The 144,179-nt window shown below is 36.3% G+C and overlaps 2 protein-coding genes and 2 non-coding genes across 4 annotated transcripts; 3 read left to right on the forward strand and 1 right to left on the reverse strand.

Annotated features, from left to right (window-relative positions):
• The first annotated feature begins 51,810 nt into the window (after window positions 1-51,810).
• On the forward strand, window positions 51,811-104,557 carry ADAMTS5 (ADAM metallopeptidase with thrombospondin type 1 motif 5). The gene is made up of 8 exons (XM_070943574.1): window positions 51,811-52,884; window positions 67,271-67,403; window positions 92,452-92,619; window positions 99,849-100,132; window positions 100,799-100,982; window positions 101,999-102,174; window positions 102,493-102,668; window positions 103,987-104,557. Exons 1-8 carry the CDS (start codon window positions 51,811-51,813, stop codon window positions 104,555-104,557), a joined length of 2,766 nt encoding a protein of 921 aa, XP_070799675.1.
• Window positions 104,558-111,149: 6,592 nt separating this feature from the next.
• LOC139317291 (U5 spliceosomal RNA) lies at window positions 111,150-111,260 on the reverse strand. The gene has a single exon (XR_011600429.1). It is a non-coding gene; the product is annotated as a U5 spliceosomal RNA (small nuclear RNA).
• Window positions 111,261-124,376: 13,116 nt separating this feature from the next.
• Window positions 124,377-124,481, forward strand: LOC139317294 (U6 spliceosomal RNA). Its single transcript, XR_011600432.1, has one exon. It is a non-coding gene; the product is annotated as a U6 spliceosomal RNA (small nuclear RNA).
• Window positions 124,482-128,672: 4,191 nt separating this feature from the next.
• On the forward strand, window positions 128,673-141,486 carry ADAMTS1 (ADAM metallopeptidase with thrombospondin type 1 motif 1). Its single transcript, XM_070942637.1, has 9 exons — window positions 128,673-129,542; window positions 132,344-132,690; window positions 133,318-133,450; window positions 135,107-135,274; window positions 137,307-137,593; window positions 138,236-138,419; window positions 138,503-138,675; window positions 140,322-140,497; window positions 140,748-141,486. Exons 1-9 carry the CDS (start codon window positions 128,933-128,935, stop codon window positions 141,484-141,486), a joined length of 2,817 nt encoding a protein of 938 aa, XP_070798738.1. The 5' UTR covers window positions 128,673-128,932.
• The last annotated feature ends 2,693 nt before the right edge of the window (window positions 141,487-144,179 follow it).

The following is a 144,179-nucleotide window of genomic DNA, read 5'->3' on the forward strand; positions in this document are numbered from 1 at the left end:
ATGCTTAGTTCTGAATCTTTTCATTTTATAAATGATTAAATAGTTTTTACTGAGAGGACAAAATTATTTTTCCTTCTTGTTTAATAAATTATTAGATTATATTTTTTAAAACATTTCCCCCTTTTAGGGTAAGTAGATCTTTGAAAAGGATATATTATATGGTATCTATATTTTTAGCATCCAGGTTTTTATTCTTCTTATCCCACTCAAATTCTGAATCAAAGTTCAAAATCCTGCATATATACTTGCAGAATAAGTGGTTCTTCAGCATTTTAGCGCATAACATTTCCAGAAATAGTTCTACCCTAAAATTAGTGGGTTACTTACTGGGCATTCCTCCTGCAAGAATGTTATGCCAGTTACACTTGGCTGAAAACACAAGCTTTTGACTAACTCAGTGGGGGGGGAAAACCCAGTGGATGAATGGGGAAGATCATATTTCACAAATGATGCCTCCATTGTGTTTAATCAGAAAAAAAATAAATATAGGAAATGTTAAATTATTTAATAATAACTGATTAAGACAACTGATTACGTATGTAACAATGTAAGGAATATTAAATGTCCATATAAAACTTTTACATCTTTTCATTAAATATTATGAATCTACTAAATGGAAAGGCATGTGCTAGCATCTTTGTGTTGAACAAAGTTTTCGTTCTCCTAAATCATAGCAAAAGTTTTTATATGCTCTTAAAATATACTGTATATTTGGTTCAGAAATAATGAAAAAAGTTAAGACTCAGATATAATTTTTCAAAATGAAAGCAATGAACACACATTTACCATCAATTCAAAAAGAAAGTACTTTATCTTTTTTTCCATCTTCACTTGATTTTTCCAGAATTCTATGGGAATTTTATTGCTCAAAGGAAAAAAAAAATATACATAGTTGCCATGAAAATTTACATCTTCCCATTGGTATTTTCTTTTGTAATTTCCTTGATGACATAAAGTTCATAAGATTCTAGGAAAATAACATAGTTCTAAAATCACAGGTAGCAGCAGTAAACACTAAAACTAACAAAGAAAGAAAAAAAACCACATATAACTTTTATATTATTTTCATACATGTAATTGTATCAGATGACATTGTTTGAACCCTAGTCAAAGTTCTCCCTACACCACCTTTGTCTTAAGCAATATGGGTTGATCACACTATATGCATCATGATATCATCACAGAAATGACACAATTTACAGTATATACTTGTCTCAAAAGTCATGACACAATTTATATGATGATGTTGTGACACATTTGCTGCTATTATCCTGTCTTGTTATATCAAGGACATTATAGTCAGAATCTTACCTCAAGAAATAAAAGCAATCATATATTTGCAATAATTGCACTAGTCTTCTCTACACAATCAAACCACATCAAATTACATTCAAACCACATCAAATTACACCAATAAAGGCTACCAACTAAGACTGAATTCTGAATTTCAGTTCAGAAATCTCATAATTTTGGCGCTCTCAAGTGCCATCAGTCACAATAGAATCCTGAGATCATCCTGAATTATTACCTTTCCCTAACTTTCCTGTATGCCTTAAATTAAGTTGTATATCCATATCAGGTGACATCAAAATAACTCACACAACGGATGATACTGAAGACCATTTGACCAGGTATCTATTATTGCAGACATCTATTTGTCTTCTCCTTATAATCACCTTTTAATCATTTGTTTTTTGTATTCCCACAAATAATGAAATATGTTACTTTATGTACACAATGTATATGTCTATGCTCTAAAATAAACTCTAGATTCAACAAGAACTCTAGATTCTATGGAAATGAATACTGTGCTGTATAACATAGATTTAGCTACAATTATTAAGAAAATACTCTCAGAGACTAAAATATAGTTTATTAAAAGTGGATGATGATGTTGTTTGAGAAGCCAATCTGAAAACATTTTAGAATGTCTAGAATTGGTAGATCACAAAACAAATGGGATACTGCAATGGACAAGGGAAATGTTCTGGTTACAAGTGTTGAACATTTTTGCACGAATAGTATTGTGTGATACATGAGGCATCAAAGTGCAAAAATTTGATTTTAGCAATAGAGTCACCATCAAGACCTGAATTGCTACAACAATTTACACTGTGGTGGCCTATTATCCAAAAGTGTTACTAGAACTTTAGTCACAACAGTATAGTTCTATCAGAAAATGTATGTTTGACTGCTTTAAAGATATGAATACCACAAATTACTCTAGAAAGTACATTATTTATAAATCTAAAAATATTACACATTACTCTTGAAAAATATCTCTGAATTTTTTTCTTTGCAACAATTTTATATCCAAATTTTCTCATAATCATAAAAAGAAAGAAAAGGATAATTTTTCTGCCTGATCCTATGACTGAATGGAGCATCATATTTTACTTTATATGATCTTAATATGATGTTATTACCTATAAGATACTTTAGGAAAAAAATAGGAATAAGCTTAGTGTTAATAATATTTTACTTTGCAAGTGAATTCATATTGAATAACTCTGGAATTTAAATCCAGAGTTGGCTTTATATTCATGTTAGACTAAACAACTATGTACCACTGGAAGTTTCACATACATTTCTTATTCCCCCCTCCTCCCCTTGTTTGTGGTTTAGAGTAATCAGTGCATTTGATTTGTGTGATTTGCAAAGTCACACTTTCGTGGAAATCACACTGCCAAAAAAGCCAATAAAGTTCTAGGCTGCTTTAACAGAGGGATAAAATCAAGATCATGTGAAGTGTTGATACTTTATAATGCCTTGGGTGCATCCAGTTTTGGTTGCTATGATGTAAAAAAGACTCTAGACTTTAGACTTTAGTTTAGACTCTAGAAATAATGCAGAGAAGAGCAACAAAGATGATTAGGGGACTGGAGGCTAAGACATATAAAGAATGGTTGGTGGAATTGGGTATGTCTATTTTAATGAAAAGAATTAGGGATGACATGAAGCAGTGTTCCAATATCTCAGGAGTTGCCACAAAGAAGAGGAAGTCAAGTTATTCTCCACAGTACTTGAAGGCAGGACAAGAAACAATGGATGGTAATAATCAAGGAGAAAAGCAACCTAGAACTAAGGAGAAATTTCCTGACAGAACAATTGATCAGTGATACAACTTGCCTCTAGAAGTTGTGAATGTTCCAACACTGGAATTTTTGAGACGAGATTGGACAACCATTTGTCTGAAATGGAATAGGATTTCCTGTCTGAGCAAGGGGTTGGACTAGAAGACCTCCAAAGTCCCTTTCAACTCTGTTATTCTATTATTCTGCAAAGGTTTCAATTCAGCTCTTTATTATAGTGTCATTTTAAATTGGAAGATTAAAAAATTGATCCTTGTATTTCATAATGTTTCTTGAAAGTCCACCTGACCTTAATTTGAGCAAATAAATAATGTTGTACCTTCTGTCTTTCCTGTCTCCGAACAGCATCTATGTCATGGAAGCATGTATACACCATTCACACTTGACCAAAAAATCTGTGCTTTGGAATAGAAGGAAGGCGTATTTTTATAAATAGATATTTGCTTAGGTTTTTTTTAGTCAAAACAAAGTTGCAAATAATGTTTGGAATGCAGTTGACCATTTTCAGCAAGCACATGCAGTCCTGAGTAAAGAAAAAAACAAAAACATAAAACTAGCAAGTGCAAAAGCTTCAGCAATAAACTGGGAGCATTTATTTAAAAATTGCTATATTATGATATTTAAAATCTGCTGTTCCTCTTCTTTTTTTCTAGAAATGCCAACCTCTTCTTTTCTGATGAATATAAAGCTGTCATCAGAATCAGAAATGCCACCTGAACAAAATTGAGTTCCTTAGCATTCTATATCAGAGAATAGCACTGGTAAAGTGAGATACTAATCTGGCCTTGAAGAGAATGAAGTGACCTTGAAAAAGGAAAATGAAAGTAAGTGCAGAAGGTGATAATTAAGAACTAGACTTTGGATATAGGAGAGGCTTCTGAGAGAGAAGCTCAGGTCACTAGTCAGTAGAATCATCAAACAACCCTCTATACACACTAGATACTATGCATCCTTGAATAAAATTCCATTCATCATCACACCCACCACAATCATTTCTTTTTAAATGGTCACAGGATTGCATCTCCTTCTCTTTCTTGATCTATTTCTACATAACCATGCTGCCTTGTTTTTTTTTTTTTTTAATTTGCAAATGTAGCTTTAGTGGAAGAAATTTTAGTAACTATGATGTCATCCTTTGTGGCCCTCTTCATGGCTTAACACAGAATCACTGACAAAAAGTATTATTGTCATTGGGGGGGGGGATAACCAGCAAATAAAATTATAGCCATCGAAAAAGGGATAGTATTTTTCTAACTTTATCTGAACCATTGGATAATATGTGAATATAAACCATCTCATAATATGTTAGAGCAAAAGTGTTAATTACATATGCAAAATAGTTAGAGTTCATTAAAACGTCTGTTAGTGTCTGTTAGAACAGACAAAATCTCAATTAAAGACCTCTTGTACTGGACAACTGACAAATTATATTGAGAACTGTGGTCTCCCTGTTTCTTGCACAACTGGAGAACAACTTAAAAAGATTGCTGCACAAAGAATCTTGGATATAAAAGCACAGGAAAATATAGTCATCATCAGTAAGGTTGGCACATTGAAGTGGATGAGCCATTATAAATGTACTTTTCAAATATCTAAGCACAAAAATGCCTAAACTTCTTACAGCAGTATTTACTCAAGCAAGATTCAAGCATCTGGACACAAGATCTAAATAATACCTTATAATGAACTTATTTGTATTTGTGGAACTCCAGAAATAGAAGACATAACATATATTAATTGAATGTCAATTATATATTAAAGAGTATTTTGGACCTCACATTAGACAACCTATTGGGACCCTTATTTTCAAATAACATATTTCATGTGTGGTCAGAATTCAAAATCCATACACAATATAACACAACCCTTTAGTTGAATAAAACAGTTCAGTTGAGATCTGCAGATGTGAGTCTGACTGGGGAAATTGTAGGGATATGAAGTTCATTTTTTACTTATTCATTATATTTAATCTTTCTTTTACTTTCTTTTTATATTCATGTTAAGTATTTTATATTCTGTATTTTGATATGGCTAATCAACAATAAAGTTATTGGACCATCAAATTGAGAAGATTTTGGAAAATGAGTGGATTCAGATCTTATAGGAAGATTGAACATTCAAACAGACAAATACCTTGTTCATAATATGCATGGTATAACAATTATTGAAAAGAAGAAAGTCTGGATCATTGATATTGCTGGGTGATGCTAGAACTGAGAAATGGAAAACATTAATAAATACCAGGACTTATATATTGAAGTTGAAAGTTTATGGGAAAAATAAATCCTCCATTATACTAATTGTGACTGAAGTTCATGGGAGCAATATCTAAAAAACTCCAGCAATATCTGAAAAAATTGAATTTATTGAATATGAATAGTCTAACTTTATACATTAAAAAACCCCACCTTGCTCACTTGGAACTGCCTACATTTTAGACACTATGTTTATAATAGTTCCTTGGATAGGATTTGAATTATTAAATTTTCATTAGTTTTAGATTGTGAATCTAACTGCAGATTACTGATCATCATTATCATCATTTTCATCATCATCATCTAAATAGCAGGCAAATGTACTTATAATAAAATATAAATAGGCGGGCAATAACAAGAACATTCATTGCAGATAGAACTAAGGGATCATTCAGCGACAATTTTTCAGAATTAGTCAATATTCTAATGTTGTATTTTAAATTATTCATACTCCCTAATCTCCAGTTATTTTCTGATTAGGACAATTGTTTGTATGACCATTTTTTATTCCATGGGTTTTAAAAAAAAACAAGGTCACAATTTATCAAATTGAGTAGCAGTATCAAAATTGCTTATAAGGTAATACACAAATTTTGTATTCTATTACAGTATAATAGAAAAAGCAATTAAGTGTAATATAATCAAGCCATTTCTAACACATGCAAATCAATCTTCACCCCATATTTTAATTTTTGCAACAACTCCATTATTTTACTCTACTGCTTTACATTACATTTTATTAGATGTGTCACTTCTTTTGTTTGTTACCACTGTGAAAAAGACCTCTGTAATTCAAACATAGGTCTTGAATCATCATCACTTCCACCACCATCATTACTACTACCATCATTATCACTAGCACTAAAGTGTGGTAAATTACATATTTCAGTGGCAAGCTCAGATATCTCTAATTAGCCCTAGAAACCAATTTACATGTGGAGAAACCTAATAGTATAGCATTTATTGTCATTGTACATCATATATTCAATGAAATTGGTTATGTTAATGTTTTCAAAGATACAAGAGTCATATTCTGGTACTGGCATTATATCATCAAGTTATTGTCAATTCTTAGTGACCAATAAACTGATTTTCTACATGATGATATGTCCCTAACCTGGCCCTTCAGCTCTTCCAATGGTGTTTTGATAATAAATTGCAATATTTTCACCATGTTTGCTTTCAAGAGACATTTCTACATAGTGTATGTCTGAACCTATTTCCACATGAAGCCAGAATCAATTCAAATGTTTTCATAACTTTGATCACTATCTTTTTTTTTCCTATGGAAAGAGAAAACAATCAGGCTATTAGAGCATTCCAAAAAAAGAAACTGTCCTTAAATAACAGAGATAGGATGGAAGAATGTTGTGTGGATCAGGGGTGGGTTCTACTTACCTTTACTATCGGTTTGCAATGGGAGTGCGCATGCGCACTTGCTTTGCTTGCTTGAGTGCGTTTCTGTGCATGTGCAGATTGTCAATTATGATATTGTGGGTGGAGCTTCCCAACATTTTTACTACCTGTTCTAAAGAACTGGACAGAACCAGGAGCAACCCACCATTGGTGTGGATCTTCTACAATATTAGCTTTTACTAGAAAAAGAGAACAATCCAATATGATACACCCTGAACTGCTAACAATCATTTTGTACCTCATAACTTATGCTGCAATACTTTTAAGAAATATGTATGTTCCAAACTGTGAAATGAATGAAATTATTTTAAGACATAAAGCTAAGGTGACCAGGTTTTAACATTGGTAAAGAGGGACACCATTGTGGGCATGGCTTATTTTGTGGGCGTGTCTTGGAGGTCATGTGACTGGGTGGGCGTGGCTAGCTGGTCATGTGACCAGGTGGCCATGGCTATGTGTATAGGGACTACTCAGAGGGCTGAAAAAAGTCATTTCTGACAGGTCCTCGCACTTTTGACTGGTCCTCACACTTATGACCATCCTCACATTTATGCCCATGCAGCATTCTTAACAACCATGTCACTCATTTCACAACTGCTTCTCTTCACCATGATGACAAGATAGGGCAAAAATGTAAAATGTGAGGACAGTCGTAAATTCGACGAGTGGTCAAAAGTGTGAGGACCAGTCAAAAATAACTTTTTCAGCCCTCTGAGTAGTCCATATGCATAAAAGAATACAGCAATAGAGAGGGATGAAGGAAGGGAAGGGAAATTAAAGTAGGAGGGAGGGTAAGAGAGGGAGGAAGAGACGAGGAGAAAGAGAAAGGAAGAGGAAGTAGGGAGGAGAAGAAGAGGGTGGGGGGAAGAGAAAGTAAAAAGGAAAGAAAAGAGAGAGGTGGTAGGTTTGAGGAGAAAGATTGCTGTACAATAAGAAAGATGAAAGGGAAGAAAGCCAACCCCAAACAAATATAAAGATATTAAGATAAAGAATGAATTGTTAAACTTTAAAGAATAAAAGAGAACAAATATGAATAAATAGCAATAATTAGAAACACACATACAAACATACAATGTATTTTCTTTGAACAGAGTATTTGGCCGGTTCACAAATTTAACCACTGTTTAGTCATTTCAATTAAATTTACAATTTCTATATTTCCTTTTTGCCATATTTATTCCTCATCTATTTTTTTAAAAAAAAAACAATATTACCCTTCATCCTCATCTCTAATCTTAATCAAATTTAATTTTTCCCTTCTATTCTATATTATACCCCTTTCCATTGTCATCTATTTTTATATCCATCCTCACATTGGTTAATTATGTAATATTACAGTTGTTTAATACAAATTCAACATTTTAATATAAATCTATTAGTTATATAACTATCTTTTTTGTATATTAATCAATATGAACATGAATATTCCAATTATTTCCATGCAATCCAATTTCTTACAAATCAATTAATTATATTTACCAATAATAATAAACCAAATAATTTCCCCCATATATTCCTCCAAATCACAACTTCACCATTTCTGCTTTCAACACAATATACAATTAATAGTATCTCAATTATTACAATTACCTAGTTAAATAGAGCTTTTTTTCTTTTGTGTTTTAAAATCTTGAACTCTCCTCTTTTGCCCTAAATTTCCCATTGTTTGCACCTACCTTTTTTGGTGAGGAAAAAGAAAAGAAATCTGCCTCTGCCTCATTTTGTCACGTTGCAGCAAAGACCCTGCTTTCGCTTTTGCTTTTTCAGCATAGCTAGGGGGGAAAAAATCTGCTCCAGGAACTCTTTGCAGCTAGCAACAGAACAGAGCCCTGCGCAAAACAGCTGAGAGCAAATCAGCTGAGAGTCGGGAAGCCGAGCTAATCAACTTGTGCTAATTAACCTATGCGGAAGCTGTAAGGGGCTGTTTTTTCTATTTTTGCAGGTATCGGTCTACTCATTTGTTTTCTTTTAACACTGATCAACTGTAGGGCGGCCCTTTGAAGCCCCGCGGCAAGAGTTTAAACAGTTTTTTTCCCTCTAGCCATCAGCTGGGACTCAGGAGGCAGAATGAAAAATCGGGATTTTTTTAAAACGCCGCGGGACGCGGGACAAATTGCTAAAAATCGGGACTGTCCCGCCAAAAGCGGGACGTCTGGTCACCTTACATAAATCTATATTTTGCACCAGACAAATTAAAGTCAACAACAGCTATCATAAAAATGAGAAAATGTCAAAATATACCAATTGCATTTGTCATATCCTAATTGCGTTATTGCCTTAAAATGAGAAATCTATTTCCCTTCTGAGAACATTTTCAAAGCACTCCATTGAGCAATTTTTCTGGGGTATGAATAATCGGTTCTTTAAGTTTGCCTCCAGTGTGAGGTCAAAGTTGTTTTTATGCACTCTGAACAGTTGCATTTCTCTCTGCTTATGTAATTCAGATGTCAGCCTGCCCAAAATAATCTGTACACTATTTTGACTGCAGAAGAAAAGGCAAATGCTTGTAGCAACATGGACAAGCAATACTGTCAAATAAGCCTGCAAAAAATCATTTTTAAAACAGATTCATATATGTTGGTTAGGAACATATGGAATAGATTAACGTTAAGAATAAAAGATAGAGAGGAATCGGTGTATTTCAAGACATGGGGAAGATTTTATGAATGGCTAGAAAAGAAATATGAATAAAAATGATAGATAAATGATGGCGATAATAGAAAGGTAAATGATGGAGAGAACAAAAAAGAAATAGAAACCCAGAGGACATCAGAGTAAATGGAAAAGGGGGAGGGGGGAAAGAAAGAAGAGTATAAGTATAAATGTACAATTACAATGATAAATGTGACAGACTGGGTAAAAATGAAAAGAAATTGAAAAGAAAGTATATATTATTAGAATATTGGAGTTACTCGGATACCAAAGAGGGAATATATTCCACAACAAAGAAGAATGAAAGGAGAGAGGACTAGAGGGTTTGAAGAGGAGAAGGAGAGAGAGGAATGGAAGGAAGGGGAAAGGAGGGAAAGAAAGGACAGGGGAGAGGAGTAGGAGAGAAGGAGAGAAAGGGGGAAAAGAGGAGAGGAGTGGGAGAAAGGAAGGGGAAGTAGGAAAGAGGACGGAGAGGAGGAGGGAGAAAGTAGGAGAGGAGAAGAGGGAGGTAAGGGAAAGGAAGAAGAAGGAGAAGAAGGTTTGTTGTGAAATGAGAGAAAAGAAAGGACAGAAGAGCAACCCCGAATGCAATTAAAATGTCTTATTTGCATGCTCTCTTTAAGAAAATATGTATATGTATGATTAATTATGTATAAGAGAATGTAGATTTACATTATTTGTATAAGAAATAAGAAAAAAAATTAAAAAAATTTAAAAAGGAAATTTACATCGCTACCATTTTTAGAGTACACTAAACTGCCTATAACTTTCCTTCTTTAGAAAGAAGGTGAAATTACTGTTTAAAATGTTTTTCATGTCAAACACAAGATTTCGAAGTTATAGAGGTTCTTATTCTGTTGTTTGGTTTAATTATCATTATTTATTTACTGTGGATCAATGCTATTGTTGGATTTAGCACTTTCCTTTTTATATTCTAATAAAAATATCTATGAGGAGCATAATTTGTTAATGTTAAAGATGTCACAAAAATATGAGTCCACTATACAAAAAAGCTGCTTCATTTATATCAGGTATATCATTAAAAAGGCAAAACGTTTTGTATCAAAGGATTGTTGACACTTAAGTACAATAGATTTCATGGGATATGGACACTGAAAGAAAATCATCATATTAAACAATGAGTAGTAATAGTAGAAGAATAGTAGAAGAAGATTTTGCTCATGCTACAGGTTTAATGACTGTACAAAGGAATTCATAGTCAACTTATATGAGCAATGAATAATATGTGTATACTTGAAAAATTCCCAAACTGGATCTTTATTGGAGCTTTGCCAAATGATCATACCACTCCATATGTTCTGCTTTATTTGTATATATGTTGATATGTATAAAAAGTATTTTGCCTGGCAAAACTGATTTTGATTCCTACAAACAATTTATCATATAATAATATCAAACCTACATATAGATATCAATTATTTCAATTATTTCCATTTTCTGTAGCAATTCCTTCCTGCTCAAATCAACACATGCATACAAAGAATATATAACAGTTAACCAAGTTCTTAAAGTACAGTTTACCCAAACTCTAAGAAGTTTTTCTTATTTGCATATGCATACCGTATTTTCTGACATATAAGATGACTGGGCGTATAAAACGACCCCCAAATTTTCCTGTTAAAATATAGGGTTTGAGCTATACTCGCCATATAAGACTACCCCTCTTCCAACGCACACCAAATAAAAATTAAAAAACATCAACTGGCTCATCCACAATGTAAAAGCAGCTGTGCTAGACCCAAAATGGCCCCTGCAACAAGCAGGAACCTCACACAGCCACAGAAAGCCCAAAAAACAACTTTCACACTTTACACATACACAACACAACACAACTGGCTCACCCACAATGTAAAAGCAGCTGTGCTAGATCCAAAATGGCCCCTGCAACAAGCAGGAACCTCACACAGCCACAAAAAGCCCAAAAACCCAACTTTCACACTTTACACACACAAAATTCCACATACAGCTTTGTGAGATTTTGTGTGTTTGTGTAGTTAGAGTGAAACACTACAAAAACACACTAAATCTCAGAAAGCTGCACAAATATTATTTTATTTTATTTTATTTTTATATGAAAGCTAAATTTAAAACTTCCTAAACTTTAAATGGCTAGGTCTAAAAAAGAACAACTAAAAAAAACCCCAATTAACTATTTTTTTTAAATCTCCCAAAGGGGAAAAAAACTTACCCAATAGAACAGGGGTCTCCAACCTTGGCAACTTTAAGACTTGTAGACTTTAACTCCCAGAATTCCTCAGCCAGCAAAACAAAGCTGGCTGAGGAATTCTGGGAGTTGAAGTCCACAACTCCCTGCCTGCTTGATTGCAGGCAGGGAGTTGCTTGCTGATGGAATGGATTCAGGCAAGCGAAGCAAGGCAAGCGTTGCAACTAGCAGCTAAGGTAAGCAAGCTGGAGGGGGAAAACGTTTTTCCTTCTCCATGGCTCTGGCGATCCCAGCTGAGTTGCCTGATTAGCAGATTGTCAGAGCTTGGATCGTCAGAGCCATGTGAAAGGAGAAAAGTTTTTTTCTTCTCCATGGCTCTGGCGATCCCAGCTGAGTTGTCTGATTAGCAGATCGTCAGAGCTTGGATCGCCAGAGCCATTTAAGGCTCGTCAGAGTCTTTCGGGCTGGTCTGCCTGGTTACAGGAGAACGACATCCAGTGTATAAGACGACCCCCGAGTTTTGAGAAGATTTTCATGTGTTAAAAAGTCATCTTATATGCCGGAAAATACGGTACTTAACAACAAAACAACAAAGTTTTTCCTTTGTGAGGTAATTGATGGCTGATGAACATCCAGTACAGTACTATTTTTTGAATATATTGAGTTTAGATGACAATAGCTATGTTTGTGTTCAGATTGTGGCAGAGAACTGTTAGGGTGTGTGTAAAAAGTATTTGTTGCTTGTGCAACGAGCAGAGCAGAAACACACAGGGAAGGAGATAAACGTGCAGCTCGTGTGAGAAAAATACTTTATATACAAGATAATAAGCAGTCTCGGTGTAGGTAAAACAGTCCAAGGTCATAAACAGTAATATCAGTCCAGTAATTATCTTCCCTTACCAAAGCAAACAGACTTTAGTAACTCTCGGTATACAGTACCATATAACAATCCAGTCTAACACCAATCAGCAGAAAGATGCAGGAAGCAACAGGAACAATAACAATCAGGAACAATCAGGAAACAAAGAACGCTTCTCTGCGCTGCTTATGTATGCACTGTAGCCTAATTACAGGGTTCAGCAAACCCTGATTATGTGGCTCAGTTGTTTCTTAAAGAAACAGATATATTGCCTGACCAACAAGTTAGGAGTAAGCTACAAGCTGAACCTAACAAGAACTATTAAAATCCTCCAATGCCAGATCATATTATCACTGCAAGCTAAACCATAATTCTAGCATGTGGCTGTGTCTATCCATCAAGCCAGAAATGACTTGACATAAACCCCGGATCATCATGGAGACCTTAAACTGCTAAGTTCTACTTTAGCTCACATCAAAGGCATGGAACAATAAAAGCCTAGGTGACTCTCATATCACTCACCATAAGGTCTCATAATAAATCCCTGTTCCCATTTTAAGAGCAACTTCAGTAACATTTGGAAACAAGGTGGGCAGATCTTAGACAGCTCTATATCATAACCTTCATTCACTATGATGCAGGCTATATTGCCAACTGTGAAGATAATAGATATAGTCTAATTGTGAATGATCATGGCATTAAATAACAACAGCTGGAGGCAAGGACCGGATGTGGGAACTGCAGGGCCCCTTCTCTTATAATGATCAGCACAATGCATTCAATCATGCATTCTATTTCTGTGCAAATATGCTGTGCAAATATGCCCTTCATAAATGTATATAGCCTCCTAAGGTTCCATATTCCCAGTACTACAAAGTTCTGAATTATGGGTCTTACCATACTCATCAGTCAACCAAAGGAAAGCAACAGTCTGGAATTCTATTTCTGATCACTAACAACTAACATATCAACTTACGAACTTCATATCCCAATAACCCTAAACATATCCCATCTTTCAGAAATACAGCTGTTTTAATGAGGCCTGTGCCCATTCCTTTTGAGTCTATTAATAGAGAGATCAGCTACAATCATGTGACACTGGTTTTATGAGCATTGCTTTGGTTATGAAACTTGTATGCAGAATTGAGAATTGTTGAATTGAAACTTGTATGTAGAATTAAGAATAATTAGAATTGTTACTTTTTACTTATAAAGCCCTACATGGGTGGCATCCACATTTTTCTATTCCTTCAAGTGGAATCTTTTCTCTGTGTGTTTAATCAACAAAGCAGGAGTGAGAAGTGACTAAAAATCCAAAGATAGCCTTTCTAAATATTGCTCCAACTCGAAGTAACAGTAACAGAGTTGGAAGGCACCTTGGAGGTCATCTAGTCCAACCCCTGCCCACGCAGGAGACCTATACTAGGGATTCGAACCGCCAACCTTTCTGATCGACAAGTTCAGCGTCTTAGCCACTGAGCCACCTAGGGAGCCGCCAACTCCTGGAATAGTCTCCTCAAATTTCTTAGCATTTAGAAAAACTGTAAAAATAGTTCTGTTCTGTACAGCCTTTGGGGTCCATTATTAAGGGGGTCTAGTTGGTTACTACTGTTTTTTTTCCTATTTGGTTTTGATAATTTTATTGATCACATGTCATGATTTTATTGTTTTTTGGTTATTTACATATTAACTACCAAAAAAAATTGGAGCATGACAGTATAGAAAATTTGTAATAAATGAATAATAGCCAGAAAACCTGTATGAGATAGAATAAGATAGGGTAGGGTAGGGTAGGGTAGGGTAGGGTAGGGTAGGGTAGGGTAGGGTAGGGTAGGGTAGGACAGGACAAGACAGGACAGGACAGGATAGGATAGGATGAAAATTGATGGCTTAGTTTCCTCAAAAAGTAGACAGAAACAACAATTGCAAGAATCATACATGGTTCATAGAGCATGATAGTACATGATTCTAATATGGTTCTCAGGAGCATGATAGCACCAACGCCCATTTGTGCAAATTTCTAACCAGCTACAACAAGTCAATTTTTAATCCTTTCTTGTCCTGAAAAGAGCTTTGCCAGTGCTTAAGAATCCTGCAGGGAATTTTTCTAAAAATTCTGAGAATGAATCAAATTTTCTCTTTTGGTTGCCAAACCAGCTGCATCGATCGTCTTAATAAACAAGTGCTGTTTTTTTTTTCATAGACTCACACTGTTCCTCCAAACTCACAGGAAGAGAGTCAGACTTTTTTTTTCCTTTTTGAAGTTCATGAAGATTGCATCATGTTTTCACCATTTTTCCAAAGAAACTTCCTTTTTAGAATTGTGGCAAGGGAAGGAAATCTTTTCTGCTATTTCTCAGAATCAGCAATATGCATATTACCTGGGAAATAGTTTGGAAGGCTTTTCCCTAGACCACAGTGGAAATTACATGGTTTCAACAAGGCCACCCAGTTGGTTTTTCGCAACATCAATAAGCACCTGTTTGCTGAGGGTGGATATTACCCAGATACACTCAGAATCACGGTACATGCTTATTACTTCAAAAAGCATAAGATAAATCTAACCAAATTCTTCTGCTGTACAATTTCTGGATGATTATTCCAAACAGATGCCATACCAAAGCTATAGATCCACGTCACAGATTATAATTTCAAAACATCATCACAAAAGATATGTATGATTTGAAGCCCAGTTGAAAGTTAAGAGCATTGTCATCAAATTGTCATCAAAGGGTTATATTATTTTGCACTTGGATGATGAGTTTACAAATAGGACTGCAAGGACTTGACTATGCTTGAAGGCGTCACAACAGTAATTTACCATAGAAGGCAATCTGATTACATAGTTTAGGGAAAGTGTTCTCCATTGGCACAGAAGCAGAAGCATTTTTTTAGACTACTCCAAACTTCCCCTTAACCTCAACTCTTGGAAATAACCTAAAACCCCAGAATCTTTCATTACCCCATATTTTTAAAAAATGGCTCAGGGTGTTCTTTTTCAAGGAAATGTGATAGGAAGCTTAAACTAAGAAATTAGGAAGTAAATCCTCATGCTTCTAGTCTTGTAATCAGATCGCTGATTGGAGAGGTGGAGATCTTATCATAAAAGAAAGCTTTTTTTAATTTTTTAAATTATATCTAGTATTGTACCTGACCATCCAATGATTATACTAGAACAAGATTTTAACAATTTAAAATCACTTTGTCCAGCTCTAGTAAATGGCATGTTATAGTGACATGTTCTTTCAACCAGGCTTCTTTAATTGAGATCTGTTTAAACCTCTCACTGTCTTTACCATGTATGGTGTTGGTAAGAGAGACAATTGATAGTTTTGATTTTGATTGATTTCATTTATTATTATTATTTTGCCATCATTAAATCAGTGACCAGATAAATAGATCTTGATTATCTGTAGCTAAAGCTTTTTTATAAGCTTAGTGGGTTGGAAAAGATGCAAAAGTTTTGATTTTAAGACTGTAGGACTAGCCAGAAGGGAAAATAGCGCAAAAGCTATTTTGCTCATTTCCGCTCATCTGATGCATTGAAAAGGATGAGGGGAAATGTTAACAATGCACTGTACCCTGGCTTCACCCTAACTCTCTCCGCCAACATACGTGCACATTTATACTGAAACAGACTTGGTGGCCTGGCAACTTCCTCAGTATAATTTATCCCACAGAGCTGAGGATATAAATCAGGTATATTTAATATACTGAAAAAGTTCTCATGGTCTTAGCATGTGCTAGATTCAAATTTGGTTTATATATATATATAAATACATAAAAATATATATTTAATATAAAAATTGTTCTGACCTCTGCCTTCTTGGTGCTAAAAAAAAAAAGAGAGAACATAGTCTATTAGTGCTACATTTGTTTTTATTTTCTTCTGATATCTATGAAGTAAAATCATCCACAGCCTGGAATATAACTTTCAATGCATAAGGCAAATCCATCCAGCAATATTTTTTACTGACTTACTGGCTTTCTGTAATATTTTTTATTATGGTTGTGTTTTTATTTGTAAAGAAAGTTAAAAAGCTTTTATAAAACTAATCCGCTTTCATTACTTATAATAAATATCATTGGCAGGCCCTGTGATTGCTGCTTTTTTCCTTCAGGATATGAGAAATTGCAATATTTGAATGCCTACTGTTTGACATTACCTAATGGAAGGTCATCAGTTCATACTGATGTAATCTAACTAAAAGGAAACAAAACCATCAAACTGAGATAGAAATCACAGTGGCAAAAAAAAAAAAAAGAATGATTCATCACATATTTTTTCAGCCTGTTTTGGGTTAGAAGTTTATGATAGTGCTTTGGCACTAGTCTAGATCTATCTTTTCTTATGCTAAAATAGTTATTTTCAGATTAAAATGGTGAACACAAATTCTTTGTTGCATTAATTTCAAAAATTATTTCAAAAAGTTTATTTCAAGCATGATTTCTTTCTCACAGCTATCAGTTTCATCTCCGTAGAATTTCAGTAGTATTTTCATACCGCTTCTGCAGGTTTTCTCTCCACTACTACCTTGCAATGCTCAATACTTCCCTTCAGCTGTCAGCACCCTCTCCAGCTGATCAGTGGGAAACACACACACACACACACACACACACACACACACACACACAAATCAGTGCTCAGTGCTATTCAAATGTCCTTGTACTTATTCTTCAAATGAGGATAGAAAAGCAAACTTCCTTTCATTTTAAGATAACCGAAGCAATGGCATTTGGAGATTGTGTAGAATCAATCAGATAAATGTGTGACAAAAAAGGGCTTTAGACCATTACATAACTACTCTAAACTATTAAAAGCAATCACTTTCAGACATAGGCCCAGAAATGGATAATGTAGCCTGGATTATTAAACTGCATACTTTGGGGATGGAAAATTAATACTAATGTTCAATGTTGATCATTCATTCAGTTAGTTCTGATTAATTCTTCATTAACTGATAGATTTCAGTTCACCAGGATTGCTTGTTAGTTAACTTCTTTGAATTCTTACAAGTTCATGCTTAACTGTGATAGGATCCATCCACCTTGCCATTTATCTGCCTTTTAGAATTGGATTTGATTTTTTCCAAATATATAGGTCAGTGCTTCACAAACTTTTTCATTCATTATCCAAAACCACTTAGCAGAAAGTCCTTTTACTCAAATTTAGGTAAAACACTTTAAGTCAATTTAAATATCCCTCTTATGATTCGGTAAAGGGCTTGTGATTCATTACCCATAGAAAAAAACCCACTTTTAACATATTGGTAATTAATTCAAGTTTTGGAACCTTTTTTTTTTTTAAAAAAGTAGGAGACTTCTCTTCAGTTCATAGCTATAGTCATCATCCCTGTGAATTTTTGAGCCTAGAAAGATAAAGCCTGCTACTGCTATAACTTCTGTCTCATCTGCATTGGCTTGGCATTAACTATTGGCAGAAAAGCAGAAGGCAATGTGAGCGACTAAGCCACTTAGATGGCTAATTTTGCTTTTCTGTTTCTGGATTTTTTTGTTTCTTTGATTTTTACTTTTTTTTTTTAATTTGATTTATATGCCGCCCTTCTCCGGAGACTCAGGGTGGCTTACAATGCGTTAAGCAATAGCCTTCATACTTTTGTATATTTATACAAAGTCAGCTTATTGCCCCCACAAACTGGGTCCTCATTTAACCTACCTTAGAAAGGATGGAAGGCTGAGTCAACCTTGAGCCTGGTAAGATTCGAACCTGCAGTAATTGCAGGCAGCTGTGTTAATAACAGGGTGCTTTAAACCACTGTACTACCAAGGCTCCTTATATCACAATATATTGATATACTTATATCACAAATTTCAGTCTGGAATTCTTCTATAAATCTAATCCACTAAATCTGTTCTTTACCATCAACACATAATCATATGGATGTTGTGGTCCGCCAGCAGCCTGCGGAGCTGGCAGCAGAGTTGGACAGTTAAGAGGCTGGGGAAAGCTTGGATGAGGGCTCTGCATCGTAGACAGAGATTGGGCCAGGGCCATCTGGGAGATATGTGCAGACTGCGGAGCCTCCAGAGTTGGACATCAGAGAGGCAGAGGAACAGGGGGAACCTGTTCCTAGTCCACGCATGCACAGAGCTGCTAGAGGGCAAGAACAATTAAAACAAAAGGGACGACTCAGGAGCAAGGCTAGGAGATGATTGGCCCGTCCCATAAGACATAAATGAAGAGCAAAGGCACATGGGCCTTTGCAGGAAGGAATGTTGTGGATGATGTCAGTGTTGTGGCCCGACAGCAGCCTGTGCAGTTAGTAGCTGATTCTGACAGCGAGGAGGCTGGTGTGGTGCTGCGCCAGCAGCCTGTGCAGTTGACACTTGAGTCAGACAATGAGGAGGCTGGAGAAGAAGTGGTGCCAGAGGCAGAGATTCAGCCACGGCCTTCAGAACCTCCAGAAGCTCCCATAAGTGAATAGGAAGAAGAGGAGGAGCCTCTTCTCGATGCACGAGCGCACAGAGCTGCGAAAAGACAGGAGTGGCTCCACAAGAGGAGGTCTCCTTGAGAGTAAGGCTTGGGGCTAATTGGCCACTCCCCTAGCCTATTTAAGGAAGGATGACAATTGATGCAATTTGCAGGAAACGACTTCTTTCACATTCCTTCGCACCTTGATTCCAGAAAAACGTTTGATTCGGCTCTTGTTTCTCTCTTATCAGTTTTCCTGCAAATTGCTTCTGGGCATTCTGCCAACCACAGTAAGATTACAGTTATCTGAAACATTGTGCCTCAGAATTGAGTTATTATTCTTTGGATTTTTTTTTTTTTATTGAAAAAGTTTTACAATTACATTTTCTCCCCAATTTCCCCCCCCAACCCTCCCTAACCCTCCCTAACCCCCCCAGCCCACCCCTCCCCCCCGGACTTCCACAAAATATAATCCAAATCAAAATCCCCTTTTTATAAAACTTGAACCCCTCCACCCCCTGTATATTTTTCACATCTTCACAAAATTCAAATATTCTATCTTTATATAATACTTTCAGTTAAAAGCTATCTGATATTTCCTAGTTTGATATTTATTCTGCACATAATCTATCCACTTTTTCCACTCCCATTCATAAGTCTTTTGTGAGCGATCTTTTAAATATGCTGAAATCTTCGCCATCTCTGCAAAGCTGGCCATCTTCAAAGTCCATTCCTCAATAGTAGGCATAGCTTCATTTTTCCAATATTGACCTATCAGTAATCTCGCTGCTGTTATCATATACAATATCAACTTTGTTTCACCCAATGTAAAACCCTTAACTATACCCAATAAAAACAATTGTGGAGAAAACTGATTTTTTTTCTTCAAAACATTCTGCATAACCCACCAAATTTTTATCCAAAAAGCCTTCACTTTCTTACAAGTCCACCACACATGATAATATGTGGCATCTAGGCAATCACATCTCCAGCATTTTGGTTGAACATTAGGGTACATGCACGACAATTTCTTAGGATCTAAATGCCATCTATAAAACATTTTATAAAAGTTTTCCCTCAAATTCTGCGACTGTGTAAATTTAACATTCTGAACCCATATTTTTTCCCATGTTTCCAACATCACTGGTTCTGCAAAATTTTGTGCCCACTTAATCATGCAATCTTTAACCAATTCAGTTTCTGAATCCCTTCTAACAGAACATTATAAAGCCTTTTAATATGCATTGGACCTTTCTCTTTTATATGTCTAACCAATTCTTCCTCATGCATCATTATACCAATTTTTTGGTCCTCTTTCCATCTCAATTGAAGTTGATTATACTGTAACCAAGTTAAATTAATCCCTTCTTCCAACAGCGTTTCTAAAGTCTTCAGTTGCCATCTGCCCGCATCTGCAAAAAGAACTTCTTTATATAAACCGCCCCCCCCCCCGAGTGACATTATATTTGTATTCCACATGATATGACCAAGATCCAGCCATAGCGGTATTTTGTAATCCCATTTGAGTCGGTGCTTCTTCCAAACTCTCATCAAAGAGTCTCTAAGTATGTGGCTTTTAAATACTTTATCCACTTTGTTCTCATAAAATAAGTAAGCATGCCAACCAAATTCAAGATCAAAACTTTCTGTATTCAATATTCCAGTCTTTTTCCTTCCAAACCAATCACTTGCTTGGGTTAAAGCTGCTGCTTCATAATATAATTGTAGGTTTGGAAGTTTAAGACCTCCCCTTTCTGGAACATCTTGCATAATTTTCAGTTTCACTCTCGGTTTTTTCTCGTTCCAGACAAACTTATTCAGTCCACTTTGCCATTCTTTCAATTGTTTATCACTTTTAAGCACCGGAATCATTTGAAACAAAAAAAGAAATCTTGGCAAAATGTTCATCTTAATTTCTTTGGATTCTTGTCGGCTGTTAATGAAGTTAAATTAACAGCCTTTGTTCAGAAAAGATTGATTTAAATTAACAAACTAAGGTTTGTACGGACTTTGTGGGTGCTGCATTCTTTGGGGTCCGTGGCTGGGGCAGAACAGTCGGTTTGTACTTTGAAGCATTGTTTTTGACTCTGTGTTTCCATGTGGCCTTGCCAAGATAATTGCCAGTTAGGTCTTTGGCAGCGTGTCAAAGAAGATAAAGGTGGGTGTTTACCAGCCTTATCCAAAGGACTGTGGCAGACTTCTGTTAGACTATTTATAAACCCTTGGTGATTCAACACGTGCTGTGAATGAAAGGAATTTAAGCAGTTAAAATAAAAAAAAGGGGTTTGGGGACTAATATATCAGGAAGCCTAGGTCAGAACAATGGAGGTCAAATCTTGATCTTATTTTTTGTTATTGTTGTTTAGAGTTTAAGTGATAATTTTACAAGGAATGTATGAATTGAGTCTGTATTAGCACTAAGCTTTACTACTGATGACTGAATAGAGCTCATTCAACTTTATTTGCAGAGCACATACTGAATTTGATTTGATATTGTCTCCCACAGCCTTTTGGATCATTGTAAGATTTTTTTTATTACTGGTATCTGTATCCTGCTTTGTTTAATCATTGACACCATTTTTTATTCCACGTGCCATTGTTAATCTAATTTTAGAATTTCAGTCTCAAGTATTATAATTAGTAAAATGCCTTTGCCGGGGGAGGGGTAATTAGTAAGATGTATTGTAATTAGTAAAATATCTTTATGGGATTATATTGCAAATAGTCACATTCTGCTATTCCTCTGTACTGAGAATAAATGTTTATCAATAAAGGAAGCACAAATGTTCATTTCTAAGCACTACTTATTTTGCCTTGGATCCTGCTATTTCATCATTTTGGAGACTGTACCTGATCATTATACATTTTGATACCTTTTAAAAATAATTATAACTATTCTTTGTCTTCTCTGATTTTCTTGTCCATGATCATATCCTCCTACTCTTCTGATATAATTGACTTTTTCCAGTCTATTTCAGCTTGCCAATTCCCAGAGTCTCAATATTCAGCCCTCATATTTCTGCTCTGACAATATCAAGTTTTCCTTGCTTTATAGTTACTTTACTCCATGTGGAAATAGTACACAAATCTTTGTGTACTATTTTGCAGCATCACATTTAATTTTTGTTCCGGGCATGTCAGCAGTTGGTCATTCTTGTGGCTTTATTCCACCCACATAAGCACCAGTGCTATTCATACCTTCCAATTTGGAGGGTTCATGTTCTAGTACTTGTTGACACTGAATATGGATGTCAGTCTGATTTTCTTGGCAGAAGATTTGAGCGAGTTCGCATTTCTTTCTCCAGTGGTTGCACTGAGTGTGATCCCTCATCTGTTATCTGCTCATCTGGTTGTCATTGAGAATATAATCTTTTAAAAGTTATAGCATTACCAAGATGTAAAAGGTTCCATCACTACAAGGTTCATGAAAAAAAGTTATATGAAATTAAGAATCATCTTAAATAAGAATTATCATATCTTGAAAATTTATAATAGAAAATTTATATAGAAATGTATGGCTTGTTAAATATGTCACTCATTACTCTTGTTTCAGTCTAGCAGAAGTTCCTACAATATTCTTTAATGATACATTACGTCATGTGCCAATAAAATAATTTGAATGCTATTAACATCAATAATATTAAAAAGCTGCATTAAACCAAGTCGCTAGTAATTTTAAATAGGATCATGTCTGACTGGTATTATAGCTTTCTGGGTTTTTGGAAGGTATTCCTCACCATAATCTACAGATTAAACCGAACAAATTGATCAGGGCAGTAGAGCCACAAGCTATTATTAAGGGGTCTTTGGTGCTCTCTGAGCTTGATTGTTTTCTTGTAGACATTTCATTACTCATCATCAGTGCTAGAGCTAGCATTAATTATGTTACCTAACTTGGGTAATGAAACATTTTCCAGAAAACAACCATGCTCAGAGAGCACCCCTCATTTCAACCCCAATATACATATATTCCCTTTTATTGGTGCCAAAGTATGATTATTATCAAATTATTATTAAGAAGACAACATCCCTCTCAATGAAAATTATTATCAACTACAGTCTTAAATTCTGTGGTTGCTATGCAACATCATCAACTCAAGCAATGAAGAAACAGTTCTTTGAAACCTAAAAGCATTAGTTATAACTTAGAAACTTTTATCTATGTATTTTGAAAATACTTATATACAGATGGTGAAAGGTTGTTTTACAGATTTCTGAAAGAAATTAAGTCACCAGCAAGAAAAGGAAAACAACCAAGACCACCTAGTATTAATGACAGGTCAGGCACCCACGTTTAATTGAGTAGTTTCAGAAAACAATAAATCTACAGTCTAATTCTTAATGGGTTTTGACATTCCTTAACATAAGTTGTGAGAATGGCTGTGGGGACAATTTGCTGAAAATAACAAGGATGTTTTGTTCAACAACAGTGCTGAAACATGGTGTACAAACTGAAATAAAGAAGAAAAAGATGAATATAGTAGAGAATTTTCTGAGAACCTGATCTTAAAAGTCAGTTCTTTATTTTAAACAAAAGACCCATCAAGGAAAAAAATGTTTTCTTTTGATCAGTACAACTTTAAATTCAAATTGTATACATTAATACTATGAGCCAATACCAGATAGGGTTAGAGTGTAGGCATAACTTTATATTATATAGTGATATACTGTATGGGCTGAAACTTCATTATTAAGTCAATTTATGTGGCAACCAGAGTGCTAACATGCAAACTATAATTCTCATATCATATTCCATTATACTGATTGCTAAAGACTTTGGGTTCAATTTATTGAATTGTTATTACATTAAGATGTTAAATAGTTTAGGGACTTGCTATTATAAAACTGCCCAGACATTAAGATATGCAGGAGTGAGGATACTTCAGAACTATTTGTATTCACAGAGACCTACAAATAGAGCACACAAGTTTATTCTCCTGAATTTAGTCACTGACATATTTTTAAAGCTACTAGAATTAGAATTATTTATTATGTTTTGGAAATGAACTGATATATTTCCTTGAATTCAGCCTTTTAAAACAGAAAGCAACTATTTTTACAGGCTTATTTCCCCATGATTTTAGTTTTTATTTTTCTTGCTCTTCTCTTTTTTAGCATTTTATTGTAAAATGTCTTGGTAGCAAAGGCAATGTGTCACAAATGAATTCAAGCATACATATCCCCTTTGCTTTTTTCTTGAAAAGCATCTTTTAAAAATAATTTTGAGAATTTGACGAACACATTTTCTGTCCTTTTATCTTTTTCAAAACTCCCATTTTGCTAAGTATCTCCCCACACTTTTCTATTACTAGAGTCAAGAGTCAAGTAGATTATATTTGGCTTTAGGGGGAAAGCAAGCTAATTGGTTGATGTTTAGCAGATCAGATCATGTTGCTCCATTCTATTGTGTTAATGGAAATGAGTGGAACAGACAGATGTATCAGTCTCTTTTGAAGCATTCAACTAAAAGAAGGAAGAACATTTAATTAAAGTTTGACAGTTGATTTGGAAATTGTTTTTGGTTCAGTTTTCAATATCGACAGACTCTCTTTTTTTCTGAGTTTAATAGGTTAGAGAAGGTAATGTTTGAAATTTGCAAAGGGTTTTCCTCAAATTAATATTTTCTTTTTACCTAATGCAAAAAAAAAAAAAAAAAAAAAAGCCAGATTTGTGCTCTTTCTTTTTCTTTCTTTTCCTCTTTTTTTTCTGGCTATACATTTTCTTCTAATTTCCCCATTTTCCTTGTACTGGTCAGCAGAATGAAGTTTGACTGAGCGGTATAAATCTGACAACCCCATCTTACATCATCAGATATCTTATTCAAGCTATTATGTATGTAATTTGTATTACATACATAATAGTATTTTATGTATGTATTTTATTTGAGTTTTTAAAATTGGTTTATATTTAAAACATGCTTTCTGCTAATTATATTTTTGTTCAATTTGTCACTACATTGGTAAAGAAAGCAATAGCAATAGCACTTAGACTTATATACTGCTTCACAGTGCTTTACAGCCCACTCTAAGCAGTTTACCTCAGCATATTGCCCCCAACAATCTAAGTCTTCATTTTACCAACCTCAGAAGAATGGAAGGCTGTTTCAATCTTGAGCTGGTGAGAATTGAACTGCCGAACTGGTGGCAGCCGGCAGTCAGCAGAAGTAGCCTGCAGTACTTGGTATCTAATCAAGAATGGAAATAGGTCTTTCTTCATATTACTGTAGTACAAAATCAATATTTATATCAGGGTTCTGTTGACATTTACTCAAATTGTTAAACATATTGCCCTGTTTTCCCCAAAATAAGACATCCCCTGATAATAAGCCCAATCGGGCTTTTGAGTGCATGGCAATAAGGCCAAGCGCTTATTTCAGGGTTCAAAAAATATAAGAGTCTTATTTTCGGGGAAACACAGTAGGAATATAATAACATCTTTTGAAGTACCTTAAAATATTTTGTTTTTTAACAGATGAAAGGAATGGATTTATAGATTTATTTATTTATTTTTATCCAATTTTTATGGCTATTCTGGAGGGAGGATGTTCCATCAGATGGGTGCTATGGCAGAACAGGAATGGCTTCTGGATAGCTCCAACCAGTATTCTTTTGCTGACAGGATCCAAATCCCATCATCATGCATCAATCTATAGATATAAACCTAATGCTTGTAGCCATTAACCATATTTGCTTACTAAGACTATTATTAGAATGTACATATAGCATTGACACTACAAAGCTTTAAAAATTAAACCTTTTTTTAAAATTGTCAAATGGAAAGTGGGAAGTGACCTAAATTGTATGAGATATTCACAATCTAAATGATACCCGTGAAAACCTACATCCTACCTACAGTACATCCTAGTTTCTATTCATATTGTGTAAACTTTTTGTAAGGACCCATATTAAAAAAAAGTTTTGTCTCAACTATATTTTCAAACAAAATTAAGGAAAGATATAACTGTTACTCTATTTAAACAACACATAGATTATAAAATCAAAAGCTATCATTAAAGAAAATCTGTATTATCCTAGTGATAGGACTCTTTTTCTCCAGGGCCACTGCATTTAACTTGAATATTTGCACAGATGGGGCCTTCTGTCTGTGTTATATTGACTAAGACTATCATTATTTTTTATTTAGTATTTTTGGTCCCTGTCTGTTTTGCCATTCAGATCTTGTGGTAACTGTTTCCTTTTTATCTGCAAAATAAAACCTCTCTCTTTTCAAAGATCAAGTTACCATCCAGTGACACTCCTTTGTTAGCACCATCTGTCTCACAAAGGGAAAGATTCTGGTAGCCAGGGTAAACCTATAAACCCTGAGATCTCCTAGACCCTCTGACTAGCCCTTTATAATTTGCATTATGCTGAGAAGCCTTTAAATCACTCAGGGTTGCAAAGGCTAATTTTGCCTTTCCTTTTTCCCATCTAAAAGGCATGAAGCTAGACAACAATCAAAGTACAAGTTTCCAAACTTTAAAATATTCTAATTGAACATTTTACTAACAATGAAAAACTGCTAATAGATTAATGAAAAACATGTGAAGATATTTAGCTGAAGAGAATGAATAATACATTCCTGTATGTATTTACTCAAATGTAACTTCCAGGTAAATAGGAAAAGGAAAAGGGTTATAGCTTAAAAGTGTCATTAAATGTGTGAGGCTTTTGCATTATTAATTAATTATTAAGTACTTTTCTCCATAATAATCTTTCCCCCTAGGCAACACAGAAAGTATGGACTTTATATAGTGTCATTGTATGCTCCATTAAACTAGTGCCAGGCAAGAATACAGCCATTGGATACTGAATGAAATGATGTTTTCAAATGCTTTTCAAAAGAATGGACTAAAAGGCTGACCAGGGCCAAATCTAGTTTTTAAAAATGGGCACAGTTCCTACATCAACAAAAATCCATGCTTACTCATTCCTGACCTTGAATATCAAATTGGAAAAGTGATGTTCCAAGAAGACCGGCACTGTCCATTTGAATATTATAGTTTACAATATTGAAATCTGATAAGTTTGTGAATAGTTCAGTTTGACTTCTGGCCCACTGAATCCAATGTGTCAGCATTATAAAATAATCAGGCATATTACTTCTTGAGCAAAGATTTTTCTAGGCACACACAGAGATTTCTGGCAAAACTGGAAACTGTACAATATTGTATCTTCACGCTTTCAGTAAATTATAGGCAACAGACACAGACCTGGCTTAGGAACATACTATAAAATAGATTCTCTGTACTGAAGTGTTTAAAAACATTTTTTTTTCTTTAAAAAGACAGAAGTATAGAACATAATAACGACCAGATAGAGATTGCCAGAGAATTCTTCAACAATGCACCCATTTCTTCAGAATTACATATTATATGTAATCATCTACTTGACTGTGGATTATAATGGCTTCAGGCCCAGAGGTTATGGATGTTTAATTTCCCATGCTGAGAGAGCCTTTGTGAGAGTGATAAATCTTGGATAAAATAGGCCTACATACCTTTATGTAGTTAGCAAGTATAATCAGAACAATGGTTATTTCCCATTAGGTACAGAAGACTGTAGAAACTTTAAATTCTCCCCTTGTCCAGCAGATCAGATGACAGTAGTGGATTATAGAAAGATACTTTGCTTGGAAATAAGAAAAGGGTCAGTATAACATTTCAAGCGATGCAATCGAGAAGGAATTGTGAGAAATTAAAACAATACAGATAACTTATGTTAGAATTGTAAAATTAATAGGCAGTCACAAGTTTAAAAAAAAGATAATATTGTATTTTAAGCATGAAATACACCACAATCCTTGAATTGATTTTTTATAGTTTGAATAAGAAAAGCTTAATTGTCAGAAATCTGTAGTTTTCTACCATGAACATTACCAAAAGTTCATATAGCTAATTAATACAATTGATTAAATAAAATTTAAAATTTATCCACTGTATCATGAAATATAGTAAATGTAGGCAGAAACACCTCAGCTGTAGCAATATCTATCACTCTTGCTTTAGTTCAAGAACTAAGCAGATTTGACTTAGTCAGTACTTGATAGAATATCACTAGAGAATATTAAGAGTCTTGGAACTCATACAGAAGTCAGAAGTAAAACAAAATCATAGATGACAGGAATGGCAAAGCACTTCCATATTCTTGCCCAGAAAGCTACAGAATTCAGCAACTTGGAAGGATATATCTGACCAATGGTCAGACAGGAGAATAAACAAAAATCAAGCTCTCTGCCAGTGAATTTCTTCTAGATAACATAGATAAAATTGATCTAGCATACCCCATTGAGAGAAAATTAAATAACTTATGACTCAAGGTCCTTACTGAGCCATCCTTACAAGGATATGTATACAGACATACAAGTTTGTATGTGTGTATAAGTTAAAGATTTTTAAAATGAAGTTAAATACTAATACAAACTAATATAAAGTAAGACAAAAAATAAAAATTGTTTTTATACTTATAGCATAATGTAAAATTTCAGTCTTTTAACCACATGTTTCCCATTGTTCCATCTGTGTATTGTAACAATTCTAGATTGGTAATAATTTTTCAAGAATTTATTCATGATGATCAATGTGGATTTTTACCTAAAAGACAGCTAAAAGATAATGTTAGGAATGTGTTGGATATTTTGGAATATTTGGAGCACCGTAATGAAAAATAAGCTTCACTGATTTTCTTAGATGCAGAGCAGGCCTTTGACAATTTGAACTTGGCTTTTTTGTTCAAAGATTTAGAAGATAGAAAATTTCTTGCAATCTTTATAAAATGGGTAAGATTTACACTTCACAGCAAGCACAAATAATTGTTAAAGGGAATCTTACAAAATGTAAGAGTGCCTTTGTAATGGCCCATCAAGGTAGCATCCAGCCTGGCCAAAGTGAGCACTTTGCAAAATTTCAAGACATCAATCAATGACATGTAAAATGATGGAGAGAAGAGTTTGCTTGTTTCTATGGCAAATCGTATGTACTTTCTCTTCTTTCTTTGTGGAGCAAAAGATGGTAGTAAGTAAAATGTCCTTGACATTGCTTGGTTACCATCACAAACTTTCCAATGTACAATATTTGAAATATAAATGGTTGCCTTACATCCAAATTAAATCAAATTTATACCAAAGTTACCAATTTTCAACCTGAACTCAAGGGGTATATATAATATACAGTATATAGTAAGGTTTCATTATGCATCTTGCTTTTATTCAATCTATGATTGAATATACCATAACAAAGATACTAAAGTTGAATTGTACAATAAACAATAAACAAACAGAGATTGAGCTGAATGAGTTGTATTGAGATTACAAATTCATTTTGTGTGAATTATGAACCAATATAGACAAGGTAGATTTTTGATGTGGGATAAATCAGTTTGTTCCATTCCAAAACTGGTACACAGAGCCAGAGTAGAATTTGGAAGAATTTTAAAACTTAATTATGAGGCATGATTCTAATTATGGAGTAGGGAAGTTGCATAATTTCCATCACCTTCACTTCAAAGTGAGAATACACAGTGGCTTTCAAAATGGAATCTTACACTTGGAAATACAAATGCAAAGTGATACAGATACTGTATGTAAAAGGATTAACAGATGTGTTAAACAGGCTATTTCAAATGCAGACATCACAGATCACTATATTACTGTCTCTTTTTAGGAATAGATTTCAAGCATCTGAAAGTATAGGCTTTGCTTCTCTGGAAAGAAAATCATTCCTTTGACACGGTATCAAATGTCTTATGTTTCTAGCAGTGATTATTAAGAAGAGCAGGTGAAAACAAAGCAGATTTTTCTGTTCTGCCAGAACACTTCATCCAAAGCATAGTTGAAAAGTTGTTAAAAGTTCAAAATTACACAAAAGCTATCCAGCTAACTAACAAGCATGAGTTACAGACAAAAATACACACATGTTGATACTGTAACTTATTGCTATTTACTTAGTCTCTGCAGCAAATAACATTTATGACAGTGAGGAACATGATCTCCAAAGCATATTGGCAAAGGAAAATAATCAGGTACTGATTTTTTTTTAAAGGAACTTGAAAAATAGATATTCACTGAGATCCAATCAACTCAAGAATTTAGCAGTCCAATACATCTTGTATATTGCTCTTCGTGTGTGCATGATATACCTGTCCTGTGGGAAAATACCAAGGAAATTAATAACTAAAATCTTCTTGTCTGACTTCTACAAATTTGTCAAAACAATTTACTACTAAAAGAGTGGTCAGGCATCCCTAAAAAAAGTAAACATTTTTAAAGAAAATACTATTTTATTATTGATTTCATAGGAAAAAATACTTATTTATTGCATACCCATGCACATTATCCTGTAGCCAAATACTAAAATTGGATTTTGAACGTTTGTAATTCATAATATTGATTTATTTTCTCCATGTCATTTTTTGTGTACATTTCAACACTGAAATAAATGTCTGGTAGTTAAATTGCGAAAGAATGATACATTTCCTGCATCCCACTTCCAGTTTATGCAGTAGTTAAAAGCTCCACCCCATCCCTCAAAAAATAATTTGCACCACTTGAAAAATTTCTGAAATCATTCAAAACTCCTTTGAACAGGATTTGAAAACACATGGTACAGATCCCTGCCATTTTGAGTCAGCAATATCCCAAGAGTAATTATTGAGTAAATTCCATAGTTGATATTTTTAAAACTTTTTAAAAGAAATAAATACTCAAACACCTTATTCAAGACAAGGAGAAAATGGCAATTCCAGCCCTGTCCATAGGTATGATAACTTGGTATGTTTCTTCATACACAACCGATCCCATTGCCCTTTCATTTCCAAAAATGTTGAGGATATCCCCAACTATGAAATAGTTGAATGTCTATAGAGATTCTCAATTATCCAGGTCATGGTTGTCCCAAAGATGCTTTTCAAAAGGCAACTGGATCTTCTTGTTTTGTTTTCTTGAAGACATTTCTCTTCTCATCTAAGAAGCTTCTTCAGTCCTGTCTGAATGGTGGGGAATAGAAGGATTTATATTCCTTAAGCACTCATCTGGTTGTTAGCACCCGTTTGGTCCTTAGCTCTCTGAGAGTCGTTCAGCATACTTTTTCTGTTTATCTGTTCCTGCATGATCACCTGAATCAGAATGCAAATGAGTGTGGAACCTTGCTGGGACTGATGAATAGACTATGTTGTAGGCAGGGGATAGTTGGTGTCATATCCCTCCTCCTCTGTTAAGAGAGGGCTGTTCAATTTTAATATAGATTACTTCTTTCACCCCACTTTCAAACCAGTAGTTCTCTCTGTCCAGAATGTGGACTTTGCTGTCTTCAAAAGAATGACCTTTGTCTTTCTCATGCAGATGGACTGTTGAATCTTCTCCTGGTGTGTTTGTTTTCCTGTGTTGTGCCATGTGTTTGTGAAGCAGTTGTTTTGTTTCACCAATGTACAGATCTGCACGTCTCACTACATTGCACAGCTATACCACATTGTTCAGTTTGTGTCTGGGAGTTTTGTCATTAGGGTGGACAAGCTTCTGCCTTAATGTATTGTTCAGTTTAAAGTGTGCATGTAAATTGTGTTGGTTGAAAATTCTCCTGAGCTTTTCAAATATTCCTGCAATGTATGGAATCACAACATTGCTTTGTTTGTTGTTTTCTTCTTTGTCTATTATGGAGGAGCTCCTGTTGGATCTTTTCCTGGATCTGATGAGTCCCAGTTGGGAGAGTCACCAGTTCTGAGGCCTTCCTTGATATGTTTTAATTCTCTTTCTTTTCCCTCTTTGCTGGTAGGAAAATCTTCAGCCCAATGATGGAGGATTCTGATCACTCCCATTTTGTGCTCCAGTGGATGATGAGAATCAAAATATAAACATTGATCTGTGTGTGAGAGAGGGTTTTTTTTTCCTTAACATCTTCCCATGTGAACATAATGTACCTGTCCATAGTGTTGATGTGTTTGGTGAAGGCTTCCACTTCCTGTGTTTTAATCTTGACCCAAGTATCATCCACGTACATCAGTGAGTGGGTGGAATTCCTGTGAAGGGGTTTAGGATTTTGGTTTATATTTCTTCCATACAGGGACTGAAAACTTTTCAGAAGACTAGGAGTTAGGTCTGCTAGGTTTCAGGAGAAAGGTATTGGAATTGGAAGAGGCTGCTGGAAGAAATGTATTGCTGATATATTTGAACACGTCTCTGGAATAAGTCCTAGTGGGTAGAATGGGACTAATTTGGGGGCAACCACAAAATTAAAATTGTGCTAATAATTTTTTTTCTAGTAGTAATGTGCTATTTAATATTTATGCCAACCATCCTAGTTTCTGGCAACTTTCTAGAGAAGCCCTACAGTTTTCTTGGCAAGGTTTTTCAAAAGTGGTTTTCAATTGCCTCCTTTCTAAGACTAAGAGAGTGTGACTGGTCCAAAGTCACCCAGCTGGCTTCATATCCAAGACAGGAACAGAACTAGCAGTTTCTAGCTTAATGCCTTAACCACTACTCTGAGGTGGCTTTCAAATTTGGTGTGGAAGACCCAATTATTCAAATTCATATTTTTCATTACATTTTTACATCACTGGTTATTTAGACCAACAAAAGACTGAGAAAAGACCAAACAGCTGCTTATCTTGTATGTTAAAAATTGGCCAAATTCTTTGAAGCATTCTGATAACTTATCATAGGCTTATATTATTTTATTGTGTTTTTGATCCCATCCAACCCCAAGGCTGAGAGCAGATCATATTATACAATTGTATAATAAGATATGTCTTCCATTACACAATTTTCTCCATGTGATTGCTTTCCCGAAAAAGGCTTTTCTTCTGGCTACCCTATATTTATGTTCTGCAGTGGTGCAATTCTACCAAAACTGTACCACTCTACATTTCTCAGAATGTATTCGTTGGTCTCAAGCCAAGTATATATCTAGTAAATCTTTGCCATCTGCAGATGTATACATTTAGCAACCATGAAACAGACAAATAGCTTCATTTGCTCTGCTACTGGGCAGGAATGTATGGATGAGAGTGACAAAGAGGTAGATGCAAAACCAACTTGCTTCTGTCGTCTTTGAAATATGAAGCTGCACATATTGAAATGGCCTGTTTAGTTCTGAGCATATGGAAAAGCTAATGAAGAGAAGCTGACACAACCTTTCAGCTATTACTCTGAAGCTCATTTCTTTGGGGAAATATTATTCAAAAGAATTTGAGGGGAGCTCTTTGGTTTTGGCAGGGCCAAGTCCTCTCATACTGATACCCAAGCGGAAAAACAGAAGTACCAATCACACTTCAGTTTTCATCTCTAATTATCTTACAATACTAATTGTGAAAACAGAACATATTTTCAGGCAAAGCAAAAAATTGTATTAGTGTGTGGGTGTCTCTCTCTCTGTGTGTGTGTGTGTGTGTGTGTGAGTGAGTATGTGTGTGCATGCCTATGCATGTGATGTTTTCTCTAAGGGCTTTTTGTGTGAAACATGACAGTGGCCCTTGAACTAGGTCCAATGATTGAACTTGGGTGATTTCTAAAAAAAAGATTAGTGTTTTAGAACTTTACAAAAAAGATTTGTGACCTTATAAAAAATAAAACCTTTTATAAAGCAAATACATCTGGACTTGCTTTTCCAATTTGTCCTTTTTATATAAAAAGGTATGATTGGTTTGTAATATTTCTACCACATTTGAAAACATTAGTGCAGTTAGAACAGAACACGAGATAGGAGGACCTAGTTTAGAAGCATAAATGGTCATTTTTAACACATCAAGCCAGTCCTGGTAGAATCTGAGCAAAAATTTGAACCACTTCTCTCCAGGCTATGTAAATATGGGAGCAAGAGATAACTAACAATTTTCCGCCTCTCCATAATACTCTCAAATCTGGCAACTTTATTTGATTTATTGTATTCCAGAGCTAGCAATGTTGTTCATTTTGGTGGTTTATTTCATTTAACCACGTCCTTCTTCCAATTAGATTTTAGTGTAGAATTTTTTATATAAAATATAAACCTCCTGGTGAGCAAAAGCCATCTGTGAACTTCATTTCTACCAGTTATCTGAATTGGTTATTTTTTGCATTGAACTTACATTCTGCACAGACATATAGTCACAAGTAAGTTTCAGAGAATTCAGTAAGGCTTACAGTGATTAAAATATCTGATTATTGTATCAGCAATGAGGGCTGTAATTCTATACCACTTAGCTTGATGTACCAGTGCACCACAGAACTAAGCTGGACTTACATCTGAGAAGGTATGTATTCTCTCTTTCCCCGCTGCCTGAAAAAAAAGCACATACTTGGCATCTCTACAGTTCTTGGATTTGCCAGACATTTGATGTCTCTTTCTCTCTTTCTTTCTCTCTTTCTTTCTTTCTTTCTTTCTTTCTTTCTTTCTTCTTTCTTTCTTTCTTCCTTCCTTCCTTCCTTCCTTCCTTCCTTCCTTCCTTCCTTCCTCCCTTCTTCTTTCTCCCTCCCTCTCACCTTCCTTTCTCCCTCCCTCCCTTCCTCTTTCCTTCCTTCCTTGTTTTCTTTCTTTTTTCTTTCTTTCTCTCTCCTTCCCTCCCTCCCTCCTTCCTTTTTTTTCTTTTCTTTTCTTTCTTTCTTTCTTTCTTTCTTTCTTTCTTTCTTTCTTTCTTTCTTTCTTTCTTTCTTTCTTTCTTTCTTTCTTTCTTTCTTTCTTTTTCTTTCTTTTCCACCATTACACTTAACAGGTATTGTTAACTTCTACAGCCCTATTGAATAGATCAGACATGTAATATTATATGAGCAAAATCTTCCACTCTAACTTATGTTTCTTGAATCACAAAAGAGGCAGTCTTCATGGATGTAACAGGACTGTCTGTAGCAAACATATCAATAAAGGCTTCCACATAACCTGGAATTTAGATTACCTACCCTGATTCTCTCCTTTTAAGGTTAGATGTTAAAAGCTGACTGAGCTATGTTGGTATTTTTTTTTTCAACTGTCATTAATGAATAAAAAATAATTTTGATTTTTCATTAGGCAAGAAAATGATGTGAAATAAGACTGTTGCAAAACCTGCTTTCTTAACTACTATTCTTGCAAGATTTTTGCACCCGTATCTCCCAAATTTTTATCTAAAAATAATTAGAAAACTCAAATTTTAATAAAACATACTTTAACTTCAAGTATTACAAGTACTGTTTAAATTGGACTAGTACATGATATATTATATCCCAGCTACACATTTTAGAGGGGATCCAATTGAGTTCATCTTTAGACCACTGAGAGAAAAGTATCATTGCAAGAGAAATAAATGGTCAGAATGAAAAACTATGGATTAAAAGCCTACTGAGTTACATTCCAAGAGTTCCATTTAAAAAAAACTGTTAAATGTGAAACAGCATTTAAAAAATAGCTGCCAAGAGTTACTATTTCATGGTTTCATGTAGGAGTACAAGAAAATGATGCAAGCTAGGTGGAAAGTAATGTAAATTTTATTGGCAGACTTTTCTTCCAATGATTTTCAAGTAAAAGATAATAACAGTTGGCTGCAATCAGGCTGAATCTCTTGCAATCAGGCTGAATCTCCTGATATTCTTTCAGGAGTGAACAACTTGTGGCTCCAACTTTGTTTATCTATTATCTATCTGTCTGTTTGTCTATCTTTTATCTATCATCTATCATCCATCTATCATCCATCCATCCATCCGTCCGCCCATCCATCCGTCCATCCGTCTGTCTGTCTATCTATCTATCGTCTCTATCTATCTTTTTATCTAAAATACAGTAATTTGGGAATACATTTTTATTAAAAGTTTTAAGAACAATAATAAGAAGAACAACAAACTAAATTAGGACAAAGAATGTGAAAAACAAAGAAAGAGGTAACAGAAAAATGTAGAAGTGCAACAAAAAAGAAAGTAGAAAAAAGAGCAAAATATAAAGACATAAAGGTCTGGCTTCTAATATTCTTCATAGCAATTATAATTACAATTATATTTTAGCCTCGCTAAAGTTGCATCATGACTGTCTTCTTTCCATATTCTATCCTGTGTAACCATCAAAACTATAAATAGTAAGTTATTTTTTCTGTTTTATGCCAAAAGTACATAAGGGGTTTCCATTCAGTAATAAATGGAGATATTAGTTTTCTTCTAGTCAGTTTACCCATGTCAACAAGAGCTGTCAATTTTACCAACCATCTCTTCATAGTGCATAGTGCTGAATCTTTCCATCTTTGTGCATATAGTAACTTCAATGCAAGAATCATATATTGAAATAATCTTCCATGCATTTTTTCTAATTGCACATCCATCAATTTTAAAAAGAACAATTCTGGCTTCGTATTTCGAATTTCAAGAAAAATGTATACAATTTAACAATTACATATTCATCACTGGTGCAAATTCAAATTCTATCTTACGTTGTTCCTATCTTTTGCTCCAATAGTGAAAATTTTATTTCTCCCATCCATTTTGCTCCAATTCTTCTTTATATTTTTTCAAAAACATCATTACTTTCTGCACAAAGTTCAGTCTGAATCTCTGCTGTTTAAAAGTAAAAATTCCCCCCTTTTAATTTATCCCATCTAAATAGAATTGTCTTTATTTTATGTTTGACAGAAAAAATGAGCTTTTCTCTTAGCATAAATGAAATTAACTCACTTCTGTATTATCACTCCTCAATCCAGTATTAAAATGCTTCTTGAAAACTTGATCTGGGTTTTCTTCCTGACAAAGTTCATGAAGGACATCCCTTGTAATATTTCTTAATTTTGCAAAATGTCTATTAACTCTATAAAATTTATCTATCTCTGTCTCAATTTCATGTTCATCCCAACCCAAGAAATTAGAGACTAGACTATTTTTCATGTTCTTCTGGAAGCACTCTAAGTCTTAAACAAAATTCTTTTTCTCTCAATTCCAGTAATGCCATGTTGTCCAAGTCTTTCTTCATTTCTCTATTTATGACTTCCATTTACAGTATGACTTTGGAAGTTTCTAAAACTTCTACTTTGTCAGTAATTTGCATTAGGTCTCCAGTCAATTTTCCTATATATTTTATTTTATGTCTATAGCTATATTTGTATCATCTATACCAATATCTATACCTACGGTATCTAATTTGCCATTGATCCTTACCTGAAAGATGCCCCAAATTATTTTCTGAAGCACCTCAGACTCATTCCCAACCAAAATTACTGAAGTGAAAATTCAGTTTTATGACATTTTTGTTGGGAAACAGATGAAAATGGGAATTTAAATAATCCTAAAATAAGCATACCAGAGTTTAAAAAGATGCATACCTCAACTTACATAGGCTCATCCATACTTGATGTATTATAGTATGCATTATAGAGCAACATTCAAATGAAGTGGTAATTATCAAAAAATCTATATGTTTCTGCATTCTACATAGATAATGACTTTGAAGGGAGATCTTTTGATTGTAGTTGCTCTCTGTGAAAAAAAACAACTAGAAGATTTAATATGGATAAAGTATATTGTTTTAGATTTAACATGGGCTTTCCCAGGGTACCTAGATTTGTAATGATTACCTCAATCATAAACCTGATGTAACTGTCTGAAAAAATACATTTAAAAAAGTTATGGTAACTCAGCTTAAGTCTTAGGAACTAGGCCTGTTATGTACTCTTCAATCTTCTGTTTCCCTCTTTGATTGTATGACTGCTTTATTAGAGCAGAATAGCGCTGAAAACTGTTTGGGGAATATGAGGAAGATATTTTTCTATATACTGGATTGTAGCAAGATGTGCCAATTGTAATTTCTTGATTTCACTAAGACTGAATGAAACAAAAATAGGAAACTATATATTGAATTAGGAAGAGAGTCCTTCCTTTACGCACAAACAGATCAACCAGGTAGGTTGTACATATTCAGTTGATTCAGTCCTAAATTAAAAGTAAAGCCCAACACTGACTGAATGAAAAAAAAAATGGCTGCAGATAAACCAACAATATTTCCGAGAATAAAAAATGAGGCACACTATCTTTTGTATATTTAAACATTTATAAATATAAACCCATAGTTGAATTCCCCAAGAGTTCCAGACAAAAAATGCTGCTGTAGAATTGGGAAAGGAGGAAGGCTGTTTGGAAAGACTTTTTCTGTAACAACTTTCAATAGTCCAAACACTCTTTGATCCCTCTCCATTGTGCTCTTTAATTGTATAAAATAAGATTTTCACCCAGGTCAAACCAAGTTAAGAAATAACTAACAATCAACAGATTCCACTATCCATCAATCTGAATGTGGAGAATGAAATATATTGTTTTGTTCTATCCTCACCTCCTATTCAATGAGGAATTAATACCTATCGTTATGAATTAAAGAAAACCCAGGCAACATCAAGACAGTGTGATAACCTAATATGATTCTCTAAATATTGCTTCCTGAAGCAATATTGATGATGATAATGCTCAATCCATCTCAAGCACAGTATTCAAGTTAGAGCTATGATAACTGGACTTCAAAAATCTGGATGAACATTTGATGAATAGTAGCATTTCTAAACTTTTTTTTTTTTTTTGACATGTTGTAGTCATCTGGATTTTTATCAACCAGATAAGGTAGACCTACTGAAGTCATCATTCAGGCACAGAATTGGCAAACATGGAAATTGTTTCTCATGTTACTGCTTGCACTGCTGTGGCTGAGATGGGCTCCTAGAATCCAGGACATTTTCCTGATTTGGGTGCATGTCTCCAGCCCCTGAGATGCCTCTTTCCAAAGTCAAATATCTGTTCACACTAGGTGGAATACTCATAAATTGTGGACCACAGGGATCCATAGAATTGCAAAAGTGTTAACTAAATATATAAATATTTAGCTAATACTAAATATGCCTTTTTGTCCTAAAGACTGTTTGTGCCTTCATGATCGAACAAAATAATGTTCAGAGAAATGAACTCTCCCCAAAAATATTTCCAGAGGGAGAAAAAGGAAAAAAAGATTATTGTGATATGCAAACAGCTAACTGGAAATCAGGAGTAGAAGGAAAGGAAAATGCATGTAAACAGGGTGGTGGCTGACCACAATATCTGAGTCTGAAGCACTAAAATATATGTGATGGAGCATGAGAGCCAAAAAAGCAGTAACAACATTCCATAAACTCAACATATTATTGACATTTTATGAAAACTGTTTGATGTTGGAAAGTTCATCAAGCTTGACATTATACAAGAAAGTACAACAGTTCTAAAATAATTCTTAATGCTGCTTTCTTTCCAGAAAAATTGTAATTTTTAACTAAAAACGTTTTAAAACTAAAAATATTTAATAATACAATCTTATGGTGAAATAGAAAATACCTAGATTATCAAAATGTTTTCATTGCCATATTTAACATTAATTGTAGTTTCCGCATATTATTTTAAATACAGTTCCACAAGCAGAGTGCATGAAGCCCAACTATAACCATGGCATGAGTAATTGAGGTCAAGCCAGGGGTGGGTTCTATTTACCTTTACTACCGGTTCGCAACGGGAGCATGTGCGCATGCGCAGATCATCCATGATGACGTCCAGGCTGGTGGGCAGAGCCTCCTGCCGCTTTTACTACCGGTTCGCAAGAACCAGCAGAACCGGGAGCAACCCGCCACTTGGTCAAGCCAAGTTTTCTTACAGGCAGCTGCATTAATGAGCCAGCTAAATGTATAAAAATCACTTTGATGTATAGACTTTTAAAGTGAGCACTAAATCCATAAGAATGCCCAAAATTGCCTATCACTTTTATGACCTTCCATACAAATAGTATTGCTGCTTTGAATGTATAGTATTCTTTGGAACTCATTTAGTCAAATATTAAAGCTATATTATCTGTTTGTCTATGATTTGCAGTTGAATATCACCACTGGACCATTTCCTGAAATATTTTTAAAGCATCAATGCTTTAATAAATAATCTCTTTTTTGGCACATTAAGTAATATGATATTAATGAATCCCAAATGTATGTATTAGAGATGCATTGTGAAACAACATAATCTCCAAAGGAAACTAAAATTGATATTAGCCAACATATTCTTTCCACCAAAGTTTATTTAATGTATGAGAAAGTCTGAGATTTTATTTATCAATGCATTCTTGATTGGAATCTTCCACCAACTGCTCTCTACCAAAACCACACAGACACACACAGACATACATGTATGTATGTACATATATAAATGTGTGTATGTGTGTGTGTATGTGTATGTATGTATGTATGTATGTATGTATGTATGTATACTGTATTAGCAAAAGAAATGGGAAAGAAATGACATATAAATACTGCTTTTATTGTTCAGTGTGGGAAAGGTGTTAATCCTAACCTTCAAAGAAGTAAATTGTGGATTCTTCAGATGTGGCTAAATCTGGAAATTTATTTTCAAAACCACCATTTTGGAATCATCCATCGATGGGGTGGATCTTAGAGAAGTCCACATGAGAGAGTGCCAAAGGCTGATTTTCTTATGGAAAATACAGTTCTGGTAAATGTTTATAACACTAACTACTGTATAAATCCTGTGGTCTATAGTTTTCTCTTGATTGCTCTGCAATCCAGCAAAATGCAAACACCCAAGTTGGCAAATAAAAGACATTTCAGCCATTTGAACTAAACAAAATCCCCATACTTCCCCCAAATGCTTTCACACAATACTGTTTTTCCTATGATAGGACTAACATATTTCAAGAAATAATAACAGACTTCACTGGGATTCATCAGAGTAAATATATGGGAGATGGTCATAGCATTTTCTCTTAATCTGCCAATTATATCTGGCTTTTGCAATGTCTCCTGACTTTTCTTCATTTTGTCCCAGAATCTTGGATGCCCTACATTATAAGTCAGATTTGGTAAGAAAGGTGTTTCTAGGTGATAAAGGACTATATGCTCCATGTACATGCCACACCACATTTAGCTAACAACCTATATTTTGAAGCAGAAATCAAGAGGAGAACGAAAAATCAGAATATACAGTGGCCATTGCGTATTCTGATTCTTCATTCTATCAATTCCATCTCTATTTACAAAAGGAAAGGGAATGTTTCTTTACCATCTTCTGTTCAGCCAATTGTGATATTCAACTTTAAAGAAATGCATGAATAATTTTTTAATTTGTCTCATTCTGGTGCTGTTAATTTTTTTCAGGTGCTATTCCAAAAAGTGTATGTACTCTTCAGTGCTCATTGAAGAGACTTTAAATGTCTACTACCAAAATTTCACAAATGCTGGACAGAATGGTAATGTCCTTTAAATGTCTAAGGAAGCAAGATACAGTAGGACATATCATGAGTGACTAGTACCACAAAACATGGTAGTGATATGGTTCACTTATTCTTTTCCCAATATACTTGTGATAAACTACAGATGGATTGCTATCTCCTGAGCATGGAAAAATTGATATAATTAGCAAGGCATGCTTTTCCGACTGCCATTGTCACATCCAGGAAAAAAACCCTACTGATTTTGCATCACAAATCAAACATTGTAGAGCTTCTCACAATAACTTTCATTTATTTAGTTGTACAGTATTTATATTGATCGTGGGCTCTGCTTTTTTATTGAAATCTATGCCAGTTATGACATTTGTTCTAAGGCTATATTAAAAGTTATAATCCCATTAGTTCTTGGTTCTGCAAATCTACAATGTTACTCATTTCTTCCGAAATGGCATCCTTAGTCATTTATAATAAGGTGGCCTTTGTGCAATACCCCCAGAGCAATTTGTTCAATACTTATATATACATGAATGAGTTATTGTCTGGAGTAGTTACAAACTCTATAATGAATGAATTAATTAATTAAATTGTAAGACTATGGTGCCATTTGTAAGTTTGTTTCATACTGTTTTCAGCTGTATCTCACTCACCCGGCCAGTGAAATGTATCACGAGCACTAGGACATATTTGAAGAATTATTTATTTACTCTAACCAAACAGCTTTACTAAGTTCTTCACAAATTTTACAAAACAATTTATAATTCCTTAATCAATCTGAAAATGTCTTACATAGGAATGTCTTTGAGAGTGACTGCTGCATTTGATGCTGTTCAATGACAATTTATCAGGAGCAAAAGAATGTAATTTCTTCTGTAAATTGTCTATAATTTCTCTTTCCCTTTTTTTGACTGAGTTTTTGAATTAGTGTACAGAACAATGGAAGAAATAAGCTGAAAAAGATGCACAAATACACAAAATTTCCTCTGATTTGTACATTAAAATGGAGACATGGAATACTCTGCCAAGAAGAACACCTGTTTCTTGAGAAGACATTCAAGTTAGATCAGTTTATCAGTCTGGCAACTCTTATAAGATGTGCAATCAAAAAAGTATGAAGTATCCCTATTTTGTGGCTGTCATATCCTTCTTACATACTAAAATGACTATCAAAGAGAAGAATTAAATGCTCCTGCTTTTGATATTGTTATGGCAATAATAGGTAAATATTAAGAATAATGTAACATGTATTCAGTAGGCATCAAACAGCTACCACAATAATAAATAATAATTAGGTGCTTACCTTAGATTCCCCTCCCCCCCAAAAAAAACGATAGAATTATGGCTGTGATGATAAATGGATGCAACCTAGATTTTTATTTTATTTTTCGCAAGCCTTATCTTAAACTTTGGCTTCGCCAAAACTTAGTTAATATTTACCCTGGTCTCTGATGAAGACAGAAAGAGAGGGAGAGAAGTATGGCAATTCTAATTACAGACTTTTGAGGTCATGACAGAGTGGTGAATTCTGAGTGAGCCACCATCAGCTGTGAGGACAACTGAGAGAAATTGAGCAACCACAGCGTTTACAAAGGGCAACTTTAGCTGATTCATTACTTGTTGAGGCTGGAAAGTCTATACCTTCCTTTTTGTTTTGCTTTTTATGAGTAAGAAAGTTTTCACTAGCATTTTACAGGAAGGAGAAAAATGTATTCTTTTTCCTGTTGTAAGATTTTTGTTCCAAATAATGAAGTCTCCTTCCAGAGTGTCTTGGTCAGACCATTTCCTTTCTTGGAAGTTAAATTCTTTCCTACTGAAGTGTTGGAGCAAGACAGCTTAATGACAATAGAATTTAGGTTAAACTCCAGAAGCAGCAGTGGTTAAAAAATTAGAAAATGTAGAAACAAAGGAACCCCAGGACCAAAGGGGTAAAACTCAGAGAAACACCAAGGCATCATCCACACATGCTGCTCTCCGTGGAAGTAAAATGTCCTCCCTTTGTAGAGAATGTATGCTTATGGTGTTGGCTTTCTATCCTCCTTATTTCATGACTGGGGCAATCCAAATCAGTTTTAAGTACTCTGGTGTAGAACTGGTGTTTTTCCCTCTTATCTCAGCCCAATATCTCCTATGTAGACATCTAGGGTGCAAGGCAGGGGTGGGTTTTACTTACCTTTACTACTGGTTTGCAACGAGGCTGGGCGCATGCACAGAAGCTTCTGCACATGTGCAGAAGCATTCTGATGATGTTAGGGTCGGTGGGCGGAGCCTCCCACCAGTTTTACTACCGGTTCTACAGAACCGGTGTGAACCAGGGGCAACCCACCACTGGTGCAAGGACAAGAATACTTCTGAGGTTTGGTAACCTGCTTGGCTTCAATTAGCCTCTCAAGTTAATGCAACAAATACTAAGGCAAACCTCCATGGGGTAACATAACTTATACTATTATTGTATGCCTATGAGACATAAAACAGGAACAATCCCAACCATGTAAAAGGAATTATAAAAGATAGAAGATGATTTTAAAAAAGGAAAGTAAGTTTGTAAGGCAATATGGAATCCAATACAAACCCATTCTACCCAGCATACATATATGTGTTTGTATATTTCTGCATGCACATGTTTTTGAACATGTGCAAGCAAAAATCTATATGTTGTACTTTAGTCAACAAAAATATGCTGTCTAAATTGGTCTTAGATAATTCCATAATGGGTAGACTCATACACTGCTCACACATTACACTAAACAAACAAAACAAAACAAAACACAATAACCCTTGGTTTAGCATGATATGTGAATTTAATCCATCCTTTAAGACTTAACACTAATTTTCTTTATGGCAATCTTAAGCATGGCACTAAAAAATATTAGCTATTCAAATTCTTGAAACTGCTTCAAAGGAATAGTAGAGCTCAAAGGGACATATTTGAAATACTCTTGGCTCCAATTCTATTTGCCCTTTCCTGCCTACAGCTGTGCTGTTACCATTCCAGGGGCAGCTATTAAGTGACAGAGGAAAAAAAGATAAACATTTGTTCTTATCATAAGGCATTATACTCAAAAGGTTTCAATTGATGTTTTATAAAGCAACAATTGGAATACATATCCTACAGCATATATATCTTGTTTTAAAACTGTGTAGATTTTTAACATGAATCTGCCTTCTCTTTCTTTCTTTTTAAAACAGAGCATTTAACATTTTATTCTTCCCTTGATATTCTTGCTGTGGTTTATAGAAGAGAAGGGGTAAGAGACCATAAGCATCTGATACTTCCTCTAGACAGAGGTCTCCACCCAACATGTGTTTTAAACACATTGCATATTAGGTTCAGTGGTCAAAAATTACCATTTATTTTGCACAGTGATTTCTGTGAATTCAGCATTTGTAGTAAAGTTTATATAAGGCATCAAATCTCTGTATGTTACATAGACTTACTGCTAATAAAAGCTACACTGAAACTTCAGCTTTTGCTATCTCTAGTGTAGGAATTATCAACTGATCTTCAAGTATTCTAATTATTCACAACATAAAATTATAAGTATGAACCAGAAACACAATTGAATTTTTAAATAGCATTTTTTCATACACAGTACATCACAGAACGCTGCTTCTCCTAACAGAATATAACAATATACCCATTAAATTATTCTTAACCCAACATTAACATTAGTCTTTATCTGGCTATTTTCCTTAGTTGTAGGGAAGCCATGAAATTGATACAAATTTGTATCAAACACATTTCTATGGATATCTAATACATTTATCTTTCTTTCCCCCTCTCTCTTTCTGAGAGAGAGAGGGAGGAGGGAGAGAGAGAGAGGGAGAGAGAGAGAACTCTCTCTCAAAAACACAAGACTGAAGCCAAAGGCGTTTCCTTTACTTCCCACGCTCCACTCTTTCAGGAAGATATCTTGATCATAAAGAAAAGCAAAATCATACTTTAAAACTCATAGTGTTCTCACAGAAAAGAAGTAAAACTTGTTCTACAGTAAAGGAAAAGTTTACCAATTTTAGCTGGGATAACAAAGCATAGGCACCATAGCATCCATATTCTGCTTTTCTAAAAAGTTAATTTGAGGGTGTGTTCATATAAATAGTTACCGTAAGTCAGATTTTTAATACATTGTTCATGTTTTTCACTCAACCATAAATAAACAGTCTATGGTTTAGTATGATGTGTGAACTAACCAGTGGGAGTGAATTATTCTTGAAGTAATTGCTCTTGAAGTTGTATTTCTTACTGGAAAATAAAGTGTTTGTAAGAAATATAGCAAAGCACATATGGAGCTGTTCTGAATGTTATTGTAAACAACAGAACTCCTTCATCAGTTCCTTAAATTTTTTAAAACATGAAATAGGAGTGTAAGTAAAGATAAATTCAATTAATTGCTGTTTCAAATCCAGTTTCAATTAATTTCAAAAGTATTAATTCAATCAGTTCATGGGGCAATTCTCAAAACATTGACTTCTGGGGAGAAAGTGCCAAACTGAAGCATCTCCACTAAAAGTAGAACCAACAACCGCTGCAAAATGAAAAACTAGTGACTAGAGTTGCTTCATAATTCCTTTCCAGATAATAAGAGGTCTCGAGATCACCTATAAGTGTTCCATTGAGTCGCTCCTATGAGAAGACTGTAAGAAAGCAGTCTTCATGTTTTGGGAGATGCAGGAAAGCCATCTTTATTTGTACAAAATGTGGTGAGAACTTTTAAAAGGGCGTTGGGTTCACATATTTCTATTTTGTGTCGCTTTGTAAATTGCTTCTTTATATATATATTATTTTTTAAAAAACAAAACAAATATAAAACATTCAATCTTTCTTTATGCAGTGTGTCATCTGGATACATACTGTACATCTCTGTAAGATTAAAATTGTTAGTATATGTATGAAGAGAATAATGATATTTGATGTTAACAGGGTATTATTATTGAAAGATGCTAAGAAGAAAATGGGGAATTTTACAATATTTAAATGTGTAATGTACTTAACATATTATAAAATTAATGTGAATGTGAAACATGTAATAAATGATGAATGACTTTGTAAATTACTTATTAATTGCTTTTCAGCTATTAGGAACCTTTGGATTCACAAGTTTTATGACATTGAGTGAATTTCTTTCATTCCTTAGTAAAAGATGCTGTAAATACAAGTTAAATTATTTCAGAATAAAGAAGAAAAATGGTGAGTAGAGCTTTGGTTTTGGAAAATTACAAATAGACTAACAACTGGATTTGAAATAAGTTTTTAGAACTGATACAAGATTGATATAGAAAAAGATTCGACACCGGATATATAAATAGAACCCGCTGAGGTCTTAATAATTCAAAAGAAATATAAAAATAAAAAGCCAAAAGAGTAATGTGGTTAACTTTTCTATATTAGATTTACGAAGTTAAATCTTTGAAGAATTTAGAATTGAGAAGGGCTAAAGTTGGAATATTTGATCAAAGTTAATCTTAATTAACTTAATGAAATTTTGCTAACCAGACAAAACAATGTTTATAGATAAGAGATGGAATATGGGAAGAGATAATTTGTTATATTTTAAGAGAAGATGATAAGTTACTAAAATTGTTTATTCTTGTGATGAAGGGACGGAGGGGGAATAATTTCTTTTCATATTTTTCTTTTTCTCTTTTTTTCTTTTCTATATATTTATTTTTTTTAGTTTGCATTAGTTTTTATCTTTTTAATTGTAGTTAAAAATACTATAGATTAGATTTATTGCATCTAATCTAACTAAAGACGTTGAAAGCTAGAATATAAATTTCAATGTTTGTTTTCTTTACTTTGCATTTCAACCCCAATGATTTTTTTTAAAAAAATATTAAAGTAAAAAAAGTTGAAAGGCTTCAAAATTGAAAACACAAGTAACTATTGCAGCAATTCCCTGGAAGGGATTGCTGGCAATCCTGCCCTTCTATCCCTTTCCCCAAGTGTCTAGCCCACCTAGCCCAGGCACACCAACACACATTGAAAGGAGTTATGGGCTCTAATGAATACAAAATTAGTATTAAAGTGATATAACAACTATAGTTATTATATAACATCTCTACATAACATTGTCTCTGTGCTGAGTCAGCAGTGCCCAAATGGAATTCCTTAGCCCAGAAACAATGCAAAAGACATTTTCCCACTGGCCAAAAAGGAGAAGGGTCTCTGGGGTGGGAAAGCCAGCAATGGTGGGCTGTGTGCAAACACATCATCATGCAAATGGCATGTCTTATGCACTTACATCAGATAGCAAGCATGTAAGTGCCATGTTTATATGATGATGTATTGGGCATGTGATGTCTGATATCATTGTTTTTTATTGAGACTATTGTGGCGTCTGATACTGAAGATGTCAGAGGGGGTTGGACTAGAAGACGTCCAAAGTCCCTTCCAACTCTGTTGTTCTGTTCTGTTCTGTTCTGTTCTATTCACTGTTGGCATACACACACACACACACACTATTCCAAGTTTGTGAATGGTGGATCAGTGCTGGGAAGCTGCCAATCACAAGTGGGCTTGAGGAGATGGACCTCTCCTTTTGTGATGGGTGCTCATGCACATGCATGCACACACACCATTCTGTGTGAATAACTTGTCTCCAGAAGTTGCGAATGCTCCAATACTGGAAGTTTTTAAGAAGGGATTGAACAACCATTTGCTGAAATGGTATAGGGTTTCCTGCTTAAGCAGGGGGTTGGACTAGAAGACCTCCAAGGTCCTTTCCAATTCTGTTATTCTATTCTAAACAGGCTGTCTTGAATATCTTAAAACCTAGACCTTCTCTCAGTCAGGCTCCAAGCTGTTTGGAGTTTTGATAGTCAATATCTAAAATATAAATCTGGCAAGCGTGTATTTCAAAACTCATTTTTGTGTTATCAACATCAATAATTGTTGCATTATCAACATCAATTATTACCCACCTTCTGTGTTTTGCTCTGGTCTTTTAAAGAGAGTTCTATGTAGCATGTGTTGTAATATTCAAACTGCAGTGCATCCAAGGTATAGATAAGTGTCATTAAGTCCAACCAGCCTAGAAGAGCAGGTTGTTTAGTTAAATTGCAAGCACCTATGCTGCCTTCTGCCTACCACCAGCACAGCAGAGCTGCCAATCAAGCTATGACCTTGCAACAGATCAGATGTGTGTGATTGGAGAAGTGCATTTTGGAGCTCTGAAGTTACCAGCAAACAATACAGCAACTGAACAAAAAAGGTGGTTTTCTTTCAGGAGGAATAGAAAGAGAAGGGGAAATGTATTGCAACAGAGCAGGAACAAAATACAATGTTAAAAAGTGCACAAATTCTGTCCCTTAAGAGAAAAAGAAGAGCTCTCAATGAGGACTTAAGACAGAATAGTGTTCTTGTATGTTTCTTGAGTTTGTGTTAAAAAGTACCATTAGCACACTTAGAATTAGGTAGAAGTATGCTATGTCACAGCTACTACCTGAAAATTGAGTGATGAATATTTCCAGTGAGCAAACAATTCTTCCAGCAAAGTGCAGGATCTGTCCAAATTAGGATGGGTTTCAATTCTAAAGTTCAGTTTTCTATATACCAATGCTCCAGCTTGTCTGATTTAATATGGTAATCTGTATGCAGTCTATTACATAACTTAGGCAATTTTAGTGCCTAACACAATAAAGGTGAGTTATTAGCTTTAATTACTTTATTAGCATACCAGAGGCATCTAGGAATCTTTCAGACAAAATGCACTGAAAATTTTGGGAAATCACTGCTTCTTTTTAGAATTACAAAGTCAGAAAAGTGATGAAAGGTAAAATTAAAATGTTTGTGTGCATTACCTTGAATCCACCTTTTCCATTTTTCCCCTACCATAACAACACCAGATATAGTTTGAGTGGAGATAGTTGCTTAGATCTATTCAGATCTTGGTGTAGTCCAAGATCTATTCAGTGAGCTTCCTTGCCTGAAACAAACTTGAATTTTGATTGTTCTCTACCATCCTTGTAGCTTCTTACTACCTACTTACTACCTACCGTACTTACTACCAAATCAATCTGCATTTGCACATGAACAAATGCTCTGTATTCTCTTCAGTTATGGAATCAATATAGGAAGATTCCATCTTCACACTTATGTATGAGTGTTTTAATAATCCGTACGGAGGAACTATCACATAGAGTTTGGCACCTTGCCCACTACTTACCGTTTGCATTTCTACTTTCCATTTGAATTACATTGTGGTTTGTATTTGTAGGTAGAGGTAGGTGTAGTCCAAGACACAACTTCATGTGGGAGAAGTTATACTGAGTGTACTGGGTGTTTCAGTGTTGGAGAAGACTCTTGAGAGTCCCTTGGAGTGCAAGGAGATCAAATCAATCAATCTTAAAGGAAATAAATCCTGACTATTCTTTGGAAGGATGGAGACCAAAGCCAAAGCTCAAATACTTTGGCCCCCAAATGAGAAGAAAGAATTTATTGGAAAAGACTGTGATGTTGAGAAAGAATGAAGGCAAAAGGAGAAGGGGATGACAGATGATGAGATGGTTAGATAGTATCATTGATGAAGTGGGCATGGGTTTGGCCAGACTGTGGAAGACAGTGGAAGGCAGAGAAGCCTTATGTAATGTGGTCCACTGGGTTGTGGAGAGTCAGACATGACTTAGCAACTGAACAACAACATTGGGCCTTGCAGATGAATAGGTGTATCTATAAGACTGTAAGAATTCAGTCTTATGGGTAATGTAACTAACCATCTTATTATAAGATAATTAACTCCTTTAAAAAACTGATACTAGTTTGTATTAGTAATAGTTCTAAGAAATAGGAAATTAGTAGCTAAGTGATGTCTCAACTGAATTGCCTCATGATCAATGCCAATATTAAGTAATGACAGATTGTGCTTGCTTATGACTTACTCTTCATGAGTCCATATTGTTGCTTCATTTTCCTTAGTCCAACTCCAGATGAAGTGTTTAAGATGATGTCACAACCATTGATCAAAATTTTGCCCTTTAGTACATTAATCATACATGTGTTGCACATTAAAAAATGGTGGGGTTGTCACATATTTATAATTATCTATCTTTTTTATTACCCCTGATTTTAATATGGCCTTACAAGCATTGTGTGACGTTTCAAAAGATGATGATGAAACAGCTCAATAAATAAAGAATATCTTAAGGCATTTGCCTTAGTGGAGAGAGGAAAAGGTAGAAACCAAATTCAAATTAATATTAAACTGTAATTAAAATTAAACTGTAATTATTAAATAACTAGCACTGATGATGTTACCTAGTTTATGTAATGAAACATCTGCAAGGAAACAAGCAAGCTGAGAGCACCAAGGACCCCTAATTATTTATTAAATTTATATGCTACTTATATTGTGGTCCAAGGTGACACTGAGTGGTTTACAGCATAATAAAATATAATCCAGATATATTGCAGTAAGAGTCAATTCTTCCTAATTATTTGCTGCTCTCTGGAAAATTGAGGAAATTAAAGACCTTCCAAACTTACAGTTGCCTTGTGTCCTTAAGCTAAGGACACAAAGGGAAGGTTGGATGAATTAACTTTCTTCCTCTTATACCAAATTCTGGTGGAATGATGCTGCTATTCCATAGAAGTGTAAGGCTCTTTTAGACAAACCGATGTTATCATAATGGGTATTCTTTATTAAATTCGTTTGCCACCCATCGGGCCATGAGGAGACTCTGGCCAACTTACAACATTAAGAGTCAGTCACTGGGGTTGGGGGGAGAGCCCCGTTAATGTCTTATTTTCTTTTTCTGTTTTTGTTTACTGAACTTCTGCTGAGAAATTCTGAGGAAGAGTCATTCTTTCTCCTCTACCCACAAAGTCGTCGCACCGCTCACTGGCATGGCTCATAAGGAGAGCAATGTCGAAACTGGCCGGACGGAAAGAGGGGGCTGAAGGAAAGTATCTCGTCAACCTGACTGCTTAAGAAATAACAGCCTTTTTCCCGAAAAGGCTGCAGCTTGAAGCGATTCAGAAGGAAACTTGGGAATTCTCCCCTTTCTTATCCAAACGTCGCCTCCCAGGCCCGCCCCCGCCCCCCTCCTGGCCTTCTTTCTTTCTTACCTCCGTGACCCCCTGCCCTGCTCTTCTCCCCCACCCCCTTCCGAAGGAAGTGTGGGAGTGGATGTTTCGAAGCTCTCCCTTTAAGAGGCAGCCTGCAATGACGAATTATTGAAATTGCCATTGCAGGATGGCATTCCGCTATAAATGCATTGTTCCACCTCCTCTCATCTTCACAGCGCTCGCCGGGTTCTTCTGGTTCGCTTCGGCAGACTGGGGCTAACCACCGCCACCGCTGCCGCCGCCCGTAAACTCAAAAGAGGAGGCTCGTCACTTTAACCTGGGACATCTGTCTCTCCCTTCCCCAGCGCCCCGCTCCCTTACCCGGCAAGCGAGGGCTTGTTTTCTGCCCTCCCGCTCCTTCGCCCGCTCCTTCCTTCCGCCAAACGACAGAAGAAGGGAGAATAGCAAGAATAAAAGAAGCGGAGGAAGGAATCGAGGGGTTCCTCCGGTCGGAGTGAGGCGGCAAGTGCCGCCGGCAGTTTCTCAGCCGGATGACTCGTCGGCCGCCAAGCGAAGTGTGAAGTCTTTCAACTTCTCCCATGCCTGCTGGCGGCGGGAAGCGCGGCGTCTCTCTCTCCAAAGCGTGTGAGGAGAACCGAAACGATTGCCGCCGCCTCTGCCTCTTTTGCAAACGCTCGGTCTTCGCCCCGCTCCTCCGTCTCCTGCCCGGCCATCGCATCGCCGGTCCCGGAGCTCAGCACCATGCAACTGAAGATTGTTTGCTCGCTGCTGCTGCCGCTGGCTGCAAGCTTGCAAGCTGCCGCTGCCGCTGCCGCCGCCGCCAGAGTTTCCCCAGCAACTTCAGCACCTGCCTATGATAAAGCTTTGCAGCAATCCAAAGCGGTTGCGGCGCCAGGGACAACTCGGCTTCTCCGTCCCTTTCTCCGGGAGCAGCGACCTAGCGGGGTAGTAGAAAGCATAGACCAGACCTACTCTGGAGGAGGCAAGGTGGGTTACATCCTCTACTTGGATGGGAAGCGCTTCCTTTTAGATCTGGAGAAGGACGCGTTGCTTGGATCCACCGAGCAGCTTCTCCAGGGCAAGGGTCACTGCTACTATCGGGGCACGGTGGATGGGAGTGCCCAGTCTCTGGCAGTCTTCAGTCTCTGTGGTGGCTTGGATGGCTATTTTGCGGTCAAGCATGACCGTTACACAGTGAAACCTTTACTCCGGGGCAAAGCTATAACAGGAGAGGAAAAGGCTTCTCCCGATTGGATCTATGGGGATGTGTCTGCTCAGATACTCCATCTCTTCTTCAGGGATCATTTCAGCTTTGAAACACTGCCTTCCCGCCCCAGCTGTGAGACTCATGGTTCTTCCAGGACCCTGCTTTTGGATGAAAAGAAACTGGCCCAAGGGCAGGAGGGGAAACTGGGAATAGATCTGACCACCAGAATGGCACATTCCTCTACCACTCTTGCCCCTCCTGTGGACTCTGGGAAAAGAAGGAAACGCTCTATCTCTAGAGCCAGGCAGGTAGAACTTCTCTTGGTAGCTGATGACTCCATGACCAAAAAGTATGGCAAAGGCCTCCATCACTACTTGCTCACCTTGGCCACCATTGCTTCTCGGCTCTATGGACATGCCAGCATTGAGAATCACATCCGCCTGGTGGTTGTGAAGGTTGTGGTGCTGGGGGACAAGGAGAAAGGTCTCGAGATCACCAAGAATGCAGCCACCACACTCAAAAACTTCTGCAAGTGGCAGCACCAGCACAATCAATTGGATGATGATCATGATGAGCACTATGATGCTGCTGTTCTTTTCACCCGTGAGGTAAGTTAGGGAAGGGGCCATGGCTGACGGAGTCCAAGAACACTGACTTCCATTTTCAATACCATTTCTGTTTCATAGCAGGTGTGTCAGATGATTATGCAGCTTTCTCCTGAATTTCATGAAGTTAATACTGAGTTGTAGTTGAGGTTCTGGTTTAACTTCTATTCACATCAGCACTTTGCTTATGCTGCTCTACTGGAATACTAATGAAAACCCAAAGGTGCTTTCCCCCTCAAGAGGCAACTGGACTTTCTGGTTTTTCTTTGAAGATGTTTTGCTTTTCATCTAAGAAGCTTCTTCAGCCCTGACTGGATGATGGAAAATGGAAGGATTTATATTCCTTGCAGACAGCTGGACATTTGCATTCTTTAGCCGGGTCCAGTTATCCAGCTATCTGCAAGGAGTATAAATCCTTCCATTCCCCACCATCCAATCAGAGCTGAAGAAGCTTCTTGGATGAGAAGCAAAATGTCTTCAAAGAAAAACCAGAAAGTCTAGTTGCCTCTTGAGAAAAAAAAAGCACCTTTGGGACAACCATGACCTGGTTGACTGAGAATCTCCATAGACACTAATGAAAACCTAATTTAAATTTATATATCCTATAATTACTGCTGGAAGATCCAACAATTATTGTACTTCTACATTAGGAATTTCAAGGAGAGGGGAGGTGTTATCACACAAGTACCTTGTTTAATGGTTTTCTTGACATCAGATTGCAGAAGCATCAATGGGGACTGCAAGGATAGGCAAATGACAACAATATCATAACTGTGGTGCTTAAAGTTGCATTCCTTTTGTATTTATGGTTTGACACTTCACACACATACAAAAGCAATGACTGATGTGATGCTACAGATGTCACTGTAGAAATTAGAAAAATGGAACAATGGCTTATGGATTCAGTCTTCAACTGCAAGTGTCTAAGCAGCTATCCTTACTTGAGCTTTTTATAAACATTAGATAAATTGGTCTCCTATTAGATTTGCTCAGAATCCACTCAAGTTGGAAATTGATCTTTAACTCTAACATAGAACAGGCATGCCTAATACCTCATGATAATGTCATAAAATCCTGATATATGTGCTATGCATATCTTTCAGGGGTCTCACAACATTTATGTTTTTATTCCACCTGGAATCTGATAAGGTATTCTATGCAACTTCTAGTCTCTGAAATCTTATTCTAACCGATTTTGCTAATTCAGCTTCTGGAACAATTCTGTAAGCCATAGAATGTTTTCCATTTTAAAGTTGGCACTTAAGTCTGATACATTAAATTTCTTTTAGAGTTCTAACTTAACCAGGTACATTTCCATGAGCTATTGCTGAAGGTTGCTGAAATATTTTTTAAAAATGTGCTCAGTGAAATAAGATATGAATAGAAAAATAAGTAATCCATCAGATTGCATTAATATTCTTTTTCCCTTTTAAGTGCTTTAAAGTTATTATTATATAAATGTGATGTAAGCAAGCAAAATGATTCTGAGCTTCTTTGAATCAGATCCAGAGCTGTATCTGTTGATATTAAGTAGGAACCAATAGTGTGATACAGTTTTAGGAAGCTTACAGCCTTCTTGCATAGTTGCTGGTGACTTAACAGGGCATTTTCATCATGGAGGGAAAGTAGTAATAAAATTGGTGAGGCACAACATGTGTGGCTCAGGAGAGAAGAACATAAATTCAAACCACATGTAAACACAAGCCGCAGAATAGTGCACCAGGTTAGGTGAAGGGTGGGGTTGCAGTACCTCACTATCCACAAGATAGAAACCGGTCTCCCAGTCTGCCAAGTCTTATTCCTGCTACTTTTGGAATGAGTTCTGAATGTTGTTTTGGAAAGATTGGCTAAACCAGTTTGGGGGCATGGCTCTGGTGTGGAGCATGTGGCACTGTTTGTATAACAGAACATCTTCTAAGAAAAACTGAGTTTTTGCTTCAAATGTCTTGTTTGGAGTGTTCTTCCACTTCTCCTTCTTTCAGAAAAACACATAACTTTCCATTAGCTCCCTTCCTCTGCTATAGCACTGGAGAGTGCCAGAAAAAGAAGGGCTTGGGATAGTTTGTGGAATGAGTTACTCTGGTTGAGGGAGTAGCGAAAGAAGAAAAAAAATACCCAAGCTGTGTATTTTTTTTCTGTTACTCTAAATACTTGAAATATTATGATGTTCTAGTCGTGCTGTACTTGTGCTATATGTTCTTGAAGTAAATATAAAAATACCTTTTGAACAGAAAGTTTCAGGACAGGAAAATACCCCCATGTTTTGCAGGTTTTAACTCCAGTTTTAAAAACATCATTTCATGCACAGTTAAATTCCATTGACAAAATTAATCTCTTAAATTAGGTAACAAATTGTTATTTACTTTACTTCTCTCAGTTGCCTATTTTACATCTTGTGCCAATCCATAATATGGTGGTTTGGTGTTTTTCCCTTGTTTTGTTACATTATGTAGCCTCAGCCAATTTTTCTATAAATCCTGATTAAGCAAACCGTTGTTTAATAAGATATGTGGATTCAGCCATTTTTCATAAACCAAGAAGGTGAGAACTACCCATCCAGCTACAGCGAGAAACAGCTTTTTTGTTCTAAAGATGATCTCTTAAAACAAAAAAAGCATAAATTGATGTCTACTTTGTGTTGAATTAATATGAATATGGTAAACTGGACTAGTAAAGGCTACATCTTTCTTCCCATTCATTGTATTGTACAAACTGGGGGTGTAAAAATGAAGATTAATCAATTTATTAAAATGATATGAAAATAAATTGAGTATTCACATCATGTACATTCTGTCTTCATTGTTATGTCTTGTTTCAGGTCTGGCGACATACAGGTGATATAACATAGGTTAGGTTCATAGGTCATATTTGGTTTAGCCTTGATTATTAAAACCCAGTAGCCTGATTTACACATAAAACTGAGGACTCAGTTATGATATACAAACCATACTGGATGAATTACACATCATGCTATACCAACACTGCATGATGGCATAGCACAATGAAAGAAAACTACTGTAGCATCTTTTCATTTCAACCAAGATACCTCAGTTTGTTTAAGCTGCAAATTGTGTATTTTAAATTCACTGCAGATTTGCCAGTGAATTATTTGTTTAAATTGGAAAAGTTATGTTTGTTTTATCTAGGGAAAAATAAATAAATATACCTGGAAATAAAGAAATATGTTTAGGTCCTCATCTAATGTATTTGAAGGAGAATGAATCACTGCTCATGGTGCAGAATGTATGCATAACTAAGAGTTTAAAGGTAAAAATGTCAAAAGGAACAGCTCAAAAGCTGCAGGTTTTTCTTTTTCTTTTTTCAAGCTTGCTTATTTTTTAAAAAATAGCTAGTTTTTTTTTCAATGAAACAAGAAGCAGCATTAGGATGATATTCAACTTTTGCAACTCTTTTTTGAAAGCATGAAGTAGGTTTCTTAGCAACTAGATGCTTAAGCCCAAACGTGAGTCTGTTGAATTTCTGTAGTGTTTCTTCCAAACAGTTTATTTTTCAATTACTTTCCATCCTGTTCATTTCAAAGTTAATATTTGCATATATTCAAAGTAATGTATTAAGTTGAGGCATGTGTCTTTGAGACAGCAAAAGGTACATATAAAATTTAGAGATTGCTAATGGGGTCAATTTAAATTGTTCTTGCTATCAGATAGCAGTACTATGTCAGGAATCAGATGATGCTTGCTAAATAATAGACTCCTTTAAAAAAAAAATACAGTAATAAGCACATGATTTCTTTGATCTTTCTTGAATTTAACATGCTCCAAAATTTATCTTTTGACACATTCTGATTTTAAACAACAGTCACAATGCAAACCTTCATGGATCTTCCTTGGTAGGACCAAGGCCAATTCTTCATCAGAGACCAGTGCCAACCTGAGACAGGTGCCTATATTTCTGGGACTTAGAAGAAAATTGTTGACTTCTGTTCTAAAAGAAATGCTGTAAAGACAATCTTGCAGTATTCCATCTAGAGGTGCACAACAGGCAGTGTTGGAACTCTTGCCTTATCTGGTTCCTAGGATATTTAACAAATTCCAGTTTTGCTTTATTATTGTAAATATTTTATTGTTTATATGATGGTGTATCAAATGTCCTATTTATTATGCTACTTTGGTACTGTTCTCATAGTTAAAGTACTTTGTCCTTATATACCCCTGATTATATAAGATAAAAATGTTTTCTTTTTGTAGTAATCTTAATCCAGGTATACATATGCCACCACAAAGCTGTCTATAGGAAAGTGTTTCTTTTGTAACGTTACTATCAAGTATGCTGAACAGTTTAAATCTGAATGAGTATCTGCCCTTCAAGAGGGCTTTATATGCTAATGTTATAGGCTAATATTATATGACATAATGTAATGTTAAAAGAACATATTGATGTGACTGGTGTAAAGGTTATATAAAACAAATCCTTAAATACATTATCTAAGAATGAGAAACAAAAATATTAACCAGATTATTTGTTTTTATAACTTAAAATATTTTATAAAATCATAGATTTTGAAAAAAAAAACCAACCCCATTTGGCTATCAAATCCTATTCAGGAATTCAGATTAAAGGCAACGTCTGTTTTAAGACATCCCATAAGGAGAAATTCATCATCTCCTACACACTGAGCAATTTAAATCACAGGAAGTAATTGGTTGCACTGTCCATCTGCTCTCACTCTTAGGGATTTTTCCTAATATTCAATTATATATGCCTTCCTGGAATTTAAGAACATTATTCCATGTCCTGCAATCTGCAGTGACAAGAGGCAACTCTTTTAAAAGATGTAATAATGTCCTTCCTTACTCAGTTATGGCTAAACAAAAGTCTCTCCTATTAAGACTTAGTTTAGATCTGAACTCTTTCCAAGTCAGTAGGTTTTTTTCTGACTATATTTTTTCATATTCAAAGTAAAGTAGCCTTCAGTCTTCTTTTTTTCAAATTCTTATGTTAGATATTCTTACCTTAGATAACAATTAAAACAAATTTTCAGTATCTACTTTCTACTTTTTATTGTATGTTATCCTTTAGTCACCTTCACCAAGTGGCTGGGATATTATTTCATTTCCTGTTACTTTGAATAAATCTAAAATGTTCTTTTTAGCATTCTTCACTAACCTCTATTCATCATGACCTTCTCCAATTATCTTCATTACCATCGTCAAATCATTATCAGAATTAATTGTGATCGTACTTTTAGTCTTTTTTTTTTTAAATAATCATACCTTTCTTGAGCACTGGCTCAACTATCTTCTCCTGAGATGAGAAGATACTTACTCTTTTACTCTCAATGTCTTGAGTTTTTTACAACCTGTTTTTTTAAGTTCAAAGTGAGCTTTTCAGTACATGGGTTTTTTTCCCCTCTCCCTCTCTCCCTCCCTCCCTCTCATCTTTGAGTCTATTGACTCCTGGTGACTGCTTGCACTACTCCCTGCAGTTTTCTTGGCAATATTTTCATATTTGGTTTGCCATTGTCTCCTTTCTAGGGCTGGAGAAAGTGACTTTCTCAAAGTCGCCCAGTTGTCTTTCATGTCTAAAGCAGGGCTAAAATTCAATGTCCTATTTTCCAGCCTGGTGCTTTAACCACTACACCAAATTAGCTCTCAGTGTGATTTTCCTTCTTTTATGAAAAATCTTAAGGCTTCAATCTTCCATAATTGCCCCCAAAGGAATGAAAATATACTAGATTTATTATTCATTCTTGTGTTAAGTTGATATTAATAGCCAGATTAGCCAGTGTCTCCCCACTGATATATCATCAACAAATAAAGCATGGGCCCTGGTAAGAAGAAAGTCTCCACATTTGTTTTACATATTAAACTTAAAACAGAGACATCAGTTTATTTAATAGCATTGATAAATATGAGTGAATTTATTATTATCTCCTCCATTCCCTAAAGCAGAAAGTTGCGGAAAGGCAGGTCAGAGATCTTTTGGAAGGATTACACTTAGCAGATTTTTCTCACCTAGCATACATTTGTCTTGGATAACTGGATTACAGGATCACAATACAAATTACATTCCCACAAAAATTTACTATTATGTATCTTTAAAAAAAGACTGTGGAAAGCATCATCTATAACTTCTGTTTGTTGGATGGTTGATAAGAGATAATACTTTCCACTTAGTTTAACCTTGTTTTTCCATCACTTCTGTAAAGTTTAATGCTGTGTATCATAACTTTCTTCCTTTTATAGATAAAAAGCTTTCATGTTCTTTACTAATGAGTAGCTTTTCTCTTATCCTCCTCTTCACCCCATCTTTTTAAACTGTTTCATCACAATCTGTGTACACAAACTTAATTAGGTAACAAAGCTGTTGACCAAACAGGAAGTTGGGTGCTTTTATGATGTATCATATTCTTAGTTTCTTATAATTCACATTTATCATATGGTACACAGCTGAAAAATGGAATTTGTTATCATAACATGAAGACTGCCAAATTGTACGATGTTAAAAGAAGATTATACAAATATTGGAGGATTCAAATTATAAATAAGTTTTAATATTTTCAATATCAAAAGTAGTACAATTCTTTTTTTAAAAAAACAATCTTTATTAGGTATAAAAAGATAAAATATCACATTAACTACATACATTACAGAATATGAAATAAAGAAAGATAAAAGAACAATAAGAACAGAAGAGAAAAAGAAAGACAAAAAAGGGAGAGACACAAAAAGAAAAGAAGCAAAAAAAAACAAAGGAAAAAAAAATAGAAAATACACACAATATAATAATACAAACTACAATATATATATATCTATATATGTATACGTTATTGATGGTGTCTAGTAGTTAATTTTGTTATCTTACAAACTTTGTTTTTGATTTATCCATACATGCCATTTGTTCCATACCATATAATATTTTGAGTCTACCTTATCCTTTAATTCCAGTGTTAGCCTGTCCATTTCAACGCAATTGTAAATTTTTTGAATTACTAATTGTTCTGTTGGAATTTGGTCCGTTTTCCAAAGCTGAGCGAATGCCAGCCTGGCTGCCGTAATTATATGCAATATTAAATATTTTAATTCTTTCCTAATATTTTCTCTAATCATACCCAATAAAAAAATTTCTGGCTTAAGTTCTATTTCTTCTGCCAGTATTTCCATTAGCCAAATTTTAATTTTTTCCCAGTATTTTTTTGTTTTTGGGCAAAGCCACCAGACATGGAAGAAAGTCCCATGTACCTGTTTACATTTCCAGCAGATTGGGCTGAGGTTGGGATACATCTTTGCCAATCTCGATGGGGCCAGATACCACTTGTACCACATTTTGTACTGATACTGATTCTTAATATCATTGCCTAGATAGAGCTGAAGAGCTTCTCTCATTCTTATGAACTTCTCATAATCAACCAGTTCACTAAACATTTAAGTTTTATCTATTATTGTTTTAAAAAATCATTCCTATCACTATGGTTTAAAGTCTTTGTAACTTTATCTAGAGCTACAGGTTGATTAGTTATTTGATCTATTTACAGTATTCTTTCAGTATCAGGATGGTGCATTAAAAATGAAAAAAAAAATCAGCCTTTGTTGGTTAAATTATTACAATGTGACAATTAAAATGTCATCTTTTTCTGCTTTCAGTAACTATCAAGAAGAGGATAATTACTGAAAGCAAGATGACATTTTGGTTCTCAGTCTGGAACTAAATGGTACATCTATTATTCATCCAATCTTTCCCCACTGAAGTCCAGGGCTGCATCTTTCCACATTTTATTCTTCCATTTGTATAAAAAATCTATTATAGGAAGCAAAGTCTTAAATCCCACAAGAATCCAGATCCTTACTGGGTCATCTCTATACTGGCTACTTGCTTTCCAACAATCAGACAGCACATTTACAACCAACACTTTGGAATAGGCCAGTTGTAAATAAATAAATGAAAGAAATACTCCCAATTATACTTCTTTGAGAGCTAAGAGTAAAAGACTTCTACATATGATATTTGCTGCAATCTGAAGAGCTGTAAATCTCTGTGGTATTTCAAGGTTGGCTATTTGAGAGCTGAGCCAATTTATTTCAGGGCAATATGAAACCTATGCCGCACCATGTTTCCTGATTTCTAAGTCTGAGGTTTTCAGACTTCAAGGGACATCTTGATTTTTTTTAAACTCTTTCTCACAGAAACTATTTTTGTGTGTGCATATGACCAGACAAACCCAAACAAAGTGAAGTAAGGACACACTGGGATCAGTAAAAGCAAACGCTTTATCTTTTGATGGAGTGAATATGGGAGCTTGCTTGTTGTGGAAGGTCAGCAGTGTTTGCTCATTAATTTTGACAGAAGGGAAGCCGATTGTGATATTTCTTCAAATTGCTTTTGAGGCATTTGGGAGAAGAGCCAGCAGCAATGTAAAAATGCTCACAATGAATTACAATAAATTCTCTGCTTTTGTCCTTAATCTGTATTATTAGCAGGTGCCAATCACCATAGTAAGCATTTAATTGTTTATTTGATTCTGTTCAAGACTATTTGTAAGGGGAAAAAATGGAAATAAACACATGAGCCAGGCAGTTGATATGTCTAATGTAGAAAGCATAAGTGTGATCATTACATCCCAATAATTCCATATTACAATAATTAATAATATGTAGTATCACATTAATAAACATAGTTTATCTTTTTTGTGGAAATGTTGGATGCCTGATTTTCCGAACAGATTATGGTGTTATAATAGGTGCCACAGGTATTTTATGTGTATATCTGGTCTGCTCAGATAACCTGATTTTTCCAGTTGATCAGCAGACTTGTAAAATGGGGAAAAGACAAAGTAAAATAAATAATTATACTTTCCCACTTAGTAAAAGCCTATTAGAACATTTCTGTCAATGAAGCAGTCCCATTGGATAATCCCATAGGCAACTATGTAAAGGTCAAAGGGAGTTGCATTGAACAAGCAGTCACATAAATTTTTAAAGACTTGGACATAACAAACAGGGCAACAACAAAAAAATAATTAAATATAATTAAATTTAATTTTAATTAAAATAGATTATCCAGTCTTCCTTATGAGATTCAGACATTGACTTCTTCCTAAACTCAGCAGTATAGTATTCCAAATCTAGTAACTTTCTTGAATGAAGTTGAACAAATGCAGATGTGGAAAGATATGGACAACTATAGTATAACAGTAATTAAAAAACAGAGTCTCAAAATTTCTGTATACATTTTGCAAAATAAAAATTCAATAAGAGGTTACACACAGGTAGCTAAGTATCACTACTGTACATGATATTAACAATGTCCTCTGTTGGTGTATGTAATTTTCACGGAAGTGGTAAGTTAGTAAAACGAATCTTTGAATGAAACGGGATAAAGAAATAAGGCAACCTGCTGATGGATTTCCTGGCTGGTTTCTTATAAAAACAACATTATTGAAAAGGCACTTACTTAACCACATACTCTATAAAGAATGGAATTGGCATGATTGGAATGACTCCTAGAGAGCATCTGAACTGTTTTCACAGGTGCTGCTTTTAATCGGAGTTTTGCCACATTTACTATCATAAGCCATTCTTGAACATATTGCAGATTGACTCTCAAACTTACCCTGTGAATAATGATGCATTCACCCATTCACTTTAGTGGCAAGAAATACCTTGCACACTCATATAACATACTTCTTTAGAAACACAAAGAATAAGCTCTGCTCACAAAGATCTGTGATCTTAAATTAAATCTGTGATCTTAAATTAAATAGATTGTACAGTATATATACAAACACACATACTGTAGATGTATATGGTGCTTAAATATGTAAGCAGGAGAACCATTTGACTTAAAAATAAACCTGAAGAAGAACCAAGTTATGTTTAATAAATTCACCAAAGGAAAAAAAAAATTAAATCTGGAGAAGAACTAGATGTAGTAGACCACTACATATACCTTGGCCAATGGATCTCAATGAAAGGTGCCATAATAAAGGAAACTGAATGGTGTGTTAAATGTGGTTGGCAGGCATTCAGCAAGCTAAGCATAATTTTCAAGAACAACCTTCCCGTATGCCTGAAGACAAAAGTTTTCAATCAGTGTGTGCTACCTGCTCTAACATATGCCGGTGAAAAATGGGCACTAACCTCACAATTGACACAAAAGTTACAAGTGGCTCAAAGAGCCATGGAAAGATACATGCTCGGCATTACAAGACAAGAAAGAAAGAACTGCACATGGATTAGAGTAGCAGCAGCTATCCACAATTTTTTTACCCTTATTTTGTCCCAATCGTACTGGGCCACATGGGTCGGGACAAAATAAGGGTTAAAAAATTGTGGATAGCTGCTGCTACAGTACCATTCAGAAGTCCAGCGTAAGGCATGAGTCTCCTGCTGCAGAAGTGGTTGGGCCCGAGGAGCACTTTTGGGAGAGAAGGCAAAGGGGAAGCAATCGTTTGCAAACTGCCACCCTGCTCCCGCCTCTCTGCCGGGCGACCCCCGGCAGCCCCAGATGCCCAAAGCCCACACCCACTTGGCTCCCTTGTCCACAGGACCTGGCTTTTTAACGAGGGGGGTGGCAGGTGGGGTGGGGAAGGAGTGAGACGCATGGAGTGAGACAGGGCTCGCTCCTCTTGCTGTCTCCGCCTCTCTCTAGGCATAGCAGGGCTTCCTGCTCCTGCCCAAATTGGATGCAATTTGGAGATGGCAGGTGGGGAGGGATGGGGCTGGGACACGTGAGATATGTCTTACCTGCCTTGCAGCTATGTTGCGTGTCTCGTCATTGCCAGCAATCATGTTGTAGGGTAAAAAAAACCTCGCGAGTTTGAGAAGTTGATTGAATTCATGAGAAGGTTTTTTTTAATCCTACAACATGTTTGCCTGCAGACAATGGCAAGACATGTGACGGAGCTGCAAGGCAGGTAAGACGTGCATCTCGCGTCTCCCCAGCCCCCGATGGGGGAGGAGAGATGGCAAGAGGAGCGAGCCCCATCTCGCTCCATGCGTCTTGCTCCTCACCTGCCCCACATGACACCCCCCTCGATAAAGAGCCGGGTGCTGTGGAAAAGGGAACTGGGTGGGCGCAAGCTTTGGGCATCGGGGGCTGCCAGGGGTTGCCTGGTGGAGAGGCGGGAGCGGGGTGGGAATTTGCAGGCAAGGGGGATGGATGGAGGATGGAAGGGAGGCGGATGAGTGCCAAGAACGCCAGGGAGATTCCCACCTTTGGTTGCCCCAGCAAACAGGTGACAAGCAGCTGTGTTGCACTGCCACAGCAGCACAACACAGCAGCAGTCATGAGATGGCCACGCTCGCCACCTCCTGCACCCCCAAAATAATAAGATCCCCCTGATAATAAGGCCAAGCCCTTATTTTGGGGTTCAAAAAATGTAAGACAGGCTTTTATTTTCGGGGAAACACGGTAAAAGAATTGAAATGGAAATGGGCTGATGATACAACAAGAGGAACTGATGGCAGGTGGACCAAGGCAGTCATAGAATGGATCCCACTTGAGAAAAAGTGTCCATGAAAGAGACCTAAAACAAGATGGATTGACGACATCAGCATGTAATGTGGAACAGACATATAGAAAAGACTTTTATTCTGCAGAGGATAGATAATGGCAAAAAATATGATGATGATGAAACATGTATGCCTACCTACATAGACTGTGTATGGAATATATACTTACTGTAATTAATAGTACCACAGAATGATTGGAGCCCCACAGAATTCAACATATGAGGAATGGTGAGCAGCCTTTGATGCATTTGTTCCTCCATTATACCTTTTATAGGACTGTAGAATGAATCTTATCCAGATTATTTCATGTTCAGTACTTAATGATAGAGAAGAAGGAAGAACAATTATGTTAATCCATATGTATCCAAGGGGCAACATCTTGATCTTTTGGAAGACCATGTTTTAGCATGATAGTAATTAACCGAGCTCATAAACCTGTGCACTCTTTCACCTACCTGTCATCCTATCATGTAATCACACACACAAAAAAAAATCAAAATTATTTACTTCCATTTCAGAATAACTGGTTGCCAGTTCAAATTTAATGGGGAAAATTATAGCATTTCTTAAATACAATGTGCCTCGTTCAAAAAGACTGAAGTATGCTAATACTTTTTAAAAAATAGATATTCTTCTAGATATATTGAAGGTATCTTCTTGACTTTTTCATCTGCATGTACATTATTCTTGGATTACATTTTCTTGTATATCATCTAAAAGCAAGCATCATTGATTCTACATAGGCTATACTTCCCTTTTCAAAGATTCATTAAGTTAATAAGGATATCTAATGATATGCTGTGCTATATTAGTACAAAAATCAGGGGTTCGGGTTGTCCCTAAATTGTTTTTTAACCAGATCCTTATTTTGAATAAGAAATCAGAGTAAGAAAGCACTTATTGCTTCACAAGACTGTTAAACAAATACAGAGTGGAAAAGTTAATTATAAGGAATGCATAATTTTATTATTGTTTATCTTTAAAATGAAATTAATTTCACAACTATTCAAAATGCTTTTCCTTTAATGTTTTCCTTTGATCATATTCCTTTGCTTATATTACAGTACATATGTACATTTTTCCATTCACATTTGGGGAAGTGTACAGCGGGAGAAATTCTCATGTTGGCTAAATAATTGCATAATACCAAATGTGCCAGAAAGGGTTCATCACTGTTCTTAGTACCTAAGCTTTATCCATCTGCCATCTTTCCAGAATGTTTTCCTTGGCTGAGAATATCAGATCAACAGGGACCATTTCCCCACCGTGCCAGAAAAGATACCCACAAGTCAACAAGTATATTTCATGAATAGATGCTCACTTTGAAGCAGCAAAAATAAAATGAACAATTCTGCTAACACAGATGTCCACAAAGTGTAATTGCTTTATTATATATTTGATTAAATAAATTCTCCCCCAGCCCTAAACAGACTTCATATCTCCAAGACTGCTAGACAGCAAATGCTACAGTATATGACTGTAGATTAGGAAATTTCAACTAAATTTCATATATATTTATATTTCTAGTACAGTTAAACACACTTACACTGTTATTTAACTATTCATAAATAATTAGTCCTTACTTTTGTAGAACACACAAATAATACAATTAATCATTGCATAATGGCTCCTAATGTCTTTATAATAACATTACATGTTCAGAATTGCCATTTAGTGGCCATTTATTGTATTCTTACTTATAATTGCTAAATTTCTATATGGAAGTGGGAAAAAGACACAATGGAACATACAATTAAAAGTAGTAGCATATGATAGGATCACTGTAGATAAATGTTTAAGTTATTAATATATGCATCATTTATGGCTTGTCCACCAAAGAAAATTATATTCTCCTTTTCCTCCTATTTTATTATTATATGGAAATTGATTATATGGAAATTGATGGAGTAGTTAAGGTGCCAAGCTAAAAAGCAGGAGACTGTGAAGCTTGCTTTAGGCACAAAGCCAGTTAAGTGATTGGGCCAACGATAACTCTTTTGGCCCTAGGAAAAGAGCAATGACAGGGATTCATTCATGCAGGATTGAAGACTGACTCATAGGCACCCCCCACCTTCCAATATTCTTAATGATTTAGTTACCTCATCAATTCCTTATCATGTAAGTTGACACTACAGTTGAGTTAGTTGAGTTCAGTGACTGTATTGCAATCATGTTCTAAATCATACTGAACTTCGGCCTTCCAGCTATAATAATCTTTAAACAGAATGATGTCATTCGCCTTACCAGACCTGAGGTTAGCCAGTTAGAAGAAGTTAGAAGGAAAGAAGGGAAATATCCCAACAGAAAGTTTTCTCTTCCATACCTTGAATGCGGTCTGTAAACGTAGGGCTCAAAGTTGGAGGTTATCCATAGGAAAGGTTCAGGAGAGTTTACAATGTATAAAGTTACCAATACTGACCTTCATCAGCAATCATCATTGCATCAAAAATACATTGTAATACTTTTAATGGTCTAGCATTGCATACATAGAAATTAGTTTTCTATATAATAGCCCACTGCAAATGCTATAGTTTATTAGGGACATTTATTTCTTAAAACAATAATTTCATAAATGAAGGCAACTAATCCAAGGAGTGGCATAACTATTTGCAATAAATGGACAGTTTTAATTTGATTTTAGCAACAAACAGTTAGGACTTTGTGGTCCTGTCTAGACCATCGAAGTAGCGTTTCTCTTGATTTCTTGCTAGGATTGCTAACTAGGAATTGCAGTTGTAACACATTTGCAGGACCCCATCTTTGGACAGGATGCCATAGCTATTGATGTCTTTGTCCTTATCTTGGCTATAATCCTGATTTGGCTTTACAGTTGGTAATCAGACTGCAGCTCAAAGCTGTCAGACCCTGTGGGTGCAAACTATGCTTCAAATGCTTTCTTTCCCTTCCCTTCCTTGTAGGATTTATGTGGGCATCATTCATGTGATACTCTGGGAATGGCTGACGTTGGAACCATATGCTCTCCTGAGCGCAGCTGTGCAGTGATTGAAGATGACGGCCTCCATGCGGCTTTTACAGTGGCTCACGAAATTGGTATGCAGCGCCTTTTTTTTTTGTTCCCTTGCCAAATACAACACTTGTAACAGCTGCATTAGAAACCAAAATACTCTACAAGTAATTCCAGATTTTCCCCTGATTCAGATATTCAGTTGGGGATTAAAGCTGTGTGCATATGCATGCATTTGGGGTCAATTATTAGGGAACTGAAAGCAAATAAAGATACACAGAAGCATACCTTTCTGACAATATCTCTTCTAGGAACTAGCTGCAGTGGCAACTGGGAAGCTTCTATCTGTATAGAAAGCTTTTTTAAAAGTGTATGTCCTATCTATAAAGAACTTAAGCATTCTTATTAGTAAACTGGCTTATTGAATAGATACTTATTCCTGCAGATCTAAGGTAAACAATTGTTCTGTTTAGGTTGTACTACCTTATTCTTCTGTAGTCACAAAAAGTTAATCAGAAATTTTGATGAAAGGAAACTCTTTTTCTATATGGATTTATTATTACCGTAATATAATATTTAGGGCAAGCTAGGTAAAGGATATAATATAATTGAAATAAATAGCACTGGTTCATCTGGAATTCTAAACAATTATAAAATAGACTTAGAAGAAGCAATCACTAGGAATATTGAAAGTATTACTTGACCTAAAAAAGTGCCTGGTTGATGTTAACTTTCTAGAGCTAAAGCATTTAACAGAATAACTGAATAATAGAAATGGAAGGGTCTTTGGAGATCTTTTAGTCCAACCCCCTGCTCAGGCAGGAACACCTGTACCATTTCAGTAAATGGAATGGAACAAAGAGATCTGACAACCATTTGTCTTAAAAATGTACATACCCTAGAGATAATTATACTTCCAAGAATCTACTTATGATATTTGTAGTGTCATTCCTATCATTTTTTAAGAAAACAAATGTTTTTGTTCATTTGCAGTTGTACATGAAATTTGTTGCTTATGGCCTTGTTCAAATTCATGTCGGGGTTGTTTGTCATGCAGTACTGTATATGAAAATGCATTTTGTCACAGTATGCCTCTCCCAGTTGAAAGCAGAGTTTTGATGTAGAGAAAATAAAGGGATTAGCCTCCTTAAAAATTAACAAGATAAAATATAGTGTTGTAGAGACTGTAATATTCCCATCTCACATCCAATGGCCATTTCAAGGCATTTTACGCAATTATACTTTAGCTTTCATTGTTTTTCACCATTACCACATATCTAAATATGTGACAGAAAGATGTCATGGTACCACGCTTAATGGATGGTTCCTGGCTTCCTTCAGTGGCCAAATACTAATGTTATTCAGGAAGGCCTATAAACAATCAATGTAAATTCATAAAAAGATCAAAAGATGGAACAAATAAATACAATGCTAACTGTTTAGAATGAAATCTTCCAGACAGTTCAGTCAAGGTCAACAAAAGATTATAAAGAAACTGTTCAGAATGTCAACAAATATAGTCATTTTATAATGTTATTCTACACACAGAATTATTTATGGTCCCACTGACATGCCATGTTCTTGGACTAATTTGTTCAGTGAAATTTTAGTAGTTGCTTCTCAAGAAAGATGTTCCCGCTTAACCTCAAAAATGACTTGTAACCTAAATTGTGTTATGCGACACATTTGCAGACCTCTTTTTTTATGACAACAATTCAAGAAGTTAGTGTTTTTCAAATAGCCATTCCATAAAATAGTATAAAGCAACAACTATTCAGTATTAACAGCATCTAAATCCCAGGGACAAGTAACCTGATATTCTCAATGTCTTTTAGATCAATCTCATGATAAATGATAAGGGGAACTGGGAATTGTGCATTAAAAAATGTATGGCACTGGGTTGCTTAACACTTTGTGTCCTGTAAGACCTTTCTCTAGATTCAGACCACCCCAAGAAAAGCAGACAGGAAACTTTCACTTTTCTATAAAAATATTTTGTTATTAATTTGAATAACATAATTTCCCAAAATCAGTGTTATTAGTACTATCAGGAAAATGAAAAATCCAACAAGACCAATGTGGAAATCCTAGAGTGGATTCAATAAGTATAATGAAAAATATTATTTTGAAACATGCCTTACCCTACCAATGGAAATGATTGGAAATGATTGAAAATGCTCTAACATTAGCACATCTTATAAAATTCTCTTCATAATCTGTGGACAGTTTTGTTGCATGGCTAAAGACAGACTTGCAGGAGAAGCATCTAGAAACTATCATTTTTTAAAATAAATTATTAAGTATTCTAATTAGTGAATCAGGATTGTGATCTACTTATGGATTTTTATGGTTATGTCACAGAACTTGCCCAGTAAGCTATCCTTTCAGCAAAAATGTGGCAAAGAATATATTCCATTTATGAGTGGAACACAATTAAATGGAATATCGATTGGATTTAGGGCTTATTCGCATATGCTGTCTCTTGTGACTGAAAGGTATTTTATTAATCATTTTAAGGATATATCTTTGTGATGCCACTTTCGTCTCATAACCAGCCTGTTATTGAGGCAACCTTCAACTATCTTTGGTTCTAGTTTGGAAGTGGTGTTTTCTATCTTCTCCCAAGACAAAACTTTCCAAGCTGACAATCAAAGACACCTCAGGGGTGAACTTGAGATGACACAGTCAAGGACAATGATTTGCTTAGCTTTAGTTGGTCATGCAAATCTGCTGTGGGAATGTTCCCACTCCAGCTGATTGTCAGACACTTGTGAGAGACTGTATTCCATTCTTATACTGGAATATCAAACTCACAGAACAATAGATCTATTATCTGCTATTTGGTGTTTGTGTTGTGTATATACAGCATATAATGTCGCATGTGCTGGAGAGATGGTAACACACACACACACACACACACACACACACACACACACGTAGAATGGTGCATGGAAGGGAAAAAAGCTGTATCTCTGACTAAAATTTATTCTCATGGAAAACTGGACAGAGAGAAATCAGAAATACTCAGAGATTCTGTCTCAAACTTGAGTGCTTTGTATTTCAAATTGCTCTTCTCATTGCCCAGACAATTCTGAGGGGAGTTGGTTGACATGAGTGTATCCCTCTTCTATTTCTCTAAAAGAAATGTACTGATTTAATTACAGTAATTATTTTATAGTTCAGTATGACTCCCAGGATATCAGCAGTCCCATCAGAACAAGCACACAGTACATAATAAAAAAAAATTGTCAGTGTTAATCATAATCCAATTCTTGTAAGGTGGAAAGGAGAAAAAACATTTAGGAGACGGACGATGAATCAAAGAATTTGTAAACAAAAAGAATTTAAACATATGTTAGAAAAGGAATTAGAATTATTCTTTAAAATAAATAAAAAAGAAGATACCTCTCTACAGAATACTTTGGATACAGCAAAAGCATATATAAGGGGCCTGACTATTGGATACATAGGGAAAAAGAATAAAGGAAATAACACCTTGATAAACTACAGGAGGAACTCAAAAATATGGAATATAAACTTCAACAATATCCTCATAATAAAAAAATAAAAGAAGAATGGAAGCTAGCTAAACATAACATAAATTTGATGGACCAAAAAGAACTAGCGCAGAAAATAAAAATGGCCAAACAAAATTACTTCGAGTTGGCGAACAAACCAGGTAGATGGCTGGCCTACAGACTGAAAAAAGACAGAGACAAAAGAATGATATATCATCTTAAAGATGCAAATGGGGAAATCCACTATAGTAGGAAAGTGAAAAAAGAAATTATTCGGACATTCTATGCAAATCTGTACAGACAAGAAGAAATAGAAGACAAAAAGATAAAACAATATATAAAAAGGTCAGACATACCTGTAATTACAGATGAACAAAGAGAAATGTTAAACAGGCCAGTAACTGAGATGGAATTGGATGCTGCATTGAAAAAGCAAAAAAACAACAAAACACCGGGCCCAGATGGCCTTCTGGTGGAATTATATAAAATGGTACAAGAAATAATAGGAGAGACCATGTTGGAGTTATACAATGAAGCACTAGAGGAGACAAAAATCCCACTATCCTGGATGGAAGCAATAATTACAATTATACCCAAAGATGACACTGACCACCAATTAATTCAAAACTATAGACCAATATCTCTACTGAACACGGATTATAAAGTATTTGCAATAATTATAGCGGAAAGAATAAAAAAAGTACTGAATGATTATATTCATCGGGACCAAAATGGATTTCTGCTGGGCCATCAAATCAAGAACAATATGAGAGTAATAATAAATGCACTCGAGTACTATGAAGCACACCCGGAGAAACAAGCTTCGCTGATTTTCCTAGATGCCCAAAAAGCATTCGACAACTTAAATTGAAATTTTTAAAAGGGCAATTAGAGACTATGCAATTTGGATCAAACCTTGAAAAAATTATAGGACAAATATACATAAAGCAAACAGCAAAAGTAATACTAAATGACGACATGACAGACCAATTCGATATAACAAAAGGGGTTAGGCAGAGTTGTCCACTTTCTCCACTATTGTATATTTTAACATTGGCGATCTTGCTAAAAAAAATCAGAGAAGACCAAGAAGTTAAGGGATTAAAAATAAGACGAGAGGAATACAAGGTTCAGGCTTTTGCCAATAACCTTGTATTTATAACTGAAGAGCCATTGGAAGTAGCACCAAAATTGTTTAAGAAAATAGAAGAATTTGGAGAGTTGGCTGGCCTAAAAATAAATAGAAATAAATCGAAACTAATAGTTAAAAACCTTACGAAAACTCAGGAGACAGAACTGGAGAACAGTATACAAATCCAAATAATGAAGAAAATAAAATATTTAGGGATCTGGCTGTCACCAAGAACCTCGTCAATAAAAGAAAATAACTATGATAAATTAATAACACAGATAAAAAAAGATCTGGATAATTGGAAAAACCCACAGATATCATTACTGGGAAGAATCTCCACTATTAAAATGAATATCTTACCAAAGTTGCTGTATCTGTTTCAGGTTGCCCCAATAAAATTAGAGAAAAACTTCTTCGAAACTTTAAATAAGATGACTTCTAAATTCATTTGGCAGGGGAAACGCCCACGAATAAAACTTAAATTACTCCAGGACACTAAGGAGAAGGGAGGAACAGCACTCCCAGATTGGGAACTCTACTATCATGCGGCGGCGCTATTATGGGTTAAAGACTGGATGGAGCTGGAAAACAGCAGAGTACTAACAATTGAAGGACATGACCTACAAGTGGGCTGGCACTCCTTTCTATGGGATGAAAAATATAAAACACAAATCTATTTTAAGAGACATACAATTAGGAATCCATTATTAATAATCTGGCTCAAAATTAAAAAGCAACAGTACACAAAAATACCTATCTGGCTCTCACCATCAGAAGCGATAAGACACCCAAATTTAACAGAACCTAAAAATATAATTAGATACAAAGACTTAATTGACTGTCAAGGGAAACTGAAAACTAAACAACAATTGGAAGCAGACCTAAATAGAGAAATTGATTGGTGATCCTTCTCACAGATTCAATCCAAACATAAGGAATATATAAAAACATACGAAATATACAAAGAAAAACAAGAATTAGACAAAATTATATTAGACTCAGAAGAGAAATTGATTAGTAAAATCTATAAATTCTTGTTGAGGTATAAGATGGAGGAGGAAACAGTTAAGAATACAATGATTAAATGGATGCAAAATTTTAAATATGCAATAGATTTGGAGAAATGGGAAGAGCTTTGGCAATTGAATAGGAAAGTAACATTAGCGGTGGCATACAAGGAAAATCATCTGAAGATGTTTTACAGGTGGCATATGTCACCCACAAGGTTGGCTAAAATCCATTCGAAAAACAGTCCACTATGTTGGAAATGTAAAAACTCACAAGGTACTTTTTATCATCTATGGTGGACGTGCCCGGCAGCAAAGAAATGTTGGTCCAATATCAAGAAATGGCTGGAACAAATTACTAATCTCCAAATAGATAAGAAGCCAGAAACCTTTTTGTTGGGAATATTTACAAAAACACATCCTAAAGATATTAAATATTTGTTGATACATATTCTAACTGCAGCGCGGATAACCTATGCTAAAAATTGGAAACAGGAAAAGACCCCAACAAAAGAAGAAGTAATGGATAAAATTATTCAATGCGCTGAAATGGATAGGTTAACAAAAGAGCTAAAGGAAAAAGAAGAGACAGAGTACTATAAAATATGGGATAAATGGTACCAATGGTATAACGTCACTATTGAAGAAATACAATTAGAAGAAAGATAGAATAGAAATGTAAATATATATACAATTAACTCCCCACGGGCGGATAAATTTATAGAGGGAAATTTAAAGAGAAAGATATAATCTCATTATGTACTGTATATATTAATAAGGGGGGAATTCTTAGGGGATGAAAATAAGGGGGGGGAATGGAAAAGAAAATCATTAGAGTAAGATTAAGGGGAATAACTACAACTGTATTAATTGGAAAACTAATACGAAACAAATGCTTCAAAAGTTTAATTTACTTATACGTTGTTTGTTGTGTAAATGTTTTTATATGTGTTTTATATGTGTTTTAATAAAGTTTATATTTTAAAAAAAAATTTAAAAAAATTGTCAGTGTTGACTCATAGCAACTGTATAGAGGGATAATCTGTCCCTTAATTTGGGGGTACCCATTGTCTCGATTGCAGAGTCCATTCACCTTGCTGCTTCCTCTTCTCTTTCCTTCCACCTTTCCCAGCAATAGAACTAAGTCTTCAAATAATGTGCACGAAGTAGGATAATTTGAGCCTAGTCATTTGTACTTCATGATAATGATGACATTTAAATATTATTATTAGTATTTATTTAAAAAGCAAGGCTTGATACCTCAGTCTTTCCCTATGACAGATTCAGGACAGCAATTTCTTGTTGGTTTTCCTACTGGGTGAGACAGGAAAGGATAGAAGGAGTTCTCCATTTCCTATCTGAAATTACTGTATTGAAACTCTGTAAGGGCAGCACTGCTGAGGTGTGGTAAAGATAATTTGTGAGGGCACCACATTTTAGGTTGATATATTTTTCTCCCAATTTATGGATGCAAGGAAAGCACATTAATAGGGACATGAAAAAAAGCCCTTCCGTCTCTTTTCTCTAGTTAGTCTACTTCATAAATTTAAAAATGTACAGAGGTTTATAAGAAACATCTGCTGTGGCTCCCTTCTTACCATCTCTAATTTTTCTGAAGTTGTAGAGAAGATTTGTAGGAAAAATGTACATGATTATACATCTCCCCATGACTATAAACCTTGATCATGTAGGTTTTAATCTCCTATGAAGGTTGCTATTGTATTTAATCATAGAAGATTGAACCCAACAGATTTGGTCTCTTTGAAAAATCCTATCAGGTTTTATATGTTGTTATTTAGGACTACTTTATATGTTGCTCATAGAATTTGTAGTTTTGATACATGAAGCTGAAAAGATGTAGCCAAGTGTTTAAAGGATTATTAGTGTGTAAGCTCTTTTAAACATAATTTGATGCAGGACACAGAATTTGATGACATCAACAATGCATGCCTTCTCTGACGTACCATCAATTGCTCAGTCAGACAATTATGATAATTAATGATATACATAATGCAAAAACATGCAAATTCAGTTATGAATTTCAGACAATATTTTGCTAGAAACATCATTTTAGCAATTTTCACTCATGAAAGATGAGCAGCTTTCATTACAAAACAATAGAATTTTAATTATATTTGAAATGAAAAATACAATATATTTGTATATATGTGGAATATTATTCTCAATGTAAAGGAAACGTAACTTATTATGGTATATAGATGAAACAGCCTCAAGCTTTTCTTCCTGAAAGAAGCAAATGATTTTATTTACTACACTCTTTTATATACCATACCTCCTATTTCCATAGGAATCATGGCAGCTTAGAAAATAGAAAAGATACAAACAATAAAAAATGAGCAAATAACAACTTTATCCCTAACCTATCCCATATTCCATTAAGTTTTAAATCCTGAATGGCACAGATTGGTCCCAAGCAATATGCAAAAACTGAATAAGTTTTAGGGCATTATATTTTTTGGTATGCGAGATACTCCAGTACATAGGGACAAATGCAGAGAACATATACTGTTCAACTTCAGTTAGACCAGTGATCATTAATAACATCTCAGGAGCCAAGTCATGTAGGACAATCAGCACAATGAGTTGGTCCTAGAAGTTAATTGGCAACCAGGAGAATAGGCATTATGTCTCTATCACTAGTTAATTATCACTAATTATCACTGATAATTAACTGTACTTTGGACCAATTGAAGTTTCAGAATTGTCTTTTCAAAGGTAGCCCTTTGTAATGTGTTGTAGTAACCTAACTTGGAGGTGGCAAGACTGTGAGTCATTGTAGTTGGGACTTCTCAAGCATGCAGTTGATAAAGCACCAGACCTGGTTGGTCTCTCTAGCATAGTTATTACCTACTGCTTTAGCAGGAGCTCCAAGTCCATGTGGAGCTGTAACTAGTGGACTTGTTCCTAGGGAGAAAGGGAAAGGAGTTGATCTTACACCTACATTTACTTTGTCCTAGTCTATAAGAGTTGAGAAGACCCATTATAGATTGTAAAATTACATGATGCATGCAATATTCCTTTTCATTTTTGTTTTGTTCTACTGCTAGTGTTGTGTTGGGGGCTGATCCCCATTTAGAACCAACTTGTCCTCAAAATTAGCCCGTACAAGGCAGGCAATTGCATATTCTGCATCTGCTTTAAATAATGAAGGTGGGATAGTAGATAGATAGATAGATAGATAGATAGATAGATAGATAGATAGATAGATAGATAGATAGATGATAGACAGACAGACAGTTTCATATGACCAGATAGCAACAAATGATTTTGCCGATGTTCTTGAGATTTAAGATTATCCAACACTTTGAAGCCCAATAAGATTTTAAGTACAATCACAACTTAGGCTGGAGGAACATTAGTGAGATGAGAATTACTAATAAAAATTTGCAATCCCTGAACTTTTTGAGAGTTGCACTATAGATAATTTAAGAAAAGGTAATCTCAAAACCTTACATCAGAAGAAATGTAAAATCAGGACAGACTAAAGATGAATGAAATACGCTAAGGCTGGAGCAAAATATCTGAAAGCAAGTAGCAGAGGTTATTAATGTTATCTTTGTATAGACTTTGTGATTCACAAATTTAAAAAGTAAAGGGCACTGTCTGTGGCAAGACAGAATGTTTTGACTATCCTTGTTTTCATTCAGTATTACGACGCCTATAATCTCTTCAAAACACAGATATTGTTGGTAGCACACTCACAACAGCACACACCCTGAAACTGTCCTTGAACGTTGTCAGAATAAGATAAAAATGGTACCTATGCTATGCTTTACACTTATTTGTAACAATTAGGTTATCCTGAAATTCATTGCTGACAAATGGTTACAAGGATTGACCATGCATCTCTTGATTGTAGTCAAAATTCTGTCCTTTAAAAACCAGGTTTGATTGTGTGTGTGCTTTTGTGTGTATCTGAAATGCTGTACTGTGGGAGAACATAGAACATAGAATAATAGAGTTGGAAGGGATTTTGGAGGTCTTTTAATCCAACCCTCTGCTCAAGAAGGAAACCCTATACCATTTCAGATAAATGATTGTCAGTCTCTTCTCCATTGAGGGTGGAGACAGCAGCCAGACGTGGGTTGTGCTCATTGGTCAGAGGTTGGACTGAGCCTGTAAATTCTTCTTAAATCCTCCCCTGTTGCTAGGGCACCCAGCTTTTTGCTCAGTCGTCAGACTGGACAGTTGTGTGGAAAGTTTTTCCCTGTTTGCCTTTTTATTGCTGTTAACTTTGCTATCTGATTCTTCGGTTCTTTGACTTTGGATTACATGTGACCATTCTCTTGCCTGCTGGATTGGATTTGGGTAAATTATATCTTGTCAGTTCCTTGTGAGCTGCTAAGTTTCTCTCCCTCAGTTCCTTCACTCCCGATTACTTTGATTAAATTTCCCTCTTTTCGTGGAGCTATTCGCTCCCCTTGGGGAGAGGGTTGCTGATTTTGCCCTAAGTTAATTATTTGAGGGCATTTACCGGGCCTTTAAACGTTTGTGGAGCCTCGCGCCCCCCCCAAAGGCTTCTCCTGGTGGCCTAGTTGCGGAGTTTCGCGCTTCCTGGTGTTTACCGCTTGTCGGCTGGCTCTAGGCTTCTCGTGTGACATCTGAAGCCCGTTTATTGCCCCTCGCTGGCTCTCGTAGCTCCTGCCTATTAGCGCCGATTCTCCGATCCTCTCTCTCGCCGATTTTGAACTCAGGCGAGAAACGGAGGTTTCGGCTGCTAATCAGTCTGCCTCTCAGCTGCTCGGCGCTAGGAGCGGAACGCCGCTCTTTTTGACTGTAGCCGCTTGTCGGCTCTTCTGAAGGGATCCTCGTGTCCCTAGCTGGCGATTAAACTATCGGGGGCACTATTTGAGCTGCTTACCTTGCTGAGTGTCCATTTGCCTCTGTAGAGCCTCGCGCTCTTCCTGCAGCTTGCTCGGGTGCCATTTTGTAGCACCGAGCTTTTGCCTTAATTAATAGAGTTTCGCGCTCTCCCTGCTGTTCGCTCGGGCGCCATTTTGTTATTCTGTGTTTTTGGCGCCGAGCAGTTTGAGCATTACAAGGAGCTGCACGCCCCTCCTGCACATTTCTGAGCTGCAATTTGAATCACTACTCTACGTGAGGCTGCTAATTGCAGTACTTAAAGCATTGAGTTTAGCCACCCTATTCACTGCCTTAGATTGCAGCTTATATTAACTTACCTGGTTGGTTGTTATCTTCAATAATGCCTAAGGCACAGGCCAAGTCCAGACATGGCCGCAAGGCCACAGTGCGCAATCAGTCTGAGGCTTCCCTCCGGGAGAGCCTGGCTCAGGCCCCAAAGGAGGGTGTGAGGGCCCCGGCTCTGGTCACCAAGCGTCCCTCGCTTCCCTCCAAAGTGCCTAGGGGTCAAGGTACGCTCCCCACTGACACTTCCAATACGCAGGTTAGCAATGAAACACCTAATTGCAGGCCGGCCAGGGTTTCTTCTGGGAATCAGCTGCGGGATATATCTTTGACTCCTGATCAAAGATCTTTACAGGATTTTCCTCTGTCAGTTCCTTCAGCTGAGGTTTGGGGGTCTGCTCCCTTAGTGGAGCTCCATTCTACTGTGGAGTCAAACGCTCCCGGCCTTCCGATAGTTCACCCTCCTATCTCATCGGTACCGGTCCGAGCCCCTATGGAAGCCGGTCCGGCCTCAGGTCCACCTCCGGTCAATTGGCAGCCGGAAGATATTCAGCGAATGATTGCTGTAGCAGTGCATCATTCCTTGTCTACTCATTTCAACCCTGCTCCAGGTCCGGCTCGTACCCGCTCGGTCCTTTCAGAAGCTCCAGAATCTCCGAGCAGGTTTGATATGGAGGATGCCATCTCTCTGGCAGGTTCGGATTCTCCATCCGTTTCAGGGGTCAGTGATCACTCCAAGGAGGTGTACACGGAACCCCAAGAACCAGAGCTTTCAGAGGATGAGGGATTACCCCCTGACCAACCAGTCTTCACGGGCCTCTTTCCTCAGTCTCTCTTTAAGTCTTTGCTCTTTAAGGCAGTTAATGCAGCTCAATTGGGTCCTACTTCTCTGTCAGACCCACCTGCTACGACCTCCTTGAATCCACTGTTTGCAGAGCAACCAAAGGCAGTGACAGCCATTCCCACACCGCCACTTTTTATGGAAGTCATTCAGAAACAGTGGTCTAGCCCCTCTTCTGTTCCAGTGCCTTCCTCTACGGACAGGAGGAACTTCATTGTTTCAGCAGACCTGGAGTCCTTGCTCCAGGTTCCCTCAGTCGATTCCCCTGTGGCGGCGTTGCTCTCTTCTTCCACCATCCCTGGAGATCCGGAAGAAGGCCTGAGACCTGAGGAACGCAGATCTGAACAGGTTCTCCAGAGGGCTCACTTGGGTGCGGCATGGGCCATTAAGTCTGCGACCACCGCATCTTTCTTTAATCGGACAACGATTTTGTGGCTTAAACAATTGCAGGAAAAGATGTCTTCTGAGGACTCTAGATTGAGGCAGGACTTGAATAAAATTATAGCGGCGGTTCAGTTTTCCGCAGATGCCACATTGCATGCCACGCGATTTGCAGCTAAGTCCCTCGCCTCCTCTATTGCAGCCCGCCGCTTAGTGTGGCTTCGCCATTGGCAGGCCGACGCGAGGCATAAATGGCGTCTGGCTTCGGTGCCTTTCTCTGGAACTAAGTTGTTTGGTGAACACTTGGACAAGTTCCTCGTAGAGACCAAAGATAAAAGAAAGGTCCTTCCGGCTGTCTTCCGTAGGGGAGAACCTCGAGTCTTTCCTTATCCTCCTCGTTCTCAATTCCGTCCGGAGGGGGGTATAGGTCCCCACAGGAACACGGGTAATTTCTACATGGGGCCCCTGAACTCTAGGCAGAGGGCGGCTCAGGAGAGACCTACCAGGGGGAGGAATTTTGGTCCCCGACGGCCCTTTCGAGGGGGAGGGGGTCGTTTCATCCGTCGCCGTCGTTAGTAGTACCAGGGATCCTCCCATTGGCGGACGATTGGGCCTTTTCGCCAAAGTTTGGGAGGGTACTACTTCAGATTGCTGGGTCCGGGCCTCTATTTCATCTGGACTGGCCATTGAATTCGTTTCCACCCCCCCTTTGTCTTTTATCCGATGTCCCCTGTCCCACATGGCTGAACGTCGTTCACGCATGAAGTCGGCTATCGACCATCTGCTAGCCATTGAGGCTATTCAACGAGTGCCTCTTGACCAGGTGGGACAGGGGTTCTATTCCAGGGTCTTTTTAGTTCCTAAGTCATCGGGTGGGTGGAGACCTATTCTGGACCTTAAACGTTTGAACCAGTTTGTGGTCTATAGACGGTTCAAAATGCAATCTTTGTCTTCTATCCTGGACGGTGTACGGAGGGGCGATCTCCTCTGTTCCATAGATCTCACGGAGGCTTATCTCCATATCCCCATTCGCCCTTCCCATAGGCGATTCCTTCGTTTTTGCTATGCTGGGGTTCACTACCAGTATAGGGCATTACCCTTCGGTCTTTCCTCCGCACCCCGTAGTTTCACCAAAATTTTGGCGGCCTTAGTGGCCCATCTCAGGCTTCAAGCCGTTCGTCTCCACTGCTACCTGGATGACATTCTTATTATGTCATCTTCTTATGAACAGGCCATGTCTGATCTCCGGCTTACTATTCAGACACTGGCATCACACGGCTTCTCTGTTAACTTAGAAAAAAGCCACCTGGAACCTTCTACTAGAATTCTTCACTTGGGGTCTACTATTGATTCAATTCAAGGTAGAGTTTTTCTCTCCCCGGATCGCCAGGCTGGGTTGCGATCTCTGGTAGCTAGGGTCCTTAGAGATAGGAGGTCTTCCCCCCTTCTCCTCTCCAAACTGCTAGGGAAGATGGTCTCGGCCATCTCTATTGTTCCATGGGCCAGGTTACACCTTAGAGACCTTCAATGGTATCTCTTGCCTTTCCAGAAGACGGGCAAGGGATCCTCCTCGACCAAGGTGACAGTTCCACGGGCAGTGCTTTCATCTCTTCGCTGGTGGCTGTCTCCTGCGCTCTCCAGGGGTTGCCTCTTCCTGGAACCCCAGTGGATAACTGTGACTACCGACGCCAGCAAGTCCGGCTGGGGGGCTCACTGCGGTGCCCAATTTGCGCAGGGGACCTGGTCCACTATGGAGGCGGCCCACAGCATCAATTGGCTGGAACTGCGGGCGATTTTCCTGGCACTTCGGGCTTTTCTACGACTGGTGTCCGGCAAACACGTGTTGGTTTTAACCGACAACACCTCGGCCAAGGCGCACGTCAATCGCCAAGGCGGCACCCGATCTCCTTCGCTAATGCGGGAAGCAAAGAGACTAGGTCTTTGGGCGGAGAGGCATCTGGCCTCCTTGAAAGCGGACCACATATCGGGGGTCTCAAATGTGACGGCAGACTGGCTGAGTCGCCAGCAATTGGACCACGGAGAATGGAGCCTCCATCCGCTCCTCTTTCGACAGCTGACGGTCCTTTTCGGAATGCCGGCAGTAGACCTCTTTGCTTCCCCTCAGAACAGCAGGTTACCTCGTTTCTTCTCCCGCTTCCCTTCCTCTCAAGCGGAAGCTGTGGATGCTCTACGCTCCCCTTGGCCTCAGGGCCTGCTGTATGCCTTTCCTCCGTTTCCCCTCATCCCGAGGGTGATTCGGAAGCTGTTACTGGAACGAGCGGAGGTGGTGCTTGTGGCCCCTCATTGGCCGAGGAGGTCATGGTTTGCAGACCTCATTCATCTGTCAGTGGCCCCGCCTTGGAGGATTCCGTGTGCCCCGGATTGCCTCAGCCAAGGAACGATTGTACATCCAGAGCCTCAGTGGCTCCAGCTGACCGCCTGGCGGTTGAGTGGGAAGCTCTGCAGCGGGACCACATCCCTTCTGACGTGATCCATACCATCCTGGCATCCCGACGGTCATCTACGGAACGGATTTATTCCGCTACCTGGCGGTCCTTTTCCTCTTGGTGTGAAACCCAGGGGGTTTCTCCCCTTCGAGCGTCAATCTTGCAGGTCCTCCGGTTTTTACAGTCAGGTCTCGTAAAAGGTCTGTCTCCAAACACACTCCGGAGACAGGTGGCTGCAATTTCTTCTATCCTAAGGTACAATTCTGTTCATTCACTATCTCAACAGCCTCTGATCCGCCGTTTTCTACGAGGTGCGACTAATCTCTGCCCACCTGTTCGGCATCGGTATCCCTCTTGGGATCTTCCCTTGGTTCTGGACTCTCTTATGGGGCCACCTTACGAACCTCTCGAGTCAGTCTCCTTGCGCTTGTTGTCTGGCAAGGTAGCCCTTTTGGTTGCAATTACATCGGAGCGTCGAATTTCAGAGCTTGCAGCATTGTCCATCAGAGAGGATTTGTGTGTCTTCCATGAGGATAGGGTGGTCCTCAGACTGGACCCTACCTTTGTGACTAAGATTAACTCTCCTTTTCATCGCTTACAGGAACTGGTCTTACCGGATTTTTATCCTGCTCCTTCAGGTCCGGCGGAGTGTCGTTTGCAAAGGTTGGATGTCCGTCGAGCTCTTAATCTCTACCTCCAGAGGACTGCGGATATTCGGCGGACAGAATCGCTATTTGTTTCTTTTCTACCTTCTTCTTTAGGACAGAGAGTGACCTCTTCCACGGTGGGTCGTTGGATCCGTGCAACGATTGCAACAGCTTACGAACTTAGGTCGTTGCCCCCTCCTTCTTCGATCACAGCCCACTCGACCAGAAGTGCTGCGACCACGGCGGCTTGGGCTTCGAGGGCTTCCTTGGACGAGATCTGCAGGGCGGCGACCTGGACGTCTCCTTCACCCTTTATTAGACACTATAAACTGGATAAGTTCGCCTCTGCGGAGGCTGATTTTGGGAGACGTGTGTTACAGGGTGTTGCAGTTTGGGAGGGGTCTTCGTCCCAGACTGGTCCCACCCGTGAATTGGGACAGTGATCTTTGGTATGTCCCACGTCTGGCTGCTGTCTCCACCCTCAATGGAGAAGGGGCGTTGGTCCTACCTGATACGCCCCTTCTCGTTGAGTGGAGACAGCAGCCAGCCCCACCCTGGTGTTGCAGTCTGGTCCTTTCTGTTATTGCTTGTATCTCATCGTTGTTTTCCTGTTTTCTCTTTCCACACACCGAGTCTGTTTTCCTCCTTCGACAAAAGCTGGGTGCCCTAGCAACAGGGGAGGATTTAAGAAGAATTTACAGGCTCAGTCCAACCTCTGACCAATGAGCACAACCCACGTCTGGCTGCTGTCTCCACTCAACGAGAAGGGGCGTATCAGGTAGGACCAACGCCCCTTTTTGATAGCCTCCACTGATGGAGCACTCACAACTTCTGAAGGCAAGTTGTTCCATTGGTTGATTGCTCTCACTGTTGGGAAATTTCTCCGTAGTTTTAGGTTGCTTCTCTCCTTGGTTAGTTTCCATCCATTGTTTCTCATCTGCCTTTTGGAGCTTTGGAAAATAGTTTCATCCTCTCGTCTTTGTGGGAACACCTCAAATATTGGAACATTGCTATTATGTCTCCCCTAGTCCTTCTTTTCATTAGATTAAACATACTCAATTCTGGTAACCATTCTTCATATGTTTTAGCATCTCGCTCCCTAATCATTTTTGTTGTTCTTCTCTGGACTCTTTCCAGAGTCTCAACATCTTTTTTATATTGTGGTGACCAGAACTGGATGCAGTATTCTGAGTGAGTTCTTACTAAGGTTTTGTAAAGCAGTACTAGAATTTCACGTGATCTTGATTCTAACCCTGTATTAATATAGGATTGCATTGGCTTTTTTGGCTGCTGCCGTGATATGTTTAAACTAGTTTAGATATCTGTAGCAAAAAACCTAAAATTCCCAAGTTTTTGGATTTTAGAGTAAACTTTCTGGAATCTTTATTCATGTACAGTGGTTTACTTCAAGGAGAACTTCATAAGCCTTAAGCTAATTTTCAAACTAAATACTTTTTTGTTTACCATCAGAGAGGGCCAGTCCACTACAGACAAGAAGACGAAACAACTAATGACATTTTTTCCCCTGGTTTTTCAGCTTTTTCTATTTTTCTTGATACAGTAACATGCACATAGCAAGGCCCAAAAAGTGGCTCTGCTTATCAAATTATTTGTAGTATTTTAAGAATGTAGTTTGAAATGAATGGCTCTGTAAAAAAAAAAAAGTGCTGTACAGTAGTGTTTACCTTTTCACCTCTTGCATGTCATTCCAGCCAGGCTTCTTTTCATTGCAAGAGAGAGGAGAAAGAGTAGCCGATACCTACAAATGTCCCATGTGACCTGGACCATCTTGACACTGGACAGAGCACTTGTTGCTCAGACTGTGGGATGTAAAGAACACAAACTAGTGAGCTTTTTATTGCCTCTGGTGGTTAGAAAATGTATCAAAGCTTTTAGCTTCCTCAGAATTTCACAGCAGCATTTAAAAAAACCTTTTACAGAAATAGAAGATGAGTGAAATGAAAACCCTAAGCCCTTTAGAGCAGGGGTGTCAAACTCACGTCGTCACGGCGTCGTCACATGATGTATTATGACTTTTCCCCCCTTTGCTAAACGGGTGTGGGCATGGCCAGCGCGTGACGCCTCCAGCCCATGGGCTGCAAGTTTGACAGCGCTGCTTTAGAGGATCATGGCTGTTAAATATTAATAATTGTGGTTCTTGAGTGAAATAGAATACAAATAAAAGAATATGGTTTCATGTATTTGTTGTTAGGATACTGCATTTTTTCCTGACCCAGGAAAATGAATGCAGCTTCCATACTTAAGACAAATATATAATTTAGGTTGGCTAATATGTTATTTAGTGTTTCAAATGGCTCTCTTCTTTCTGTTCTCTGCATTAACACCTCCCATATATGGAAATGGCATAATGAGAGAGCTTTGCTAAAATATATACCAAATTCCAAATTATTAATATAGCCATTCTGATTCAAGGAAAAAACTATTTAAAAAGAGTCTAAAATCTCATCAAACCACACATGCTCTACATTTTTTAGTTGCCCAAGAATAAATATAGCGTCCTAGAATATAACTTTTAACAGTAAATTCTCACAGTCTGCAAATTTGTTAGGTAGTGCCAGCTAGGCAATTTTTACAAATCTTCCTATCTGTTACACTTGTGGAGAAAGAAGTTGGGATGGAAACTGTAAATACAAAATCCAATGTCATTGTTGATTCAAAGCAGAAAGTTAGGAACAGTAGAACAGAATGCTTTATATCAGGGGTCTCCAACCAACAGACCACAGACTGGTACCAATCTATGGCCTTTAGGAAATGGGATGCATAGCTGGAGGTGAGCAGCAGGCGAGCAAGTGAAACTGAAACTATCACCCACCCACTATTGGTCCCTGGAAAAATTGTCTTCTATGAAACCGGTTCCTGATGCCAAAAGGATTGGGGACCAGTGCTTTATATAATTACTGATTGTGAATATTAATCCATGGACAGATAAATTCACTCAACTAAGTTTTAATGTACTGCATAGGAATTTTAGGGCAGGTAATATAACATGGAGGATGGGGGATGAAGCAAATACAAATGTAAAATATATCAAAGAAGCATCTCAGATTGTAAAGATAAAGAGTAAAAGTAGAAGCAATTTAAACTGTATTCTAAACTGTATTATATATTAATACAAATGTAATGTGTAGAATAGAAATCTCAATTCTCTATGGATTTGCCTTTTTTTAGGGAAAAAAGACTTCTAAAGTGTGATATTGGGCTTAGGGAATCCAAAAGGGTTAAAGGATTTTTTTTTTAAAAAAAGAGAGAGAGGGAGGGAATTAATAGATATTGTACACATGTAAGGGCTATAAATTGCAAACTGGTGGCTAGATAGAAAAGATAAAATGAAGCAGTAAAGGCAACAGAGGACTGTTCCAAACAGAAGAGTTTTGCAATATTACAACAGTTCCGTGAGGTCATACTTCCTTATTATTCCATTGCTACAGATTATTATTTTCATTCATAGAAAATAGATTTCTTTGTAACAGGTTTATTTAAACTTGTCCTGCATGTGTTATGATTCAGTTATATATATATACAATAATAAGCTTAATACCAGCATGCGCTACATTAAGTCTATCCAACTTTCTATATGCAACTTGATATTTAAGATGTAGAGATCAACATTCTGTATGTGATTTTCTTTTTCTTTTTGCTTCTTCTAGTTGTGGCTGAACAGGGTGTCTTGTGAGTTGAAAGCTTGTCAAGCTATCATAGATAAGAACAAGTCCTAGGCTAGACAGGAGCAAATCTTTTGAAGTCTCATGGGAAGAAGAAACTATTGTGAAGGATGTCTAGCTTTCATCTTAGCTTTCTCTGCGAGAGATAAAGTTTGGGCAAATATCCAGGTGTCTGAATGGGGCTCTGTGGCTTTTTTAAAAACCATACACATATATGCACACAAAACTTAGAGACTATAATTAAACCACAGCTGTTCTGCTGACATTTGTGGGAAGAAAATATTTAATGCATTTGCATTGTTACTTCTTCGTGAAGTCCCCAACTTAACCTCTGATGCAAGTAAGGCATTTGTATTAAGCCCTCATAAACATGCTTCCTCTGAGGGAAAAAAAAAAAAGATGAAAGCTCAGCATTTAGCTCGAGAGAGAGAGAGAGGTGAAAAATAGGACAGGGATTGTAACCTTGAATTTAAACCATGGGTTATATTTTTACTATACATATGTAAAAAACTGATAGGTAATGCCAGTTCACATCCTAACCACAAATCTTGGCCTTGCAAGGACAATTTTTGTCCCACATGCTAAATTTTTGATGGTTCAAAATTGTCTTTGCCAGTAAATTTTCATAGGTCTAAAATGGTGGGAATTTTGGGAATTGTAATCCCAAGCAACAAGGAAGTATCACATTGGGTAGGGCTACTCTTAAATCCCCCCCTTTTAACATGAAAGATAGCCTTCCTTTTCACAGGGAAGTTTCTCTTTCATGCTGTTCAGCTGTTGGGGACTTTTGAAAAGCAGACTCTTAAACAAAGGCTGTGAAATAGGCCGTGTGAAAGTCAAGGAAACAATTTTGTCAAAGACCAAAGGAATGCCTCAAATCCAACAGTAATTCCACTTGAGTTTGGCTGCGGTCAGAGGTTTTATGCAATTGTGCTGATCTCTGTGAATGTAGTTTCATGAACATTTATATTAAGAGAGACTATGTTTTCAAGAGCTACATAGCAAAAAAAAAAAAAAGAGCTACATAGCAAAGTTGAAAGTTTATGAGCTAATATGCAGAGTGCTATTAACTTCACTTTGGGCAACATTGTTTTAAAAATCACATCACATCAGTGGGTAAGTCTGTCTGAAACGTTTTCCACAAGCTTAGCATCAGTTCCATCAACCAGTCCATAGGAATGTGGGAGACTTAAACATCTGTTTAGGGCTCTTCTAGATAGTCTTTTATACCAATAACAAGTAATAAAGCAAGGTAATGCTGGAAAGCAGTGAAATACTAGCATTCACATTTTGACATTGTTTCTGAAATATGGCATGCTCCCTTGTGACAAAATATATCATCTATGGGAAAAGAGCATACTCATTTGACAGGGATTATTATAAATAACTTAGGAAAAGTATTATTTATGATCCAGCTATTACTTTTTGTGTGATGAGGCTTTACATACCTTACCAAGATTTTGAGTTTATGAATCCGAAGGCTTCTCAGAAAAGTGGCTTCTTTGAGCCCCCATCCTTATTTGGTAGATCCCAGAAGGCTCCCTGTGACTGATGGCTAGAAATAGCAGTGCCCTTATCATAAATGGGGGCTGGGTAGATTCTTCTGATTTCCCATCCACCCTAAAAAAGAGGAAGTGTTGGGTAAAATACAACAGTAGTTAGATTCAACTGGAAGTGCTCCTTGAGTCCCAGACAATTAAAACAAGTAACTAAAGAGGGGCTCCAATAATAGAAGTGACAAATCATGCCAGACTTCTGGAAACCTGAAAGTTATCCCCAAAAAATCAAGATACCAATGTCAGTTCTGATTATCCTCAAGATTACTATACTACCAGGAATATATGTGTTTGAACTGGTAATTGAGTTTACTCAGCTGGACATCTCCAGATGCACTGAAAGCACAACTTCCAGAATTCCCACCCAACATACTGGTTGAAATTCTTAGAATTATAATCACAGGACATCTGAAAAAGGGATGATCCCATGGTATATTTTGTAAAGAAGATGATTTTTGGCATGCCAATTGTAAGGACCAGTCAAAATGTGATTATCTTTATTTTATTCATAACTGCATTCGTAATGTTTGCATTTACTTATTCATTTATTTATTGTGCAGTTACTGCATAGACTGCACCATTAGAAAGATTACACAGAAATCTAGAATCAATTGCTGACTCTTCTTACAGCTTCTATGATACTTACTGGAAAATTAGGCAAAAAATCTAGCTACACTACAAAAAGAAAAAAGTGCTTTATGTAAGCTGTAAATTTCTGGGTAAAGATACCACTTGACATCTAGCATTCCTAGCTTGTGATGTCACTTATCAAGCTATGCTCTAGTTTACATATTATTGTAACAGAATGATAGATACTGTCGGAAAAATCTAATACACCTAGTTAATATTCCTTTTCAAAGATTCTCATGGGATCCTAAGAAACTGTGTTATCATTTTAAGCAGTTGCAGACTGCAGCCGTTCCTGCTCCAAAGCAACTGTCTGTTTTTGAATCAAAAGCATACACGCCCCTATGATAATATTTCTTGGATATTGTTATGAATTGTACAGGTCTCATAAAAATATTAGATTATCCCACCTAGATCCATAGAAATTCAGTAGTTAAAGGTGCTGAACTATCAATGGAGAGACCCAAGTGCTAGTCTTTGATTCCTCTGGGCATGGAAGTTAACTGGTCAACTTGGGCCAGTAATTCCTCTTAGACATAAACTGGGAAACTGAAAAGTATCCCATAAGAAAGTACTAGAAAACCACCTCTAAAAGTGTTACCAAAAAACTGCATGGACGAAAAGTCAAATTGACTCAAAAGGACCATAATAACAAGATTTAAGTAGGGTTTCCAGAACATTTTGTAGGGCAAAATGTTGTGTGGAGTCCTTCTCTGAGCTTGGTTGCTTATTTGTCAACATTTTATTGCCCAACTAGGTATTGTGTTCTTCCACAATCAATTTGCATTAGATTTTATGAATCACATTATTTGCTACCTGGATCAGAAAATCTCAGAAGATAATCTGGGACATGCAGAGATTGTATAGGGAGTTCAGTCATAGAAAACCTGGCTGACTTTCTTGGGCCTGGCTTGAGCATCGATTGAAAAATACTGGGTTATGTTAGAGCTAAAGGTGAAGTGGAATGTGAAAGGCATCCTAGAAGGAGGAAGTGGTGACTTTTGTCAAGAACTGCACAAATATATCCATGAAGTGGAGGGATCAAACTCCAGTCAAGGGAAGTTTTATTTTTATAGGACAGATAGGATTTTCAAAATAATTCTGCTTGATTTTTGGAATCTAGGTAATTGGTCACTAGCAGAATATTATTATAACTTCTTTGTTGTGCTTTTCAGATTCAGCTCAGCAAAGCATTCTCTACATCTCGGGTCCAAACCATTTTATTTTGCTCTTCACAACACTGTATATATGCTCCTCTTTTATTAAAGTGCAACTGAAGCCTATGAAAAAAAAAGTCCTGTAATTTCATAGGATATTTGATTACTGCAAAAGATTATTTTATTGTAATTCATTTCTAAGATTTATGTACGGCATTTCCTTCAAGAGCTGATGTTAGCCCTTCAAGGTAGTCCAGATAGAAACCCAAAACCATGAGCACTAACATCATCTTTGTTGGAAAGTGACAGTAATAAAAAGTTGCAGGTCTGAAAGCACTTCCCCCTACCTTGCCTTTATTTTCCAAAAAATTAGGGTGGATCCCTTCTGAGAGATGCTTTCTCCAAACCCATTTCTTGAGTGGCTTGAAATACCTCTTATCTAACCATTGCCCTGGCTGGAGTTCTTCCTGGTTATTCTGGTTATTCTGACAACCCATTACATCCTTCATGGGAGTCTGCATTTCATTTCACAATGCAAAGCCGTATTTTGTTTAATATGCGGTATGGTCACATTCATTACCACATTTTAATTTATGTTGAACTGAAATGTGTGGGTGGCTTTCTTTTCTAAAAAATGAGCTACCAAACTTTTAAAAAAACTGATTATGGGGGAGGAGAACAATAAACTTTTAAAATGTTTTCTAACCCTGGAGGAATGAGATCCATCATTTTCTTTTATGGAGTGCAGCATGGTTTTACTCATAATGCCTTTTAAAATAATCAGCAATGTGCTTATTAAAAGCTATGTTGATTGGAAGTTTTATATATATGCACTACTGGTAGTCTGAAGTGATTCAGACAGAATACACAGAACTTGCTTTATCTGGCAAAAAAGATTTTATGAAAGGATGGATGTCATGTCTTTGTTACAGAGACCTCTCTTGCAAATGGGAAACAAGTCCACATATTTCCATATTCACTGGAAAATAAATGCTCCCAACAACAGCACCAAATACACAGAGAAAAATGATTCTCTATCGCACGGGTACACATGCATGCTATACATGAATGCATGCAACAGTTTAAATTTTAACTGCAACAGTTTAAATTTTTACACAAAGTGACTAAATTTTTACACAATATGACTGAATCTATCTAACTGGTCCCTATGGTTAGACACCAGCTTGATGGCACATAATCAGTCAATGATCAAATTAGTTTAAATTCATTCATACTCCAGGACTAATATGCCAGGAGTACTTTTACTGTATTTGTTGTTGTTGTTGAATTGTCACTATTTTGGTAGGGAGAGTGAGAACAACATGAATAGAAAGTTAAACTCTATTATTCCGCTATTCACATTCTTCTGTTCCCTTTCCTGGCAAAAATATAATTCCATACATGTAATTATTTACTGTTTAAATTTGTTGTACCAGTGTATCGTTGTGACTCACTTGTAGAAGTGATGACAAAGATGCAATCCATCATCTGAGCATAATTCTATGATTATATCATTCTGCTTTTCTAGGTTGTTTAGTTCCAAGTGGCTCAAGAACTAATGCTGGAGATGGTTAATTATGGTGTGGTCAGCTATAGTGACCACATCCTTATGGCACTGGAATCTCAAGCTTGCATTTTACTGGAGAAAAACAGTTCTCAGGACAGTGGAAAGTGTTGGGATTGCAGAATATAATATGCCAATTACCCAGCTTGCAAATCATGGGTGTATTTTCATCTGAGAGAACAGTACATTTTATACTCTTTTTTACCTGCTCGGTATGCATTTCAGATGGTTCTCTGTGATATTATCTAGCCTGGCAATTATCATTAAAGGGACAGCAAATACAGTAGCTACATCTACTGTAACTTGCTCTTTTCCATGTGACCATATATTCTTTTAAGAAATAATACCCATATTTTTGTTTGCATTGCAGTATTAAATCAAGAGAAAAAAGATATTTGTATGTAGAGATCCTATGCTGAAATCATTTTTGTAAGGTGTCATCAGATTTGTCAGAGTAAACTCATTCACAGTCAGAGAATAATCTGTAATCATCAGAGCCTATAATTCAGTGACATAGTAGGGAAAGCTGCAATCCAGTCCAAAAGTACATATATTTAAATAAATTTCAGGAATGAAGATGAAACAGAGTGATTTGACAGGGAAGGTTTTTTTGCCAAAGTGTGTCTGAAAACCACAATGCTTCCTTGGAATCAGGGATAAAATATAAAAGGCAGTAGGATTAGGAACTGGAAATAAAGTAGCAGGGTGATGATGACACATATTTGGGAATTTACTATTTTATGCTTACCTTGCTTTTCTCCCAGTGTCTCATAAATCTGATAGAGTTGCTTTTGAAACTTATGCGATGTAGGCCAAAAGTTTGAAAATTCAATAATAAACTTTTTTGGGACAATATAATTTCTTAGAATGAATTATGGTAGAAAAACAAAAAATCCATTACTCAAGTTATGTTTCTAAAACTTTCTAAAGCAGCAGTGCCTAATTAGTGTTTTTAGGCTGAAAGCCATACTGTATTTCTTCTCTGAGTTCTACCTAAGATGAGTTGGGTAGAGCCAGGAAAAAAATATAAATTTGATCAATTTAATTATAGTAGAACTGATCATTTCCCATGAACTTCAAAGTTATTCTTCATTGTGAGTTCGTTTCTGCTGATTGTGATTTGCAACTCCTTTGAATACTTTCATAATACAAAGTATGTGCCTGCCTTAAAATAATAGGATACAATCCCATTTGGAAAGCTATACAATGTAGTTTCCAACAGTTACAATAAAAATATACAGTCATAAAACGATCACCATTTTTCTTTACAGTACAAACCTGCAATACAAGTATCTTTAAGTAAATGGCTAAATATTTTCATTTGCCAATTTCAGGAGAAAAATACTTTCTTTGAATTTATATTTCAGCAGTAAAGCATTATAGTTGTTGGTTTTTTTTGTTTCCAAAGGGCATCTCCTTGGACTTTCCCATGATGACTCCAAATTCTGTGAAGAGAACTTTGGTTCCATGGAAGATAAGAGACTTATGTCTTCCATCTTAACAAGCATTGATGCTTCCAAACCATGGTCCAAATGTACTTCAGTAACGATAACAGAATTTCTGGATGATGGGCATGGTATGTATTGACATTGACACTGGATATTATGCTAAATTTTGAGAACCTCCCAAATTTTAAAAATTAAGTTTATAGTTTAGTTTTAAGAGACAAACTAATAATAAATAAATACTTTCACACTCCTTCAGTGTAGCATCTATGCAACTCCAGAAATGGTTGGTACCTGATTCCAATGGGTAGGCAGAGTACTGTAGGATATATTTTTTTTAATTTGATTTATATGCCGCCCTTCTCCAGAGACTCAGGGCGACTTACAATGTGCTCAGCAATAGCCTTCATCCTTTTGTATATTTATACAAAGTCAACTTATTGCCCCCACAACTGGGTCCTCAATTTACCTACCTTAGAAAAGATGGAAGGCTGAGTCAACCTTGAGCCTTGGCGAGATTCGAACCTGCAGTAATTGCAGGCAGCTGGTCTTAATAACCAGCTTAATAACAGGGTGCCTTAGACCACTGTACTACCAAGGCTCTATTTAATACTCTGTTGTTGCTCTCTCAGTTAACAGTAATACCAGCAGATAATAATAAAGTAACAGAAAATGAAGAAAGTAAAGTGTTCTGGGATTTAAGAATTCAAACAGACAAGCACTTGCCACATAACATTCCAGACTTAGCAATTGTTCATAAGACTTAAAAGACTGTATAATAGATATTGCAGTTCCTGTAGACAATAGAATAGAAGAGAGAAAACTGGAGAAAATCACAAAATATGAAAACCTGCAAAGAGAAGTAGAGTTACTGTGGCAAAAGAAAGGAAAATACCAATAGTATTAGGCACTTTGGGTCCAATCCCAAAGCAACTAGAGCACCACAAAATCCCTGTCAATCAATTGCAAAATGCAGCTTTACTTGAAATAGCTCACACCCTGCAAGGATACTTTAACACCATCAAATAACAGCATCTGCCTCTCTCAGATCCTTGGGAACTATATATGAATAAACATGCTAAATCCAACCTAAATATCTGGCTCGCTGAGCAACCAACCATAATAATAAATAATGCCAATTTGGTTTAGTGGTTAAGAACCATGCTAGTCCCAACTTTGTGATCTTGGTCCAGTCGGTCTTTCTCAATCCTAAGAAGCAGGCAATGGCAGACCTCTTCTGAAAAAAATCTTGCCAGGAAACCTGCAGGGACTTGTCCGGGTAATTGCCAGGCATCCACTGACTCAAAGGCACACACACTCAAATATAAATAATATAGGGCTACCTGATTTCAGATGCAAAATCCTGATAACAATGAAGGGCCCCAAAGGGATACAGAAAATTATCTTTGCTGCCTTCAGAAATTGTTTGGATTTATGAAACTCCAATCTAGGAGCCTTGGATAATATATACAAAGAGTTATTAAACATATGGAGTAATGATAACAGCAACTAATTCTAAGTACTGATAACAGTAGATGAAAAATATGGAATAGGAGAATAACTGAAGCAAAAATGATACACTATAAAGATAGTTAAGGAGACATTAGTACTTAGTTTTCTAGACTATTAAATACATGCTTCATACAGCTTCAAGGAACTTGCAGCTTCTTATTATCATATAGTATTATTCATCAACTTTTTAACAAAATGCTTCAGTGCACTCATAAAGCAATTGCAGCTCTTAACTATTTTAAATTCCAGAAGGCTTAGACAAAAATGACCTAACTGAGGAATGGATCCAGTTGTTATGGCAACTAAAATACTTATAGATGAAAAACAGAGTTTACATGCAAAACTCTAGAAAAGCACTATTTGGGAATATTTGCAGTACGATGCAATCAGATGTTTTATCTCATTTTCTTCTATTATTTTTTGTTTCTCATTGAGCAATTAATAAGCATTAACTCATGTCAGTCCACATTCTAACTATGAATGAACAATAGATGTGCTATTTTTAGTAATTATCCATATGGGCAAGAATAGGTTTGCTATAGAATCCTTCTATATCTTCTCTCTCATCCATACCCCCTTTCTTCAATTTAGTTTCATCTCTAAACACCCTTAGAGGATGTAGAGGTATTTAATTAGCCTCTAGTTAAAAACTGCTCAGAGTTGTCTGAACCGCAAGATGGCAGCAGATACATTAGACAGATAGACAGACAGACAGATGGACGGACAATACTTGCTCAGCTTTTCTTTCAGCCAGTCAGTATGCATTGGATTATATCGTACGATTGTGAGAAATAGAAGAGAAAATTTTGTGAGTTCTAGTTCTACCTTAGATATGAAACCCTAGGTGACTTTAGGCCAATCGCTGTCTCTTAGCCAAACAAACCTTATAGGGTTGTTGTAGGCAAAATAAAAGAAGGAAGTATTATGTACATTTGCTGCCTTGAATTACTTAAAAAGTAATAAAGAGGGAATTAAATTAATAAAGAGGGAATTAAAAAAATATGGTGTGCCCTTTCTGGAACTGATTAAACATTGATAACACAGACTCCAGCTATCAGCTATCCAGCTACATATCAGCCTATCTTTCCAAGGGGGAGGGAGTCTAAATTGATTTTCATTTACAAAGTGCTTTTCTTCAGAAATATTTAGAGCTTATCTCCTGCAATCTTCCTATCAAAATGTTCGTAGTTCTAAATATCTTCCATTTCCTTGGTGAACAATCTTTTTGCCTCTCGCAGATGTGCTATATGTACTCAGAAGCATTATCTACACTGATATATTGATAGGGTTTCCCCCCTGGGAAATTAGATTGAGTTTGACACATTAACAAAAGACAGGATTCTGCTATTATTGTTTCTCCCGATAACAAAAAATTAATAGGATTGTAATCAAAATCCAGTCATTGAAAAATAATAAACAAGTATCTTAATGTAGAAAAATCCTGACTTTGCAGTAGCAAAAGCAGATTTTTCATTTTTGGTTTGAAAGGGTCTGAAACCTGTTGCCAATTGGTAAGATAACTTGTTTCCTCACAATGGTGCCAAGGCAACATGATGACACTAGAATTTTGGTGGCCTAGTATATTTAAGAGTGTTGGTGGATGAATATTAGGAGTGTGGAAAGCTTGGACTGTGCAATTACTTTATAAACCTTATCTGTGGTAATTATAGAGGCTGGAACAATGGGACAGTACATACTGTTATGTGAGAGACTCTGGCAGCTTTCAGTTGTGTTTGCTTTACTGCACTGTCCTCCTTGCTGTATAGAGTCTGAACTGCTCAATGCTGTGCTTGGCGTGGCATTAGATTTTTTATGGTTTTGGAAGAATTTAGAGACTGAAGAGACTTGGATGATCATGACCACCATGGTGACTATGGAGTTGACCCAAGCTATCAAGGGCTGATGCACAGTGAGGATCAAATTTTGGATCTTGGGGGGGGGGGAGAATGGCAATGTTATCTGGAGTTGACAATATCTAAATATCTGGCTCACTGAGCGACCAACCATAATAATAAATAATGCCAGTTTGGGGTAGTGGTTAATAACCAGGCTCGAACTGTGAGTTCTAGAATAGAATTAGAATATTAGAATAGAATAGAATTCTGGGAGTTGAAGTGCACAAGTCTTAATGTTGCCAAGATTGGAGGCTCCTGTTCTATACCCATTTTCCATATAGAAAGATAGGAACTTTTACATTGGAATACTCCATATGCTTGATAGCCTGTTCTGTTTCAGAGGGTGTTTGTAGAACTGTAATGGTGGTATGATGGAATTACCCTGGAAACAGGACGAAGAGATGAGACTCTCCCTAGTTTTTCAGAGAGTAAAAAGAAAGGAGGAGAGAAGACTGACTGCAAACCTGATTACAATATTGGTGTTAGCCCTTTAAAATAGTCCAGGCACATGGTCCAACAATGAATGCTCTCTTAATTGTAAAGTTACATTAACAGAATCTTACAGACCAAGGCTGCTGTTGTTATTGGTATTATTAAATTTATTATAATATTCAATAATATTTTGAGGAACAATATCACAGGCATCCTTAAGCAATAAAAACCTAAAACTATAATATTTTCCAATAAACTATTCCTTATCTTATCCTTACTTGCAAATATCATTTTATGTTCAGGCCTCTTTACACCATTAGCTGCTTTTTTAAAAAAAAAAATTACCATAATAATGTTGAGAGTCCCCTGTGTGTATTTAATCCTTTTTAGTCAGTGGTTGTTTTGATTTAAATTCTATCACCTTTCACTTTGGATCTTTGGTGGGTGGGGGACAATGGCAAGATAACAAAATCGGTAACAAAAATAGCGATAATTGCAAAACTCTATAATTGATTCTTACTCAGGAAGAGATTAGACCACAAAGCTCTGATTCATTTTCTTTTTGAGATCTAATGAAAATATAGATCACAAATGTTATAAAGAATGAAATAAATTAAAATAACAGGAGAACATGCAGGTTATTTTCATGAATTGGCATTGGCAATAGTTCAAGTTTATGGAGGGTTTTTTTTGCCTGTGTGGTTACAAAGGGAAGGAGTGGAAGAAAGAATGATGCTTTTCTTCTTTTTGGGGTAATGTGGCTAGCCAAGTATTCTAGCTAGAAAGAAAGCAGAAGTGACGGCTTTTGCCCACCCAAAGAAAGATTTTCTTCTCTCTCCACAGTTGGTAGATTGTACAAAAAGTGGATGCCCTTCTATGGGGTGTCTATAATAAAGGCACATGCTTTGGTGTACATTGTAACTAAACATAAATGCTTCCTTGGATAGCTAAAGGACTCTTTCACTACCTGTCCTTGCAGTAGCTTCATGTACTATAAGCTCAACATTCTATTTACAGTTGCTGGAGTATTTCTTAACCGCAGCCTGCAGGATTCCTTGTGGCCACCAGCTGTTTTCTGGGCAGTGACACTTGTCTTGTTGTTGGCTACTGTAGCATTTCTCTGTCTACATGCAGAACAAATGCCAACTTCCAAAGCAGCAAACTTATTTTTCTGTTTATTGTTAGAATAAACAATGTGGTAAGTCAATATTGAGTGTCACATGCTAAGCTACTAAAAATACTGTTTCTAAACCATTAATTGGGTCTTAAAAACAATAAAGATGCTTATTTGTAGTTTCTAAATGTGTTTCTCCCAAAAAAGGAACAAGAGTTTTGGGGGGAATGCATACCCCTGTTCTCAGTATTAATGCTGCCTTTAGAGGTGGTCATTGTTAAGTTTTAGATCATGTTGCCTCCTTTATCTTGTTTATCCAGAGGTCCTATAATCACTGGTTAGAAAAGTAGAAGTTGCTAGGAAAAAAGTAATTTTTTTTCACGAAATCAATCAAATTTTGAATATTTATCTCATGTCTTTTTTAAAACACTCAAATTCTAACAGGGATTTGGGATAAAAACTTGAGTTTAGCAACAGCTGTTGGTCTCTTTACCATCTTCTTCAAAGTAGCTTTGAATATTCAGAGGGTATAGCCTGTTGTAGACTTATAGGCCTTCTAAGCCAAAACAAGTTCCTTTTCAGATGAAAACAAAGCTCTAAAAAGCAAATGTGAAGGTTTAAAATTGTACTTATGCACCTTGATATTCACTAAAGTCCTAAAGGCAGCAAAAAAAGACCCTGAAATTGAATCAATGAATCAAATCTTTATTAGACTTGGTTTTCAGTTTGCTCTAGTGATACTCTTTCCTACTAAGCTAGCAGCCATAAATTATTCTTTATACATACCAAGGACCATGGACTAAGCTGTCTTTTCTAAATTGAATTGTATATCTTCCTTCTTTTGTGGCCTTTTTTTGAATGTCTAAAAATATGTTTGCATGAAGAATAATATTGACTGTGGATTTCTCCAAATATGGTTGCAAATGTCATTGGTTGTAAATTTTGTGTGGAGATTTGATAGTGTGACATAATTATAGTGATATAGCTCTCATTGAAACATGATAGGTTAGTTCTTCAAGGAAATGTACAGTTATTGATTTATTGAAGAAGAAACTTTTAAAGATGAGTCCTTATCTCTATCTTCATTATACTTCTAAAGCATCAGACTTATTATTTAAATGCTTTCATCCATGATCAAATGAAAGGAAGACAGATTGTGATAAATTGTTTTAACTGAAGAGAAATAAAGATTCATTAAATCCCAAGCAGCCACATACAGTAAGAACTTTGCAACCTATTTTCTCTTACAAGGGCTATAAATAAAGCAGACAATCTTTCAGATTAGTCAAATACCTCTGAACTGATATAAGTGCAAATTATATGTGAGAGGCAGGAATAATTCCCTCTATTCATGATTTTCAGGTTGTAAATCCTGTGCATATTTGGTCCTAGTAGTATTGTACATAAGAAAAACAGAAAACTTCTGCTTGGGGAACCATGAAGAACAAAAGAACACTAACTAGTTATAAAAACTAAGGTCTTTCCCTCTCTAACAATAAAACAAAACCAGCCCACTGTTGTATAGCCATGCCCCAAGCTTCACAAAAAGAAAGGGAAAAGTTGAAGAGAAGGTGCATTTGAACTCCAAATACAAGTATCACATGCTGCTGTATTCCATACTCCTTATTACCTAGAGCAGAAATCCCAAAACAAGTTTACAAACTATTTTTAAGTATCTGTTAAGTCAAAGTCTATCATCATAATGATAACTTTTCCCATTTATTAAAGATGTCAATATTTGCTGTTCAGTTTTGTGATTCATCTTGCATTTAAGCATGTTTAATGAATTCCTGCCATCAATATTTTGTTTCCTGTACCAATTTTGTTTGGTTTTTGAATAGAAGATTCTCACCTGCTTCTTCTATTCTTAAAGGATTTGTTGGCAACTGTTTTAAGTCATGCTTATTTTGTCTTTCCTTTAAAAGCTTTACCTTTACAGAAGTGGTATTGCCTTAGCAATTCTCAAATGGCAGTTTTGGTTATTTTTAAAAAAATTCAATTGATTAATACGGAATATCCCACTCACAAAGTCACTTTGGGTAAATGGAAACAGACATGAAAAGTAAAGTTCTATGACCTATTTTGTAATCCATACTATCAATTGTAAATTGAAATTTAATTCAAAGCAAAGGTGTGCATCTACATGTAATGTAGAGCACAGTTTTTTTGTGGAACTATGCTAAAATAAATTAATTGTGACTGGCAATCTATGAGATTAGCTACATTAGAAAGGAAGAGGTTTTACAATATACAAATAGGATGTAATGATAAATTGCCAGATTTGCACAAATATGAGTAGTAAATGGAGTTGAAAGAAAAATTTGAAAATGTTATCATGTTGGAAAGCTCAGAAGTATGGCAAGTATCTTAGAAAGGAAACAAATTATAAATGAGGTTGTTGTTTCAGGTAACTGTTTACTGGATCAACCACGAAAACATATCTTAGGTCCTGAGGAACTTCCAGGACAAACATATGATGCCATTCGCCAATGCAAGCTGGCATTTGGACCTGAATACACAGTGTGTCCTGGAATGGATGTGTGCTCTCGTCTGTGGTGTGCAGTCGTTCGCCAAGGTCAAATGGTGTGCTTGACCAAGAAGCTTCCTGCTGTGGAGGGGACACCATGTGGAAAAGGAAGGATCTGCCTACAAGGGAAATGTGTTGATAAGACAAAGAAAAAATATTATTCAGTATGTTGTTATTTTAATTATTAAACTAGGCACATTTAGTTTGATCACATTAATCACACTTAATTGATGTTTCAAATGGAATAATCCCTTGGAAGAGTGAAGTGTTAATCAAGGATTCCCACATTCCCTTCCTGGGGTGCAATTGACATCGGAGCTCTCTTTTGCTCATTTTATTGAAAATTTTATCTTATCAACCGTACAACATGTCTTTTGATGCCATATGGTGTAGTATTCTAAATACCTGATTAGGGCTTCTATCTTTAGTCTAACAAATTTACTGAAAGGTTGAAGAATTTCCTTATAGGCTAATGTGATCATTCATTAAATGACTGACTGAATAGTGTTCATGCATTAATTTATTATAGTTTCCAAATTTCTGCACATCTGGAGAGTATTATATAATGCAACAGCCTGGAACATTTTTAAGATCAGTGACTGACCAATGTCATGTACCTTTATTTTAAAGACCACATTGGTTTTTTTTAATAATAATATTTAGTTTATTCAAGGAAAATTAAAATACCAAAATAATAACAACAACAACAACAACAACAACTAAATGGATAGAATTATAAAATTGGAACCTAAGTATAGATGACTTATATTTGACTTTTTCCCAGCTACCATCAATTGGCATTCTGTAATATGGTGAAATTTATGTTTTAGGCTTCAAACCATGGCAACTGGGGATCCTGGGGACCATGGGGACATTGCTCTCGTTCATGTGGTGGAGGTGTCCAGTTCGCCTATCGGCACTGCAATAACCCAGCACCTAGAAACAACGGTCGATATTGTACAGGAAAACGGGCTGTCTATCGGTCCTGTAACATCATCCCCTGTCCTGCCAATGGTAAGATTTCTATAAACCAAAAATAGCAGCACAAGCAATACAAAGGTTAGGTTAGACCATAGCCAAAAACCTGGGTAAAAGCAAGACTGTAGACCAGTAGAAATGGATCTACTGGTCCATTTTTGCATATCTGAATTCCAAATGTTTTAACAAGAATAATAAAGTTAATAGTTCCTCTTCTAATCTTATTCTATGGCTACAAAGAAAAAGAAATGAAATTAAGATGTCATATTGACTTTTTGGGGAGGAAGGGCTGTGAATTAAGTTCAGATGGGAATTTCGAGAAAATGCTGGGCTCAGATTTATGTAAATCTAAATTATTTAGATTTGCAGCAAACTCCACTTGGTGAATATTCTGGGAAGAGACAAAGTTCCATTCCACTTCTGTGTACATAAATCCAGTCTCTCCAGATATTATACAGTATTGGTCAGGTTGTAGGAAGCATAATTGTGATTGTTAAAATTAAACAGAAGGATTGTCTTTGCCAAAACATTGGTAATCTCATCACAATTACAGATCTGGTAGCTACAAGCTGAAAAAGTGACTATCCTGTGCTATCCTTTTATCACAGTTACATTTTCTGTAGCCTGTGAAAGACAGTTGAAATTAGTAATAAAGGGGAAATAATTACTGTAGTCACAACACCTTGGCCATCTATATGGCCTGTATAGAAGGCCTCTCAGGTTGATCTATTTATTTGTTTGTTTGTTTGTTTATTACATGTATATAGCCACCCATCTTATGTCAAACTCAACATGTGGCTTACACACTGCAGATGGCTTGCATTACTACAGTGAATGGTACACAAATCATCACAATATGATCCTGTGGAACTTCATTAGTGATGAGCATGGTAGACAAATGTTTTTTGATTAAGTAAGAGTCTTTGGCTTTTATCTGCTTTGTCCTGAGTCTGTCAGTACTGAGGTGTTAGAAATAACACTCCTGATATTTACATTAACTTTTGAGACACTATCTCCATAGCTATGAATAATAATGAGTTGTTCTTCTTCAGCTAAAGCTTTCCGCCAAGAACAATGTGAAGCAAGAAATGGTTACCAATCAGATGCAAAAGGTATCAAAACTTTTGTAGAATGGGTCCCAAAATACGCAGGAGTGCTCCCAGGAGATGTTTGCAAGCTTACCTGCCGAGCTAAAGGAACTGGCTACTATGTAGTTTTCTCTCAAAAGGTAAAATAGCTACTCTGCTTGCTTATCAAATATTTACATTTCTGAAGTTTTATGTATAGAATGTTCACTAGTAAGCATATGACTGTTCTTTTAGAGCTCAGAATGTAGTAGCTCTGGCTGGCTTTCTTTAAACAGTTGGAGAAAGCTAGTCTAATATAAAATTGCATATTTTATTACTAAATTATTATTAGATGTAAACTATTATTAGGTGTATTAACAATGTTCTATATTTATCCATAATGTTTATTGTTTGTGTGGCTGTGTGCAACTAAAAATGAAAAGAAATTTCAATTTAAACGTAGTTATGTTATCGAACAGGTGACTGATGGAACAGAATGTAGGCCATATAGCAATTCAGTATGTGTCCGTGGAAAATGTATACGAACTGGATGTGATGGCATTATTGGTTCAAAGCTCCAGTATGATAAGTGTGGAATTTGTGGTGGAGACAATTCCAGTTGCACAAAAATTATAGGGCACTTTAATAAAAAGAGGTAAGTAAGAAATAAACAATACAGTAAGTCATTTTCACCCAAATTCCTTATTGTCATAGGAAATAGCATTTATGCAGAATTCAGAAAAATGTATTTTATATAACAAACATATGGTAAAGAATATTGTATTCTGTATTACAATGGTCCCATGCTTGGCTAGCAAAGTTTTAAAAATATGTATGTAGGGTACACTCAGATATGCAGTGGAACTCATCAAGAGACAGATCTGTTGCCTCCATATTTACTTACTGAGAACTTAAGAATTTAGTAAGATTCTAGCTGTATCAGGACAAAGAACCATTGTGTAACATGTAATGGTCAACTAGGTAAACCTGAGAAGTTCACAACAGGAAGGGAGAGTTAAAACTCTTATCCATGTCTGCAGCTACTATTTAAGATATTCTGTCTCATTCAAGAGGCAGAAATCTAGACTTTGGTCACATTTGTCCCTATATTAAAAAAGATAAATTGATTCCTGTCCCATTTGATAGACTGCTACTTTAAAAATCCAGAAGCATTCCATATTTGGTTTTAGTGAATTTGAGTGACAATTTCTATGCTAGGCATACTTTTACCAATTTTTTTTTTTATAAAAAGCCCACATATGGTAGACTAGTTTCTACTAGAGAACTGATTTAAACCTTAATCATCCTGGTTATTTTTCTTTCTTTCTTTTTAAGGTATGGTGACCAAACTACCCCAACTGCAGTCCCACCATAAATTTATATAAGGCAATGATTACATTGACAACTATATTTTTAACCATTTCCTAATGATTCTTAGCATGAAATTCATGCAAAAGTATCCGTTGATGTATATGCAAGGCATTTTTTTTTAATTCTACTTCCATTTATTAATAGTGAACTATGCTCTTCCATGTAATTATCCTTTTTAAGACTTTGCAATACAGTATCTTTTTTGAATTTATTATTCAGGCCAATAAATTTGGCTATCTTTCTATTACATGTCACTCAGTCATTTATAAACAAAATTGAAAAACAGTGATCTCAGACCCCAAACCTGATGTTGTTCTATTTTGTATGTTTCTCCAATGTGAACACCATCTGTTTATTTCTTCTTTCTGTTCTGTAGCCAATTACTAGTCCAAGGCACTTTTGTAGCTGCTTTAAGTGGGGAGTTTTGTGAAAGGTTTTTTTTTTTTAATCCAAGAATACTATACCTATTAAAGTAGCTTTTTAATAGCGAAGGCCATATTTAAACCTTTTGAAGGAATCTGAAAGTGAGGGCCTTTTGCATTTTGGGGAACAAATGTCAGATCTTCGTTTTGCTTGACTGACTTATTTTTTCTTTGTTTCAGTAAGGGTTATACAGATATTGTTAAAATACCAGAAGGAGCAACACACATCAAAATACGACAGTTCAAAATGAAAAACCAAAGTAGATTCACTGCTTACTTGGCTTTGAAAAAGAAAAATGGTGAATATCTTGTCAATGGAAAATACATGATCTCAACTTCAGAGACCATCATTGACCTCAATGGAACAGTTATGAACTACAGTGGCTGGAGTCACAAAGACGATTTCTTGCATGCCATGGGACATACAGGCACCAAGGAGATCTTGATAGTACAGATTCTTGCAACAGATCCAACTACATCAGTAGATGTCCGCTATAGTTTCTATGTGCCAAAGAAGCAAACCCAAATGACAAATTCTGTCACTAACAACAACAGTAGTAACAAAATTAGCCCGTCACTTGCTGAACCCCAGTGGATAACCGGACCATGGCTTTCTTGTTCTCGAACATGTGATACGGGGTGGCATACAAGAACTGTCCAGTGTAAAGATGGGAATGGAAAATTAGCTAAAGGCTGTCTTCTGTCTCAAAGACCTTCAGCATTCAAACAATGTTTATTTAAAAAATGTTAACCTGTGGTTGCAGACTTCTTCAGAAGGAGTCTTCTTGAAACTTATTTGGCATATTGACGTAAGATCTACCCAGAAACAAAAGGAAGACAATGCATCACTATTCTCTCATATTCTTGGCAATTGTTCTTGGCAAGACATGCCTATTTGGACCAAAAGGAGATATGAGTTGGTCCTGTGAGGTGATCTTAATATGTCAAAAGCACTAAGTGTTAGCTATTACGAGCCCTTTGTATCTGCAAATAAGAGGATAAACCAGTGGAGAAGTTATAATGGGATATCCAGTTACAGAATCATCTCCCTTTTCTCACCTACCTCTAACATAGGATGTCTTTAGACAACTTGTCAAAATTACCCATGATTCTACAATAGCTTCTTTTATACTGTTTGTAAATATCTTTGCTTTGGTATGTCACTTTATATCACTTGATTTTCTTACAACAAACAGCAGCCTTTATGTTTAACACAAGTGATTGACCAAAGTACTAGTAGGTCTGCAGCCACTGTTGACTCATACGCCTTTCTTTTTTTAAAAAAGTGGCTGTTAGTATTTTACTGGAGAATTAAGAGGTTGCTGCTTTAAAGAAAAAAAGTAATATCTTTCTGACAACAGGAAATACATTTCTATTCTAAAAATTTCCTGACAATAGAATTTATTCTATATTAATACCTTTCTGATGAGGAATTTTTATAGGCACAGTCTGCAGCAGTAGAAAAGGAAAAAAAGCTGCCAGTATGATGCTTTAAAATTTGAAAAAAATATTTTATTTTATCCATGTAGAACAAGAGTCCCCAACCTCCGGGCTGTGTCCCATTCAGAACCAGGCCACGGAAGCGTGCCTGCTGCTCATGTGGAACCATCCCCTCCCCCACCAGTTCCAAGCCGGAAAGGTTGGAAACCCCCAATTTAGAATACTGTGCCTCAGAAATTATCAAACTAATGAAAGTTGTGCCACAAATAGAGATAAAGGGAATTTGTTACGTGGGAACAGCACACATAATATAATGGGGAACTTCCCCTCCCCCAACTGCCACATGTCTAGGATACAACTAAATCCAGACATGGATGAAGCTAGAATCTAAAGTTCTTGGGGCATTAGCTTTCTGCTGTCTCCCATTCTGCTACTTCCTTTTCATCTCTATTTTTACTACCTCTTTCCGTTTCTGCCACTTTTTTCCCTCCTCAGTTCCCTCTCCTTTTTCATCTTGCAGTTGCTATGGGAGAGGCAGATGACTCGTTAGAGATCTGTACTAACTGTTGACACAGATTTTGAAAACAGTCTGAAATTACATGTGGGTTACTCATCCCCAATATATGGAAAGGGGAAATTTTGGTGAGACATTGGGTCATGTCATAAGTGTCTTCCAGCTCAGATTTATGAAATCTGTTCACCTCTGTTTTCCCTATTAGTTTTGAAGTGGTTTCTACTGGAAATCTAACAGCGTGCCATGAATTTGGCCTGTAGGGAAGAATTTTACAGTGGTTAAAACAAAAACAAAAACATTGGGTTTTTTTTCATGAAGCAATTTTTTGTCTAGTTCTTTTGATATTTGGCTGAATATTACCAAGCACACCAATCCAGAGATTTGCATATGCTCAGACTGGGTACACATTTTATGTGCACAAACTGCCCCATAATTTCAAGGAGGATACATAACCTTTGGCACACGTATATCAGCTCCTTCAGTGAAATGAATGGGGTGTTTATTCAGGAGCACTTCAAAAATTACTTATAAATGCATAAATGGGGAGAATCCATGAAATATTTTTGTTGTTTTCAAATCATAGATGTATTTATTTTTTAAGTCATTACATATTTTTTTAGATTAAGGCTTTAGTTTCTACCTACTTTGAGGAGTAAACTATTGAATTTAGAAGTAATTGAATTACTTATAGACAAAAGTTTTAATTGTAAAGCTGAAATCCTAAATGTACTTATTAGGGAGTAATAAACAAAATGAGAATTTTCAGATTGAACATCTATAGGATTGCACTGGAAAGATCAAAAGAAAATAAAGCCAGAAGATTATTTTCAGAAAGAAAACTCTATTTTTTACCAACTATAGGGAAATGAATTTCCAGTTTAGAAAGTAATATAAATACCTCATCTGAATCAAGAGAAATTAATTGACATTTAATATATAGTATTTGGCTGAAATATTAAAATATAGAAAACAGAGACGATATCTTTGTTACCAGTGCCTTCCACTATATTTTGAGTATAGACAAATTAAGCTGCTTTAATTTCCAGTGGAATTTCATTACAAATTTCACTGGAGCCACAAATATATATTAAATATTGAATTTTTATGAACATTACAATCTAAAACCTTTGCACTTAAATACTTGCTTCTGTCACCAGCTTTTAACATTGCTGTGGATGGAATGCATCATTTTAAGAATTTGTTTTCTTAGGCAATGATTTTTAGGGGAAGAAATCTGACTATTTGTTCAACCTATTTTGTTATAAAAGCCCTGTTTACATGAGTGAAGCCTACAGCTTTGAGATTTCCTGATTCAACACAGTCATTTTAGATTACTAATGGAGTTATCACAATTTACAAATAAATAAACTGACTGAATTAGAGGCAATTATCCATGATGTAAAACACTTGCAGTTTCATATCTTCAGGCCATCAAGTGATATAAGATTGCCATTTCTCAGTGCACCATAGCAACAACCTACACATGTCAGGTTTCTATAAAATATCTCTAATTGTAAAGAAATACAATTCTATATGATTAGTCAAGAGAATGTCACTAGGAATGCACATATCAAGGCAGGTATTTCAGAATATTCCCATCAAAAGCAAGACAATGTACATAAACATTACATTATGTACATTTAGATGAGTAACTGCATATATACTTGCATAGGTTTCTGAATTACAGATCCACAAAGGCACAAAATTTCAGAGCATTCTTCTCTGGATTGTGCTATAAAACAGTAGTTTTATCTGTTTTGGTTTAAGAGAAATATTAAACTACACCATAAGACAAATAATGCAGGTTTGCAAGTAAAAATGCACTTTTGTGTTGAGAAAATATGCAGTCTTTTCTATAACTTCCTCAGAATTCAGCCAATTTCTATTATTATTATTATTATGTAATAGAGAAAAGGCAGTACAAAGTAAAAACAAAAAGATCTCAATTTAGCTCCAAGTTTCAAAATTTATTCTTTTAATAATTAAGAATAAATTTCATTTCATACTATGTTCAGATTCTATTCTATTCTTATTTCAGCATTTCCTGAAATTCCTTGTCATTAGATTTTGGCATTATATACACACATGCACATAAACGCATACACTGTATATACATACATGCATACATAGATAGATAGATACCTACATGGAGTTGTAACAGTGAAGTGATTTTCTCCTGTGCTTGAGGCTTTCACCTAACAACAATCATCACATTGTCAGGCAGGAAAGAATAATCAATGGAAGAATCTTTGAAGTTGATAGGATGCACTCAGCAGTCTAAGTTACGTAGCATGTGTAAGTAAGATAGATAGTTTTAAATAAAAGCATGAGAAAAATTGGGTTTCAGTTCTTTACTATATCATGATTAGAATTGTATTAACAATTGTGAGAGTGGTTGTAAATTTTGGCAAGCAGAAAGTTGAAAAATTAAACTGATGTGTATATTTCAGTTTTTTCCCATGGACCTGCACTTTCCTATACTTCTGTTTTTGTTACATCTTCATGTCTTCCACACTACTTTGTCTGTTTGTAAATGTGAAGCTGGTGCAAATTATATTATCTTACAGTTCTAGAGATTAATTTGGAAGCAGGCTACTTTCAAGGACTTCGATCTAGTTACTACTCGATTATTCTGTTTTTCTGAAAATCTTAATCAGCTAAATTGGATTAAATTGAATGCTAAAATCTCAGTTTATTACCAGATTTTGATCATTGGTAAGACCCTTCTCTGTGTTCCTGAACAATCACCTAAGCCATAAATTAAAGTATGTATTTACAGTACCTAAATGTAAATGCTAAAACCCAAATCATGGGTTCATTGGAACACATGGGAAATAGTGGCATGTAGGCTATCAACAAAACCTACTCAAATTAATTGAATATGTAGCAATTTTCCCTTTAAGTAGTTGTTATGATAGAAAGGAAATCAATGAAAGTATGCTGGCAACTGATAAAACAGATGTACAAATGAAAACATACAAAAAGGAAAAAAAGCAACATAGCACTGAAAAAACAATAATTTATTGTGCTTTTTTACAAATTGGTATGTGAATGGATGTAATGAATTTATTTATATTATTTAACATGAAATGCCAATTGTAAAAATTCTTCTATATTTAAATAGTTTTTCAATCATTATTTTTTCCTCTTCTCTTTTTTTATTTATGTCTTACATTTGAATCAAAAGTGCTATATGAATTTACCACAGCACTAGTTGCTTTTATATTGTTTTTTAAAATATTTTTTAAAAATAGAACATGTGTAAGTGACTGTGATGCATGCAAGTGTGTGTATGTTAAGCAGTATGAATAAAGATATTTGGGTGTATGGAAGTGTGGCTGTATCACATATATATGTATCACATATATAAACATACTACAGTCCCTATGCAAACTGCATTACAATATTACATACCTTATAAAGTTGTTGACTGAAGTCAGCAAGACATGACTAATACACAGTAAATCCAAAATTTTTAAAAGATAAGTAACTTGAATTTGTGATTTGAAACATTTTATCTCAGATTTGATACCACCATTCTTTCCCCATCCACCTTTGTTTATCTATGAAGAGATCATGGAGATCATACATTGCTAGTACTATATATTACTGCTGGATATGATATCTCCATTAAACATTGAAATGTCACTGTTGCTTACTGATGTACTGATGATTCTTTGAAACAGCTAAAACAACTGAATCAGTAGAAGCGAACTATATTTCAAAACAAAATTTTCAGTTCATGTTATACAAGCAGTGCCAACTTTTTCTATATACAGAGACTTCAGAGGTACTAATGGTCACATATTGTAAATCATATTTTGGGGGAGGAGGAAGCTCTGAGCTTTTACCTAAGATTACATTCCAGCAGTCAGAGTGGCTGGTTTAGGTAACAAATTGAAAAAGGCTAAAGATGGTAACAGCAGAGTACCCTGTGGTAAATTAAATAGCTAGTTTGACTTGCAGAATATTCCCAAATTAAGTTAACATGGAAACTGAAGCAAATTTCATTTTAATAAACATAAAGCCAAGTCAGAGAATATTCTGTAGTAGCTGCTGCAGATATTCTAAAGCAAAATTGTATTGACTAGCAGCACATACCAACTTTTATTATTAACTAATAGAAAATTGTGCGGTGTCTATTAAATGGTATTTGTTTTGCAATATTAAACACTAATGGCTAATAGTTCTCTTAATGATGTCTAATATATACAGTGGTACTATTTTGAAATTCAAATTTCAACACATTTTCTTTTGACATCTACTGTATTTTGACATGAAAATTTTGTCCTGGTTCTCATCGTTTGTGATATGTAATACACGCACTAGAACTTGTCACTGTTGGCTGCCTTGTGACTCACTACGCTATGCCTTATGGGACAAATTTGTTTGGTACTCATCATTTTTGATACTCATCGCACATCCCAGAACTAATTAACGATGAGTACCGAGGTATCACTGTACATGGCCTATTTCAGTCGTAACTAATTTTGTGCTGGCAATTCCAATCATAAGAAAGAATTCCAACATGGACCACATTATACCAAAGTTGAATGGGAGCTGGAGGGGGGGGTAGAAAGAATCTCCAAAAAGAATCCGCCCATTGGATTTCTATTTCTGCAATTATGCAGCTGCAATTTCTATAATTGGGCAAGGTGTTCAGAATGTTGATGACTGTTCCATTCTAAACTACCACTTTAGATACTAGATCAAAGCAAACCATATGCAATCCTCTTTGTTTTTTCTAGTGTGCCAGTAGTTCTTGACTTACAACAATTCATTTAGTAACTATTCGAAGTTACAATGGCACTGGAAAAAGTGACATGACTGTTGCAGCATCCTCATGATCACGTGATTTACATTTGGATGTTTGACAGTTGGTTCATGTTTATGATGGTTGCAGTGTGCTAGGGTCATGTGCTTATCTTTTGTGACCTTCTGACAAGCAAAGTCAATGGGGAAGCCAGATTCACTTAACAACTATGTTACTAATTTTAATAACGGCAGTGATTCATTTAACAAAGGTGAAAAGAAAAGTCATAAAATGGGGCAAAACTCACTTAACAAACTTAGCAAATTTTTGGTTCAGTTGTGGTTGTAAGTTGAGTACTACCTATATTCACAGATACAGCATATAAGACCATGATGGTGAACCTATGGCACGTGTGCCAGAGGTGGCATGCAAAGCCCTCTCTCAGGTCGACACCCTCTTTGTGGGCATGTGTGCCATCGCCAGCTGCTCTTCTGGTTTCCAACCTGCTGGTCTTTGCCAGCTGGTCTTCTTCGCATGCCAAAGCACCAGAAACCCAAAGACCAGCTGGCCAGTGTGCCAGAAACCTGAAGACCAGGTGGCTGGTGCGCGCACATGTGCACACACATTCCAGTTTGGGCACTCAGTGCTGAAAAGGTTTGCCATCACTGATATAAGAACAGAAATACTCCACGGAAATCTTTAGTAAAAGGCGAAAGATTTATACGATCTGAAGAGAAACCAGAGTATTGGACTTCCGGTTGGTGATCCGCAGCGAAATGGCTTTGGGTGAGTGACTGCTGCTCCTCAACCCTCTTATTTGCCGTGTTTTGGGGATCTCCTCGGGGGCGCGGTGCCCGGAGAGCCCCACGGACTAGAGAGCGAGCTCGGCGAGTGTGAAAGCGGAGCGCAACACTGATCGTGAGGCCAGGCAGCTCTGTCAACTCAACATGCGCGAGTCAGCCTGTCAATGGCTGGCCTGAAGCTGCGGAAGCCAACAACCAAATAGGAAGCATCGGAGATTGGAGGTTACAGTGCGAGATAGTCTTGAGCGATTTGGAGATTTCCCCGCTGTGGTGCAATTGGCCTCTGAAGAAGAGCCGGTGGAGACAGGAGAGAAGTGCTCGGAGAGGGAGTGAGCGGCGATTACTAGGAGAGAGCTGATCGGAAAGATAAAGTGCCTGACAAGCCGGCGAGGAACTTTAAAAAAAAAACTGAGGTGGTGAAAACACGCGCACAGGGTGAAGATCGGAGAAAGGAATAAGGAATTCAAGAAATACTGTTTTCTCTTTTTTCGGTGAATTAGAGCTTTAGAACGATTGGAGGCTGCTGCTTGGAGTTGGTGGATTGCGGTTTGGAGTTTGTGGATTGTGTTTATTCAACCTAGAGACCAGAAGCACAGCCATTGCAGAGACTCTCCAGAGTGCCACTGGATGATTATTTGGAGAATGAAGAAGTAAAGCGCTTTTTCATAGAAAACGGGAATCAAGATACAGCCAAAGAAATTGTTTGGGACACCATGAAGGCTTATGTGAGAGGGGTAGCCATCTCATATACAGCCTTTAAAAATAAGGAAAAAAGAAAGACCAGGGAAGAGTACACCAAAAAGCTATTACAAGCTAAAGATGAACTCCAGCAACGTCCGGGAGATGAGGCGATTAAACAATAGTGGTCGATAGCGAGACATAGACTGAATCTATTGGACCAGGAGGAGATGGCACAAAAAATAAAAAGATCCAAATACTATTGCTTTGAGAATGCCAATAAGTCGGGGAGATGGCTGGCTTATAAATTAAAAAAAGAGAAGGAAAAAAATCAAATACTGGTATTAGAAGACCCTCAGGGCAACCTTCTGACGAAGAAGATAAATTAGAAAGCATAAGAAAATTCTATGAATGCCTATACAAAAATGAAGAAATTGAGTCAAATAAGGTATAACAGTATTTGATGGAAGCCAGCTTACCCCAAATTACTGAAGAAGAAAAGGATATGTTGAATGAAAAGATCACTATAGAGGAATTAAAAACCGCCCTCTCTAAAATAAAGAAAAACAAAACCCCAGGTCCAGATGGTCTCCCTGGGGAAATATATCTAAAATTCGATGAAGTCCTGAAACTAGAACTATTGGAAATATTTAATGAGGCTCTGGCTGGTATAACAATCCCGGATACCTGGAGAGAAGCGTATTTGACGCTCATACTGAAAGAAGGTGCTGACTCGAAACAGATTTCTAATTATAGACCCATCTCCTTGCTGAACGCAGACTACAAACTGTTCACGAACATAATTGTGGAGAGGGTCAAAAAAATTTTAAATCGGTGGATCCACAAAGATCAGAATGGTTTTCTCCCAGGGAGACAGATTAGAGACAACTTGAGAACAGTTTTGAACACCATAGAATTCTATGAACAACATCCTGAAAAACAGCTGGCCCTAATGTTTGTCGATGCCCAAAAGGCGTTTGACAATATGAATTGGACTTTTATGATCAACCAAATTAATCTAATGGGATTCGGGACGAATTTTAGGAAGATGATCGAGAACATCTACCATAAACAGAGGGCAAACATATTAATGAATGGAGATAAAACTCAGGTATTTCAGATCCAAAAAGGAGTGAGGCAGGGATGCCCCCTATCTCCCCTACTTTATATTCTGGCGCTAGAGGTGCTACTTAGAAAGATTAGAGCCAATAAAGAAATTAAAGGATTAAAGATCAGGAAGGAAATATTTAAAACGCAAGCTTTTGCAGATGACGTAGCCCTCATAATAGAAGATCCACTAGAAACCGGCTTAAAATTAATGCAGGAAATAAAGGATTATGGAGAAGTGGTGGGCCTTAAACTCAATAGGAAAAAAACTAAAATAATAGTGAAAAATATGACAGATTCACAAAGAAAGGAATTGGAAGACTTATTAGGCCTCCAGATAGTTAAGAAAATAAAATATTTGGGAATATGGATCACTGCGAGATTCTCATCATTAAAAGAAGACAACTATATCCCTCTATTGCAGAAAATATATCAAGACCTAGAAACATGGAAAAGGCTTAAACTATCTCTGATTGGTAAAATAGCGATTAAAATGAACATCCTACCAAAAATTCTCTTCCTATTTCAAAATATTCCGATAACCTTAGATAAAAAATTCTTTCTGGACCTGAACAAACACATTAGAAACTTCCTATGGGAGGGTAAGAAATCGAGGATCTCCTTTAAGGTACTGCAAGGGAAAAGAAATTTGGGAGGATTTGGGCTCCCCGATTGGGAAATATATCAAAAGGCGGCGAAAATAATTTGGATTAAGGAGTGGATCACATTACGAAATAGGAGAATCCTGACATTAGAAGGACATGACCTATTGGAAGGATGGCATGCTTACCTGTGGGATACAAAGAACAAGAAAAAATCCTACTTTCATAAACACAAAATTAGGGAGACTCTTATACGCACGTGGGAGGAAATTAGACAGAGAATTTATACTAAGGTACCTAACTGGCTTTCTATTATGGAAGCGTTGGCGGCCCCAAACAGGAGAGACGATTATAAATTGGGCACATATAAAGACATTCTTGATGAAAAGGGGAAGCTCAAACCTTTGGACTTATTGAGGGACCAGGGTTTTAACTTGGATTGGTGGAATTACCTGCAGATTAATTCAAGATTCCAAAAAGACAGAGACCAATTTGGTATAGAAGCTAAATATGGAAATTTTGATAAAATTATTTGGGGAATAGACAAGAAAATGCTAGCAAAAATATATAGCTTCTTATTAGATGAGGATAGGGCAGAGATCATAGCAAAAAATCAGCTAATTATTTGGGAAAAAAACCTGGGATACAGATTAAATTTTAACGACTGGGAGATGGCCTGGAATAGGAACTATAAAATGACGAAATCGGCAACATTTAGGGAAGATCATTATAAAATGCTATACAGATGGTATCTAGCACCGGCTAGGTTAGCAAAAATGTTTCCCAATCTCTCAGCCACGTGTTGGAAATGTGGAAAAACGGTCGGCACCTTCTATCATCTATGGTGGACCTGTCCAGAGACCAAAAGGTTCTGGTCAAAAATTCAATATTGGCTTTGTGAAATAACGGGACAGGAGATAGTCTTATCTCCAGAAATCTTCCTCCTGGGTATAACCGGAGATGGCCTCAATAACAACAAAACGCAACTCATAATCCATATTACAACTGCGCCTAGACTAGCCTTTGCGAAATACTGGAAAAATAAGTCCATACCCCCAGAAGAAACACTCATAAACAAAATCCTAGAGTGCGCAGAAATGGCAAAATTGACGAGTGAGATAAATAATGAGGAGAAATCTAAATATTATGAAGTATGGGGAAATTGGTACAATTGGTTGAAGAACAAGACAAAAACCTGATTTTAGGATATGACTTGCTATGCACTCGAAATACGAGCTATATTGTATAGAATATTGTATAGCTAAGGATGAAGTTTATTTAATGTATGATTCCGCAAATTGTATAAACGCTGTACCTCTGAAGGAGATAGAGATTGTATATTTTCTTTTATAATGGAAAAACTCAATAAAGTATATTAAAAAAAAAAACAGAAATACTGTATATGCATAGTGTTGTGACCCAGGCCCAGGTAATTAGTATTAAACGCAAAACAGTTCGACGAAGCAAACAGAATTTATTAGAACAGCTAAGAATTAACTCATTCTCAAAACGCCATTCTTCAGTTTATCACTGACTTTGGGATAATTAGGCAAACTGCCAAAGGCTTTTCTTGGCAAGAGTTCAGAAGCAGCAAACGCTGACAAGAAAGAAATACAGCGAAACAGGAAGCCAATCTCTCAACGTTGTTTTCCGGCAAAAAGGGCAAGAGCCGTTGCTGGTCTTTTAAGCCTTATAGGAGTGGCCAATCATCTCGTGACCCTACTCCTGAGTCGTCCTCTCTGCTTTAGCTGCTCCTGCCTTCTGGCAGCTCTTCTCATACGTGCACTAGGAACAGGCTCCTCCTGTTCCTCTTTCCAGAGGCTCCGAAGTCTGCACATCACTCCCCGATGGCCCTGGCCCCATCTCTGCCTCCGACGCAGAGCCCTCATCCGGGCCTTCCCCAGCCTCCAGGACTATCCCATGTTCTTCCTCAGCCTCATCGCCTCATCGCTGTCCAACTCCGCTGCCAGCTCCGAAGGCTGCTGGCGGATCACAACACATAGAAAGAAGTCCGTTAATTGCCAAGAAGACAATTGTCAGCAACATTATTTAAACCAAACCAGAAATCAATTCCATAGGAAGGCTGAAGCTCCTTTTATTGAGATTGGCTATAATATTAAAATCTTACAAATCTGATTGTGCTGTACTCCTCCCACTTCTTATACTCCAGTGAATTAGGGAGGCATCTGCCTGATCTACTTCCACATGATATTTCATTGCTCTGGGTTGTTGTTTTTTTTAAAAAATGCTTCTACCTAGATCAGTGATCCCCAACCTTTCTAGCCCTGTGGACCAGCAATGGTGGCAACAGCAGGTGGCAAGGAAATGTGCATGCAACCTGATCCTGCACATGTGCAAATGGAACTTTGCAAGCTCGCCCACCACTTGCATGGACCAGTTCTCAACAGGTTGCGGACTGGTAGTAGTCCGTAGATCGAGAATTGGGGACCCCTGGCCTAGATTACAGTTCTTGCATATTTCCATCAAGGTCATCTTATTCTCACAATATAAATACTTCTTGTAATCATTTCTTGTAAAGGGGTTTGAAAGAATTGTAGAAAATATGCTCTGTGTGCTTTTCCTGTCCAGTTAAATAGGAATGAATGCTGAGTATAAAAGATTACACATGTGGAGGCCGCTTCTGCAAAGTCGTCTTCTTCAGTCAAGAAGAAACCATAAGCAAAGCAAGGCTGAAGCCCTCTTTGTTGGAAATATGAAAGTGCTTTACAGAAAATAACTTCAAAATCTAGGATTTCAGTATACCTGTCATTATTCACTGACATGTCTGTATTATACTATGAAAAATGAAAGACTGGAATAAAAACAGAAAATCATTATACTTACATGCTGTTTTATGCTCTCCCTCCATTAATAGCGAAGCAGCAAGGATATGTATGTAATAAGATTAAGGGAGCTCAGACTTGCTAGCTAGCTAAGGCATCTTATGGATACACACTGTTTCTGCAATGAGCAGCAAGCAGAGTGATACTGGAAAAAGAAAGTTGGGAGGGTATTTTGTTCTTGATCATTCTTGGCTTAAACCTTAAGGCATTCAGGAAGCAAGATCTTGGACAAAATTCAGGCCCAAACATGAAAAGTTCTGGAAGAACTGGAACAAATAAGGTAAATTTGGCTGGGAATGTTATTCTTTTGCGTGATGGCCATTTATCTAAGTGATGCTTGCCAGATTGTAGACAAAATTTTAATCTGGTCCAATTCTCCATTTTCATATGCTCAGATGCTCAGATTACTGAATGAGATCTTTAGAATGTAGACATTGACATCATGTAGCTTGTTACAGTTAAGGTATTTTCTTTGTTGCTTTAAAAGAAAAAATATTTTCTTGATTACTCTGGTGTTGCGTTATAGTATAGGATCATGTTTCAAAACCATTTGACTAATATATCCTAGTCTAAGAAAAAAAGGAGGGTTTGTGCTCCATCAAATAAGGGAGAACATTTTTTTAATTCAATAACAAGCTGTAACATGCCTAGCTAGAGTATAACCAGATATACCAGATGAATTCAAGTAGAGGAAGTGAAAAGTAGAGTTTTTAGGGAAAGGCTTTGCTGGCAGGTGTGGCAGTGGCTCATCATGATAGATAACTCCTATTTCTCCTCCTTGCTACATCAAATATAATAATGTATATTTAGATACATTTCACTCCAATACACATCTTGCATCATTAGCAAATACTTTGAAAAAAGTAGCCCCAGTACCAAAAAGCTCCTTTGTCAAAAGCTCCTGAGTGGAGTGGGGCAGCACTTTGTGTTCTACAAGGAGAAGCAGCAGCAAAAAGCAGCCCCTTTGCTAAGAGTTCTTAAGTAGGATGAGACTTCATATTCAAAAAAATAAAAAGCCAAGAGCAACAAAGAGAAACAGTCTTTGTGGCACACACTGTTTCTGGGTCTGCTTTAAGCTTTTATTTGTTTATTTGCCCAGCCCAGCACAGGAACCTTTGGCAAAGTTGTGTTTTGTTGTGTGCCACATCTCTGGGGCTGTTTTGGGCTATTTTTGTTCCCTCAGTCAAATCCCAGCCCAGCCCACCTCAGCTGACCTTCATTCATCATGAATAAGATAAAAGAGAAAGAAACATTCTTTCTTCGGTCTATTGTTTTTTTGGGGGGGTTAGATACAGATCATCTTAAATTCATAGTCATATTCTTTCTAGGTAAATGTGATAGAAATGGAGGAAAAGAAAGGAAGCAGGAGAAAAAAATGTGGCCTACTAATACTGATGTGTTCCAGAAGCCTCTAGTTTTTTTTATTATAGGTAAATATTCTTAATACAGAAAGCTATCAATACCCTACACCCAACCTTTTTAACAATTCAAATATATTTTGTTTCTGGACATCTATCTTCAAATATAAAATTTACCTTAATTTTTTTTTTTTTTACTGTGTGCATTAACATGTATTACAAGTTTGCATTCTGCAATTCTTTCTAGACAAAGGACAACAAACTGAACTTAATTCTTGAGAAATGTTTTATCAATCATTATGGAGTTCACTTCTAATTTAGGCCACTGCTATTTTGTCAGCCAATGTCACATTTTTCTTAGCTCAGTTTCAGATAACACACAGGAAACACTATGTTCTTTATCTGAATCAAAGCATCTCTGACAAATAAGTATGCTGTTTCCACCTGAACACACCAAATGAAGGGGAGCTCACAATTTCTGGAATCTGATTCTACTATCAAAATGTTCTTATTGTTAGGATTTTTTTTGTTTTCTAACACTGAGCTGATATTTGTTTCTTTTAAATGAAATCCATTATTTTGTGTTCTGTGCTCTGTAACAAAAGGAACATATTTTTTTCCTGTGTGAATTGTTTCAGCTATTATGTTCCACATCTTCACTTCTCAAAGTAAACATGTCCATTCCTTCAATTTCTCTTCAAGAGATTCACATTATAGTCCGCTGATCACCTTTTGCATGAACCAATTCCAGTTTCTCTGGATTCTTCTTCAAATGTGGTAGTAAGAATTAGACACAGTATTCAAACTGGGTTTGGGTCTGACCAAAACAAAATAAAGGGAAATATTTACTTCTTATGGTTTGGAAACTATTACTGTTGATACAGTCTAAAATTACTTTTGCCTCTTTTACAGCCATGTGATGCTATTGACACATATTCCATTGCAATCAACCAAGTTTTTTTCACATATATTGTTAAGTATCCCTCAACAGAAATGTTTTTTTGTGTAATTTCCTAACATAACTTTGTACTGTTCTTTTAAATTTCATATTTTTCAAGTGTATTTACCTTTAAAAATTGCTTTGAATTTCATTTATATTCTGCTAGGTGTCCTAATTGCGTGTCAGCTGCAAAATTCATATTCTCCACCTCTCCATTCAAATTATTAGTAAAAATTTTAAACAGTACAGGACCCAGGCAGGAACTTGTAGCTCTCAGTGTAATGTGAAAATATTGATAAGCACTCTAAGTACTATTTTCAAGCTAGATGTCTATCCATTCAATTACCATGAATTCAACACACATATAATTTGTTAACTGGAATATCATTGGGTGCTTTATCAAATATTTGACTAAATTTAAAAAAATAGATTTACTTTGGCAAGACTTTTTCTTGACAAATCCAAATCTTTATTACCTGCAGCTGCTAGCCATATTACGTATCTTTTCTTTGATTTTGAAAGTTTATTTTTAGCATCCTTCACTAACTTCAGCTCATTTTGAACATTGATGGTCTTAGTCCGATCCTACATGTATATTGCTTTCTTAGTGTTCTGGGCTTCTTTCTATATCCTCTTTTCTTGTAGAATAGCAAACTAGCCATACTTTCCTTGATTTTTTCTATATTGGAATTATAAGCAAATACACATTTAGTATCTCCTTTTTTCAAAAAAAAACCCCAATTCCTCTGAATTTATTAAAGTCAGCTTTTTGAAGTCCAATACACTCAAATTTAATTTCCTTTAAATCAATTACACCTTAGACCAAATACTCCCAGATGTAAAATAGTCATCAAAATAAAATTCTATAATTTAAGGACAGAACCATGCAACATTATTTTAAGAGTGTTAATGTACACTTACAACAACTGCTTTGAACAATTTTGGTGGTCCAATGCAGCTGTCCTTCTATTTTATATTGACTCAAACTCATCAACAAGGATTCAGATCCTTAAAACAAAAATAATTCCAGCTCGGTGTTCCCCCACCCACTGCTTTGTATCATATTCTTAGCTATACCATTTGTTTGAGGATTAACATTAAAGTAATACTAAAGTCCTCTTTCTCAGTTGAAATTTTATTTAGACTTAATACTTCAAGTGGGATACTAATCAACAATTTACTACAGAGAATAAAAGCCTGAAAAAATAAAAAAAATTCTAAAACTTATTTTGATATTTTAATTTGCTATTTATTCAATATAATATTCAGTGTCCAACATACTATTCAGCAGAAGGAACTGCTGATGGGATATGGCCATAGAGAATGATTTCTTTAATGATTTACCAAACTTGCTATGCTTTCACATATAACAACTATGCTCCTGAATAAAAACAAATTGAATAATTAGAAACTTATACTAAGTAAAAAACTACAGAACCATCATCAAGATCTAGTACTAGTATTCCTCATTTACCTGACTATAATTTGGACCAGCAACTTTTCTTTAAGAGAAGAAGTCGCTAAGTGAAGCTTTCATTGTGCTTACAATCTTGCTTTACAGCTCATTGAAAGTCATAAATGCAGAGATTAGTCACAAAATTACCTTTTCATCATCATCATATATTTGAATGGTCACTAAATGAGGCAATCCCTAACCAAGGACTACTTTTATTCTCTTTTAAAGCAAGTCATGAAGGAAGTACTTGCTTTCAGTACTCGCTTTCCTAAATTTTCCTACTGGCTTGAATCGGGAATTGCAATTTCTCATTTATTATTCATGATTTGCCATTATAAATCTAGGTAATATTCTATATTAGAGAATCATTAGATAATAGGAATGGCGGCAAGTAATCTTAGAAAATAGCCAGTTAATGGTGCTATTACTGTTAATAAATGGCCCAAAATAACAGAAGCAGAATTGTTAAGTAATCAGACTGCAATTTCAAAAGGATAGGTGACCTTTGAAATTTTGGCTAAATTCAATTGCATTCACTCTTCAGTACTTCATGACATTGCTCTAAGGACAGTATAGTGAAGGTATTAAGAATATATATCTCTTGTCTATTATTGTTCCTATACTCATTTAGTTCATCTAAGGAAGGATTGTTCCTTCTGCCTTTCTTCCAAGAACACTTCCTTTTTTGCCTCTGTTCTGCTAGGATGTAATTAGCTAGGCACTAGGTTGACCTAATCCCTAAAATGTCCTGTAAACATACACCTTCCTGTTTCCATTATAAAATGTGCCTGACTAATCCTTGGTCAGTTTAGATTACCATTCTTATAAATGTTCTCATAGAGGGATACTGCTTCAAACATCTCAATAGAATTAAGTATGATATGAAGAAGTGCCATAAAGCAAAGGCTGCGGCTCCTGATCAGCTAAATGAAGATTAGAGCAGTGGTTCTCAACCTGTAGCCTGCAGACCCTGGGGGGGCCATGATGTCATCACGATGTCTGCAAAGGCTCGAAGAAAGGTTATGACTTAAATCTTGAGTTAAGTCTTGGGGGTCTGTGGCCACCAAAGGTATTTAAAGGGGGCCCATGGTGAAGAAAAGGTTGAGAACCATTGGATTAGAAGGCGGGAAAGCAAAAACTTTTCAGATATAGCTCGAAGGAAAGTTTCAGGCTGTGGAGAAGCTGGAAGGATGGGAATTCTCCCACCCATAATTCAAAATGAAAATGCTCCTGAAGTCTCAAGGAATTCTCTTTATACTAGACAAGGAGAGACTCAAGGCCAAGAGCAAAGAACCCAGAATGCAGCAAGTGATAGAGCAATTGGGATATTTCTGGTAGTGGGTACTCCTTCATTGTAAATTCAAAAATGTTGTCTAAACCAAAGACACTTTCAGATGTATCAAAGATCTAGTTTCCAAAGTGCATGTTTTCAAAAAGCTATGTTACAAGTGTCAGGAGGAAGGAATCTTAATCTGCATTTTCTAAGGGAGCATGAAGGGCAAGACATAATAGTATTATGGCTACTTTTATTTTAAATTTCTTATCCATTTATTAAGCTGTGGCATGCTCAAAAAATTAAAGTGAAAGAAGATATTTTGTGATACATTGCTTGCAAGATTTTTTAAAACTGCTTGTATTGCTAGGCGAATTGATGTTGCTTATTATATTTTAATAGTTTGTATTGCTTTTAATGTTTTAGCGATTTCTCTTGTTTTTTGTTATTTTTTTTAATTGTTTTTGTTTTTAACTTTCTAAGTTGCCTGGAATCATGGAAGTGAAATGGGAAGCCATATAAATTACACAAGCAAACAAATAAATCTGAAAACTCTGAAGATGCAGTTCTCAGTCAAGAATCAGCTTGTATGATCAGGAGAAAAGAAAGGGAATGTTTCATTTGCAATGGTCAGATTATTTGCAATTAAATTGTACTAGGAAAGGAAGACAAGAAAACCAGTTAGACTACATTCCAAAGATGACAACTTATTTCTTTCTAGTAGCGAAAATGCCATGAAAAACCCAGAAGAATGGAATACTTCCTCTTCCCACTGACTTCCAGAAGCTTTTAGTTTAGGTTAAACACAACCCTGAGCTGTACATAATTGCCATAGTTTTCAGACAAATCTACCAGTGACTTCCCTGAAACAGATAACTGACCAACAGTCTACTAAATTAATAAGAAACAGTGTAATAAATTAAACAAATCTATGCAATTAAGCAATTGTAAATTGTTACAAATATGCATGTTCTTATTGTATATATGTAACAGACAGACTCCAAATGTGATCATTATCTTGATCTGGTATTAAATTACCATACTCTTTATCTTATTCATGTTGAAATTATATGTTGGCAAACTTGAGTCAGGAAAACAGTTTAGCTTGTTTCTGTATATATTCATGTGATGAGGCTAATCATTAGTCAGCCTTATCATTAGGCAGAGCTAGGTGGATCATTTAGCCAGTACTTTGTAGGCCTGCCAAGCTGTCCTAAAGTTTGGAAGGTTGAGCTGTGAAGTGCCTTGTAGCTTACCTTACATTTATTTATTTATTAAATTTATATATCATCCATCTTGCAGTTCAATGGCAACTTTAATAAATAAATAAATATAAGGTAAGCTACAAGGCACGTCACCTCATCAATGCAGTCATGAATGCCAAAGTAGGATTTTATCACTCTGATCAGCTTTTATATGAATTTTTTATATGAAATGGAGAGATGTTCCACTTATTTGTCACAAGAAACAAAATGTTTGAGGTGAAGTTAAATAATCTTCTTTATGGGATTGCAATCATGTATGAGCCATACCCCTTGCATTTGACCAGACAAGGCACTAGAGCAGGGGTGTCAAACTTGATTTCATAGAGGGCCGCATCAGGGTTGTGTTTGACCTCGAGGGGCCGAGGTGGGCATGGCCAGCTCGACATCACTCGTGTTGGGGGCACCTGTGGTGGCCCGAGCACTCTGCCAGCAAAAACGGGCTCCATTTTTGGCTGCAATGGCCTCCTCCAACCCTCCGCCAGTGAAAATGGAGCTTGGGAGGGCCACACATGGCCCTCACGAGCTGTTTTAACTGGCAGAAGCACCACGGCCAGTCCTTTGCTGTTTCCAGAGTGGCCCTGCGGGCCACATCTAAGCACCCTGTGGGCCAAATCCAGCCCCCCGGGCCGAGTTTGACACCCCTGCACTAGAGGATCATGAGTCTTATAAAACAGCAGTGCAAACTCCCTTTGACACTCAGAGCCTTAGCAATGATCTATAGATGTTTCATTATCTAACTAACCTAGACAAAATAGTAAAAATTGTCATATAAGTTATTCTGCATTGTATGAGTCTTTGGACTGGACTATATATCAATTTCAAGCATTATTTATAGATATTGATAATTTACTTGTACTTTCTGATTTCATGGAATGTATTAATACTTCATTTATGCAGCAATAAACAACTATTACCATTCAATAAACAGTATTTTCTCAAGACAATCCAGATTTGTAAACCCATGCAACATATCAATATGAAATTTGCAAAATTCTACATTACTGTGGTAGTACAATCCATATGAATATTTTAAAACATTAATTCATTACAGTGATTATTTTCCTGAAGTTAGTGAGCCATCTAGTGGTTTAGATCACAAACTTCACTTATTTTTCTATTTTTTTAAAATAAAATAATTTCAATTGCTAACTTTAACATGTTCAGCACATTTTGAAATGGGTATACAGATTAAAAAGTGAGAATGCTTCAATATTTTTTTTTACTGTCTACACATTTCTTCATGGTGGTTTGAATTTTATCAGCAGAATTAGAATTGTGTATATAATTCTAGAACTAGCAAGCATTAATAGCATAGGAAGAACATAAGGGAATCCAACTGCATGCAAATTATTTCATAAACTTTCCAGTGTATTTCAGACATCCCTCAGGAACTCAGAGTTATGGGTTAATTTATAAAGCCACTTAATGTGGGGGAAAAATCCTTATTTCCTCCAAAACTCTTCATGAGATGGTTTGACTGAACAATGGTTTCAAAAGTTTCTCTTGCAACATTACAACTAAATGAACAACTATGTGACGTGCTCGCTTCGGCAACACATATACTAAAATTGGAACAATAGAGAAGATTAGCAGGGCCCCTGCGCAAGGATGACACGCAAATTCGTGAAGCGTTCCATATTTTTGAAGATCAGAAAATTGGTATTTTGCAAAATGAGGAGAACTTGGTAAAACAGATTAGAGATCAAAGTCAAATGCATATAAAAAGGTTGTATAATGCATTGGTAGAAATACATTCAGAAATGGAGTTAATTAAGGACTGTATGATAAAGTGGGCACAAAATATTGAAGGACCAATAATGATGGAAACGTGGGAAAAAATATGGGTTAGAAATGTGAAGTTTATGCAAGCCCAAAACTTAAGAGAGAATTTTTATAAAATGTTTTATAGATGGCATCTAGATCCTAAAAAGCTAGCCTGTATGTATCCAAGTGTGCAACCTAAGTGTTGGAGATGTGAATGTGATGATGCCACATATTATCATGTATGGTGGACATGTAAAAAAATTAAGGCATTTTGGATAAAAATATGGTGGATTATCCAAAATATTCTCAAAAAGAAGATAAAATTTACTCCACAGTTCTTTTAGTTAGGTATAATTACAGATTGTACTGTTATAGAGACTAAGTTGATTTTAAATTTAATAACAGCAGCCAGACTTTTGGTGGTGCAGTATTGGAAGAAGGAAGACTTGTCTACTATTGAAGAATGGACACTAAAAGTAGTGAACTTAGCAGAGATGGACAAAATTTCAGCGTATTTGAAGGACCATTCAAATGAAAGATATATATCGGAATGGAGAAGATGGATTGACTATATTCAAAACAAATATCGGACTAAAAAGCTTCAAATAGCTTATGAATGAAACCAACTTTTTTTTTTTTTTGAATTATGTTTTGTTAGTTGAAAGGGGAGTTAAAGAGCTAGAGGGAATTAAGAGCCTACAGAAAGTTAGCATACTTTAGTTTATGTTTGTTAAATGTTATACCCTGTATTTTCTCTGGGAAGTCCGGGGTGGGGGGAGGGGGGTTGGAGGGAGACGGGGGATGGAGGGTGGGTGGAGGAGAGAAGGGGGAAGGAGGGATGGGGAAAAATTGTTGTAATATTTGATAAAACTTTTTAATAAAAAAAATAAATGAACAACTATGTGTACAAATTTTTCCATCTTGGATGTAACTGACTCAATCAGTACTATTCTCAGTCCAAACAATAGTGGGTTTGTAGATTGCACTAATTAGTATGACTCCTTAACTCTCGCTTAGCATAATATTTGAACACAATTAATGTATGTTAAACATGATTTATGGTATACTATTTGTCACTATTTTCTATTTTAAAAAGTAGGATACACTGAATTACTACTACAGGTATATCTACCTGGAAGTAAATGAACTGGAATTCAACAGGACTTGCTTTGGGGCAGTGACATAACAAAACTGTGTGTTCTGTTAGTTGTCTATTATTCCTACCATAACCAATTGTTTTTAAATCATGATTTAAATCCTACAGATTTCAATGAAGCTTAAGCATGGCTTCATTTGTTACTAGTTTAATTATGAAGAAAGCTCCTTTAACAGCACAATCTCAGTTTATTAGACAGTCCAGCCATAGGCTGGTTACCAAATTTATAAAAATATGCCTCATGTACCAGGTAGTTTATAGCATAATCCTTACCTATATATGTATTATAAGTATATTCTGATTTAATTGGATCTTAATTTCATGCTTACATAACATTTAGTATTTTAATACCAAAAATGTATCAGTATTTTCATTCATTTTATAGTTTCTTAGATAATATACATATATTCACTTTTTTTTTTTTTGCAAAATACTGATAGCAATAGCACTTAGACATATATACCACTTCAGTGCTTTACAGCCCTCTCTAAGCGGTTTTCAGATAAGAAAAATATTAACACTTCCAAAAGAAGTGTTCATAGTTGTAAAACATTAGGAAACTCATGGTTTTTAATGCTTTGAGTGCCATCTGGTGGAAAAAATTTTTTAATTTCAAAATAGTTTTAAGGTAGTCTGTATTTTTTAAACTATCAGTATAGTATTGAGGTTAGATAGGGTACACATGATCATAAAGTATCTGATAAGTAGCTAGTTTGCTGAATTTTCAATAGGGAGATAGATAATTAGATTGAAACTAAAGATATACTAATGCTAGTAATTTTAAGTTGTAAAATACCTTTTTAAGGAAAATCTATATACATTGGTTCAGTTAGTAGGATATTTGCTAGGAGCTGGGCACCAAGCTTGAAAAGATTTGCTTCATATTAAGTATGCTTATGTAACCACTGAAAACCATCTTTATTCATTTTGGATAATATCCTACAGAATTCAAGGTACTACTTTCAAGCAAAAATAACAGGAGTGGGTTTCACCATTTTTCCAAATTAATAAATTAACACAAAAAATATTTGTTCTAATCAAAACTCACAATTTTATAGGTGGCTCTAGGAAAATAAAAATGAGACATTCAAATTTGAAATAAAATTCTATTTCTCTTTTCTTAGACATTACACAGAATTTTTAATGTTTGCTAACAAACATTTTTGTAAGGAATAAATCCAGCATTCTTATATTCGAAATGTTTGTGCTGATATAAATATACATTATGAAATAATTCTAATTTCTCCCATTAATGCTGTGTGGCTCAGTGGATAAAAAAAGCTAATAATCCTCTAGATTTTGCTTAAATATATTATTCTTGTCCAACAAGTAATAAGCAAAAATAACAGATGAACAAAACTTGTATCTAATGAAATAAAACTGAGAGAAAAGCTTGACAATTGAGATGTTCAGTCAAAGGGTTTTTAATATAGTGCAGATTTTTGGGAGGAAGGAAAACACTGTTAAAGTGATGGAAAAAGAATTATAAAGAATGGAAGATAGATGATTATTGCATGAAAGACTGATTTATAACAAAAATACCCATGCAGGAAATACTAATTATACAACAAAAACGCCCCTATATATATTCAACTGTGATGCAAGAATAGCCATGGCCTTTGGAACTAGGGAGCAAATCCCTACAGGCAGATGGCAACAGTGAAACGTGGTCTTTGTACAAAGGCCAAATGAAAAAAAAAACCACTATGAATATTACTCTCATGTACAGATGATGCAATATAAAACTTTGGAACCAAAGCATTACTTATTCCAGACGTTTCTGGGGGAAGAGTCTTTATCCTAAGTCTCTAGAAGCCTATCTTAACTGGGATGGGGGAATGCAGAAACCATGCAATCAAAACAGAAATCCCAAGCATGATGCATACAAAGAATTAAATGGATTAGCTGTACTGCTAGAGCTCATTTGGAAAACTGTACCTACACAAATGTTTCTGCTTAAGTTACCTAAAAAGAATGTATGTTTCTAATTGTATGGGTATGCAAGTCTATATACATGCAGGCCAATATAGTACAGTAGGTGCAATTAGAACTATAAAGGAAAATAACCTAGAGGTAACTTTCTGCTTACAACTAATCAAGGTCTCTTGAGTACATGCTATTCTTTTAAACTAGTAAGTTTCTTGGAACCAAATAATAAGAGCTTTGTTTTTAGGTCCAAAACGGAAAGGTGTAAATATTGTGCCTTGATTCCCCAGTGCTTTCTTCTTTGAAACATTACCCCGTGTTTCACTAGGTGAGATGAGCACATTCATAGGTGGATACCTATGAATGCAGGGCATGCAGTGTCCTCACGTTCACTTGTTTTTATCACTGATGTATATTGAGCAATTGTGCTACTATGGCCTTAGTTTTAGAAACCTTTCCCGAAAGGTACAACGTCCACCTAACGTGTAAAATATCTCGTACCCTTTTCATTCGTGCTCTGCTGTCCTAAAAACCTTGGCTCTCAAAAGGGCTTGGAATAGTCAGGGCGGTGGAAGGAAAAGGGATCTGGCACAGAGCTGGATGGAAGGGATTCAAGGAAATCTCCCTCTCCTGGAAAAAGAAACCGCAGCAGCTCCTACGCGGAAAACTTGAGTTGCAGAGGAGCGTGAGCTGTGCCGGGTGGGGGGAGAGTAAAAGAACTGCCAGGCAGGGTAGTTTTGGGGGAATAGTAGTGCGAGCGGGTAAAGCCGAGCAGCTATCCCCCCCCCGCCCCCGCCAGCTTCGGGCAGTCTACGGCTGATCGCCAGAAGAGAGGCGGGCAGGGGCACCGTTGCCGCGCTGATACGCACAAATGAGCTCAAGCCGATTCCCGCCTCCACGACAGAGGGGGGGGGTAAGGGGAGGGCTGGACGTTCTCCTTATAAGTGCAAGCGCGCGTTGCCTTCGCTCCCATACCCGAGGCGAACAGCCGAGGCTCGCTTATCTCTAGTTCTCCTTCAGGACTTTGCCGGTGAACTCAGGGCGCGGAAGGAGCCCTACAGCGCTCTTATCCGCCTAGGCCGTTACAAGCAGCGCATTTAGGCTCCGCTTTAAAGGGTTCGACAGACATTCTGCCCGGTGCTGCTAAGGCGCCATTTGCTTGCCATTTTCAACGTTTTCAAAACTCATCTCCTCATCGTAATTCTTGTTTTCTTTTCCTCTCTATCGCCTCGCGAGCTGCGGTGCAGCATGAAGGGAGCGAAGGCATGCCTGGCGCTGAGCACGCTGTTGCTCTCGCTGGGTGCTCGAGGCGGCTCTTCTTCGCCCCGAGAGGAGGAGCTGGTGGTGCCCGTGAAAGTGGATTTTGTCGGGCGGCAGCGAGCGGGCGGCGAGCAGTTCTATCGCTTGGACGCCTTTGGCGAGCGCTTCAGTTTGGAGCTGAAGCCCGACGACAGCTTTTTAGCTCCGGCTCTGACGTTCCAATATGTTGGCAGCCGCCCCCAAGGCCGGAGGGAGGAAGAGGAGGCCCACCAAGCGCTCGGAGCGAACTTAGCTAGCTGCTTCTATTCCGGCACGGTCAATGGGGATCCAGCCTCAGCCGCAGCGCTCAGCCTCTGCGGGGGAATCCGCGGCGCCTTCTACCTGCGCGGCTCAGAGTATCTCATTCAGCCGGCCAACGTCTCCCAGGCTCCAGGAGGGGAGCAGCCACAGCTCCACCTCCTGAGCCGTTCTCGGCGGAGTCCCGTCCCCCGTGGCAGCGGTACTAAGTGCGAGGTGCCCGATTCCAGCGAAACTTCGGCCTCCAAAGGGCGGCGGCACCGAGGGGAAAAGCAGCAGGCGGACTACGCGACCCGCGCAGGTATTACTACTCTCCCTGCACCGCACCTCTCTTCGTCGCCCTTGTCCGAGCAAGGAGCTTAGCTCTTAGGAGCAGCAGTGACGATGCTGCGGGGCACGCATGCGCCCCAGACGCACAGTTTTCAATGCGTTCGGAATGGTCCAAAAATCACGTTTCGACGTGCTGCTATTGGCCACTCTAAAAGCTGAGGTCATAAATGGAGGGGTAAAAAAAAGTAGTACATTGATCTGAATTTCATGGCTTTTCAAATTGGAAAGTGGTGAGATTAGGGGAGGTATTATTGATTCGGGGTATCTACCTTAAATTAGCGACTTCTCGAATCCAGCTATTTGGAGGGAGTCGAATAATTTGATTGCAATGGACAGAATTTCCCAATAGTCCCAGGTTAAGAATTTATGAACGGGAGCAAATCCGGTTAAATACGTGGGATTAACTCTGGAGATTCTCACTCATCCATGTCGTAGTTGTCGCAAAGGTGCTTTTTCAAGAGGCAACTGGACTTCCTTGTTATTCTTTGAAGACGTTTCGCTTCTCATCCAAGAAGCTTCTTCAGAGCTGAAGAAAAAGCACCTTTGAGACACGTGGGATTAACGTCTCTATAAACGCAGGAAGATACTTAAAAGTGGAGAAGTCTGGGGTGTGAGACTGCCTTAGGCTAAGTAGTATTTGACATAGGACGATTAGTGAAAGACATTTTGTAACAAACATTTCGGAGGTTACTGGTTGATGACAGCTTGTGCATATCTACTCCAAAGTGGTGGTTCTGGACCTGTATTTTGTGAGATGCATCTAATAAATGAATTTATAATACCTATGCATTAAGGAAAATGTAGTCAAAACAAGAATGCCCTACATGGAAAATGTGTGTCTGAATTTGCTTCGCATGGCTTACTGAATTCACCTAGTAATCTGGATTCAAATGGTGCAGTGTTTCATATATATGGTCTGGATTCATGGTAAACTGTAATATGATTAGCTGGTTTATGGTTTAGTTTGTCAAATCAAACTTAGATAGTGTGAATACTGAAACGTATAGCTGTTTAAAAGTAACATGAAATACCCTTGCAATCAAAGGGATATATTTTATACCTACTTAGAATTCCACTGAATTTAAATGCAACAAAAGAAAGAATACATAAGATTCTACAATTGTTATATTGTCAGGCAAAGAGCAATTCAGTTAAAACTTGGTTTGCATGTCTAGGTTTACAATGCTGTACTCACTTCCTGAAAAAATTGATAAAATAAAAAGTGCATATATTCTTAATGCAATGGACAACCCCCTCTCCCCTTAAATTAATGTCTGTAATCTTACACTGAATGTGCAACATATTTATGTTAGTTTTGGAGTACATTCTGTGGAATTGCTTGGGGCTTACATTATCAAGCAAGCTTGGGATTTGGGAATTGCTTGGGGCTTACATTATCAAGCTTTGGGATTAGGTTGTAATTTATAAATAAAAATATATCAGTTATATTAAGTATGCAATTTCTAATCAATTTCATGGTATGTTTCACTAAAATTTAGGCTGATATCTTAATTGGGAAATCTGGAGTTATTTCTGCTCTCTAATTACTTTCAGTTCCATTGGTGAGAATCAGTAGCTAGAATCTAGGCCTAATTGAATATCCTAAGGGGATTTTCTCTATTATTTTATATTGTAATTTCCACAATGTTATGTTTTAGATCTATTATGTTTCTTTAATCTGATGCCTTCTATATATATATATATTGGATTCCAGCTTCCAGAATTGATAGCCATTAGCCCTTCTGCCTTGGAATTGAAATAAATATTTGTAGGATACTAGCTTGCAGAATACTTGCAATTAAAGATGTGCAATATTTACCAATCTCGGAACAGACAGTTCTGAAGATCTTTATGCTGAACCTCATCTAGATTATGCTGTTTGGTGCTGATTCAAGGACAGTCCACTCTCAGATCCTCTTGAAATCAACTGTTTATTATTGTATTTGGCTTCCCATGTAGCTATAAACATAAAATATTACTATATAGGATTTGTATGTGACAACAAACATGTTTTTTTATGGGAAAGCATATCTTTCAAGTACTGTAATTCCTTTTTAACAGAGAAGTCTCTTTCAAGTTGAACTGCATTCTTGATTAATTCATGAACACATTTGTGTAGTTACCTCAACAGCCAAATAGAAGTGGTTTACTACTCCCATTCTTTCAGGATGATTTTTTTTTTAAGTTCCCAATCAAATGATGTCCCTGAAGAACTCCTGTCCAACTGCAGGCTAGGCATGGCTAGGCATAAACCTTGCCAGACCCAGACAATGGGGCACCTACATAACTGAAGTACTTTTAGTTGCAGCAAGTTGAAACTCCTTTCTATTTGATTACTAAACAGGAACTGGAAACTGGAGAAAGAAAGTGGGAGTATTTCCCTTTCCATACCCTTGGGAAATGTTGGATCAGATCCAGGCAAAGTCTTTCATTTCAGTAATTTTAATATTTAAGGAAGATGGCTGTGAAAATGTATTGACAGCAGCAAATGATTCATGTTGAAAATCCTCAATGGAAATATTTCTTAATAGGCAGTCTGAGAATTTAACCCTTTGTAGTAGGGTTAACATTCATTAATATTTTTTAGTTTTTTTTTTTTAAAAAAGTTTTATTTAAAATGAATCAAAAAGAATGGGCTGTTTAGATAATCTTTGTGATTCCTATTCTGGCTTGGCAGTGGTTGATGATTATGATTTGCCAATTGTATAAATACTGTTGGGAAATACTGGTAATATATATTTCTTACATTTTGCTTTTTTTTTTTTAATATAGAAAATAGACATATAAGGAAGAAAAGATTTGTGTCGAGCCCCCGCTATGTGGAAACTTTGCTTGTAGCAGACCAATCTATGGCAGAGTTCCATGGCAGTGGACTGAAGCACTACCTTCTCACACTCCTGTCTGTGGCTAGTAGAATGTACAAGCATCCCAGTATCCGGAACCCTATTAATTTGGTGGTGGTGAAAATAATGGTCATCTATGATGAGCAGAAGGGGCCTGATGTATCTTCAAATGCTGCTCTCACTTTAAGGAATTTTTGTAACTGGCAGAAACAACATAATCCTCCCAGTGACAGGCACGCAGAACACTATGATACTGCAATTCTTTTTACCAGACAGGTAAGGTGAAATACGGGAAAGACTGGATATTTATAGGTTCCAGTTAATGTAGCTTGAACTTTCTTCAATCAATAGATTCAAAAATACTTCTTTTACTTTTACATTTTTAAATTTGAAATATTTCAAAGAGTGTGTCAAAAGTGTGGGTTCTTGGAATGAGCTGATGCCATAAATTTAATTTGTTGCAATTTTAATAGTGTTCCTCATGGAAAAATGAACAAAAATATTTATTGAGTGTTTGATCAGGAAGCTTTATTATTACATGACCATGAACATCCAGTTTCTTTCAAGCATTCAGAAGATGTTTCAAGTCTCTCCCTTGACAAATAGTTGTAAAAATTGAGTAGAGACTCTTGTTATTTAAAATGTGAGATAATGAAATAGTTTTCTTAACTAATTCATAGAAATAGTACACCAAATATCTGTTGTAACATGGTTGTAATGATACTGCAGTCATCATCATCATCTGTTCCTAATACTCATTCCATATTGAATGACATTTTTTTTTATTTTTGAAGACTGTTATGCGCTTTCCATTATGAAAAGGCATATTGCCAAAATAATTTCATTCTGTCAGACAAGCTCCTGACCCAATTAATAATGAAAGTACATATTTTCTTTTTATAGGATCTCTGTGGTGCCAAAACATGTGACACTCTTGGGATGGCTGATGTGGGAACTGCTTGTGATCCAAACCGCAGTTGCTCTGTCATAGAAGATGATGGCTTGCAAGCTGCTTTTACAACCACTCATGAATTAGGTAATTGAAATTCAGGGGAAATTTGTGGCAAGCTTATTTGTTTTAAAAACATGCCTTATCATATTGGTCTGCAGTTAAGGCTTTAAATCAGTTGTTTCTTGCAGTTACCGTGGTCTAGTTCTCACCATGGTGCCTAGGCTCTGCCACGTCAGACAAAAGTATTGGCTTCAGTCATTGTGTAATAAAATTTCAAATGTATGAAATCTAGATCGAGGCAAAAGGTTAGACCAAAACCTTTCTCCTAAACAGTGATTCTCAACCTCAGCAACATTAAGATGCGTGGATTTCAACTCGCAAAACTGGCTGGGGAATTCTGGGATTTGAAGTCCACATACCTTAAAAATTTTGAAGTTGAGAAACACTATCCCAGAATGTCCCAGAGATGTTTTTTTTTTTTTAATGCATCATCATTCAGGTATAATTCCACTTATAGTATAAACCATCAGAAGTCCAGGTTTTACCAACATTGGGACAAAACTATGAGCTAAAGTTTCTCAGTATATGTGAAAATGACTACTGAATATTGTAAAGTGATATTTTTTCAATGGCAAAAAGTAAATTCATTCAGGTTTCAGTGGGAAAAAAGTGGCTGAGATTTTTAAAATACACCCACACAAATTTTGTGTGTTAAGTTGAAACCTGTATATACGATTTATAAACCACAGTTTGAGTTCAGACCCAAAAAAATGAAAAATCTTTAAATTAACATATGGAATAAAAGAAGAACATTAGCTTTAGTTTTTGATATCAGTTCTTACAAGCCAGCATAAAAACTCAGTGCTTAAAATAAAAATAAACATACAATATTATGAGCCGCGGTGGCGCAGTGGTTAGAGTGCAGTACTGCAGGCTACTTCTGCTGATCACCAGCTGCCAGCAGTTTGGCAGATCAAATCTCACCAGGCTCAAGGTTGACTCAGCCTTCCATCCTTCCAAGGTCGGTGAAATGAGGACCCAGATTGTTGGGGGCAACAATCTTACCTAAGGAGGGGTAAACCACTTAGAGAGTGCTGTAAAGCACCATGAAGCAGTATTTTAAGTCTAAGTGCTATTGCGATATTATTGTGATAATGCAGTAAATTATTTAGTAGTTTACAATGTAATTACATAATATTATACAATGTATTACATAATAATTCCTGCCTAAGCAGGGGGTTGGACTTGAAGACCTCCAATGTCCCTTCCAACTCTATTATTCTATTCGTATAATAATCAACAGTAGGACAATAATAGCTTCAAACAAATATTGCATGTCACACTCAAACCAGAATTAGTCTCACGGTCCTCCAAAAAAGGCACTCTTGACAAACTTCCAAAAGTTCCATGAAAGTAAAGGCCACTTATGGACCAAAATATTCCATGGAAAGGGACCATCCAAAAGTGAGATATTTAGCATGATGATTGAGGGACTTCAGCAGGATTTCCTTGCTTATTCATTTTAGATAAGCTTAATCTATCTGAGATAGAAGGCATCAAAGGTACCAGGGCCTCAAACCATATAAATAGATGACAATCAATGGCTTGAATAGAACTCAGAATAAAATATTAACTAATGGTGGTGTCACATAGCAATGATAAGCCCAACTGGTAAGTTCCCACCATACTGCAAGTTTTAATATGTGATGAGTTCATCGCTTTTTTCTCTTCTTTTTAAAGGCCATGTGTTTAATATGCCACATGATGATGCAAAGCAGTGTACCGGTATTAATGGTATAAATAGGGATTCTCACATGATGGCATCTATGCTTTCCAACTTGGATCGAAGCCATCCGTGGTCTCCATGCAGTGCATACATGATAACTACCTTTTTGGATAATGGTCATGGTAAGTTTTAAACATGCTGCTTATATTTCTAACTGAGTTCCATTCAAGATGCTGAATTTTAATATTAGAATTAATTGCATTAAAATATTTCAAGTATTTCCAACTCAGTTAGAATAACATTAAATTGCAGCCACACAAATAAGATATCATGTGGCTCTGTCCCAAGAAATTTATTTTAGTCTAGAAGAAGTGAATCATAGCTTCATGGGAAAGAGTAATACAACTGTTAGACCATAATAATAATTCGCATATAAATGGCTGAATCACTAAATATTAGAAGGCTCTAACTTAGAATCATAGGATTGAAAGGGACCTTGGAAGTCTTCTAGTCCAACCTCTTGCCTAGGCAGGAGACCTTATTGGATCCTGGACAAATGACTATTCACTCTTTTCCAAATCTTTCCATAATGATCTGTTTCCTGGAAGCATTGGTCTAACAGAATGGAAATAAAATGCCTAAGTGATAAAGCTTGCCACTTGCTTATGTTCAAACATAAGTGGCAATTTAATGTTTGTAATGAACTATCAAAATCTTCCTGGTAAGCATTAATAGGTTACCAATTCCAATATTTGTTTCTAGCATTTCTAAAGTGGCAAAACACGTAAGTGTCCAGTTAAGTGTCAACTTTGAAGAGAAGCTTTCAGTAATAATGAAAGGAGGAGACCCTCCTCAATATGCTGCCACTGAATATATACTGGACAATTTTTGTCCAGTATCTCACCTCCCCTTTTGGGAGGAAGATGGTAGAGAAGGTGGTTGTGGAACAGCTTCAGAGAGCATTGGAGGAAGTGGATTATCTGGTCCTTTCCAGTTAGGATTCAGAGCCAGGTGTGGGACAAAAATGGCATTGAACATACTTATGGATGATTTTTAGCATGGGTGAGATGGGGCAGTGCATCCATCCTTGCCCTACTTGACCTTTTGGCAGCTTCCAATTCTAACAACCATGGTATCATTCTGGATTGGCTTATATGGCTGGAGATGGGCAGCATAATGTTATGCTGGATTATGGCTTTCCTTCATGGCTGATTCCAGTTGATGATAATTAAGGAGGAGATGTCCTGCCTTCAGCTGTTATTATGTGGATGCCATAAATTTCATTGTTTTCTCATTTCTTTCTTTACATCTATATGAGACCATTGGGTAAGCTTATCTATTGTCACAGGGTGAGGTATATCTAACTGTATAGCTCTACTCCTGGCAAATTAAGCAATCCCATGAATATTTTATCCCATGCTGGAGGGATAAATATTTTATCCTATGCTGGAGGCTGAGGGGACTAATAGGCTTCATCTGAAATTCTACTGATCCTACTGATTTGAGACTATGGTGCTGGATGAGGTTACACAGCTTCAGACAGATCCAATGCATAATATTAGGGTCCTTCTAGATTCACAACTCCTTCTCAGGGAGCAGGTGGCAGTCATGGTTAGGAGGGTGTTTGAACAGGTTGATTTGGAGCCTAAGTTGTGCCTATTCCTAGATCAGCAGACCCTGTTTACTCTTGCCCTAGACACTTCCATCTTTCACTACTGCAATGTGCTCTACATAGAGCTGCCCTTGAAGAGTATCCAGTATAGAATGCAATGACACAATCAGTTATATGAGCTCCTTAGACAATATATATTAGAGCTTGACTCCTCAAGTTGCATTGGTTGCCAGTTTGTTTTCAGGATATTTGGATATTTATTATTATAGTCTTTTATATTTGTATTTGCTGTTTTTATACTCTCACTTTTTAATCTACTGTTATGCATTGAACAGAATTGTCTTGGGTGAGATGGAAGGTTATATAAATCTGATGAATGAATAATATGCAGTGCTGAATTACTTCAGATAACTTTATATTTGTAAACATTCTTTAAATTTAAACCAGAAAAGTTAACAGACTAAAATTTATCCTGTGAATTCATGGGTCAGACATTTGAATAAATATATTCTAATTTCTATCATTTTTTAAAGAGTGACACTACAATATTTAAAGGAAAAATAGTCAAAAGTCACAATATGTTTTTTCTTTGTTATTTCCAGGTGAGTGTCTCTTGGACAAACCTCACAAGCCATTGCCATTCCCTTCTGATCTTCCTGGCACAATGTATGATGCTAATAGACAGTGCCAATTTACATTTGGGGAGGAATCCAAACATTGTCCTGATTCCGCTAGCATATGTACAACTTTATGGTGTACTGGTACTTCTGGTGGAGTGCTTATGTGCCAAACCAAACATTTTCCTTGGGCAGATGGTACCAGTTGTGGAGAGGGAAAATGGTGCATAAATGGCAAGTGCATTAATAAAACAGACAAGAAGCTATATGATGTAAGTCGTTGTTTGCTTGTAGTTGAGTAAAATGAAAAATATTCTGAGTTACTCAGGTTTAATTTTTAATTTAAATTTTTTTTTTTAATTTTCCGTTTAAAATTTTACGTAATATTTAAAATCAAATAAAAACAAAAATATAGGAAAGAGCTTTATAAAGTGAATAAAATTTTGAAGTACCATTTGATGACTGTTGCAGAAAAATGTTATCAAAACAGTGTTTAAAATTAATTTGCCATTCAGTAATTAACAATAATGAATAAAAATAACAAATAACTTATAATAAACAGTTATTATATCTGATTTGGTGATCTACCCTGGAATGATCTACAAATGAGAAAACATTTTGTACCTCAGATTTATCAGAAATACCCAGAATATGAGTATTGAGAAGAAATTTCATTAGATTCAATATGTATTAGTTATGACTAGAAATGCATACGATTTATTTTTCTTCACTAGTTTTGAATGGCATGAAAGGGTGTTGCTTTACCTTGCAGGCCTAAAACACTACAGTCATAATACACGTTACGTAAATAATAGGATCATAACTATTTCTAAATTTTATGCCACCCTCCTCTTATAAAATGCTTTTTCAAGTTGTTTTAATGTGCACATTTGTTTCTGTGTTTCAAATTGTAGATCCCTGTTCATGGAGGCTGGGGCTCATGGGAACCATGGGGAGAGTGTTCAAGAACATGTGGTGGAGGAGTGCAATATTCTGTGCGAGAATGTGATAGCCCAGTTCCAAAGAATGGAGGAAAATATTGTGAAGGCAAGCGTGTGCAGTACAGATCCTGTAATATTGAAGATTGTCCAGAGAATAGTAAGTTTTGCATTATTTTATAAATGCAATTATAAAATAAAACATGAGTCTTCTAAGCCTGATCAATGTCTTTGCAATTACAGGCAAAACTTTCAGAGAGGAACAATGTGAGACTCACAATGATATTTCCAAATCTTTTGGAACTGGCCCTGCAGTGGAATGGATACCTAAATTTGCTGGAGTCTCTCCCAAAGACAGATGCAAGCTGGTTTGCCTTGCCAAAGGCACTGGATATTTTTTTGTTCTTCAACCAAAGGTGGGTACAAGTGCATATCATATATATCAAACACTTTATATGTGTTTGTTAACTTTGACTGCTTGTAGAATTGATAAATGACATTTTCTGCAATAAGCAAAGTAACATTTTACATCCAGACAAGGTTGGACACTTGCTGCCATCAGCTGTGATCATTCTTGGTATTCTAGCAATGTATAGTATAATTACTAAACATTTTACTTCCAAAAAGCACTCAAACGCTTCTGATTTGGTTTCCATTGTGAAGTTAAGTAACAAAACAAGTATAAAAACCTTAAAGTATAAAAAGCTTAAAAACCTTAAAGAGATATTTTTCATCACACAAAATATCAATTGGATTGATAATCTCTGAGGTGGTGGTGCAAAATGCTTCTAATTCAATTTGTTTTAAAATATCCTTTTTTAAATTCCAAATCATTATTTCGTGATCAAGTGTTTCAAGCTTGAAGCACTTCTGAAGTAGTTAAGACTGTCCGTTTTAGATGCTAAATGAGTTGTCTTTCTGTCAAAATGTAAATTGGGCATTTGCAATATTAACATAATTAGGTTGGGGGTGAAATGTAACCATTACCCTTAAGAAATTAATAAAAAAACAGATTACTATTTGTTTGTTTTATTTTGTTCAAGAGTTGTATTTTTAGTTCTATTTTTAATGCTTCCACACAATTTTAAGCCATCAGGAGTTGCTGTTGCAAGTTGGATGGCCAAATCAATCAATATATAAATATTAAGTTTTTGGTGATAGAAAAGCTAAAACATCCAGATCTTGTTTTTGTCATGGGGGATATAAAGACACTTACTGGGAGTTGTATTTTCCAACCTAGTAAAATTCCCATTTCTTGTCACTCTGGAAAATGTTGACCTTAACAAGATAATTGTTAATTATTTTTTAATCACCTTTTAGACACTTTGCATGCACTTACCTGAATTTTGCTGCATGTTTTGACAATACTTGTTCAGCAGTATGGAGAACTATAAATTTGGGTGGAAAATTCTTCTTCTTTTTCCCTTCCCAACAAGTTCACACAGAATTTTTATTTCAGAATTGTTTTCCCAAGTTGTGCAATCAATCTATTCCTATTCCAATTTCAGAAATATTTTCCATAATTAGTTTTCTTTAGTAATTGCATGTATAACAATATATTGATAATATATATCTATCATACTGGGTTTTTGTCTAACATGTTTCAGAAGTGTGTTTCTTTTTATTTGATGACTCCTGGACATCTTATTTTGCCATTTTGATTTTATTTGCATTTCCAAAACAAGATAATTTCAGAAATAGTATTAGATTGTCAAAAGTGTACTACAGTTGCTCACTTTTGGTCTTTGTTTATACATTCAGCTAAACCATGGCATTTTTTGGTCTTAATTTATTGAATAAACAGGTTCATACAAGTTAAATTTTATAAATACAGTTTATAAGTATAGTTTATAGATAAACTGTAAACTGTGATTCACAAATCGTAATGAAATCATAATGGCACTATATCATAGCCCACATTAACATAATATATAAATCCCAAGGATTCTTTGATTTTAAAATGAAATTTAAAATAGATTAACTGACTGGATTTTGTTCAGTATTTTAAAATTTTAATGATAAACTTTGTATAACTTCTAATCAAGTCTTCCTTGCTTTAAAGGTGGTAGATGGAACTTTATGTAGCCCAGATTCCACTTCAATCTGTGTTCAAGGGCAATGTATAAAAGCAGGATGTGATCGTGTCATAGGATCCAGTAAGAAGTTTGATAAATGTGGCATCTGTGGAGGCAATGGATCTACTTGCAAGAAAGTATCAGGAATGTTCTCTAATGTCAGGTGTGTTTTCACCCTACTCATTACCATGAACATTTTTTTCATTTGAATTGTTTAATGAAATCAGTATAGGAAGCAATGTTTCATATTGTAAATCAACTGCAGGTTTTATGTTAGTATATTATTTTAGTTACAAAATTATCAAGATACGTTACTTTATTATAAGATTCAACCTAAGTTCTTGCCCATGATAGGAGTCCTTCATAATTAAGAGGTGCTGATATTCAACAATAGCTCTTCTTCTTTCCTGTAGACCTGGTTACCATGATGTTGTTGTGATTCCTGCTGGGGCAACAAACATAGAAGTGAAGCAACGAAATCATAGGGGTCCTCGGCAAAATGGAAGCTTCCTTGCAATCAAAGTAGCTGATGATTCTTATATTCTCACTGGTGACTATACACTAACAACAATGGAACAAGATATTATTTATAAAGGAAATGTTTTGAGATATAGTGGTTCATCTGCTTCTCTGGAAAGAATTCGTAGCTTCAATCCACTGAAGGAACCATTAACCATACAAGTCCTTACTGTGGGCAGTCCATTTCGATCTAAAATCAAATATACCTATTTTATGAAGAAATCAACACAGTTGGGTTCTGAGGAGCCTTTCAGTAAGACTGAATCTTTCAATGCAATCAAGGAGACAGTTTTATCTGAATGGATTATTGAAGAATGGGGAGAATGTTCTAAGTCATGTGGTACTGGCTGGCAGAGGAGATCTGTACAATGCAGAGACCTTAGTGGACGACCTGCCTCAGACTGTGCAAAAGAACTCAAGCCTAGTGATGTACGACCATGTGCAGACACACCATGCCCACGATGGCAGCTAGGAAACTGGTCATCATGTTCCAAGACATGTGGGAAGGGTTTCAAAAAAAGGTTATTAAAATGCATTTCCTTTGATGGTACAATTTTGACACATGAAAGCTGTGACCTTTCAAAAAAGCCAAAACATTTAATAGACTTTTGTAATGTTACACTTTGCAGCTAAACTATAATAGAAATCTAAAGATTATATATATATATATATATATATGTATGTATGTATGTATGTATGTATGTATGTATGTACGTACGTACGTATGTATGTATGTATGTATATTCAGACCAAAGCACTGAAATTGAAGTGAGAGGTAGCAACTGTAATTTGTGTGTGGAATTCATAATAGAGTCACTCAGATGGAACAGTGCAAATATTATTAGATGGTGTTAAATCATGGTGGAGTGGGAAGGAATCATGTCAGTATGAATAGTAGATAAAAATGCTGATTTAGTTGCTAGCAAACTCAGAAACACACATCTCTTAATCTTAGTTTTTTACAATTTAAACAAAGTATGCCATGGCCAAAACAAATTTAAGGAAACGTTTGCATTCTAGCAGGAATAGCATTTTTTTTTTTAACTTCTGGAAATTTTATTGTGGTACTGATAAAATTCCTTTCCTGATCAAAGTGGGGAAGAAAAAAGGCAGTTCTTTAATTATTGGTCAGGTCTTGCCTACCTCGCATGTAACAAAACCCGCAGTATTTAAAGAGACTTTTCAACTATATTTTTCATGGAGAGGCAAAACAAGTAGCCCTGGATGCTTAAAATTCCAAACTTTAGAATGTATTAAAGACATACCTTGCAGTTCAAAGCCACATATTAGCTAGGGAGAAAGAAAGAACTATGCAACATTTAACTCTCTTCCCTTTCCTTTACCATATTTGTTCCAAAATCTAACAGACCTTTGGAACACATGCATAATTTTTATATGAAAGCTAGTTTCTTCATGAAGAAATAATCCTGACAAGCTGCCATTTCACATACAGTAACAGTTGCCATGGTGGTCAGCAGTAACATGCTTACATACGACCTTTTGCAAACATAAAATTCCACTATAAATGGAACATCTCTTATTACAGCTTTCCATATCCAAATGAATTCCAGATGTGCTCAGACAACATAGCCAAATACTATGCTGGTTGGGAAATGCAAGAGTTAATAATCACAAGCTATCTGGAAGACCCTTAAGTTGTCTCATTGCATACAACAACTTTACACTGCTGAAATCACTTGTAAAGCAGGGAAGATTAAGCTGCAGGATAGCAGGTCCATCCACAGCAGTTTTCCAATATCTGCATATTTAAAGTTATTTGTTAGGCTATAGACTATGAGAGAATATGTCTCTTCATATGTATATAGTAAAATCTATTAGAAATGATACATACTTTATAAGTACTTAATTTTTTCCCTTCTGAGAAGGATTATAATTGATAACAAATGCATATACTGTAATGAATGTATTTATTTTTATATTTCTTGTCTAAAACAATTTCTTAAGTTATCACCTTTTTAAAAAAAAAGACATATAACAAGATAGAGTATTTATGCAATATATGTTACTAGAAATAATAAACTATGAATTTTTGAAATTGAGAGTTTTTATTTTATATAAATTTCTATCACATCTTCATAAGAATAGCTAGTTTGAGTTTATCATAAGGCATATGTTAAGATATACTTTGTACTTGCTAGCGCCAAGCAGGGTTAGAGTAAATTAAGATCTAGATATTCTCATCCCACTGGAATGCAAATTGTATATCAACTCACCATTAACAGGACCAGTGTTATCATGATCTACCTTTCATGCTTATCTGGATTTAATATCATTCAAATTGAAGTTAAGTAATCTAGTCCTAGTCACATTTCTGTTCCATTGAATTTCATGTTAAATCATACAAGGCAACCATTTGAAATTTAATTGTGCGGTAAACCATTTATTTTTGCCATTTTATATTGAGAGCGCATCTGTTTACCCCATATCCTGAAGTCTCAAATTCTTGCTGTGAATTGTGAAAATTATTGGAACTCTGGTGAAATAGTTCATTTGATTGATGCTGTAAAAAGTGTCTGTGCAGCTGGATTTTAATCTTTTTATATTGCTGTTGTTGAGAAATAAAATTGAAAATCAGATTACATGATAGATGATTGTATAAAACTACATACTCTAGAAACCAAATTTTCCTAAAAGTATAAAAGAATTTCTGGGTAAACATTACTAGGGAGCATATGAAACTCAAAAGGTACACTATTCTCTCGTCCTGCTTGAAAATGAACACTTGCTATGATCAGTCCCCTAAATGTAAATATTTTAAGTTATGTTCCATAGTATTGAGGATGACATTTTGTTACTTCCCAAGGATATCTCTTCCTTTTTTAAAAAATTATATTTCAGACAAATGGAAAATCCTTTTGATTGCTCTTTCTTATCCTGCCCTAAATCCTATCATTTTTCACATTATGGTTGAGTTCACACATTATGCTAACCTATAAGATGGCTTGTTTTAATTTTGTGCAGATCATAAACCAAATTACTGAAGTTTATAAACCATGATTTTTGGCATTGCCAAAAATTACTATATTTTATTCAGTAATTCAATATTAAATAAACAATATCTTAGTGTAATAAATGAACCATACCTATTTTTGAATATAAGCTAAGAACAAAAATATCAAAGCACCACCTTTAATCAGGTGCCAGCTTTTTGTTAGTGGGTAACCAAATTCCATTTAGAATAAGTGGTTATGGAAATAACCAGGATCCAAGACATGAAAGGTTTTGTGGGTTAAAAAAATGACCTTGGGTAGCACCAACAAACAATTCAGCTTCAGCAGATCTTACATAATATGACAACATTGGAT

This window comes from Pituophis catenifer, unplaced genomic scaffold (genome assembly GCF_029215685.1).
Source record: "Pituophis catenifer annectens isolate HBS135680 unplaced genomic scaffold, rPitCat1.0.hap2 SCAF_4, whole genome shotgun sequence".
NCBI lineage: Eukaryota > Metazoa > Chordata > Lepidosauria > Squamata > Colubridae > Pituophis > Pituophis catenifer.

Excerpts from the sequence above, each read along its gene's own strand:
- ADAMTS5 (XM_070943574.1), top strand. The coding sequence starts at position 51,811 with ATGCAACTGAAGATTGTTTGCTCGCTGCTGCTGCCGCTGGCTGCAAGC. Across the intron at positions 52,885-67,270 it reads CTGTTCTTTTCACCCGTGAG|GATTTATGTGGGCATCATTC; the intron begins GTAAGTTAGGGA and ends CCTTCCTTGTAG. Across the intron at positions 102,669-103,986 it reads GGGCACTTTAATAAAAAGAG|TAAGGGTTATACAGATATTG; the intron begins GTAAGTAAGAAA and ends TCTTTGTTTCAG.
- ADAMTS1 (XM_070942637.1), top strand. The coding sequence starts at position 128,933 with ATGAAGGGAGCGAAGGCATGCCTGGCGCTGAGCACGCTGTTGCTCTCG. Across the intron at positions 132,691-133,317 it reads CAATTCTTTTTACCAGACAG|GATCTCTGTGGTGCCAAAAC; the intron begins GTAAGGTGAAAT and ends TTCTTTTTATAG. Across the intron at positions 140,498-140,747 it reads GGAATGTTCTCTAATGTCAG|ACCTGGTTACCATGATGTTG; the intron begins GTGTGTTTTCAC and ends TCTTTCCTGTAG.